General features: G+C 53.9%; 6 protein-coding genes across 14 annotated transcripts; all 6 read right to left on the reverse strand.

Moving 5' to 3' along the window:
* Nucleotides 1-13,540: 13,540 nt before the first annotated feature.
* On the reverse strand, nt 13,541-22,105 carry INPP5K (inositol polyphosphate-5-phosphatase K). 3 transcript variants are annotated; one of them, XM_058163871.1, is made up of 12 exons: nt 21,548-22,105; nt 20,812-20,919; nt 20,549-20,657; nt 19,921-20,037; nt 18,564-18,739; nt 17,617-17,728; nt 17,226-17,335; nt 16,130-16,313; nt 15,034-15,171; nt 14,493-14,576; nt 14,305-14,409; nt 13,541-13,974 (listed from the first exon to the last, which is right to left on the reverse strand). In XM_058163871.1, exons 1-12 carry the CDS (start codon nt 21,724-21,726, stop codon nt 13,876-13,878), a joined length of 1,521 nt encoding a protein of 506 aa, XP_058019854.1. In that variant the 5' UTR covers nt 21,727-22,105; the 3' UTR covers nt 13,541-13,875. The 3 variants fall into 3 exon arrangements, with proteins under 3 accessions (XP_058019854.1, XP_058019855.1, XP_058019856.1); XM_058163872.1 differs by lacking the exon at nt 21,548-22,105 and adding an exon at nt 21,006-21,150; XM_058163873.1 differs by lacking the exon at nt 21,548-22,105 and having other exon boundaries at nt 20,549-20,650.
* Nucleotides 22,106-23,069: 964 nt separating this feature from the next.
* Nucleotides 23,070-34,291, reverse strand: PITPNA (phosphatidylinositol transfer protein alpha). Of its 3 annotated transcripts, none has more exons than XM_058163875.1 (12): nt 34,121-34,291; nt 33,308-33,338; nt 30,472-30,617; nt 29,481-29,572; nt 28,020-28,027; nt 27,175-27,249; nt 26,654-26,737; nt 26,113-26,190; nt 25,840-25,950; nt 25,543-25,665; nt 25,362-25,430; nt 23,070-25,029 (listed from the first exon to the last, which is right to left on the reverse strand). In XM_058163875.1, the coding sequence occupies exons 1-11, from the start codon at nt 34,138-34,140 to the stop codon at nt 25,383-25,385; spliced, it is 816 nt and encodes a 271-aa protein (XP_058019858.1). In that variant the 5' UTR covers nt 34,141-34,291; the 3' UTR covers nt 23,070-25,029; nt 25,362-25,382. The 3 variants fall into 3 exon arrangements, with proteins under 3 accessions (XP_058019858.1, XP_058019857.1, XP_058019859.1); XM_058163874.1 differs by having other exon boundaries at nt 28,020-28,063; XM_058163876.1 differs by lacking the exons at nt 30,472-30,617; nt 33,308-33,338; nt 34,121-34,291 and adding an exon at nt 29,849-30,427 and having other exon boundaries at nt 28,020-28,063; nt 29,481-29,666.
* Nucleotides 34,292-35,892: 1,601 nt separating this feature from the next.
* Nucleotides 35,893-59,002, reverse strand: SLC43A2 (solute carrier family 43 member 2). Its single transcript, XM_058163868.1, has 14 exons — nt 58,848-59,002; nt 56,813-57,025; nt 51,661-51,874; nt 50,958-51,013; nt 50,685-50,761; nt 49,980-50,072; nt 46,528-46,661; nt 45,972-46,174; nt 44,800-44,946; nt 43,186-43,327; nt 42,662-42,791; nt 42,389-42,462; nt 41,364-41,487; nt 35,893-40,052 (listed from the first exon to the last, which is right to left on the reverse strand). The coding sequence occupies exons 2-14, from the start codon at nt 56,970-56,972 to the stop codon at nt 39,891-39,893; spliced, it is 1,716 nt and encodes a 571-aa protein (XP_058019851.1). The 5' UTR covers nt 56,973-57,025; nt 58,848-59,002; the 3' UTR covers nt 35,893-39,890.
* A 1,794-nt stretch (nt 59,003-60,796) lies between these two features.
* On the reverse strand, nt 60,797-67,876 carry SCARF1 (scavenger receptor class F member 1). Of its 2 annotated transcripts, none has more exons than XM_058163877.1 (11): nt 66,916-67,876; nt 66,288-66,349; nt 65,925-66,026; nt 65,509-65,614; nt 64,759-64,980; nt 64,431-64,559; nt 64,249-64,352; nt 64,032-64,152; nt 63,570-63,694; nt 63,250-63,405; nt 60,797-62,525 (listed from the first exon to the last, which is right to left on the reverse strand). In XM_058163877.1, exons 1-11 carry the CDS (start codon nt 67,044-67,046, stop codon nt 61,756-61,758), a joined length of 2,028 nt encoding a protein of 675 aa, XP_058019860.1. In that variant the 5' UTR covers nt 67,047-67,876; the 3' UTR covers nt 60,797-61,755. The 2 variants fall into 2 exon arrangements, with proteins under 2 accessions (XP_058019860.1, XP_058019861.1); XM_058163878.1 differs by having other exon boundaries at nt 65,089-65,614; nt 66,916-67,217.
* A 151-nt stretch (nt 67,877-68,027) lies between these two features.
* Nucleotides 68,028-80,567, reverse strand: RILP (Rab interacting lysosomal protein). Of its 3 annotated transcripts, none has more exons than XM_058163880.1 (8): nt 80,009-80,567; nt 79,615-79,738; nt 77,948-78,069; nt 77,679-77,852; nt 76,949-77,100; nt 70,147-70,269; nt 69,191-69,286; nt 68,028-68,324 (listed from the first exon to the last, which is right to left on the reverse strand). In XM_058163880.1, the coding sequence occupies exons 1-8, from the start codon at nt 80,243-80,245 to the stop codon at nt 68,159-68,161; spliced, it is 1,194 nt and encodes a 397-aa protein (XP_058019863.1). In that variant the 5' UTR covers nt 80,246-80,567; the 3' UTR covers nt 68,028-68,158. The 3 variants fall into 3 exon arrangements, with proteins under 3 accessions (XP_058019863.1, XP_058019862.1, XP_058019864.1); XM_058163879.1 differs by having other exon boundaries at nt 76,949-77,106; nt 80,009-80,565; XM_058163881.1 differs by lacking the exon at nt 70,147-70,269 and having other exon boundaries at nt 76,949-77,106; nt 80,009-80,564.
* A 281-nt stretch (nt 80,568-80,848) lies between these two features.
* PRPF8 (pre-mRNA processing factor 8) lies at nt 80,849-98,608 on the reverse strand. 2 transcript variants are annotated; one of them, XM_058163884.1, is made up of 43 exons: nt 98,478-98,608; nt 97,476-97,590; nt 97,187-97,355; nt 96,090-96,254; nt 95,768-95,986; nt 95,167-95,379; nt 94,759-94,884; nt 94,470-94,575; nt 93,853-94,043; nt 93,596-93,715; nt 93,222-93,411; nt 92,874-92,993; nt 91,968-92,102; nt 91,454-91,583; nt 90,378-90,574; nt 90,078-90,284; nt 89,826-89,989; nt 89,391-89,517; nt 89,088-89,280; nt 88,667-88,854; nt 88,340-88,578; nt 87,795-87,941; nt 87,499-87,709; nt 87,292-87,408; nt 86,962-87,209; nt 86,699-86,878; nt 86,165-86,300; nt 85,870-86,039; nt 85,652-85,781; nt 85,369-85,515; nt 85,066-85,226; nt 84,754-84,945; nt 84,351-84,588; nt 84,137-84,265; nt 83,934-84,047; nt 83,641-83,814; nt 83,320-83,513; nt 82,678-82,917; nt 82,436-82,577; nt 81,983-82,123; nt 81,655-81,794; nt 81,356-81,558; nt 80,849-81,142 (listed from the first exon to the last, which is right to left on the reverse strand). In XM_058163884.1, the coding sequence occupies exons 2-43, from the start codon at nt 97,573-97,575 to the stop codon at nt 80,988-80,990; spliced, it is 7,008 nt and encodes a 2,335-aa protein (XP_058019867.1). In that variant the 5' UTR covers nt 97,576-97,590; nt 98,478-98,608; the 3' UTR covers nt 80,849-80,987. The 2 variants fall into 2 exon arrangements, with proteins under 2 accessions (XP_058019867.1, XP_058019865.1); XM_058163882.1 differs by having other exon boundaries at nt 98,482-98,607.
* Nucleotides 98,609-110,447: the final 11,839 nt, after the last annotated feature.

The following is a 110,447-nucleotide window of genomic DNA, read 5'->3' on the forward strand; positions in this document are numbered from 1 at the left end:
ACTTGTAAAACTTCTCTTGTTGTTGATTTGTATATAAACTCTATAAAGTATCTCCCCTCAATAAAAGTTTTAATCTTCCTTGATTATCAGCCTCAATTAGTGTTGCAGTTAAATTACTCTTTATATAAACAACTAGTCCATTCTTCTTTTCTGTAGCAGAGGCAACAAAATGTTTTCCCAACCTTGTATTTATCAAATATTTCTGATCTAGTATTCTAATATGTTTCTTGTAAGCATACAATGTCATTTTTAAATTGCTTCAAATAAGAGTCTTTCTTCTCTTTTGTGGTGAGTTTAAACCATTAACATTCCATGATAAAAGTCTAATTGCCATTATCAGCAACCGGAAACTTTTGACCAGCAAAATCATATATTTTTCTTTGCCTCCTCCATTTCGTCTTAAGTTGCAATTGAGCCTGTTGGGCTTTCTTTTATTCTATGTAATGGCCACTCTTGTCAATCTTGCTCTCTTGGAATCTCTGATCCTCTTAGAGGCATCCAACACTTGTAAAGATCTTCCATCCTTCTTCTAATTTCACCTTCCTTTCTCCTACATCCAGATGGTGGACTTTTCACATAAGCATAAAACTCTCTCTTTAATGATGTGCTTTCCTTCATAATACTATTATACCAGTTGGAATATCCCATCTGTACTCAATCTGACACTTTTAAGTTCATTCACCAGAAAGCAAATTCCTTCCTGCCTCTCAGCATTTTGGAAATTTCTTTAATAAATATCTTGACCAGCTCTTGAATCTTTTCTCCTTTAAAAGAAAAAATCATTCTCATTGTTCTAGTGTAAATAACAATGTCTCTTGGAAGATTTCTTTGTCTTGCTATCCTGAATTCACTCATAAATTTTGTCAATTTGAAAACATCTGCTGGCGCTCAAAATCTCCATAAAGGCCTCAGAAAAAATTCCTTAAATTCTCTTTATTTTCTTTTACTTTCTTAAAGCAAATTCCACAGCTCTATATTTTACCAAAACAATTTCATCATCTACTTTATCCATTTTATAGCTTCCTCCATCTTTTTCCAATTTTAAATTAACTTTCTTTTCTTCTACTTCCTCCTCCAATAAAATCATTTGATGCCAAACCCTGTACAATGACACTAAACCTTCTTAACTTCTTTTCCAATTTGAATTTCATCTGATTTTTCATCTGACATTTCATCTGTAATTAATTTAAGCTTTTTCTATCAGAAGTTTGTTCATAGCATCATTAAAGATTCTCTCATAAAGTCTTTCAAATTATCCTGTAATGGTTTAAATTTAGATTTTGTATCTGCTGTGTGTGCTGGAGTCTGTAGATGTTCCTGAGGTTTTTATACAGTTGTCTTTAATTGTTTTGCTGCCATCTCTAAAAGGTTCTCTTTAACTTAATATTTCTTATAAATCTTCTAAGTCTTTTAAAACAGTCTCATATCTCTTCTTGTTAACAATGTTAAAACTCCAGCAATTCTTTCAATACAGCAAACAGTAAAAGTTCTAACACTTTCGTTTTCAGCTCGTTAACTCATTAAGAACCAGCCGCCATTTTCACTTTAAAATCAGCTCCAAAACTTGAAGTAAAATAACAGGGAATTGTTTTTGGTTACTTGCTTTTATAGTTAGAGTTCTCCTGTTTCTGCTTAGTCCGGTATTTTCTTCTATAAGCTAAAGTCGGTCCCGGCATTGGTCGCGGCAATTAGATCTGCCGAAGCAGAAAAATATCCTCGGAACTGGAGCACTTCGGAGTTCTGAGGGAGCTTAACCCTTTGAACCCACTGGTATCTTCCAGGGGTTCTGGGGAAGCTCTACCTCTGCCCCTGCCACTCACCTCCTCTTCTTCACCCGAAGAGGGGGAATTACGAACCACTGAGCAGCTGATTGTCGCTGTCCTAGCAGTTCAACATGATCCAGAGGTTGGCGATCAAAAAGATCGCCGCCATTGCCAGCGGAGCCAACCCGAAGTCTCATGTCTCCAATTTTCTTGAAGAGTTCTCTGGTCCTCCCTAGTCTATTGTTTTCTTCTATGTCTTTGCACTGTTCAATTAAGAAGGCATTCTTATCTCTTCAAGCTATTCTCTGGAATTCTGCATTCAGTTCAGTATATCTTTCTCTTTCTGCCTTGCCTTTCGCTTCCCTGCTTTCCTCAGCTATTTGCAAAGCTTCCTCAGACAGCCATTTTGCTTTCTTGCCTTTCTTTTTCTTTGGGATAGTTTTAGTTGCTACCTCTTGTACAATGTTGCAAACCTCCATCCATAGTTCGTCAGGCACTCTGTCTATCAGATTTAATTCCTTAAATCTATTTGTCACCTCTACTGTATATTCATCAGGGATATGATTTAGTTCATACCTGAGTGGCCTAGTGGTTTTCCCTACTTTCTTTGATTTAAGCCTAAATTTAGCAACAAGAAGCCCATGATCTGAGCCACAGTCAGCTCCTGGTCTTGTTTTTACTGACTGTATAGAGCTTCTCCATCTTTGGCTGCAGAGCACGTAGTCAATCTTATTTCTGTGTTGACCGTCTGGTGATGCCCATGTGTAGAGTCATCTCTTGGGTAGTTGGAAAAGAGTGTTTGCTATGACCATCATATTATCTTGACAAAATTCTATCAGCCTGTGCCCTGCTTCATTTTGTACTCCAAGGCCAAACTTGCCTGCTATTCCAGTTATCTTTTGGCTTCCTACTTTAGCATTCCAATCCCCCATGACAATAAGGACATCATTTTTTGGTGTTAATTCTATAAGGTGCTGTAGGGCTTCAATTTCATCCTCTTCAGCACCAGTGGTTGGGGCATAGACTTTATGTTATAAACAAAGTCTGTGTTTAATGACAGCCAATGACCAGCAAGAGGAGATCAGTTGTGCCCTGCTGTGCACTCCCCCCCCCCTTCACAAACAGTGCATTTCCCAGCAGGGCACAAGCCCCACCCTCTCCCCCTCTTTGCTCACAGGGAGCAGACCAAAAGCTTCACAGATTTGCAAAACCATTTGAGCCAAAGAGGATTTTCAGCCGCATGAACCCACCAGCCGAAATGCTGAATAAAGCTTGTTTAATCTGTACCAGACCAGCAAAAAGCACTCCTCGAGGGGGGGAAATCAAAGTTACAAGATTAGGCATCCCTTTAATTGCAGTGCCCTTGGAGGAATTTCCCAGATGGAAATTCTCCGTCATCCAAGTCCTGGTTGTCCCAAAGGTGCTTTTTCAAGAGGCAGTTGGGACTTACTGGTTTTTCTTTTGAAGACCTTTCCTTTCTCAACCAAGAAGCTTCTTCAGCTCTGACTAGATGGCGGGGAGTGGAAGGATTTATACTCCTTGCAGACAGCCGGTCATTTGCATTCTTTTTAGAGTCATTGCCACTTGGAGGCCATTTGCACCACTCAGGTGTCCTCAGGGTCACCTGAGTGGTGCAAATGGGTGTGGAGCCTTCTTGGAACTGCTGAAAGGACTGTGTTGTAGACTGGAGACAAATGATATTGTATCCCTCCCTCTGTCTTGAGAGAGGGCTATTCAATTTGAAGAAGCTTCTTGGATGAGAAGTGAAATATCTTCAAATGAAAAACCAGAAAATCCAGTTGCCTCTTGAAAAAGCGCCTTTGGGATTTCCAGATGGAGGGGGCTCCTAGCCCAGGGCCTGTTGGGGACCAGTCACACTCCTGATCCCCAGGAGCAATGCTTTGCAGGCTTTATTCCTATGGTGCCCAGTGAACATACATATTCAGTCATGCTCCTTGTGTACATGGCTACAGCTCTACCACTTTCTGCAGCAAGGGAACGTGCGAAAGACCTCGTCAGGGGTTAGACGACCCGAGGGAAGTCTTCCCTGCCTCCCAGCTAGCAGCAAGAGGGATTGTTGAGAGGATGGAGCGGTGGGGTTGGGGGCCTTGGATCCCCCTTCAGAGGTGGGCGTCACATACTGTAACAACCGGTTTGCCCAGCACCAGAAATGTGAGCATGTGTCTTCCGCTGCACACATGTGCTATCCACGCATGCATGCAGTGTCAAAAAACATGACAATTCACTCGCACATGCCTTCCACACACGCGTGCGCCATCAAAAACACAGCGGTATAGGACAGGATTGCACCCGGATGGGTGGGTGGGCTCACCCACAGGTCGCAACTACCGATTTGCCTGAACTGGTCCGAACTGGCAGCAGTCCACCACTGGTCCCTTAGTGAAGACTGTCATTTGGAGAAGGGAGGGAAGGTCATAAGCTGGTCCCTCCCCTCTTTGCTAAGGGAAGCATCCATCAGAGCACGCCCAGGCCCTAAGCGGGATAGCCTCCCCCTCACCTAGTGCCACACAGAGGAGTCTAAATGGAGGGGAGAAGGGGGAAGAGAAAGAGGGAGATCCACCCCAAAGGAGGGGGGAGGGAGGGAGCGGGGGAGGAGTGTGCCACCTGTAATATCTAGTTTTTGTCAGTGGAGGCTGCCAATTGACTGGCTCAAGGAGATAGACAGACACAGCTGGAGGGCAAAGGTTGTGAGACGAACTCAGAGAAGGTCAAAGGGCACCCAACTGCAGAGGGTCCAAACCACCCCCAGGCACTAAGGGGCCATTGGTGCTTTGTCCTGGGTCCTCCTCTGACCCTCCCGTGAGGTGATCAAGGGGCAGGAAGGCCAGCCCCTTCCGTTTGGGCTGCAGGTGGATCTCTTCTCTGGGGCCCACAATTGATGGAGGGTGTAGCCTCCCGGGGGCTGCAAAGGATCAATAATGGGATGGATGAGGCTGCCCTACCCTCAGAGCTGGGGAGGGCATCGTGGCTGGGTCCATCCTGGGGGACTGGAGCGGCTCTAGCCATTTTCCTCAGAAGGTAAAAGGCTGGGACCAAAGTCAGGAGGGCCTACAAATGAAGCTACGATAGTTTTCAATCATTAGACATTATTTAAAGTGGGTAAACATGCATACTCTTAAAGCTGCAGGAAAGTGGTCCGCCACTGATAAAATCCTCGACACCTTGCAAGCACCATCAAAGGGCTTAAAAGGAAAGCAGTCAGATTAGCAGAGCATGAGATGGGTTTCTAGTTTGTTTTGTACAAGATGTTGTGAGACCAAAGCGCTTCTGAAGAGGCATTTGCACTCTGGACCAGCATCATACAGGAACAAGTTGGGCATCCAAACCACAAGCCCTTGAATGGCCTTATTGATGCCTCAGAAAAGAGCTGGCAATAATAATTCTGCCTCTCCGCCCCCACGGTTTGGGCTACAGCATGTGTGGGTGTGGGTGTTTGTAGAGTGAGCCACTTTCTTTGAGACATCTTCCTTGCTAACAAGGGTGTCAGATGACACATCACATACTTCTTCCCAGAGAAAAGATCCAGCAAACAGGACATCTTCCATGGGTGAATCCTTCAAATCTGAAACTGCAGAGATTTGGGGTGGGGTCAGGTTGGCTATACAGAGCTTTAACTGTGAGAAGATCTTTACTTTGTTTACTTTTACAGGGCTGGAGGCAACCTTCCTAGTTTTCTTACCTCTTGTGGAAGCCACATTTACCAGCTTATTAGCCACTGTCTATGAGGATAGGCCTAGAGACCAAAGCCAAGAAGTCCGTCTGTCATCAGCAAGGACCTTCCTAAAAGAGTGCCTGATTTTTTCGTCAGAAGCTTCCCTGGCAGTTCCTTGCCTGAGATGCCATTCAGAGCAGGAGGTGGGATGGAAGGCCATCTGGGAACCTCCCCAGACACAAATACTGCAGGAACCAGTTCAGGGTGCTTGGAAACCCTTGAAACCCTTAAACCCTTGAAACACTGGTCCAGGATGGTCCAGGATGGGCCTGTTGACTCTTGCTATGACATTCACAGCTGACCTTCTTGCCCTCGAGTCCCCTCTGTGAGGTTTGGCCCCCTACACTATCGAGGCCCATCTTGAGGATGGGTTTGGAACCCAGAGGTGGCATGCCAAATAGGAGACTTAGATTTTAATTAACTGTTTTAACCGTACATTAGACATTATTTTAAAAAGTGGGTGGGGGAAACATGCACCAAACTCTTAAAAGCTGCAGGGGAAAGTGGTCCCAGGGCCAACTGATAAAATCACAAGCGACACCTTGCAAGCACCATCCTTCAAAAGGGCTTAAAAGGGAAAGCAGTCAGATTGTGGAGCAGAGCATGAGATGGGTTTCTAGTTTGTTTTTGTACAAGATGTTGTGAGACCAAAAGCGCTTCCTGAACGCAGGCATTTGCACTCTGGACCAGCATCATACAGGAACAAGTTGGGCATCCAAACCACAAGCCCTTGAACCTGGCCTTATTGATGCCTCAGAAAAGAGCTGGCAATCGCCAATTCTGCCCTCTCCGCCCCCACCCCGGGTTTGGGCTACAGCATGTGTGGGTGTGGGTGTTTGTGAGAGAGTAGAGCCACTTTCTTTGAGACATTATCTTCCTTGCTAACAAGGGTGTCAGATGACACATCACACATACTTCTTCCCAGAGAAGAAAGATCCAGCAAGGCAGGACATCTTCCATGGGTGGGGGGGAAATCCCCTTCAAATCTGGAAACTGCAGAGATTGGCGGGTGGGGTGGGGCAGGTTGGCTATACAGAGCTTTAACTGTGAGAAGATCTTTTACTTTGTTTACTTTTACAGGGCTGGAGGGGCAACCTTCCTCCCAGTTTTCTTACCTCTTGTGGAGGCAGCCACATTTACCAGCTTATTATTTGCCACTGTCTATGAGGGATAGGCCTGGGAGAGCCAAGAAGTCCGTCTGTCATCGAGCAAGGACCTTCCTAAAAGAGTGCCTGATTCCCCCTTTTCGTCAGAAGCAGCTTCCCTGGCAGTTCCCTTGCCTGCCAGGTGAATGCCACCCCTTCAGAGCAGGAGGTGGGATGGAAAGGGCCATCTGGGGAGGGACACCCCTCCCCCCAGACACAAAATACTGCAGGGAAAACCAGTTCAGGGTGCTTGGGAAACCCTTGAAACCCTTGAAACCCTTGAAAACTTGACTGGTCCAGGATGGTCCAGGATGGGCCTGTTGCGGACTCTTGCTATGCGGACATTCACAGCGGCTGACCTTCTTGCCCTCAGAGTCCCTCTCTCGGGTTTGGCCCCCTACACTATCGAGGCCCATCTTGAGGATGGGTTTGGAACCCAGAGGTGGCATGCCAAAATAGGAGACTTAGGGATTTTAATTAACTGTTTTAACCGTTTTTAAGGGAGTTTTAATGGGAATTTTAAGGGGGTGGATGGGGGAAACCCGTCAGGAGGGCTAGGTCCATCATGTGTTCGTGGCGGTAACTTAATAGGTCCTAGGGTTGTGGAGAGGGGTGTCGTTCCAGTTTGTCAGGGTCGAGCTATTACTACGGTAAGTGGGAGAGGCAGATATGACGGGAGGGGGGGGCACATCAGGTTTCGGGGGCTCGCTCGCGCTGTTTACAAGCGATTGCATGCTCCGCCCCCACCCCGGGTTTGGGCTACAGCATGTGTGGGTGTGGGTGTTTGTGAGAGAGTAGAGCCACTTTCTTTGAGACATTATCTTCCTTGCTAACAAGGGTGTCAGATGACACATCACACATACTTCTTCCCAGAGAAGAAAGATCCAGCAAGGCAGGACATCTTCCATGGGTGGGGGGGAAATCCCCTTCAAATCTGGAAACTGCAGAGATTGGCGGGTGGGGTGGGGCAGGTTGGCTATACAGAGCTTTAACTGTGAGAAGATCTTTTACTTTGTTTACTTTTACAGGGCTGGAGGGGCAACCTTCCTCCCAGTTTTCTTACCTCTTGTGGAGGCAGCCACATTTACCAGCTTATTATTTGCCACTGTCTATGAGGGATAGGCCTGGGAGAGCCAAGAAGTCCGTCTGTCATCGAGCAAGGACCTTCCTAAAAGAGTGCCTGATTCCCCCTTTTCGTCAGAAGCAGCTTCCCTGGCAGTTCCCTTGCCTGCCAGGTGAATGCCACCCCTTCAGAGCAGGAGGTGGGATGGAAAGGGCCATCTGGGGAGGGACACCCCTCCCCCCAGACACAAAATACTGCAGGGAAAACCAGTTCAGGGTGCTTGGGAAACCCTTGAAACCCTTGGGAAACCCTTGAAAACTTGACTGGTCCAGGATGGTCCAGGATGGGCCTGTTTGCCGGACTCTTGCTATGCGGACATTCACAGCGGCTGACCTTCTTGCCCTGCGAGAGTCCCCTCTCTCGCGGGTTTGGCCCCCTACACTATCGAGGGCCCATCTTGAGGATGGGTTTTGGAACCCCGAGAGGTGGCATGCCAAAAATAGGAGACTTAGGGGATTTTTAATTAACTGTTTTAACCGTTTTTTAAGGGGAGTTTTAATGGGAATTTTAAGGGGGTGGATGGGGGAAACCCGTCAGGAGGGCTAGGTCCATCATGTGTTCGTGGCGGTAACTTAATAGGTCCTAGGGTTGTGGAGAGGGGTGTCGTTCCAGTTTGTCAGGGTCGAGCTATTACTACGGTAAGTGGGAGAGGCAGATATGACGGAAGGGGGGGCCACATCAGGTTTCGGGGGCTCGCTCGCGCTGTTTATGAGCGATTGCGTGCTCCAGCCCCCCAGGAATTTCCCGTGACCCGAGTGGCCAGAGTAATCGGGACCTGGGCCTTTGGCTGATGTTATGTAATGCCAGGTCCGCGGTTAATAAAGCCCCCCTGATCTCAGATCTTATTCAGGAAGGGACCGTGGATGTTATGGGCATTACGGAGACCTGGTTGGGCACTGAAGGGGGGGTCCCCCTAGTGGAGATGTGCCCACCAGGTTTCCGAGCATTCCATCAGCCGAGGGCCCAGGGTAGGGGTGGCGGGGTGGCGGTTATTATTAAGGAGAGTCTCGAGCCGAGGGAAACCACTGTGCCTCAGATAGCTGGGTGTGAATCCCTCTACATGAAGTGGGGTCGTAGGAATCAGGTGGGCTTGTTGATCATGTACCTGGCTCCTTGCTGCGTGACAACAGCCCTGCCTGAGCTGTTGGAGTTGCTGGCCGGGTTGGCAGTTGAAACCCCTGACTGTTGGTCATGGGGGATTTCAATTTGCCATCAGCCGGCGTAGCATCCTCGGCAGCTCAGGAGTTCATGGCTTCCATGACGGCCATGGACCTGATTCAATTAATTGACGGCCCTACCCACGTCGGGGGAGGCACCCTAGACTTGATTTTTATCTCTGGCCAGTGGTTTAATGATCTGGTTTTAAATGATTTAGTTGTCGAACCTTTGTCATGGTCAGATCATTTTTTCCTTCGTCTAGACTTTCTGACCGCTACCTACCACCGCAGGGAGACGGAACCAATGCGCTGGTTCCGTCCCAGGCGCCTGATGGACCTGGAGAGGTTCCTGATGGAGCTTGGGCCATTTCCCGAGCACCTGGCCCACGACACGATTGAAGAACTAGTTGCAGCCTGGGAACTTTGGAGCTTTGGACCGTGTCGTGCCTTTGCAGCCTCTGACCCGGCGTCGGTCTCAACCAGCTCCTTGGTTCTCCGAGGAGCTGAGGGAGATGAAGTGCCGGAGAAGACGCCTAGAGAGTGTCTGGAGATCCAGCCATTCTGAGGCTGACCGGACACTAGTTAGGTCCTATAGTAGGACCTACCTAATGGCACTGAGGGTTCGGCGTTCTCGTTCCTCCCTCATTGCGTTGGCAGATAACCGCCCGGCCGCTCTGTTTCGGGTGACCCGCTCGCTCCTTCAACAGGAGGGGCGGGAGGACCCCCTACAAGGGCGTGCCGAGGAGTTTAACGGTTATCTATACGACAAAATCGTTGAGCTTTGGGACGGACTGGATCAAAATTGGGTAGATCCAGGCGAGGGTTCCGAGACCCGTCTTGTTGAGGTGGTTTGGGATGACTTTGATCCTGTGACTCCCGAGGACATGGACAGGTTGCTGGGTAGGCTGAACGCCACCACATGTTTACTGGATCCGTGCCCCTCCTGGTTAGTACTGGCTACTCAGGAGGTGACACGAGGCTGGCTCCAGGGGATTACAAATGCTTCTTTGCGGGAGGGGGTCTTTCCTGCGGCCTTGAAAGAGGCGGTGGTGAGACCCCTCCTCAAGAAGCCTTCCCTGGACCCAGCTGTTTTAGGGAACTACCGGCCAGTCTCCAATCTTCGCTTCATGGCGAAGGTTGTAGAGAGTGTGGTGGCATGTCAGCTACCCCAGTACCTGGATGAAGCTGTCTATCTAGACCCATTCCAGTCTGGCTTCCGGCCCAGATACAGTACGGAGACAGCTTTGGTTGCACTGGTGGATGATCTCTGGAGGGCCAGGGATAGGGGTTACTCCTCTGCCCTGGTCCTATTAAACCTCTCAGCGGCTTTTGATACCATCGACCATGGTATCTTGCTGCGCCGGCTGGGGGGATTGGGAGTGGGAGGCACCGTTTATCGGTGGTTCTCCTCCTATCTCTCCGACCGGTCGCAGATGGTGTTGACAGGGGGGCAGAGGTCGGCCGCGAGGTGCCTCACTTGTGGGGTGCCACAGGGGTCGATTCTCTCACCCCTTCTGTTCAACATCTATATGAAGCCGCTGGGTGAGATCATCAGTGGCTTTGGGGTGAGATACCAGCTGTACGCTGATGATACTCAGCTGTACTTTTCCACCCCGGGCCACCCCAGTGAAGCTGTTGAAGTGCTGTCCCGGTGTTTGGAAGCCGTACGGGTCTGGATGGGGAGGAACAGGCTCAAGCTTAATCCCTCCAAGACGGAGTGGCTGTGGATGCCGGCACCTCGGTACAGTCAGCTGCAGATGCGGCTGTCTGTCGGGGGTGAGTCATTGGCCCCGATGGAGAAGGTACGCAACTTGGGCATGCTCCTGGATGGTCGGTTGTCCTTTAAAGATCATTTGGCGACCGTCTCCAGGAGAGCTTTTTATCAGGTTCGCCTGATCCGCCAGTTGCGTCCCTTCCTGGACCGGGATGCCTTATGCACAGTCACTCATGCTCTCATTACCTCTCGCCTGGACTACTGCAATGCTCTCTACATGGGGCTCCCCTTGAAGAGCACCCGGAGACTTCAGCTAGTTCAGAACGCGGCTGCGCAAGTTATTGAGGGAGCGGTTCGGAGCTCCCACATAACACCTATCCTGCGCAGACTGCACTGGCTACCTGTTGTTTTCCGGGTGCGCTTCAAGGTATTGGTTACCACCTTTAAAGCGCTCCATGGCTTAGGACCGGGCTATCTACGGGACCGTCTACTGCCGGCCTCTATCTCCCATCGTCCGGTGCGCTCCCAGAGAGGGACTCCTCAGGGTGCCGTCAGCCAAACAGTGTCGACTGGCGGCCCCCAGGGGGAGGGCCTTCTCTGTGGGGGCTCCGACCCTGTGGAACGAACTTCCCCTCGGACTTTGACAATTACCTGACCTTAGGACCTTTCGCCGCGAACTTAAAACTTATTTATTTCGTATGGCTGGACTAGCTTGATTTTTATCTTTGAATTTTAATTGAATTTGATGGGTTTTTAAAGTTTTGTAATTTTATGGGGGAGTGTGTTATTTTAACATTTGGGCAAATTAGATTAGTTTTTTAAGGGATGTTTTTAACTATTGTGTGTATCTGTATTTTATCTGCCTGTTCACCGCCCTGAGTCCTTCGGGAGAAGGGCGGTATACAAATTAAAATATTCATTCATTCATTCATTCATATTCAGATAATAAAGTCCCAAACAGAAACAATAAACAGAGACAGAAAAACAAGGGACACCGGATGAGACTAGTGTGGTTGTAGAAACAGCTCTCTGACAAAAAGGACAAATATAAAATTTGGAAAGAGGGGTTTGTAACGGGTGAAATGCTACCAGTTCACTGTCTGAACCGGTATTTCCGATGATCAGCTGTGCCGCATGATTTATATTCACTAGAAAGGAGGAAATCCTGCTTTCTAGCGAATCTAAATTGCACGGCCCAGCTGTTCCCTCCCCCCCACTCTTCTACTTACCTTCAAACGGCTCCTTTTTCCGCGCGAAGCACAAGTTTGGTGTGTACTGCGCATGCAGTGTGCATTTGGTGCACACTGCGCATGTGCGTGCGTTTGGTGGACACTGTGCACGTGCAGCATGCATTTGGTGTGTATTGTGCATACAGCATGCGTTTGGCACGCACTGTGCATGTACGTGCATTGCGCGCATTTGGCGGGCAGTGCATATGCGTGGGCAGTGAACCGGTGGCAACCTGCGGAGGATTTCATCACTGGTTTATAACCCAAACAGAATACCAGCAAATAGCCCAAATCTGCAAAGACCAAGTCAAGAACGTTAAGGCTCCATAAGAGCAACAAAAGCCAAAAATAAGGGTTTTTTTTTCAATATATAAGCATCAAGAGAAAAGTCAAGGAAATGATTGGTCCACCTAGTGGGTGAAGATGTTCAGAAGATGACAGGTAACAAGAAAATAGCAGAAATGCTTAATTTCTGACTTTACATCTGTTTTTACACAAAAGGAAAAAACAGTCCAATCTATCAAAAGCAGCACTGTGGGAGACAGAACAAGATAGGCGAGGATTTGGCAAGAGAGTGCCTGTCTGCTTTTGGCAAGTATTTACACCCCAGGTTTTTGAAGGAGCCAGCAGACGTGATTTCAGAACCACTGAACCGTATCTCTCAAAGCCTCAGCGGGAGAACTGGGGAACTGCCAGTGGGCTGGAAAAGAGCTGATGTGGCTCCAACCTCCAAAAAGGGTGAAAAGGAGATCTAGGAAACTCCAGGCCGAAAAGCTTGACATCAATACATGGGAAAATCCTGGAAAAGATATATGTAATCAAGCAGGTGGTTTGTGAGCATCCAGAAATGAATAAGGCAATTCCTGGAAGCCAGCGTGCATTTGTTAAAAGCAGCTCATACCAAATAAACATTATTGCCTTCTTTGATAAAGTAACTAAATTAGCAGATCAGGCAAATGCTGGGAATATCATACTTGGACTTCAATAAGGCATTTGACAAAGTAGACCACAGCCTACTTCTTGGTAAGATGGAACAAGGTAAGATCACCATCCGATGGATTGGTCAGCGCCTGACTAACTGCATTCAGAGTGTGGTTCTCAGTGGAGCTGGATCTACATGAAGGGAAGTGTGCAGTGGGGTACTTTCTTAAGCCCAATACTCTTCAATATTTTTATAAATGTTTTAACTGAGGGGATAGAAGGGGAACTCATCAAGTTTGCAGAAAACAGTAGCTTGGGGGGAATTGCTAACATTTTGGCTCTAGATAGGCTCAAAATTCAGAAGCATCTTGACAGGGATGGCCCAATCCACAAAGACACACATCAGTGGTGAGAAATGGAAGGTGCTGCACTTAGGCAGGAAAAAGAGGATGCCCACCTACAGGATAGGTAAGTCCAGGCTCAACCGCAATGCTTGTGAGAGAGATCTCAGTGTGTTACCATTTGAGCTGCAGCTCTCAAAAAAGCCCCGACTTAAAAGGCCCAAATGCCCACGAAGCCAGAGGCCTGCAGCAGGACGAGATCCATCTGGGCCTGGCTCCAAAGCTGAGGTGCCCCAGAGTCGGGCCCTCCTGCCTGCAGGGGGAAGCGCTCTGTCTCTTATCCAGGCTTTGGAGGAATGCGTGGGGTCTTTGCCCCATTTCAAGACAAATGGTGAAAAAATAACAGCCTTTGCATTTTCTTTCCAGCTGCAATAAAATGTATTTCAGTTCTAAAAGGTTTACATTTCATAAAAATCCTACAATCCCAGTTTTCAAATAAGTGCCAGCAGCGACTCCTTAACATTGGGTGAAGCGCACAGATCCTAAGAGGCACTAGGAAAATGGGACAGTAGCCCATCGGCTGTGGCATAAGGAAACCAGCATTCCTGCTGGGAAACTGGGTCCACCCTGGCTCTTCTGTGCCAAAGGGAGGCAGGGCTCTTCAGAGGTGCAGCTAGCCGAGCCAGGCCACTCTGGAGGCTGAGCCCGGGGTGCCTCACGATGCGCATGGTGGTGCTGAAGGGGGGACCTCAGAAGTCACAGGGCGGCCTCTCACCGGGAAGGTGTTCTGCACTGCTGGCCCCTGCCCAGCCCACCTGCTGCTCAGCTGACTTCGGGCTCGGCTGGACCTGGAAAGAGAGAGACGCGTATCCAAATGCAATTCTGCCCCCCCAACTCATCCCATAAAGAAGGCAAAGATAGAAGGTGCCCCCCCAGGGTTCCGGGCGGAGAGGAAGGGCTCCCCTTGCCACGGGGCCGAGAACTCTTGCGGAGTTAATCCCAGCCAGACCCCAAAGGTGGTGGTGGGGAGCTGGGTAAATTCTGTCTCTCCAAAGGGGCTTTTGGAGGCCTCCCCGCACCAGCACAAGAGCCGTTTGCTGTGACAGGAGTCTTCCAACATCCCAAAGACACACACACCCCTTCAGGAGCAGGGAGGATGAGGAAGAAGCAGCCCTCACCTGGACCGGCTGGCTAAGGCCCACGAGGGACTGCAGTGCGTTGCTGTAATACCCCAAGAGAAATTCTCCCCCCAGTTTGGGGAGGCCCTCGGCCCCGAGATAAACCTGCAAGCAAGGAAGCCGCCATCAACTTTCAGCAGGAGCAGAAAAGCAGCCAAGCAGAAGAAAGTCCCGGGAGCCTCCTTCACCTGCTTTGTCCCATCCTCAGAAGAAATTTCATTATCCTGCACCCAAACATACGTGACGTAGTCGTTTGCATGTCGGAAGGACACCTGCCAGGAGAGAGGAACAGCTGCAAGGGGAGCCCACAGGCCCACCTGCCAGCACAGATGAAGGGCTCCCGGTGGGAGGGAGCGCATGTCCAGAACAGCCTTCCCTTCAGGAGGCTGAGTGAGAAGCAGCTGCCAGGCCAGACGGGCCCCACAAGGGACCGTTCTCCCCAGAGCCCACCATCCTCTGGGCAGGCAGGAGCCTTTCCCATCCCTTGGGCTTGTTAAAAATGGGAAGAGGGTCTTTCCCAGCAGAGGCTGCTGCTCTGAGGCAGCCAGCTTGCTCCTTGAAAAACTGGGGGGAGGGATGGGGGGGCGCATTGCAGCCTCTGCCGAGGAGGCTGGGAAAATGACCATCTGGTCTGAGAAGAGCCCTGGTGTCTGGGCAGCAGAGCTGAGCCGAGCCGAGCCTGAGCACCAGCCTAAGCACCCTCCCCTCTGCACTTCTTGTACCAATTACCCTGTAGAGCCCAATCCAGTCCCAGGCACTGCTGGCGAATTCTGGAGTGGTGATGTAGCTGACCGTGGCGTCCTGCTCAGCACTCCAGATGCCCACCGGGCAGAGCACAACCAGGGGCTCCGTCTGCAGGGGCTGCACCTGCATATACAAAGCCGCCCAACCTAAGGTGAGAAAGGCCAGGGAGCACCCCCACCCTGGAACCCAGCCAGGCTGAGTTCCTTCTCCCAAGGCGTAGCCCCCTTGGCACCCAGCCTGCTTCACATTCAGGGTCACAAAGGCCCTACTGTCAGGCTAAGAGGCCCACCCTGTAAACTGGGGAAAAAGAACAAACTGGGATTTAATCTGAGTTTCAGCTTACTAACAGGCTTGCTTCAGTATGGTTTGGGGCTGCAATTCCTCCCTCCGCCCAGAGGCTCGTCCAGAGGAGCGCCAGCCCCTCACCCGGCCAGTCCTCTCGGTCAGGTGGCACCAGCCCTCCTTACCTCCCCTTGAGGAAAGGAAGCCCTTCCATTCCATTGGGGAGCTGGACCTGGGGATTGTACTTACTCTGCTAAGACTGAGTTTTGGTGTCAGGGGTGGGGGTGGGTCTGTTGAAGGAGCTGCTTACTGATAAAGGTGTGTAAGGCAGAATCTCCTTAGACAGAAATGTTGTCAACAACCCACAGAGGTCCTGGGAGCCATACCTGCGGGGGAGGGGAGTGATACACAGCTACTGGGGCCACGGTCAGTGCTTGCTGTCATGTAGGGTCTGTGCCCAGGCAAGGCTGGTTTATTCAATCCAATCTAGTTAAGCAAGCCACAGCGTGGCCTAAAGTGCCAGCTCAGACATGCAGAACACTGTTCTTAGCGGAGGCTTCGATAGGTACCCCTCGGAGACCCTGCAGCAACCACAGAACTGGTGGCATCGGCCGAGTTAAGGGCAGGATGTCCTGCTTCACTTTAGAAGCCAGTGGCAGCAATGCCCAGGGTCAGTCAGTGGGAAAGGCCTGCCTCGGGGTGCCAGACATCTGCAACTGGGTGCCAAGGGGAGAGACCAGCAGCCGGAATCATCATCTCTCCGGAGGAGACAGCTGCCCTCGGGGAGCCAAGGTACTACCTTCAACTCAAAGGTGCCAGTGACCGGCTTGTGATCGCTAATGTTGTAGTCCATGTGGCTGGTGTAGCTGCCCAGAGACAGGGAAACCCCTCCCTCCCTGGGCACCTCCTTTGGCTCGGAGCACGGCAGACATTTCACTCTCCAGAGGATCCGATCAGTCCAAGCGGGCTTCCGTTTCTTCTCACTGCAGAAACAGGGGGTGGGGGGAGAATGGTGGCAAGGACAGAGGCCAGCTGGCTCCCCAGGGCAGCCCAAGCGGCCACACACCCCCACCCCGAGCAGAAGAAGCTGAAGCCTCAAGCCACTTTGCATTAAGAGCTGCATTCAGGGACTAAACTTGGGCAGCTTTTTATCTGAAGGGGCTCCCCAGGCAGGAACGCTGCTGGTGCATAAAAAGCCCCTTCCTCCCCCAACAACTCAGAAGCACTTTGGTCACAGTTGTGACAGTTCTAGATCCAGAAAAGAGCTCATTCTGAAGGAAGCTGCTGCATCTTTCCAGCTGGTCAGTGCTCAGGTGGCCGAGTACCTGATTGAGCACCTTGGGCTGAATACGCAGTGGTGCAAGCATGCATGACAGACACCTGCGGTAACTTTTCAGCTGCTGCTGCTGTATGCTTTCTGGGTCCCACTTTGTGCAGTTGTTTTGGGTTCCTCCCAGCAGTTCTTTCTGGCCACTGTCTCTGGGAGATCTACCCGCGCAGCCCATAAACAGCAAGGGGAGGGCCGCTGCTGCCCCCTGTATGCCTCAGGAGGGTCAGAAGCCAATTAACACACCAGGATCATCACCCCAGCAACAACCAAGTCAGAAGAGGTGACTGTCTGAAAGTCAGCAGACTCATGAGGCCCAAAGGTCTAAGATTTCCAAAACTCCCCACATGAGGGGGTCCTTAGTTAGACCCAAGCAGTGTCTCCTTGGGTCTGCAAATAGAGAGAAGGGGAGAGGGGCAGCCAGGCTTTGCCAACCAAGACACCCCCTCCACATGTCCTGCTTCTGCTTGGGCCACTGGGAAGCCCCAGAGATTTCTCTGGCTTCTTCTGCCCAGCCAAAGGCCAGCACAACAGATGTCTGAAGCCCCTCACAGACCTCCTCAGTTACCTGGTGTCGTACTCATCTGAGTGCAGGTCAAATTTGTAGGTGGGTTTGAACTTCAGAGGACCTTCTGAGAACTCCTGGAGGAAGAACATCTTCTTCTTGGCCATGTTTAACTGGGAATGGGAAGCAAAAGCTGTTCGGTGCTGCAGGCCAAGCGCAGAAGCCATGGTGAAGAGCACCCACCCCCCCGCCAGCACCCTTCATTTCCCAGGACAGAAAGCCTTGCAAGCAGCTGCCCCATCGGAAAAGGAAGAAACCGAAGTGTGGGACGACGACACCAGATGGGAACTGGCCAGACAGTATCAGGAAGTAAAACCAGCCACTCCTCCCCATTCAAAGGCTGAGGAGACTGGGAATCCCAGGGGGAGGGCAGGCCGGGTGGTGGTGGTGGTACCTGATCCTTCTCCCAGAGAAGGTTGAAGCGACTGCTGCTGATAGATTCTCGGATAAAATGCAGCCCATAGTCTTCGATCCGGAAGTTCAGATCACCAAACCAGAAGAGGAGCCTGAAAGGATGCAGATAGCAGCACGGAGGGGACGGCCCCTCCTTGGCTTCTGCCAAAAGCAACCGACCCCCAGCCTCTCCTTTCTTCACCATGACATGATTTCATCTAAACAGGCTGTCAGAGCAACAAGCCCTTCCAAAAGGCTGGTAGCAGTTACCAAGGCGTCTTTCAGAAGGGCAACCCCCCCCCCGGGCAATTCCTTCCTTTACTCAGGCAGGCAGCCCCCATTCATCCCACCAAGGCCAACACCCTCCCTGCAGAAACCTCATTTCTGTGCATCCCCTCCCCCGAGAGCCACATGGCCATGAGTGATCTCCAAGCCCTCCCGGTCAGACCCCCAGCAATGCTATGGGCAGTCCTCAGATCTGGCTAGAACTATTTGGAAACTATTCTTAGGGTTAAAATGCAGATAAAAGTGTTTGGGATAACAGGGATTGCTTTGTATAAAGCGAAATGTGAAGCCCACTTTGGAATTGTCCTGTTCGGTTTTCAAAACCGTTAAGAGAAAACCTTTCTCTTAACCTCCACAGCCGATGGCTATCTGAGGGCAGCTCCGGAGGGCAACCAAGTGGCAAAGAAGGCAGAAGTGGTGATGTCTACCCTTTCTGGACCTCTTGGAATCAGCTCTCCTTTCTAACCCTCACCCATTTCTCTCCTGATTTTTCTGTGCTCTCCCCCTGCCACCTCTGCAGGGCGTCCCCCCCATAAGACCAAAGGGGCCGTGGGGGGGGAGACACCATTCGCCCAAAAAGCAGCTGAACAGCCGCAGGGCCTGCTGGCTGGACTCCCAGTCTCACTGGACTGGGCAGCAGGACCCTCTGGGGAGGCCACTCACTCATGGTCCAGGGCGGAGGGGAATTTCTTCTCTTCGAAGTGCTGCATCTCCAGGATGTGCTCAAAGTCATCCAGGCGCTGCTTGGCATTCTCCTGGTGGGCTGGCAGGTGGCAGTTCAGGAAGCAGACCGAGTGGCCATAGAGAGACAGGCGGATGGAGACCCCTCCCTTGTTGCCCTATGAGACAAAAGGCTGCGGTTGCCTCCACACTCCCGGGCTCTGTGGGGCACGAGGGGCACTTTTTTTGACACTGCCAGGTTAAAGCCCTGCCTTCAGGATGGACAAACTCACAAAGAAATATACTGCAAAATACAGGGAGTCCTTGACTTTCAAATTTCCCATTCAAAAAAGTGACTTAGGAGCAGTTCTCATGCTTGTGGCCACTGCAGCATCTCCATGTAAACAAATTTTGGGAGCTTGGCAACCAGCATGTACTTAGGTCAGTGGCAGCATCCCATCCTGCCCCCCACCCATCCCATCTGCAACCTGCCTAGGAAGCTTCTGACAAGCAAAGCCAAAGAGGGAAGCCACATTTGCTTAATGACCACATGGTTACAACTGCAGCAATTTTAACAACCATAGTAAAAAAGATCGTAAAATGGGCGCAATTCGTTTAACAACTGCCTTGTTTAGCAATGGAAACTTTTGGCCTTCACTGTAGTCATAAGTCAAGGACTACCTGTACATCAGGAGCAAGGATGCAACCCCTGGTTTTCTGTGCTGTTTCTTCATCCTTTTGTTGACAGTCGCCCTGTGGCCAAGAATCTGGATTCACAGGTTGGGTCACACCCCATTTGCCGGGGTGGGGTGGGGGATGTTTCTCCAGCAGGATGATTCCCAACACCCAGGAGGGCCACCAGGAAGTCGGGGCTTCTACTGACTGCCCAGCAGGGGCCAGCCTGGCCCAGTTTCTGAATGCCTGCTTCAGCAAATTTCAGAAGCTTCTGCTTTTAAATTTCACACCGTTTGTGACGGTACGACTTGCTTTGGTGCCTTGAAGCAGGAAACACATATGTGGAACTCCCTACCTGAGGATGTCCATCGCTAGAGATTTTACTGGGGCTTGAAAGCTGTCAGAGAGTTCTTTATTAACCAGTTTTGCAGGTTACAGTTAGCATTAAAAATTAAATACTGGTTATTTCATATTAGTTCTTATCATGGTATGAAGTTTGCCATTTTGCCTGCCTCCATTAGAAAGATGGAAACGTGCAAAAACATTCAGGCAAAAAATGAAGGCGTGCATGTGTGCGTGGAGGCTTGGCCACAGCAGAATTCGGCCTCCCTGCTTTTCCTGCATCTACTGTACCTGAGGCTTTAACTGACTGGAGGCCTGGCAAGGTCCCTGTGAAGCAGCTCACCCAGTAGCCGTGCAGGCCGGTGCGGGTAAACTGGCTCCGCACACCCCGAATGAAGGGCAGATGGGCTTGCTTGGCGAAGAGGAGCAGGAGGATGCCCTGCATGCGGATGGAAGATACCTGACAGCAGAAGAGAAGCAGCCCTGAGCCATGCAGGCAGGCAGCGCTTCTTCCACTGACCGGCTGCCAGCAAATGCCCAAGGCTGGTGATGCCCAGAGATTACAGTGAGGGGTCACACAAGCCCATCACCCTTCGGCTTTGTGGTAGAAGGACCCCACGGCCAAGATCTGTGCGGGAACCCCAGAGCACCGCATCCACTCCCATGCGGAAGGCCCCTCGGACCTCTGGAGCAGGACAGACTGTTGATTCAAAACCCCCATTTGGGGCTAAACAACCCCTCCCGCGGAGCATTTCAGACCAAGCCGTCTCAGGACGAAGGGACTCGGAGGGCCCCGGCCTCAGCAACCCAGGGCGCCGCTTCCAGCTTTGCCCTCCGTGAGCGCTTTCCGCTCCAGCAGCCCGGTCCCCTCGGAGCCCCCCTGGCGAGGCGGCGGCTCCCTTTCTTGGGGATGAGAGGCGCCCCGCGGCCCTCCCGGAGCCTCGAAGGAGCCCGCGGGCCCCACCGCTTACCCGGACGTAGCCCAGCGGGGCGAGCGTTGCCGTCAGGGAGGCCGTCCAGGGGTCCTCGAAAGCCAGATCGGAGAGGAAGCTCAGGATCCGGGAGTTCACCTCCTGTAAGCTGAGCAGCGGAGGCGCCAGTGATGCACCCGGGCGCGGCGCCACCCAAAGTGCCGCCGCCGGGGACCCTCCGGGGGAAGCAGAGGGGCGTCTCCGCCGCCACTTCCCGGGGCCGGGGCCTGGCAACCGCTGGGGTCGCGGGGCAGCGCACCCACCCGATGGCGTAGAGGTCCACAGGCGGCTCCGGGGCGCCGAGGCGAAGCAGGGCGGCCACCTCGCCGGGGGGCTGCGCGGTGCCCACGTTCCAGGTGACCAGGTGCAGCCTGCGGGGAGAGACAGACGGCGGTCAGCCCGGCGGCGGGCGGGCGGGCGGGCCGGCGGGCGGGCGGGGCGGGGAGAAGCTGCTCACCGGAGCCGCTGCGCCGCCGCCTCCATCTCCTCCGAGGGGGAAGCCGGATGAGAGCGGCGGCGGGCAGAGCCGACCCGGCTCCTCGCCCGCGCGCGACGTCACGCGCGCTCATTGGCTGCCGGGGCGCAGGCGCAGATTCATGGCGGCCCCGCCTCCGCCGCTGGCCTCTTGTGCCCCGCCCGACGGGGGAGCTTGGCGCCTGCGCACGGCGACCGAGTGGGGGGCGGCCCCGGGAGCCCGATTGGGGCTCCGCTTCCGCCTTCGAAGGGTCCCCGGTGACCTCTCGGGCAGGGAAGAGGCCGGGAACCCGGACGACCGGGATGGGGTGGCCTGGCGCTTCCTCCGCTCTTCCCCCGAGGGGGACCCGGTTTGGGCCTCCCACTCGGCCAGTCCGAGATCCGGTCTCCCGCCACCTGCCCAAGGGCCCAAGTGGAGATGCCTAGTGGCTCCGTGCGTGGCCCCGGCCCAGCCCCGCCCAGGGCGCCCCTTGAGCCGAGCGCGGCGGGGCAGCACCAACCCCTGCACGGGAAGTCCTCGCTTACCGACCGTTCATCATCCAGTGACCTGTGAAAGCGGCCGCAGCGCGGTCCTTACAGTCAGTGCCGGCTGTCCCGTGCCTTGCAGAGCAGGTCGCAGAGAAACTGATTGCAAGGTTTCCACCGCAGCGTCCCCTAACCGCCGGGTCGCCGACTGGAACCTGCCCGTGCAAGCGAAGCTTCATCTGTGCATGTGCGGAATCTCCCCCCCCCCCCCACGTCCCGTCCCGTCCGCGGAAGACGATTTTTCTTCCGAAACCGGACCCTGGTGCCAGAAAGGTGGGGGACCGCTGTCTATGCGGTATCCATCAAAAGCGAGGGGGGAGGAGCCCTGAATGGGCCATGCAAATAGCATATGGTGTTTTTGGAGTCTTTGCCTCCAGTCTTTCTGCTGTGTTGGGATGGGGGAAGAGGGGAAAAATGTCTATTTGGTCACAACAGAAACAAAAATTTTGAGACTCGAGAAAGAGCATGATGGTTAGGAGATGACTGGAGGCTAAGAGCAGCTGCAGTCTAGTTTAACAAAAAGGACCAGGGGTGACATGATAGCAGCTTCCAGTATTTGAGCCGCTGCCACAAAAAGGAGGGGGCCAACCTATTCTCCAAAGCGAAAGGCAGGACAGGAAGCAACAGATGGAAGCTAATCAGGAGAGAAGCAACCTGGAACTAAGGAGAAATTTCCTGACAGTGAGAACAATTAATCAGTGGAACAAGTTGCCTCCAGAAGTTGTGAATGTTACAACACTGGAGGCTTTTAAGAAGAGATTGGACAGGCATTTGTCTGAAACAATATAGGGTGTCCCGTTTGACCAGGGGATGGACTAGAAGGCCTCCAAGGTCCCTTCCAACTCGTTACTCTGATGTGTAGATGAATCAACACCTCTTGAAATCTCTCCAATTCCTCTGCTCTGCAGTGGAGAAGGAAGGGTCAGGCAAAGGAGAGATTGCCTATAGAAATTACTTGCTCCCCGTTCTGCAAAGCAGAATGGAGAAGAAGGGATTTTAAGAGAATAAGCTGTGTATAGCATTCCCACCGAACCCTCAAGCTGTGGCTTTCAGTGTGAGTAAGCCGGCATTTGGACTCCCCAAAGGAGGGGAATAGCTAGGAGGCATTCCAAAGTTGTGGAATGTACTCGTCTTGTCTCCTCCTAGCAGGAAAGCAGTCGCAGTCACCTGATTTCCCACTTTGTAGCTGCTTCAGTTAGTGGCAGAATTGCTACACTTAATTAGGATCATTAACTGAGGACTACCTGTATGACTTCCCAGCTGTCACTGCAGTGGTGGATTGCTACCAGTTCAGGTGAACCGGTAATGGCGGCGGCGGGAGGCTCCACCCACCTGCCCAGATGCTTCTGCGCATGCATAGAAGCATCGCGAGCACACGCGTGCCCACGAGCAAATGGGTTTTGAAACCCGCCCAGGTCACTGTAATTGATTAATGGAAATTAATATAAGAAAGGTGGCATAAGGAAAAGATTGAATTTCCCATTTCCCAGAATCACTCGGAATAAAAGCTCAGTCAGTGTGCTCTTCTGTCTATGATTTTATTAAGAGTTATTTCCAATAGGCCTGTATTGGAAGATCGGGAGACCAAAAAAGGCACAACTCACAGTAAAGAAACAATGGAGATCATCTAACCTATCCTACAGAGCGGATGCCGGAGAAACAAATAGCACGGGGAACCCAGCTGGACCAGTCAGGGAGTCCTTGCAGGTTTGGCAGAAAAGAGAGAAAAACAAGAGCATGCTAAAAGGGGGAGGGGAGGTGTTTACCCGCTGGAGTTTTGACCATCACAACACAAAGCAAGCGGAACCTGCTGTTTGCGTCTCCACACTCGGCCTGTAGCCCCTGCCACAAGCCCCTCTCAGGGTTGAGGATTCTGGAGCACGAAACCAGATACAACACAACGCGCCACTCGTTCTCCTTGGCAGGAAACAAAGGAGGGGGGAGTCATCACTGCCAATGGGGAACAGGGGGCTCTACAGGAGCCTCAGCTGCAGCTGGGAAGGGGCGCACTGGGTCAACTCCAATGCAGAACACAGAGTGGGGGTGGGGTTCTGCACTTGTCTTACTCTTGCTGCTAAACAAGAAACTTATGTTTTAATAAGAATTCTTGTCTTTTCCTACTAGAGTCGTTTTAATTCTCCCCCATCCTCAAAATGTCACCATCTGTTCCCGGAGATGCACTGCCACCGGCCAGAAAGCCTCCGTGTTAAACCCAAATCTTTTAAGCAGGAGTGGGAACAGTAACGTGTTTGAGCAGATCCTCTTAGCCACACAATAATTCTCTGTGTTGTAGTTCTCTGCATTTTGGAGGAGAGAGGATTACTCTGCACCCGCGTGCCTCAGAGGAGAGGGAGGACTAGTGGGACACAGACGGATCCCAAAGGACTTGGCCTGGCCGGCCGGGGACATTCCAGCCCCGCTTTAATTCTGCCTCCTGTGCCCAGGAACCGCCAACTTCCTGAAAAGCCCTCTCGGCTCAACACAAAAGCCACAGAGGCCCTGCCAAGGGAGACCCCTTCGGCCATAGCAGAACAGGCTTGCTTATTGCACTTTAAGGCAAGAAACGAATTGGCTGGCAAGGAATAGGGGAGAGTGGTGGTGGGTGAAAGCCTCTGTCCTCCCCAAAGCCCACTCTAACCTCCCCTCTGACATCACTGCAGAGGGGGAGGCAGAGATCCAGAGACAGAATCCCCCACTGTGGTGAGCGTTCCCTCCCCTTGCTCATGTGATTGTCTGAAGGGGAGTCCAGTGCCAGGGCTGGACTTGGGGACCTCCTCCAGAAGCACAAGCCCCAATTCAGGCAACCCCGGAAAAGAGGAGCTGAATGTGGTTTGGTCAGATGAGTGAGACCCTCCCCACTCTCAGAGCAGAGAGGGGCTTCCACTGTTGTTCCTGAGCTCCAGGACGCACAGTCCCAAAGAAGCATCAGCAGTGGCGGCCTCAGGCCAGGGGTGGGGTAAGGAGAGGAGACCACAAGGTGATTGGGGAAGCCGTGTGCCAGCAGCCACGCCTGTGCCAAGAGGCCAGAGACAAGAATATTCTTTACAGAGGAAAAAAGGCTTCCGGATCCCAGCATTTGTGGCGCTCAGCACTGAGCTCCCGTCTCCACAAGTGCAGCGCCATCCCAGGATTTGGAAGAGGGGAAACAAAGATAGGGGCTGGGGAACTCTTAAATCACCACATCACAAAATTACTTCAACAAAACCTGCCACTTGGAAATCAAAGAGTCACATGAGAACCAGTGTGTGCCCCTCCCAGGGGAAAGGGGATGGTCACAGAAGCAGCTGTCCTGAAGGGCCGCCTCTTCCCTGGGCACCGTGGCTCAGGACCAAAGGATTTGCTCACTAGATTAAGGGCAACTAGAATTAGCAAGGGGGGCAGAAGTTGCCGGCCAACTGGAGAAAGAGGGCTTGAATGTCCAGAGACGGTCCGCTGGTCAAGAGGATGGAGTTCCTGGGCCTTCCCGGAGACAGTCTAGCAAACTGGAGAGAGAGAGAAGGAATGAGAGCAAACAAGGGGCTGAAAGGCTGGCCAAGCAGCTGTGAGCTGGTGCTGGTGCTGGTGCTTGAAACATCTTGGACCCTGCCTGGAAAAGGCTCTGCCTGGTTCTGACCCCCTGCCAGCCCCCAGGCCCTCACTCAGCCTTATGGCCTCTCCCCCCCACCAGCAGCAGACCCCCATCCGGAGTCCCTGTAAAATTATTTTTCAAAATCCTGGGTCCAATTCATTGAGGGAAACAGCCCTGCCCCCCACCCCCAGTGCAGCTCCTCTTTCCGAACCTGGGAGCGAGTGCAGGGCACCACTGGCCACGTACCGTACGGTCAAGGAATCCATGCTACTCGTCTGCAGCTGACATGCCTTTCAGAGGGTCTCTCTCTCTCATCTGCGGCAGAGAAAAGGCCGTTCACCTCCAGTCCTTGGACAGGTGAGCGAGACTGAAAGAAAACCAGGTCCAGGCAGGAAGCCCACCTCAGGCCCATCCCTGAAGGGCTCACCTCATCCAGCTGCCTCTTTGTCTCATCCTCCATCCTGCGAATGTCCTCCATTGTCAGGTCAACCCATTTATCGAGCCAGCAGAACAGCTGCCGGTGGAAATTCGTAAAAAGCCGCCTCTCTTGCTGCAAGAAAATGGGAAAAAACCCTGAAGCTGAAAAGCCTGGCTGGAAGTCCCTGCACAGCCACACATTGCAAGGGGGGGCCGCACTCGCCCCAGAAACCATCACGAAGGGCCCAGGCGCACTGCAGCCCCTGCTCAAATGCTGCCGGTAGCTTCTGTCACAAACTCTGCTCACCTTCTGGATAAAGTTCTCAATTTTGTTTTGCAGACCCCACCACTTGAATTTGACTGTGACCAGCTTGTAAGCACACATGTATGGGCATTCGGCCTGCTTGCCCAGCTCCTTCTGAAAAGATAAGAGATCACTGAGATCTGCTTTGGCTGTCCGGAGGGCAGTCTTGGGGACCTCCTTGGCCATCTCCCCTCCAGCTCTAGTTCTACTCAGCCCCCTGACACACTCCGAGGGAGGCCCCAGAGCCACCCCAGACAAGCAAAAGGCACTCCCTACCTTCCAGTTGGGGCCCAGAGGGCCACGGCCAGTCTTGACCGATTTAAATTTTGCTGGGTCTTCTTCTGGCTTGTAGTCCTGTATTGGACAAGAGAGGAACCGGAAGATTACGGAGAGGGAAGACACACCCCTTCCCACCCACCCACCCCGGAAGCTTTTTTCTTCTTCCAGGCTCTGAGGAACCTCTAAGGAAGGATCGCTCTCCACCCTCCTTCTCAGCACTTGCCTGAGTGGGCTTCTCCCTTCCTTCCTGCCTCTCCTCCTCTCTGCCCTCCAGCCTGGTGAGGCTGTGGGCTCCATGCCAGTAAAGCCATGTGAACCAGGACAGAGGCTTTCCAATTCCCCCCCCCCGCTTTGGCTCCACAGAAGGCGACCCCCCACCCACCTGGATTTCAAGCCAGCAGAGATGCCCTTCTCAACTCCAGTCTTGCCACTGCAGGCGAGTGGCCTCCAAGGGCACCTCAGAGACTCCAGCCAGGTGGCTCCTGGGTGGCCATCCCCCCACCCATCGATCTGTCCCCCTCCCCCCGCATTGCCCTACCCTGGAAAGCACATGGCTCCGGTCCCCAATGTCTATATAAACAGCCTCCACGTTCTTCCACTCTTCAGGATCCAGTTTATGGACCTGCAGGAATAAGGAGGGGCAGGTTTCAGTCTACATCTAAGGCTCTCCTCCACTGCAGCTTTCAAGATATCCCTGAAAGCAAATTTATTTGGGGTGGTGGAAGCAGTTGCAAAAGAATTCCTCAAGAAAAACTGCTATCAAAAGTGATGGGAGTCAACATTTTAAAAAGGGCAGCTGGGTGTCGTCTGGCCCCCTTCTTCCTTGCAAAGCAAAAAAAAAGGGGGGGGGGCGTGGGGAGGACTTGATTGAAGGACACACTGAAAGCCCATCAGAATAGTGAACTCATGAGCCAGCTGGGACAGGGTGGAATATGGCAGTAGACAACCTGTTCCCCTCCTCCATCTCCCGTTCCTGCCAGAAAAGCCCCCGTGGAATGTCCCCAATGTAGTTGCAACCAAAAGACAGACACCCCCCAAGTCCCTGCCCAGTACACTTACATTCTCCTGCATGCCCATATCTGCTTTGTGCCAGGTTTCAATTTTGATCAAGAAGTCATCCTTCATGTACTCATTCTACCGAGAAGAGGAGAAAGTCCTCTCAGCTGGGAAGGAGAGGCCAGGCCTACAACCACAGTCCGACCTCTAGACGCCCGGGGTCTCTCTCTCTCTCTCCCTTCGGAGAGCACTTGAGGGGGGGGAGCACCCCTCTGGCTTGAGAGCAGGAATGGGGCACCGGACCCAGCTGCAGAAGCCTTGCTCTGGACCCCTGGCAAAGAACTGGCTGAAGCCCCAGGGTGAGAGCAGGGCTGCCAGGAGGCACACCCGGGTGGGGGGGGAGAGAAGGGAGGTGTCTCTTCCAGCTCTAAGAAGTGATGAGCCCAACTGGGGGCTGCAGAGCTGGGAAGGCACAGCCGGCAGAGGACTGGCGGGGTCTAGGGGACCCAAGAGCCTGGAGGAAAGTGAGGAGCAGGGACAGTAAAGTCTTGGCCAATTCACGGAAGGAAATTAGGATGAATAAAAAAAAACTGGAAAGCTTCCCATTCTGGCCTCACAAGCCATCCAAGGGGATCAAAATGACCTTCCCCGGGAACTGTCCATCGCCCCATGGCACCCTACATAAGTCGCCAAGAATTACCTCAGACAGTGAGATGGGCTGACTGATAAGTAAAAAAATTTTTGTGAGAGCTCTCTGGACCTCAGTTCTGGGCCCTCCAGATTCGAAAGGGAGCCCCTGCCTTGCCCAGACCACGAAAATGATCCAGTACCGCCGGCCGTGCGCCCAAGGCCAGCATGTCCCTGGCAGTCCAGCCACTTACCCAACAGGGGCTGGAAGCTCTACTTACTGTTATAACTGCTCCAAACCCGAGACATGGAAAGAAAGACAGAGCTTTAATCAGGGATGCAGCCACGGCTCCCGGCCCCCCAACAGCAACACTGATTAGCGGGAAGGGCCCAGCCTGGCCAGAGTCCCTGCTTCATCCTCTGCAGCAGGGAGCTCTGCCACTTGCCTCCTCCAGCTTGAGTACCCCATGGGGTGGGGGGCTGCCAGGGAGTGCCTCGCACAAAGATTCCTATTTTAAGGTCAGCCTCCACCAGCCTCACACAGGGGAGGCACAATGAGGTCCTACCCGTGTCTCCACCTGCCATGCTCTGGTTGGTGCCAAGCCCCGTGGCCTCCTTTCAGGTTTGGATTCATTTCCCCCCACTTGAGAAAATTGGCAACACCAACAGAGCTCTTCTCTCCAGCAGGTAAGCATTCCCCTCCCACTCTGCGAAAAAGCCTGGCCCTCCCCACAGCCCTGGCCCGCCCTCACTTATAACTCATGGGTAATTCAATCCAGGTAACCCAAACCAGGACTGTGCTGGGCAGTAACTGGATGCCCTGGCGCCAGGCTCCATGATTAATGAGGGGAAAGTGGCAGATCCTGTATCCGGCTGCCACCTCACTTGCTTCTCGCAGGAGAGGACCCTGGTGGTAGCAGCAGCAGCAAGCCCCCACCCCCCACACTCAGAGCACAGACACAGAGCCACGCAGAGTCCCCACCTCCTAGGATGTGCAGGCAGCCTGGACATCTCAAAGGCCGAGGACACCCCCCCAAAGCAGGGGCGGAGGCTAAACTTCCAGTGAACAGCAGGGCAGCAGCTTCCAAGCAGACCCAAGTCCTCCCAGCCCTGGACACAGCCTCCATCCCCTGCAGCAACTCCTGATGAAAGGTGGCCTGTAGTTTGCTAATCCAGGAGGTCAGCCCTCCTAGACTTGCCCTGCGCCGAACACCCAGCTCCCACTGTCCAGACTGCGGGGCCTCAAGCAGCCCAAACGAGCCAGGCAGCGCGGAGAAGGAAAGGCCAGGGCAGGGGCAGAACCGAGCCTCAACAGCAGGTTAGCTGTGCAGGGAAGGATCTCTGGGGAAGTAAGGCCACCAGCTCAGAAGGGCTGAGCTGAGGGGCTCCTGCAGGGCAGCAGGGCCCAGACCCAGAAGCTGCTTCTGGGCTGCCCAGCAGCCATAGGCCGGCTGATGCTCCGGGGAGGGAATGGCCAGGCTTCCCCCTGAAATGGTGCCGTGCCCCTGGCAGAGGTTTTCCTCCCTCCCTGAGTGGGCAGAAGAGCGGCTGAGCCTGAGCTGTGGAAATTCTCTGATGCAGCTCACAGCATCGAACAGCTGCCAAGAGCAGACCCGCCTAGGTCACCTCCCTAACACCAGTCCCACCTCCCACTGGAGGAAAGGGGGCCAGCATCCCCAAGACCGATGGGAAAGCCACGCGGAGTCCGGCAAGGCAGTGGCAGCCGCCCTGGCAGAACTCACCAGTCCGGCAGAAAGGGTAGGCATTCCAAGCCTTCTCGTGAATGTCCAGGGCACCCTCAGGGGCCAGCATCCTTACGAAGGGAGGGACTTTGCTGCAGGACAAAGGAGAGGTCAGAGTGCACCCAGACAGCCCAGCAAAAGGTCCCGCCGACGGGATGCGCTTGCTCTTCTTCCTGCTGCTAGTGACTGTGGTGGTTAGAGGTTCAAGAGTAAGCAAGGTTTCCAGAAGCAGAGAGGTTTTCCCCCCAGCTCCTCCCCAACAGGCAGGCACCTGGGTGCCACCCTGCCTTCCCTCTGCCTGTCCCAATGTCACTGGACCAAAAGGGTTTCCTAGGGACAGAAGGGCACCAAACCCCCAGCCCCTTCACCTTCGACTATAAACTGGCAGGTCATCTCCGTAGTAACAGGAAGAGAAGCTGGGACCCATCAGCGGCAGAGGTGGGCAGGGCTAGCAGTGACCGCTTGAGAGGTTTGCTTGAAGCAGAGGAAAGCCCTGAGGGAATCCCTTAGAACAAAGACTCCACTCCCAATGAGAGAAAGTATCTGCAGCTCAGGGCTGACCTGCAGGGTCCTTGGTGTTCTCTGAGCAGGTGTTTTGCTTGCAGACGTTTCATTACCCAACTAGGGAACATCACCAATGTGGGGGGGGGAGGGATGCCCCTAGTTGCTCTGCCAGGAATTTTTTATTTTTGTTTTTTGAGATGGGTCGATTTCCTCCTAATTGATTCCTTGATTATTGATTTTTGTCTTATGGTTTGTCTGGTGTGGATTTTTGCTTTTTTGAATGCTGGAGGGGATGGCATTTTTAGTTCCTTCCTGGATTTTTTATTCTCTTCTGAATGTTAGGTAAATAGGGTTTATCCTCTGTGAGCATTGATGGCCGATTTATGTGAATGCCAAGCAACCAGGAATCTCCCAGCTTTTTTTGGATTTGGCTCTTTGTACCCCTGGCCTTTTCCTGGGGAGGGGGGAATCCTCCAATGCCACCTACCTCTGCAAGTGGTATATCTTGTGTGTGTATTGCCCCCGCTCCCCGTCTCGCTCGTAGGGCTCGTTCACCAGCACTTCCACCCCTTCGCCCCCACCAGTTTCATTCTTGCTGGCCTCAGCAACAGAGTACAACTGCCCCACCTGGTACTGGAGGAGGAAAAACACAGCAGTTAGTGGCTTCCAAACAGGAGGGCTGAGCACAGAGCGAGCCAGCAAGCAGGCCGGGAACCCAACGCTCATATCTGAGGTGTGGGGGGAAGCAAAGCACAGGCGGGGCACTGGGGCAGGATCCTGCAGTTCTGGGCCTGCAAATGACTGCCACGCTGCTGGGGGCACTGGGAGGTCCACCTGAGCTAACTCTGCACCCCCTTTGCAGAGCCTTAGCATCCCCAGCCCGCCAGCCATGCCCGAGAGCCCCAAGGCCAACCGGAGGGCATCGGGGCTTAAGGAAGAGCAGAGGTTTCCATGGGAACTGCCTGCCCAGCACATCTCCTCCCCTTCTGCAAGGTACAATTCAGGCCTGAAGAGGACAGGCTGCTGGTCACACACACACACAGTTTGTTTTGGCCCCACCAGAACAAGGAGGAGCTAGGGGCCCTCACGGCAACGCCTGACCCTCCGGGGATCCCAAGTGCTGTTTTCAGGGGGAGAAGGACTCGCTACCTCTGCTCTTTGGCCCGCTGTCCCAACAGACTAGCCCTCTTCCCTGCCCTTCCTGCATGAGGCCTACACCCCGAAGGGAGAGGCAAGCCCCTCTGGCAAAAGCCCCCTCCTCCCCTATCCATGCCTCAGGAGGACACAGGAGTAGCAGCTCCTGCAGGAGCACAGAGGGCGACTGAGCAGACACCCACACACACTGTGCCCAAACAAAGCCTAATTCAGTGACCAGCCCGGGCAATCTCTCCTGCAGCCCCAGGAGTCTCTTGCGTGATTATTATTATTATTTAAATTTTTAAATTAATTTTAAATTTAATGCACCCGAGAGACACCTCCAGAGGGGCAGCCTCAGCTCTGCATTTGTCAGGAGACCAGGATAGCCTCTGCCCGTAAAGCATTTCTACAGGGCTGTAGAACTGCCCTGCTGGCAGGGGCTTCAGAGGTAGGCCCACCTTGGCACCCATTCGTGACAACCTCTAGCAGAGCAGAGGAGCCAGGGAGCCTCCTGCTGCGGCGGCGGCAGTGGCTTCCACACCCTCCAGGGCACCTTCCATTGGAGGAACTCTGGTAGACTTCCTCCAATGGCAGCTAGGGATTATGGACACTGTAGTCAACACATATTTGAAGACTATGGTTGGGCACTTCAGGGCACAATCTAGAGGACTAGAAGAATGGGAAGGTTTATGTGACAAGAAGCTTGATCCTAGGCGAGTGCACAAACACGAACGAATGGCAAAGGACGGCTAGACAAGAGCATAAGCGCAGCCCTACGGGATGAGGATGGGACCCAGCGTTTCGTTTCTCACATACACCTCTTACGGCGGCTCCCTTGGCATTGGGAGGCCTGCTGCTCCAGCCTGCAGTACACAGCCAGACACGTGACAACTCTGTGGCGATGACTGGGAGGGCACTGTCAATCAAAGGGTTACAACACGGAGTTGTAGGGTGGTCTGAGAGGGGACTAGAGAGGTGCAGGTGGAAAGACAGTCAATGTCTCCCCATCAGGGAGGCACAATTAGGAACAACTGCAAGGGCGGACTAGTATTGATGGGATACAGAAGTGGACCCGCTGAAAAGCTACTTATTTATAAAAGTTGGTTCATTCCTTTGTTTCTAGGACATAATTAGGACTCATGTCCTAATTATGGTATCTCCCCTGCATTCCACCCAGCTTGGATACCTGATAAGACTTGAGCCAAAATCAGAGAAGGTGGGGGGGAGAACAAAATAACAGTAAGAAAAAGACTTCCTCAAGGAGGGTGCATGACCTGTCCTCCAGGAATTTTCCAACCACTTATAGCCATTCCAGTGAGAGGTTATCACCAGATCATGCAATAATGAATTCCTCAAGTTTACTGGCCACTTTCTTGGACAATCAGTGCTTGAGAAAAAGCAAGAGAGAGTCCCAAAAAGGAACACAGTAATGCTTTTTCAGGAAACCAATTTTGATACAATAAGTGTATTTCACACAAACTTTCTTGCAATCTTGTTCCTGACTATAAAAAAAGCTCAGGAAAGAAAACAACCAACATAAGAGCTGTATAATTCTTGCAAAATGACAGTAACAACCCCCAAATAAAAATTAAATTTGGGCAGAGTTGTCATGCAGGAAAGCCGATCACACTTCTGGGCCCAAGAAGGCTCACAGGCAAACGGAACTGTCCTTTCTACAAGTGTATCAGAACGTCACCCAAAATTGCTAGGAACTGCTTGAAGAACTCATTTCCCTGTTTCCCCTCCACTCCTAATAGTTCCCCTACTGCATCTAAGACAGTTCCTTGCCTACCAAGGCAGAAGTTGCCATGGTTAATTTGCAAAAGGCCAGACAGCAACCCCCCAAGTTTGGCTAGATGTCTTGGAAAGGGGAGGGAGGGAGGGAATATTAGTCTCCATTTATTTTTCCTCAGCTTTGGCGATAACCACAAGTTTGACCAAGATGGAGAGAAGATGAGGAAGAAAAGGTTTTGTCAATGAGCTGAGGGCACCCCCCCACCGGTGAAATCGATCAAGTGGTCCATCCCAATGTGTTTTTGCTGCTGCTGCTGAAGGGGGGGTGTCATACTGGTTTTTTTAATGTTGTAAGCCAACTGAAGTCATCTGTGTGTGAGTCGGGTGGCCACATAAATTTGTTTAGAAAGTAAAATAAATGCAGACAAGAGAAGGCGGCACAAAAGACCTACCTCCTCCACTGACACAGGCAAAACGACGCGGCTGCAAGAGAGCAGAAGAAACGCAGTTAGGCAGCAGGCTCGCTCCCCGCAAGAGGAGCAACCCGACACCCGCGGGAACGATCCAGGGATCCGCAGTCGAGTTACCTTCGGCCCGCTCCGAAGAAGACAATCTTGGCTTACTTTGACGCCGCTGCCCTGACCAACACTCCCCCCCCACACACACACACCAGGGAAAGGATTCACGGCGCAAGCCACGGCAGGGCATCTCAGCCCGCCCCACCATCACTCCGCGGGCTCTCCGGGGCCAAGCAGCTCCCAGCGGCAGCGCCCGGGGCGGCGGAGCCGCACCGACCCACAAGGCCGCCAGCGAGGGACGGAGGCGGGCTGGACGGGCGAGCTCTTCCGCGCTGCGGGCCCTTCGCGGAGCAACCCCCCAGCTCGGTCCATGCGGACCAGCCCCCTCCGGCAACACCGCGCCGGGACAGAGGATCCCGTCCGCCCCCACCTGCCCCCCGGAGGTCACGCGGGGGAGCCGGGAGGGGGGGGCGGCTGGAGCGGGAAGTCCCGGGCGGCCAAGGCCGAACTGCCCCCCGGCCAATCCCGCCCTGTCACGCAGGAGCTGGAGGGGCGGCGGGACCTTCAGGGGTCCTTGGCCAGGGAGCCTCGCCCGCCCCGCTTCCCGCCTCGGCGCCTGGCTGCGGTCCGGCGGGGGCGGCGCCTGCGGGCCCGGGAACGGAGCCGCCAGCACGCCCGCCCGAACCCTCCCGTCCTCCGCCGCCCGCGGAACTCCCCGCCCGCCCGCTCGCTCGCTCGCTCTCTCACTATTCTTTGACGAGCACCATGACGGACGCTGCTCCGCTAGCTCCGGCGCGGACCCGCCGCCCGCCCGCCCGTCCTTTGCTCGGCTGTCCGTCGCCCTGCGGCCCCTCCGTCCCCGGCGCCGCACTCGGGGTTCCGGCGGGGAAGGGGAGGCGGGCGCACCGGGCGGTGTTCCTCGGCAACAGCCTTGCGTCACCGCATGGCGTCCCGACGCACGACGTCACGTGCGTGGAGGGGGCGGCGCGGTCCTGGCTCCCTTTGGCCGGCGGCAGGCGGGGAAAGGAAGCGCCCGGCGAGCGCCCCCGCGCGGTGAACTGGGGAAGCAGTGCCCGTGGAGCTCGAAGTGCCGCACTGCCGAGCGAGCGCTCTGCGAGGGTACCGGCGTTTGCAGACGCGGCTTGGAAGCAAACTTTCTAATGCAACCCGATGAGGCGCTGAAGGACAGTGCGAGGCGGAAGCGAAGCCCGGATTAAAAAGCCACGGAACAGCCTCAAAGGGCCTCTGTCGAGGGTCCCTGGGTGGACGCCCCCTGCAAGGGGAGGCGCCTCAGAAAAGATCTTGCAGCGCTACTTTGGCGGGGGAGGGGGAGTTCGGGGAGGACCTCATTAGTCGGTCCCAAGGCCCGGACAGAAGCTGCTTTGAAGGTCAGAGTCCCGGGAAGGGAAAGTCTGTGAAGAAGGGACTCGCGGCGTGGTGGGGGGGGGAGGGAGGGCAACCTGCAAGTTCTCCCTGCGGAGTTCGATGTTTTGGTCTACCTCGCAAGACTGTCGTCGTGATAAGGATCTGGGTGTCCTTACTGACCGCAAGGCAAATATGAGTCGGCATTGCGACAACTGCTAAAAAGTTACCTTGAGCGGGCAGTAACGGGAATGCAAAGTTCTGATCCCAGGAAGAGCCCTCCCCTTCCCCCTCGGAGATTCTTAGAGGAATCCTCCGTCCACTTGTGTGTGCTGACGTTCAAAAAGGTGGATGTCCAGTGGATGGCTTCAGGATGGAAAGGATGCAGAATACAGAAAAACAGTCGGAAGGGACCTTGGAGGTCTTCTAGTCCAACCCTCTGCTCAAGCAGGAAACTCTATGCCATATGGCCGTCCAATGTCTTCTTAGAAACCTCCAACGATGGAGCATCCAACAACAGTAACTGCAAGAGGGCCCTAGGAGTCCTAGTGGATCACCACATGAGCAATTGTGCTGCAGCCACCAAAAAAGCTAACACAGTCCTAAGCTGGAGCAACAGAGGGATCACGGGAAGATCATGGGAAGTGTTGATACTGCTTGCACTGACACTTGGAATACTGAGTTGAATTCTGATTACCATGATACAAAAAATATGTTGAGGCTCTAGGAAGAGTGCAGAGAAAAGCAACAAAGATGTTCAGGGGATTGGAGGCTAAAAGATATGATGAATGGTTGCAGGAATTGGATACTCCTAGAATTAAGGAGAAATTTCCTGGCAGTAAGAACGATTACTGTATGTTTCGGAGTATAATACACACTCCCCCCCACCCAAAAGTGGGTGGAAATGTCTGCGTCTTATACAGCAAATGTTGCTGAAGCCCTGCCCACCCACTGCCTCGTACCCTTTGGCTGTTTTTGGCCTCCGCACACTCCCTTTTTCAACCATTCCAAGATGCGAGGATCACAGTACATTGATGCCGACCGCTGCCTCTGCGTGTCGCTTTTTCATCCTCTGCGTATTGTGTCCCATTTTTGGGCTCTATGCGTCATGTTTTTGGCTGGTTCCAGGCTGCGGGGATCCTCTGGAACCAGCTGAAAACGTGACACACAAAGGCCAAAAATGGGGCATGCGGAGGCCAAAAACACGATGCGTGGAGGCATCAATCGGCACTGATGTGCTGTGGTGATCCCAAGCGCCTGGAACAGGTCTAAAACAGAGCATGCAGAGGCCAAAAACGCAATGCGTGGAGGCCAAAAATGCTATGCATGGAGGCGGCGGTGGGCTGTGGCCTGAAGCCTGGAACAGCTGATTGACGGTATTCCAGGAGGCTGATCCAACTGCCAATCAGCTGCTAGTGCTGAATCAGGCGGCAATAATGTGCTGAAGCAGGCCAGGCTGTTTGCTACAAGAATGCTAGCCAGATGAATACCAATGGAACCTGGTAAGCAGAGGCAGAATTTTTTTTTTTCCTCCCCAAAAACTAATGTGTGTCTTATACTCTGGAGCGTCTTATACTCCGAAAAATACAGTAATCAGCAGAATAGCTTGCCTTCAGAAATTGTGTGTGCTTGAACACTGGAGGTTTTTAAGAGACTGGACAATCTTTTGTCCAGATTGTTTGAGCAGAGGGCTGGACTAAAGACCTCCAAGTCCCTTCCAATGGTTATTTTTTTTTATTATTATTTACATTTATATCCCGCCCTTCTCCGAAGACTCAGGGCGGCTTACAGTGTATAAGGCAATAGTCTCATTCTATTTGTATATTTTACAAAGTCAACTTATTGCCCCCCCAACAATCTGGGTCCTCATTTTACCTACCTTATAAAGGATAGAAGGCTGAGTCAACCTCGGGCCGGGCTTGAACCTGCACTAATTGCAGGCTGCTGTGTTCTAATAACAGGCTTCTAACAGCCTGAGCTATTACGGCTCAGCTATTCCTGTAACCTCTGTAGCTTGCTGTGTCCCAGAGCATCTCCTGAGCTTGCCTGCTGAGGCTGAACCACCCACTTCATTTCTAAGGGAGGGATTTCACTTTGGCAGATGGGGGAGAGGCCTGCTGACCCACATTCAGTCCTTGCAGAGCAAAGGTTTGCTCAGTGTGATGTAGTGGTTTGGGTGGTACTCTGGGACCATAGAGATGTTTTGAAGTTTCCCTCAGGCTCAGAGGCCCTGGAGGTCTCTGGGACAGTCCCCTTCTCCCAACCTAGAGTGGTGGCTGCGTGAGGAAATAGCAAGGGGCACTGAGGTTGCTGGCCTCAGGTCCCAAAGAAAAGCCAGCCCATAAGCCCACCAAAGAAGTCCCCAAACTCACAGACCCATTGGTGGGACCTTAGCAGGCAGGGTACTCCTCTCCTGGCCTGGCTGGGAAAGCAATTCTGCACAGGGTAAGAAGGTTGGCACAGCCCCCCCTCTCCCACTGCAGCATGGGAGGCCATGGCCTGGCCCTGCATGGCTTCCACTCTAGGACTGTAGCGATATCCAAGGAAAAAGGCCTTTAGAAGCCAGGGTGTGAGGGTCTCCCAGAAGAGAAAACCTTGTGCACCAGGGGGCCAAGCCTTTGGAGAACCACCTACCACAAGGCTAAGGTTCCAGGTCCAAGTGACCAGAGGCAAGGAGAAACTGGCTGGGCCAATGCAGCCTTCTACAAGGGTAGCAGAGGCAGAGGGGGCAGCAGCCAAAGGTGCAGGGAAAACTCTGAGCCTGGAACACCCTTGGCCACCTTCCACCCACCTCAGCAACAGGGTGCTGAGCAGACGGGGGGGGGGGACGGGACTGGGCCCTGCACAACGACTAGGTGAGGGCCTGCTATCTCCCCTCCTCCAGAAAGCCTGCAAAACCTCTTGGCCAATTGAGCCAGAGGGAATGGTCAGCTTAGGCCTCAGGGCTTCATCTTGCCTGCCTCTCTTGGGTCTGCATACAGAAGCTGCCCCAGAGGGGCAACCCACACCCACTCACTGCCCCCACTTGTGCTTCTCAGGCCTTCGGTTTCACGAATCTTTCTCCTGTGAGCTGGCAGAGTACCAGGAGGAATCTAACTCCAGACAGCTATGGGGTTAAGGTGGACGAGAGCTGCAGCAGGGACCAGGTGGGCACAGAGCAGGTACAGATTGCTGGGCAGGGCAGAAGGTTAGGGTTGCAGGGGGGGGTTCTAGCTATTTGGCCCTGAGGCATCCCCTTTGTTAGTGCTCTTGCCTTTGGGTTGCATCCGGGTTACTACAGGTCACCTCCGATGCGTTTGGCCTGCAGCTCCTTTGGGTCTGGCAAGAGCAGGGATCCCAGGGGGCTGCGTTCTCACTGCTCACTCCTTCCAACCATCTGCATCAGGTATTAATGTGACGGGTGTACCAATGGGTTACCCAGAGCCCACTGTAGCCATGCTGCCCAGCCTCCTGGCACTCTTGGCTGAAGGCGCCAGAAGCATCAGCCAAATGCTGCACCCTCTGGCCTTGTCGGCCCCTCAGTGTGCCCCCAATAGAGCGAAACACCAATGAGGACGGCCGTTTGCTTCCCTGTGGCCTCCTTTTCCGCTGCCTGGCTACGGATTCCATGCCTTCAGCCTCCCTCCTGGCCAAACCAGGGTTTGCTGCCTCATTGGCACTTGGCACACGCTTCAAGGGCACTTGCCTGTCCTCAGCTCAGCATTTGTGGGAGATGTGAGAACAGAGCGGGATCATTGCTTTCTTCTATATGCCCTCTGTGAAAAACAAGCTGTGCCATGGCTTGACCTGGCAGCTGATCTGGAAGCTGCCAACCCCAGTACAGTGTTAGGCAAGTCCGGCCTTCTTTCCTCTGCATAAGCAAGGCTACAGTTGAGTCAAGAGGGAAGAAGCCCCATTCTGGGAGCTGGTTGTTTCTTCCTCTACCTCTTTGGGAGGGAAGCAGGGCAGACAAGCCCCAAGCCTCAGCTGGCACCAAGGTGCAGCCACGGAAAGGGCCCAAGGAAGATGTGGCTCACCAGTCCTAGCTCCGTAGCCAGCCCCAGAGCCACTCTGGCCTCGCTGCAGCACTTCTGGCCTCCAAGGGGAACACCTTGACCAAACTTCCTACCAGGTCAGCCTTCTGGCTGCTCAGAGTAAAAAATACAAAGTAGAGTAGTGTTTTGGGTTGGTTTTTTTTTGTTTTTTTTTTTTGGTTTTTTTGATGTTGAGAGACAAGACAGTGCAATCTGCCTGTGGCATCTTGGCCACACACCCCACCCGCCCCAATGGCTGCTGCAAGGGAACCAGTACCCTGCCTACGAGGATTCTCACCACCAGAGGGCGGCAGTTGCTGTGCCAGGAACCAGGAGGCTGAACCTGCCTTTGGCGGAGCTAGACACGGGCAGGGGATGGCAGGGCAGGAGGCAGTGCGCCTCAGCCCAGGTCATGATTTGGGGCATCTCCTTCCCTCAGTCTGCCCCTAATAGTTGAGACTTTGGGGTTAATTCCCACTGCAGCCAAGATGCCTGCGCGACCCTGTGCAAAGCTGCCCCTCTTCGGTCATCCCCCAAAACGTTCAAAGGGGGGGGACAAGACACTGCAACCCCCAGCTTTTGTCAAGCTGGTCCTCAATCTGCAGAGAAGGTGGGGGCCACATCTCCTCCCCACGACAAATGCAAGATGCAGGCAAACTGAATACTCTCCTTGCTCCTCCTCGGCCAGCAGCTGCAGAGTCCGGAGGGACCAGCAGGGTCCTACAAGATGACCAGGGGAGTGGCTGGAAGCCATCACCCAGGATGGGAGAACAGGCAGGTGGGGAGGGAGGCCAGAGTCTATGTCCTGCACAGACACAAGCCAAGCCGTTGCCTGTGTGCTTGTGCGTGTGTCGTGCAGGTGTCTGCCAGGAAGGGCTAGATCACCAGAATGTGGGGGAGTAGGGGGGCATTCCCTTTGCAAAGCAACCAAGACCCGTATTGAGTTAGGCGTCTCTGAGGCCAGCACCAGAGACTGTGGGCAAGGGAGGCCACAGCAGGGTGGTGCCACGGAAGAGGCATGGTGGCGTGGCTTTTGAATCCAAAGCAAGGCCCGTGAGATGGGAGCTGTGCTGGGGGGCTTCTCTGGGGCCTCAGGATGGGGGGGAAGCATTCCCCCAACCAGTCTCTAGACAAACACATCTCTAGACAAAAGCCTCCTCGCTGGGCGTGCCGTTGATCTTGAGGAAGAGCTGGGCATCGTCGTGCTTCTGCTGCTTCACCCGTTCCAGGCGCCGCTTGTAGCAGATGAGGTAGACAGGCAGGCAGAAGCCCAGCATGCTCACCCCCAGCAGCCCGACATTGACCTGGCAGGAGAGAGGACGAGGGCGGTGAGGGCTGCTGGCGAGGTATGGCTCTCCACAGGGTGGCCTGGAGAAACAGCTCAGTCCGCAGCTGCCTCCTCTGCTTGAAGGGCTCCCTGCCCTTCCCCTCCCTCCCCTGGCACTGAGGCCCTCGGGTGCCAAGCAGTCCTGGAGCCCCAACTACCTGCTGACCCAGAGTGCCAAGCATGCCACCTGTGGTGCCCAAGCCAGGCACAACTCTCTCCCGAGGAGGCAGCCGCCCAGGATGAGAGGCCAGGGCCTTGGCCACGCTTGCTCGGTTTCAACAGCTCTTCGCTACCCAAGGGCCAGGCTCACTGGCTACACAGCCCCCACCCCACAGCCAGATAATGGGCTGGCCCTGTGTTTTGCAGCTGTGGGGGAAAAAGGAAGATGGCATGAGGAGAGGAAGCCCTTGTCTATCTGTGACTTGCTGGAAGGGATCTTGAAAGCCTTATAGTACAGCCCCTTGCCAAGGACAGGAATGCTTGGATCATCCGCTCCTTGACAGTAAAGGAGGCTGTGAGTCCAGGAAGCTGGCTGCTTTGGAGCGCCCCCCCCACCAGGACACCCCTCCTTTCCTGGACCCCTGTCTGAAGGGGGGGAGGGGCACATTTGTGTTGCCCCCCTGAATGGGCAAGTCTTGCATGGGGGAAGAGAATGAGCAGGCTATAGCGGCTGCCAGGCCAGATCTGCACCAAAGGGCTCTGAGATGTTTTGCCAAACAAAGACGGAGGCAGTTGCCAAGAGAGCAGCTGTCCAGACGCCTGGAGCTGGCCTTCCCTTCCTCACGTGCCCAAGACAGACCAGCCAGCCCTCCTCATTGCACAAACAAAGCCCACGTGGTCCCTGGGAGCCAGTCCAGGAGGCCTCTGACACCCAGACCGTGACCAGGCAGCCTCCTGGGGGAGCTGGCTTCCAGGGCCAAAAGGCTCCAGGTGTGGGGCAGGGGGTGCTGCTGGTGGGCTTCCCTCCCCGGCACTGCCAGGCAACAGGAGGGACCCTCAAGGGAGATTCCTTTTTTGGGGGCCCAGACACCCAAAGCACCTCCCCCTGTCCGAGAAGGTCCAAGCCCCCAGACTGGGCCTACTCTGCCAAGTGCCCCTGTTCACCTCCTGGACCTCCACGGCTGACGGACCAGCCACCCAAAGCCCCAGGAGCCAGAACTGGCTGTGGAGGGAGACCCTGCCAGGCACGACTTGTTCTCCACCCTCTTCCCTTCTCATGGGCACCAAGGCTGCCGGTCCAGGGCATCCTCGAACAGCCAGCACCCCCAGTCTAAGCGGCACCACTTACCCAGAGGGGGTCTCCTTCCAGGGGGCCCATCATGGCCAAGAAAAGGGGCTGCTGCAGGAGGGCAAAGAGGGCGCTGACGAGAGATTGCAGCCCGGTCAAGCTGCCAAACTGCGTGGATGGGTACCTGGGAAGGGAAAAGGCAAGTGACCCACATGTCTGCAGCTGCTGAACTGCCCTCTGGCCAGGTCTCTGGGGATGGGAGGTCGGGTTGAGTGACAGTGGAGGATCGGGTCTCTCTACAAACAAGTAAGTGGCTGGATGAGGGGCCGGTGGAGGAACAACCCCACCCATTACAAAGTGCTGAAGGCTGGCATAGAACAGGAGCCTGGGAGGCAGATAAGCCCGTCTCAGCCTCTCCCGATTGAGCAACCCTTGGAGTTGCATCCAACGCCCTCCATGACCCACAGCCCAAAACGTCCCGTCCAAAACAACAGACGTCTGAGCAGGGCAAAAACAAGTGAGTCAGCCGCAACAGCAATTAGATCCAGGGCCTCTGTGTGTGTATGTGTATGTGAGAGGGAGGGAGGGAGGGAGGGAGGGAAGGAAGGAAAGGAAGGAAGGAAGGAAGGAAGGAAGAAAGGAAGGAAGGAAGGAAGAGAGAAAGAAAAAGAAAGAAAAGAAAGAAAAGAAAGAAAGAAAGAAAGAAAGAAAGCAAGCTGGCCCAGGAAAAGCTCTCCAGGGCAGGATGCAGATGGGCCTTGGTGGGGGGGCAGAGGGGGCCCCTCAGTGTCTTTCAGCTGCCTCCCTTGGGGCACTGAGAGTTTGGGGCAGAGGACCAGCTGGGAATGAGGAAGTTGTTTTGCTCCCCAAGGAATGCAGCCTGGCCCGAGCTGACCTCGGCCTCCATCAGATACTCGAGGCAGGTGGGGGCGGGCAACACCCGCTTTGGAGCAACACCAAGAGGTGCCGGCCAATATCCAGAGCAAAACCACACAGCAGGGAACCCAGGAAAGAGGAAAACATGACCCAGAAACGAGGGTGACCCACTTTGCGATGGGCAGCCGAGGAGTGGGTGCTGGACTTACACAGCAGCATAGAGACCCCCGACCGCCGAGTGGATGAAGCCTCTGACGATGGTGTGCAGGATGAATGAAAGGATCTGAAAGGGAGAGCGGGGGAGGCCGCCTTCAGAGCAGGAAGTCCCAGCAGGACCCCTGCCCTCCAAGGCCTTGAATGAAGCTGCCCGCCCCCCCATGGAGGCAGAGGGGAGTCCCCCAGCACAGGGCCAAGCTGGCCAGCCTTTTCCCCAAATGCCTGCCAGGCCCAGCTGCCCCTTTGCCCACATGTCCCTCTTTCACCTGCAAAGGCAAGTTGGGGATCAGGCAAGTGACCCCAAAGCCCACCAGCAGCACGTTGGTGAAAGCGAAAGCCCGGGTGGCGTTGCAGATCTTCTGGATCTGGCGGTCCCGAGGTCTCTTTTTCTCACCCCTGCAGGCGGGAGGAAAGGTCACACGGGCTGCCACCCCTCGAGCGCTCAGAGCCCAGGAGGGCTCCTTCCCTGCCCACCGCTCTGGTGCCAGCCGGTGCCCGGTGACCCTTTCCCTACTTTCAAGGGCTGGAGGCTGTCCATCCGTGACAAACAAAGCCTCCCAATGACGACACTGCGGTTCCTGGCCCAGTGACCCAGTTGCCTCATGGCCTCCCCACCGAGGCAGGGCCCTTCCCTGCGGCAGGTGGCACTCCTGCACCCCACGGCATGAGCTGCCAAGGGCGTGTGGGAAGCGGCATCCCTTTCCTAAGCTTCAGAGGAGGAAGGAATGCAGGTTGGGTATGCAGCTGGCAGGGAGGGACCGTGCAGCTGCCCTGCCCACTGGCCACGTACGGGGGTCTGGTGTCTCCCTTGTCCGCCTCCTCAGGGCCGTCGTCACACTCCTTCAGCTTCCAGTCCATGATGTAGCCGATCACCGGCGCCGTCATGAGGCAGAGCAGCTGCAGGACTCCGAAGATGGAGCTGTAAAGCCCCACTGGAAGACAAGCGGGCAGGCCCCGTCGGGGGCAAGAAACCCCCAAACCAGAGCCCCCCTTGCAGGAGGCCAAGCACAAACCCAACCTGTCTGGGCTCTGCTAGGGGCCGCCAGTCTTTGCCCCAGGGCAGAGCTGCGCAGCCTAGTGGATATGTCAAGAGAGGGCATCACTGCCTATCTGGTTCATGGCAGCCCAAGCCAGCTCTCTGGAGGACAGGCAAAGCCAGGAAGCAGGCAGGTCTGGGGCTGAGGAGGGTGTGGGGTCAGCCGCCTAGGTCACAGCAGGCTCTGAGCCCACGGCCGGGCACCCCCGAGGCCTCCAAAAGCTTTGCCCTATGAGGCCCTGGGGGAGCCAGGCACTGGAGTAGGGGGCCTCCCATGGGCAGGCCCTCCCTGGCCCAATACCACCACTCTCTCCTCCCTCCCTCCCTCCCTCCGGGAAAGCACTGGGGCCGATTCCTCTGCTTCAAGGGATTCCAGATTTAACAGGCCCAAACTGGCTGTCGCTATGCAAGAGGTGTGCATGGTTTCAGCCTGTTGTGCAAAAGACACGGTGGTGGTGGTGCTGCTCCTAATGCAAACCTCTCCCTTCCTCCTGGCTTCCTTCCAGCAGCTATAAATAGGGGCCTGACGCAGAGTCTACGGCCTCCTCCTCCTCCCTGTTGTTGCTCTTCTGCTTTTCACAGGGCAAACAGGACCCTCTGACCCACTGGCTGAAGTGCCCCCCCCATTCCCCCCCCCAGATCCCCCAGGAGCAGTGGAGCGTAGCCCAGGCTCCCAGCACCCTGCTTGTCATGGCAACGTGGCTGGAAGGAGCACCACAAGAACCACCAGCGCCTGTCTGCTTTGCAAAACAGCCTCTGCCGTGGAGGGATGGGGGTGGGGAAAGGGGGCATCTGGTCCCCAGCAGGCAGTGCAGGGCCATCTGGGTGAGAGGGACCCTCGGGGAAGCTCCCGCCCCGCTTCTTTCTTTCAGACATAAACGGAGCACCAATGTACTGTGGCCACCTGAAGGCCTTCTGGGCCCCTTCTGTTCTGCGTCTGCTTCCTTCTCCAAGGGGTGGCCACCAAGATGTCCGAGGAGTGAAGCCCAAGAAGGGCTGCGCTGAGGATTTGGGGCGTCTGCTGATTCAGGCCCAGCCTTGCTGGTTCGGAGATGCACCTGGCTGGAGCTCTTAGCAGCCAGCCGTGGATGCGTGAAGGACCAGCAGCCGGAAAGCAACAGCCAGCCTTGCGAGGTAGCCCAAATAGGAAGCAGACCCAGTTGAACCATTTCTCCCTTCCTCTCTGTTTATCCTCCAGAAAACTAGGGAGGCATGCTTCCCATGCTGCCCACCCCAGCAGACTGGCTAGCCCCACAGTTCACTGCAGCCCCTGAGGTAGCCTCCGAGTGCCAGGGGGGTCAGCCAGATGGAAGCAGGCCTCCCCCAAGCCCTGACATGGGTCTCCTGTAGGCACGAGAGGGCCCCCACCTGTCTCCAGGTCGCCCTCCACCAGGAACTCCAAGATGTTATTCATGGCCCCCATGTAGAAGATGAGCCGGAGCTGCGTGACACACATGGTGACCAGGCTGAGCAGCAGGATGGGGCTGAAGACGCTGTTCATGAAGGATGGAGAAGCTGCGGGGGGGGGCAAGAGGTGCGGGCAGGGGAGAAAAAAGGAAAGATCCGTCAGGCTTTCTCCAGGAGACACCACAAACAGGGCTGGGAGATCGGCACAATCCGGAATCCCAACACTGGTCGGCTGGCTGGCCATTTCTCCTTGGCCTAGAGTGCCAGCTCAGCCTCACTTTGGCCGGGTCCCAGGGCCACCCTGCAAGATGGCTGCCTCGTCCAAGGTCTCAGCATGGGCTGAGGGGATGGTGCCAGTTGTTCAAGCGGTCACCAGGGCCGGTTTAGCTCACGCTGGTAAAAGCCTGTTATTAAGAACACAGTAGCCTGCAATTACTGCAGGTTCGAGCCCGGCCCAAGGTTGACTCAGCCTTCCATCCTTTATAAGGTAGGTAAAATGAGGACCCAGATTGTTGGGGGGGCAATAAGTTGACTTTGTAAAAATATACAAATAGAATGAGACTATTGCCTTATACACTGTAAGCCGCCCTGAGTCTTCGGAGAAGGGCGGGGTATAAATGTAAACAAAACAAACAAACAAAACAAACAAACCTCCACCCACTTCAGCAAAGCTTTGGGCTGCGTCCTTTTAGGGGCCACCTCTTCCCTTCGTGAAGGGAACCCCCAGGTGCAGTGTTTTCAACGGAAGAGTCTTTTACTGTATAAAACCAGAAGGGAAACCTCTCCTTGCAGCCCTTTCCTTCTTGGCTCACTGAGGGCAGGGAAAGGCTCCTGCACAGGAAAGGACTTCTTGCCCTTTGGCCCCCAAGACCAGACCAGACCCACAGGCCAGGGGGCAGAGGGGGAGGTGCAGGCAGAGGGACTCCCAAGGCGCCCCAGTTCTTGCAGGCAGGGGAAACAGACAGTGCTGGCTCCTTGTGGTGGGTGTTCCAAGATGACCGTCTTCTGGGGAGGGGCTAGCCAATGGAGAGCCCCCTCTGCAAAAGCCATGCTGCAGCAGGGGCCTGCCAACCTGCCAGTCCAACTGGCATGGCAGCCGCCCCTGGCAGAGCGGCTTTCCTCGTGCTCCTCACCTGCACTGTCCGGCTCACACTTCACCTCCAGGTCCACCGTGGAGAAGCAGAGCTTGTTGCCATCCTGCAGGGCTGTGGCCTCCTTGTTGCCCTTCATGGAGCTGCCCACACTGAGGCGGCGGCCAACCGTGGTCACTTGCTTGTAGAACTGCTTCCCGGTGATCTTGTGGTCAAAGCCCAGCCAGCTGAACTTGATCTTCACCCTGGGCAACAGAGAGGTCACTCCTGCTGGCTCTTGGCCCCCAGGCCCAAAAGGTCCTGGGAGCAAGGTGGGCACATCTGGCCTTGCCAGGGACCCTCCCTCTTAAGGGGCATCCTCAGCTGTGGGAGGGGGGGAAATCAATGGCTGCAAAGAGCAGCAGCCAGCATCGGAAAACCATTCCCCAGAAGGGCCCAGCTGGACCACGAGTTCCTGGGCAGCTGGGCAAAAGTGGGGCTGCCTGGCACAGTTCCACCCATGTTCACCACTTGAGTTTCTGGAAGAACCTCAAGACAGGCCGGCATTGCAGGGTCCCTTTCACACCCAGCTTGGTGACTCCTGCCCTGAGCCACTCACGTGTAGTCCATGTCTTCGGGGCCTGGGAAGGGCTCCAGGGGCCAGTTGAAGAAGCAATTGAAGAAGACGAGGCCCGCACAGCCGGCCCAAACCAGCAGGATGAGGATGAAGGAGACGCCCAGGTCGTAGATCACCTGGGGAGCAGGAGAAGCACTTGAGAAGAAGCAACTGGCTCAGGCTGAGGAGAGGTCGACCTGAGGCTTGAGGGGGGGATTAGTGGGGAGACTCCTTAGGGGTCAGCCCCATTGGCCACTTGAGGGCTCAAGGGCAAGGCATCATGGCAGCTCTAAGCTGGGCCCTCCCATTGAGACGGTCACGGCCTTTAGGTTAAGGACAGGCGGGCACATAGCGACCAGATGTGGGTTAAGCGGGGTCAGGGTTCATTTTGGGGTGGCCCCAAAAATGGAGACATGCCTCGATCCCCCCCCTCAGATGGGCTCCAACTGCCAGCCTGAGCACTGCAACATGACCCCCATGAAAACAAGGGGGCGGCCCTTCGGTCAGCCATTCTCCAAGAGGCCCTGCAGACCAGCTGCCCACTGAAATCCGCCCACTAAGCTGTCTTGCCCATGCCAGGTGAGATCTGCCCAGCCTGTAAACCAGGCTGAGGACTTCAACTCAAAGCCAGGCCATGGGCCCAAAGCAACTCGGCCCCCTTCTTGCCAGCTCTTCCCAGTTCCTGGTGGGCCTGGGCTGCTGCCTGGCCACTCTCCCAAATCCTCCCATGAGGGCAGCCAAGCACCCCCCTCCTTCCCCCATCCCCGGGGGTGGGGCGGCTGTGGCCAGGGCCAACTTCTTGGGCTGTAAGAAAAGCTGTGTTTTTCACACAGCTTCCCTTTCCTGGAAATGCCACATGGCTTCCACAAAATAGGGCAGAAATGGGTTGCCATTCGCTACACAACTTTCAATAAGCATGCCAGAGGAGTGTGTGTGTGTGTGTGTGTGTGCGCGCGCGCACGTGAATGAGTGCAGGTGTGCGTTAAATTCCATCAAGCATTTGGCTTTCACTTGTCCAGGTGCCATCCTTTTGTTCGCTCCTGCTGCTGACGTGCAGCCTGTCTCCAAAGAGGGCGTAGATCTCAGGCCCATCTAGATCTGGGCACTTGCCACCTCTGGCCTCAGATGGGGCATCACTTCCGCATCGGGGGAGGGGGACTCAGGGCTCCTACTCAATGAACAGGTGGCAGCCGCGGCCAACTGTGCTTTGTATGGTTTCATTTGGGGTGCCGGCTGCACCCGCTCCTAGATTGGGGGGGAGCTTTGAGGAGGCTTGCCCTGGTCACCTAATAGCTTGACTACTGCAATGCGCTTTACAAGGAGATGCCTTGAAGACCACTCAGAAGCTTGGTCCAGAACAGCCAAGGGCATGCCTTGGTAGGTGAGTTGCGCTGGTTCCTAGTTGGCTTCTGGGTACGATTTAAGAAGCCGGTTATGACCTCACACAGAGAGCAGGGATGGCAAACTCCATGGAGAGAGGCCAGGTCAAGCAGGAGAAAATGAGTATCTAACAAAATGAAATTCAACAGTGAAAAAGTAAGGTTCTACATTTAGGCCAAAAAAACAAAATGCACAGATACCATATATGTGGTACCTTGCTCAATAATAGTAACTGTGAGAGGAATCTTGGAGTCCTAGTGGACAACCATTTAGATATGAGCCAGCAGTGTGCAGCAGCTACCAAAAAAGCCAACACAGTTCTGGGCTGCATAAACAGAGGGATAGAATCAAGATCACGTGAAGTATTAATACCACTTTATAATGCCTTGGTAAGGCCACACTTGGAATATTGCATTCAGTTTTGGTCGCCACGATGTAAAAAAGATGCTGAGACTCTAGAAAGAGTGCAGAGAAGAGCAACAAAGATGATTAGGGGACTGGAGGCTAAAACATAGGAAGAACGGTTGCAGGAACTCGGTATGCCTAGTTTAACGAAAAGAAGTACTAGGGGAGACATGATAGCAGTGTTCCAATATCTCAGGGGTTGCCACAAAGAAGAGGGAGTCAAACTATTCTCCAAAGCACCTGAGGGTAGAACAAGAAGCAATGGGTGGAAACTAATCAAGGAAAGAAGCAACTTAGAACTAAGGAGAAATTTCCTGACAGTTAGAACAATTAATCAGTGGAACGACTTGCCTGCAGAAGTTGTGAATGCTCCAACACTGGAATTTTTTAAGAAAATGTTGGATAGCCATTTGTCTGAAATGGTGTAGGGTTTCCTGCCTGGGCAGGGGGTTGGACTAGAAGACCTCCAAGGTCCCTTCCAACTCTGTTGTTGTTGTTGTTGTTATTATTATTATTATTATTATTATTATTATTATTATTATTATTATTATTATTATTATTATTATTATTATTAAAAATGAAAGGGTGGTGTTAGAGCCCCCCTCGCAGAAGGCAGCTGCAGCCTTCCTGTGGAGCTGACTCTCGGTCTGGTCCAACTGGTGGGGCTGACATGGGGGCCTGGTTATCTGAGGTGCTGCCTATCTCCAGTGGTGCCTGCCTGGCCAGCTCGGACTGAACAGGTGCACATGCTGTGGGATCCATCTTTGGGATGCCTTCTCTGGTGCAGGCCTTGCCCTCTGGAATGAGGGCCCCGAGATCTGGGCAGCTCCCATCCTGAGGGCATCCTGTAAATCCTTGGGTGGGGGGCTCCCTTGGTGGGTTTCTGACCAGTTTTCCTCTTAACCACCCCATTCCTCTTATGGGCTCCTGGGTGGCTTTACCGCTGTGTTGTGAGCCAACCGGAGTCAACTGGACTCTGGCACCATCTCAGTTGGATAAAGAAATAAAGGTGTTGGTTACCACCTTTAAAGCGCTCCATGGCTTAGGACCAGGTTACTTACGGGACCGCCTACTGCCACCGTTTGCCTCCCACCGACCCGTGCGCTCTCACAGGGAGGGACTCCCCAGGGTACCATCAGCCAAGCAATGTTGACTGGCGGCCCCCAGGGGAAGGGCCTTCTCTGTGGGGGCTCCCACCCTCTGGAACGAACTTCCCCCAAGATTTCGTCAACTTCCTGACCTTCGAACCTTCCGCCGCGAGCTGAAGACATATTTATTTATCCGCGCAGAACTGGCATAGAATTTTAGACTTTTTATTCGGCTTTTAATTTTACTTAGTGGGTTTTACTGTTTTAAATATATTTTAATCTGGACCAAATATAATAAGTTTTTAAATATTGTTTTATCTTGTATTTATGTATTGTTGTTTTGTTTTTATCTGGCTGTGAACTGCCCTGAGTCCTTCGGGAGAAGGGCGGTATAAAAATTTAATTAATTAATTAATTAAATAAATAAAAATAAATGCATAAACTCTAGCCCCACGGGCAGTTTGTGACCCCTGGGGGGGAGTTGGGGGATGTTTTCTAGTCCCCAAGGGGAAAGAGTGGAACTGGGTTCCCATTCCCAGCCTGCACTGCCCCACTCCTGCAGTTTTCCACCCCGCCACTTACCTTGATCCCTGGAAATGTCACCGCCGAGGAGGCATAGGAGCCGATCATGAGGGCAATGAAAGTGGAGCGTAGATCCCCGAACATGTTGGGCAGCTGAGAAGGGAGGGAGGGAGGGGGAAGGAAAGGTGTAAGGGCAAACAAGGCTGCCTAGAGGAAGGCTCTCTACAGTTGCCTGTTTACTCGTGAGCAGGGGAAGCTGTAGGGGGGGGGGGCGGTGGGTGACCCTAGAGCCACAATTTGGGAGGAAAAGGGAGAAGGGGAGGGGGAGAATCCCTCCCGGACCTTCTACAGCTTTGGCAAGGCTGCACTGGAGGCCCTGCGGAGGGGAGGGGACAGCTTTTGGATCTAACCCAGAAGGCTTGGAAATGGCCTCCTTCTAAGCTCCCCAAAATGAGCTGAGGTGCAACTAAGGGAAGAGCAAGGGAGTTCATCCCAATGCCAGGCAAGGGGACTCTCCTGGCCCTCACTCAGCTCAGGTGGATGTGCACAAGGCTGCATCCATCACAGCAGGCACTTCCCCCCTCCTTCCTTACACATTCAGGAAGGGCACAAAGCCTCCATCTGGCAAAAGACACCCCCCCCCAAATCCCCTCCAGCATGATTACTGGGGTGGGGGGCAGGCACGAAACCAATCTGGGGCAAGACCAGTGCCCATAGAAAGTGGTGCAAGGGTTCGCCCTGCCCACCAGGTAAGTTGGCACTTACTGTGAGAGACGTGAAGGTCATGCACATCCCTCCAAAGCCGTTCAGCGACAGCGAGATGAAGATCAGCACCGACAGGGCTGGGGCAGAGGGAAAAAGTGCTCAAACACCATCCTGTCAGGCCAGGAGCCCAGGGTGGGCACGCAGAAGGGATGGCTGGTGTGGTGACATGCTTGTCCCCCAGCCCCCCACTGGGTAAGGCTCCCTGGCTCCCCCCACAGAGAAGCCATGCCCCCCTGCCCAGCCTCTCCCCAGAGTGCCCACAATCACACTCACAGTCCGGGTTGCTGGCCCCATAGGCGATCATCACACAGGAGACTGCAAAGCAGGCACTGCAAAGGCACCCGGGGAGGCCCATCAGTCCCCCAGATCGGTTCCCAGGCCCCTCGAACCCACAACAGGCCTCCCCTCACCCGCCCACCCACCATACTCTGCCTTTGAAAGGCTCCCCTTGACTGAGGCTCTGAACTGGGGCCAAGAGATGAAGCCTCCCCTGCCAGCTGCCGGTCACCCACCCCAATGACACAGGAAGCCACCAGCCAAGGACCAGAGCCATGTCTCCATGCTCCCTTTCCTTCCCTAGGGACCTCAAGTGCCAGCATCCTTCCCACCCCCAGAGTTTGGGGGGATTCTCTGCTCACTGAACAGGGCACAAAATAGGGTCCAGGAAGCAAGATGTTTTCTCCCAGGAAACCCGAATAGGCCAAGAACCTCTGATGGGAGGCGAAGCAAAGGTCTGCTTCCCCGCCAGCCACGCTGACCTCTGCCCCTGTGCTCAGAAGACATTAGCAGCAATCCCCCAGAGAAGACGGGTGGATCTCCCTCCCTGGCATGTGGATCAAGTGGCTCTCCCTCTCTCATAGGCTCCCATTGCTAGGGAAGGACCTGCCTAGCGACTGGGAGGGCAGGCAAGCTCTCCCGGATGTGGTGGGCTGCGGGCGGCTGTGCTTCGGCCCTGAGCATTCCCACCCAGGCCTACCTGCCCAGCAGCCTCAGCTTGCGTGGCCCATACTTGTCCATGACGATGCCCAGGGGCAAGGTGATGGCGCTCAACAGGAAGGAGCCCACGGTGAAGGCCAGGTTCAGCATCTCATCCTGCTCCTTGCAGATCAGCCAGCCGTTCATTCGGGCCAATTCCAGCTCTGGGGCTGCCGTCCCATTCCTGGGCGCCAAGGCCACCCCCGTCGAATTCTCTGCAGGAACAAGAAGGGCATTGCAAGAGGCGCCATTCAGGAGGCTTGACCTCCCCACCCACGCCAGCTCTGCGCCACACAGGAGGGCTCTCTTTGGCCTGAAGTCATCTACTCATCAATTGGACTTTTAAAACACTTTTAAGATTGTTTTGATTTTAAACAAGAGAGTCTAGTATGTTTCAAAGCATAGACTTCATCTTTATTTCAAAGGGACCTGCATGGGAACAGAAGCTTTCCTGGAGTGAGGGTCCATTGCACCCCAAAGGCTCGTGCCTAGAGAAAGGCCCAGCTGAGCTGTGAGGGGAGATGCTAGAACCAGTAGGTGTGCAAGCCCCCGCCCCCCGCTAGGCATGCAAGAGTGCCCTCATTCTCAACCTTGGAGTTCAAGAGCCTGGGGACCCCTGACCCTCGGGTGCCATGGAGGAAGAGGGCAAGGCCTCCCCAGGACTCCTGCTCTTTAATTATAATGCACTGTGTGACCGCACACTCCCAGCTGACCAACCCACACTGGTTTACAACATCAATTTGAACAATGTGCCCATCAATTTAAGAGAATAAAAGCAGGCAATAAATAATGATAAAACCATAAAACCGTGTTATCGGAACAGCCATCGTGTGTGAATAATATAAAACCTCCATTAAGAAAGGGAGGCCAATTGATAGAAATGGGTTTTAAGTTCAACACTGCAAAATTGGGTACATGATGTCCTTGCAAGCAGTGGAAAGTCCCTGCACTGGTATCTCCCCCCCCCCAAAGATGCCCCCCCGCCGAGGCTCCTCCCTTCCAGGGGCATCTCCAAGGGGCCCTTGGCAGAAGAGCAGAGCTGCTGGACAGCCAAGGTTCCCCCCAAACTCAGAGGGGCAGCAGCCTGCCCAAGAGATCCCGCCAGGCCCCATGAAACGGGGCCTACGCCAGAAGAGACCAAGAGGATCTTTTTCTGCCCCCCCCCTGGCCTTTGCATGTCATGCCAGGAAGGCCTTTCAAGCCTTTGAGAACAAAAGATGCCAGCTGGGAGAACCAGGGAGGCGCAGGGGCTGCAGGATTCGGGCCAGAGCCAGGGCCAGGGAGCTCGACTTTTTCATGCAGGGAGGCCTAAAACCCAAACTGGACCACAAGGATAGAAGGGCACAACTACTTCCGAGGAAAGGACAAGGCCAAGGAGGAGAAGCAGAGCCATTCTGTATGAAGGAGGCCCACATGAGGGCCGGATCCAGGTTCTGGCATACGTGGGTCCTGTCCAAAGCCAACGTCCTTCTGTCCTGCCTTTCTGCTAAGAGGTGGCCAGGTCAAGCCAAGGTCTCAATGAGGCCCAGATTTCAGCAGGTTCTGGGAAGGGACTTGGACGTCTGCGGCACAACCGCTTCCTCTGGCCTTTTCCCGCCCGAAGGGAGATGAGAGCGCAGCGGTGGGGAATGCCAGTTGCAGAGGGAAAAGCTGTGGGAAGTTTGGGAGGAAGCGGGCCTGCTGTCTTGGGGCTCAAGAGAGCCCATCGGTAGGTGAGAGAGCATTCACACATGCACATTCAGCAGCAAGAGAGCCAGCCTCAAAAATAACATCTGCTTGTATCAGGAGAGCTGTGGTGCACAGGGGCCTCTGACTGTACCAAGTGTTGAAAGGGAACGCAGGAAACAAGGCGAAGGGCCAAGGAGATCCGTCAGCAGCAGCCAATATCTGCAGAAAGCTGGTCAGAGGCACTCCCCCACAGGGGGAGGCTGGTCTGCCAGGGCTGCTGAGTGCCTCAGGGGGCCCTGGAGGCTGCACCAGCACCAGAGGGAGGGAGCAGGAGGGCTGGGCATCCCGCTCCACTGGCAGGGGGAGGCAGCCAGGGGGCAAGTCAGGGCCAGAAGGCCAAGTCCTTGGCCACCCCTTGTCTTCCTCCCTGGAGGAGGCTGGCTTCAGAATGAGGCAGCCAAGCGGGTACCTGGCAGCGGGAGATTCTCCTCCTCAAAGCAGCGATAGGGCACTTGGGGCTCCCCACTCCGGTTACCCCTGGCCTCCTAGGATGGTTGTGCTGGGCAACCCTGGGCAGCCAGTCCATCTAGGCAGCCGGCTCAGCCCTTGGCAGCTTCCATGGTTACCCCTCGCCTGCCCTCCACCAGAGGAGGCCTCAACCCGGCTGCGGCTGGTTGATGCTGGATGCCCCCCCTGCCCACAACCGTGAGACAACTTTCACAGGTGGCTCTGGAGAAACATTAACTAACCTGCCATAGACATGGAAGAAGCAGGCAGAGCCATCGAGGGGAGGGGAGGCCAACAGGGAAGCCAGGCAAAGGAACAGTCGCAGTTGGTAAGCCCAAGAGTCTGTGGGAAAGGTGGACAGGTGGCCCCGGACAGCGGGAGGGCACACTTGTTGGAGTCTGGAAAGGGGAGGCTTCCCACCACCTGCCAAGTTGCCCCCTCCCTGCCCAAAGTTTTAAACCCCGGCAACGGCTTTACCACAAACAAGGCTGTGTTTGTGGTGAAAACACAGTTGGGCTGGCAGAGACATAAGTCTCTGGCTGCCCTTGAGGTGCTTCGGCCTGCCAGCTGACTTCCTTGGAGAAAGGAAGGGCATAGATGGTGCCCTGTGCTGGAGACCCAGAGGGCCTTGGGCCAACAGGGGGCCAGATTCATAGCTACCCCAGTCAGCCTCCAGTTGGCTCTGAGATCCCGGGAGGGGTCATGTGGTTCTGGCTTCCTTTTTCTAAGGCACTGGAAAGGAGTGGGAGCCCCATTGCCCAAGGAGGGCTGATTCTTCCCTCCCCCAATGCAAATCCCCCACCCATCACTAGGGGCCAGCTTGATCCTAACCAATGTGGAAACGGCAGAAGCAACTCACAAGCATGCCCGGAATGATTCACAGAAGGCACCCTTGGCCGTTCCCGCCCTTTGGCCCAGCATCCCTCCAGGACCTGCGGGAGCACAGCCTGCTCACACACGGGGAGGGGACGGGGGGGGGAGCAGGGACAGGGTCCAGGGCCTGAGCTTTGCAGAAAAGCCACAGAAAGTACCTTAAGGCACTTTGTGAAGACTAAGCAGGTCCAGGCAGAAGGCACTGTCCAAATGTCACCTGAGGAGGGAGGTTAAAACGAGGGGAACCCCTGAGCCCAGGCAACCCTGCTGCTGCAGCTTCTCCCTATCAGGCCCGCCTTCCGTTCTCACTTCACCAATTGGTATCCGTCCTGGATTCTCCACTGGGAAGGCAGCCCAAATCCTATTGTCCCATTTCTGATTACTCTTCGGGCAGAACCACTATTTCCTCCAGGAGGAACCAAGTCGGGCCACCCGCCATCCACAGCATCAGTTGCCCAGCGCCAGGGACACCCCCACCCCCACTGTGAGGTGGCACAAGAGTCTCAGGTAAACCATATCTGGGGCTAAGCCCCAGCCACAGAACCCCAGCATGCCCCAAAAGGGCTCCCTTGAGCCGTGGCCATTCCCCCCCCCTTACAAGATGGCTGCCCGAAGACGAGGTCAGGTCAGTCGAGACCAGCAACATTACAATGCTGACTAGCTTTCAGCAGTCCAGGAAGGAAAGGGCGGGAGCAGACAGGGCCCACAGCAGTCGTCCCCCCTCACGGCCCCACGGCCTTCAGCAGCTTGCCACCTCCAGGGGGAATGGCCGTCATTACCGGCAGCTGCAGGGACCCTGAACGGATGCGGAGAGGCAACTCAGCACTTCAGCCGGAAAACGCCAGCTCAACAGGCAGGGCTGCCGAGTCAGAGTGGAGCAAAGTTGCTGCAAGGAGCCCCTGAACCGGCTGCAGCCGGCCACCAGGCACACCCTGGTCTCTCTCTCTCTCTCTCTCTCTCACACACACACACACACACACACACACCATGCTCCTCCTATGAGGAAGAGCAGGGTCACCAAAGTGCAGTGGAGAGGCAGACCCTCCCACCAACCCAAAGTTCGGTCCCTGCCAGAGAGCCTCCAGCTGAGAAAGAGACCCCTCTCACTAAGGCCCCCCACCATAAGATGCGGTGGGTGGGTAGAGGCTGTTTTGCTTGTCAGCAACAGAAGGAAGTCCTCAGAAAGACGAGACCGACAAGAGAGCAGCCCAGCTGCCGCTCCCTTCTGAAAACTCAGTTGCTTGCTCTGGACAGGCTGAAGAAAAGAGGGGGTGGGGGGGCTCACTCTGCTTTGCTGCTTGGGCGGCCTTGATTGGGGGTTAAGCCAAGGGGTGGAGTCTGCGGAGTTTCCCTGGGTTGTAGCCTGGGTTAAACTGTGGTGCACGGGAATACGTAACGGCCCAGGGGGGGCTGCGGGAAGGGCACAGCGGCCCTAGCTGGTACTGAGGGCACCTGCCTTTGACTCTCACCAGTGGGTCTTCCTTCCCCCGCCCCTGCCCCGATGCTGCAGAGCCCAGCTCTTTCCCCACCCGCCCTCTCCTGCCAGCCTACAATCAGCTGGTTCTGCGGGATCTTATCATCTTCCCTCTTGGATAAAGTCTCTGCCACAGCAGCTTTTTATCAAGGTCTCAGCCTGTTCAGACCCTGTAAAAGATTGACGGGGTCCAAAGGGCAAGGCTGGGGGGGCGGGCAAGGAGGAATGGAGACAGAGACAAGAGCTTCCTGCCACCCCCCCAAACCCTGCCCAGTGTGGCTGATATCTTTGGAACAGAGTGCAAAGACTTCCAAGAAGGAAAAGGATTTATGGGGGAGGGTCCCAAGGCTGTCCTGGCCCTTCCCAGTCCAAAAGCCAAGTAGCCAGGCTCACCTAGAAGCAGCCGAGACCGTGATGGGCAAGAAAAGGAGACAGGCTCTGCCCCCCCCCCCCGCAAAAGCAGACCCCTCCCCTCATGATTGCAAGAGATGTCCCTTCCCCACTAAGCAGCAAGAGATGGCGCACACAGGCCAGATTGGGGGGGGGGGGCTGGCTTGCCCAGGAGACTATCAGTGGAGCCCATGTGGCAAAGACCTGATGCTCAGGAGGGCTGGGCCAAGGTGCTTCTTACCTGGGAGGGGGCACAGGTAGGAGTAGAAGCCCTCTGACTTGAGCATGATCAGGAGGGATCCCCAGCCCAGGAGGACGGCAGAGAAGAAGAGGTTCTCCACGACGGCTGTGCAGGCCATCCACCAGCGACGCCGGTGGGCCGTAGCGAGGGTGGGAGCCATGATGGTGGGCGGCAGCAGGCGGGGGCTGTTCTTCACCAGGAGGGTCTTCCAATCTGTTGGCACACAAGGCTTTTTCCTTCAGGGGCTCCCTTCCTCTCCAGACAGTAACTGCTGCCTCCTCCCATTCCTCATCCCGCTCCCCACCCTATTCCTCCCCAAATTTTTCTCAGAAGACATAGCTTAAAAAGAACAAAATATGTCATAGGGCAGAAAAGGAACTCAGAGATCACCTAGTCGCTTCTACAAATCCCCCAGCAAGTGGTCATCCAGCCTCTGCTTAAATGCCCCCAGCTAAGCAGAGTCTCCCCTCCCCCAAGCAGCAGGGCCCGTTCTTGGCCCACTCTACTAGGAAATTTGTCCTGGCATCCACTGAGTCCTACTGCTTGTTGCCTAACCCCCATTTCTTCTCCAAGAGCCCCAAAATGCTCTTGGTGCTCAGAGGGCATTGATGAAGGAAGAGACTGGCCGCTGATCCAGGCAGCCATCTGCCAGTGGAGGGTCCCTGCAAAGGAATCTTTAAAAGATCCAGCGGGTGCTGGGAGGAGGGAAGCTGAGCCGGCAGAGATTGGATCAAGCAGCAGCAAGATAAGGGCCCAAACTCTTGATTTATTTTATCAGGACTTCTCCAAAGCACTGGATAAACTTATCAGCCTTGGGATAAGAGGATGAGGTCAACATGACAGGTCAGTAATGTGGCTTAACCAGAGGAAGGGGGGCCAAGTGCCCAGACAGTGGAGGGAAATCTGAATGATACAGAGGCAGCCAATGGCTGGCCAGTCGGCCAGCCACCCTGAGCCTTAGTGGTGCCAAAGCATTCAAGAGAGCAAAATAAAAGATGCCCAGAATTCCTCAGGGGGCAAAGAGGGAAGCCCCTGGGCAGAACAACCCCAAAGTGCCCCTAGATCTACCTGGGGGGGGCGGTGTCTGAACAGGGGTGTGTGTGAAATGGCCCAATGGGCTGGCCTGCTCCTTCTCTTCACAGCTAGCAGTAGTTTTGGGGGAAAGAATTAAATGGGGAGGGGGTATCTGGGAATGGGTGAAGTACCCCTCAACTAGCTGCCTGGCCCTGCTAGTTGAGACTTAGGAGAAAAGCAGAAGTGGGGGAGGAACCCAACACAGGGAAGCAGAAAAGGAACCGAGAATTAACTGACCCGAACCTCTTGCTAGAGGCCTCTGGGCAGCTTGAGCTGGAAATTGCAAAGGCCCCCTCGACCTGCAACTATCTCACAGGGGGTACCAAAGCCCAGACAATGGCAGTATAAGAGGAGCTTCAGCGGGAGGGGGCACAAGGAGGAGGGCAGAAGGGGAAGGAAGGGCTCCATTATATGACGGGTTGGACACGATAGATCAGCCGACTCCTCCCGATTTAGAGGCCTCGTTCCTAAATACCCGACGCCTGGAAACCTTGGGGTGGCGGCGCAGGAGGCTTCATAAGACCACTTAGGATGGAAGTGGGCTAGCAAGGACCTCTCCCCACTCCAACGGTTGACCTCGCACTGGAGGTGGCTGGGACCCCGCGCTGAGCCACTCGCCAAAGACCAGGCCAGTTGGGGCAGGAGGGGGGCTCTCTAAACCAACACAGACGGAGGGCGGTTGTCACGCGCTTTAGACTTCTGCTTGCCCCCGGGATGGGGTGGTGGTGGAGGATAAGAGCCCTTAGTTCGGGGCGGGGGGTTTCTCTCCGAGCCACCCACGCGGGCGCAAAGAGAAGACGGCGCCGGCAACCGAGGCAACGGGAGTCCCGGAGGCCAGCTAGAATACGCGGGGGGGAGCAGAGGCCCTGCAGAGATTTGTCCTTTCCCGCGGAGGGAAGCCAAGCAACTCCCCCCCCGAACTCGCCCCACGGCCGGGCCGGCGGCCACTCCGTGCGCTCACCTGGCTGCCCAGCTGGATCTGGCCGGCGCTGCTCGGGAGCGGACGCGGTGGCGACGCTTCTGTTGCTCCGTGCCCGGCGCAGCGCCGCGTCTTTTATAGATCGAGGCAGGGAGGGGGAACGAGGCGGCGCTGATTGGCCCCGGCGCCTTGCCAGCCGCCGCGTCTCGCCCAATCGGGCAGCGCGCCGCCAAGCCAAGGTGGCGAGGTGGGCAAGCGGGCGTCGAGTGGGGTCTCCCGCCAAGAGGGGCAAGGACGCCTCTCCTTCCAGCTGGAGCCCGCGGAACGGCTGGCCACGCGGAGCTCCTTCGGCGACCCTCAACAGGCCGGCGTCACTTCTTTTCGCCAGGGGTAACTCTTGAGTCCCAGCCTCCATACTCGCTCCCGATCGTGGCCGGCGCCGGGCGCATAAGCCGACCTTCGCCCGGGAGGCCACTGCTTTGAAGGCCGCCGGTGATCTGAAGCTCCGCGGAGCCGCTGAGCTAGAAGCGTATCGGGTGCGCCGGACGGTCCGACCGAGCCCCGAGCGTCGTCTTTCGCCCCCGCCCTGTGCCGGGAGAAAGGCAAACACCCCCCCGGGGGGCCAAAAAAAGGAGCTCTCCCGGGCGCCCCTCTTTTCGCGCCCACCGGTGCCCCCGCAAGACGATCCTCGCTCCGCAGTTGCCACCGCCTGAAAGAGATGGGCCGGGGGTGGGAAGAAGGGTGTCGGGCGCCCCTTGGAGGAGAAGGGTGCTGCGTTCGCCTGTCTGCCTGTGGATGCCATCGGAGCTTTGCAGTTGATTATTCAGGGGTCTCTGAGCAAACGCCTCCACCCGAGGGGGGGGGGCTTGTCGCCTCCGACACGCAACGAGAGCTGCCCTGGGATCCCTTCCCCGGTTGCCCCACTCTCGAGGGCGATCGCGGTAAACAAACAGCTCCTGTCCCGGGTGTTCCTCTTTCCCGGGTGGGCTGGTGAACAAGGCCGGCCGGTCCATCCCTTGGCAGGGAATCTTCGGCTCAGCGATTATCCAGCCCGAGCGGCTGGTCCCAGGAGGTCGCCCCTCTGCCCGGGGCTTCTGGCCGGGCGGTTTCCAAAGCCGTCAATTTCTCCATCTCGCCGATACGTCTGAACCGCCACCTGATTGCCTCGCCCGCTTGTGCTTCAGCCTGACAAACGGACCTAAGTTCTACCGCTGGTTCCTCCGGAGAGCAGGTTATGCAGGTGCTGAGGCAACCAAGCCCCCCCCCCCCACAACCTGCGTGCCGACGGTAGCCCTGCCCCCCTCCGGGCTCTTTGTCGCTGTTTGTGCCCTCCAGGTTTTTTGTTTTTTTTTTAACAAAAAAAAAGGGGGGTAGGGAAAATGGAACACTTGACTTTATGCAGGGTGAGAGAGGCCTGCAGACCCCTCCAGAAGCTGTTCTGGGATTCTTTTTGCCTTCTTGTGCAATTTCAAGCTGTGCTCTTTGGGAGGTGCTTTTCTGAGAAGAGACACCCACACCCCATTTGGGACCTACATCTGACAAGGGCCTGATGGAGCCCAGAGCTTTGGAAGTGGCTAATTCTTCCAGGCTGACAGGCATCCAGAACCTTTTGGGAGGACGGTTCAGGAATGTATTCCAGGCAGGATATGATGTGCCTGGAGATTCCGAGAACGCCCTTTGTGGGTGGGGGAGGCGAACCTGGTGAGGTTTCTGTAGGACAGGGCTGGCCCAACTGCTCCATCTGACTCCCATGGTCCCTTTGATTCAGTTGGACTGTGGGGGCTTTACTTTTCACACCGACACCCTGCACGCGGGGTAGTTGTGATTGCAAAGCCAGACAACAAATCACAAATTAAAACTCTGGTCTGGCATGTTCATTCAAACCCCCTTGAAGGATTACAGAACCCATGTGAAGTTGTGATAACATTCAGAGGCAAAAATAGTGCCCCCCCCCCACTTTGGAGAACCCAGCAGGGGTGAGAACTTTTCCACCAAAGAGGAGGCGCAGGCTTGGGTGCAAAGGCTGGTCTGAACACAGCTCAGATCTGGCTTTTTAATCAGGGGCCTTCCTGACCCACAAGGGCCAGGAGAGGCTGAAACGCAGGTCCTAGGCGAGCATCCCGATACATTCGTTTGCACTCTGAGCAGAAGTAACTGGCATGCTTTAGTCGGGGTTCAGGGTGTCATGTGGGCCCAGAAGACTGCACTAAGTAATCCAAGGTTTAGTAAACCATAAACTATAAACCAGGGTTTAGTTAACCATAAACCACTGTTGGCTGCCACAGTCCAACAAGGGGACAGGCCAGGAAGAAGTACCTGGGGTTTAATAAAGCTAGAATCATTTTAATCCCAATTCAGACTGAGTCCATAGTTAATACAGTCTTAACTCTTGTTCATCCTTTTGATGAATGTTTTGTTTAGGTGGTCACTGGTTCTTCTGGGTCTCGGCTTGCCAAGCTCAAGGGTTCCAGGGAGGTTTCAGGGGCAAGACTGCCCCTTCAGCCTCTACAGATACAGCTTCTGCCCAAGACTGCTCCCTGCTGGTCACCACTGGCAGCTCCCCATACCCTTACAAGGCTGGATATCCACAAGAAAAAGAGCCCAACTGTTGGTAGCAGGAGTGGCAGGTGCCTGCAGTTCCAGGCCAGTTGCCTTATCATGGCGATGCAGCGACAGAGAGATACCCAAAGCAGCACCTGTCCAGATGCCAGACTATTGCCACAGACTTTTCTGAGCGGAAGAGCAAAGAAGGGCTCCGTGAGGCATCAGGCAACCACAGGCAGGCTCCGGGTTCAGCATTTCCAGTGGCAAGGGAAGCCTCCAAAAGGACTGAAGGTTAGGGGCCCAATCCCTTCTAGGGCATGGCAGGATTGGCCTCACCCACACGGGACCCCTTGAAGCTTCACTCCCCCACTTGTTTGTAGGAGGGTGCTGGACACAGCTGGGCTCCTCAGGCAAACTCAGAGGCAGGGCATGTTTGCTTCACTGGCTGTGCCCCTCCAGGGAGGGGTCGTGGCTCTAGGGTGCCCCTGCTCCCTCCACCCTCCGCCTGCTTGTCAGGAGCCAGCAGGCCTTGAGCTTCAGCTGTGCTGGGCTGTTTCTCTGCGGCCAGCTTCCTTGAGGTGCCCTTCGCAGCATCCAGAGCCTTCCAAGGCACCTTCTGCAGACTTCTTGGCCAGGCAGCTTCCTCCTGCCCGCTGCTCTGATGCCATTGGACAGCCAGAGGGGGGTCTTTGCTAAACCTTCCAGCTTGGCCCACGGTCATGTAAATGGTGGTGATGCTGGACTCATGGACGCAAGCTTCCACAGCATCTGCCTCCGGGTGCTCCGCTCTCTGCACCAGGTGCTGGGAGCCACCAGCCCAGCTCCTGCAGCTGCCGGGATGGTGACCTTCAGGGGCCCAGCCACTGTCCTCCCAGGCAGCTGGTGCCACATTCTCATAACAGCTTTTGCCCAAGGAGTGCCATGAGGCCCCTGTGGGGCGGTTGAGGAGGAGCTGCAGAGGAGGAGGTCCTTGGACTGAGCTCTTAGAGGCTGTTGGCTTCCGGGCAGGGTTGAGGGCTTCTGGGAGGGCCCTGGGGCTCTGAGGGCCAAAGTGGGTCCCTTCTGCAAAGGAGACGGAGGGCCGCTTGCCCTTGGCGATGCTGGAGGTGCGAGGGATGGCGAAGGGCGAGGAGTGCAACGCTGCTGCCCCGAGGAGAATGCTGCCTTCTGGTAAGGCTGAAAGGGCAGAGAAGGGGATTAAAAAAAAAAAAGACTGGGCTGGGTTCACCTTAGTGGGGCACTAACACAATACAGTCTCTGTACCCCAAGCAGGGGCAAGGGGTACAGCTGAGCAGCCCCTCTGGGGGCCTCATCCCGCCATACCTGGAGTTCATGACACACCTGCAGCTGAGCCTCACCTGCGCATTAAGCACAAGCAGCCCCTTCCCTTTAGGGCTGTGCCAAGGCCACAGCACCCCCTCCCCACCACCACCCTCCACCAGGAGTAACAAGGGGGGGTCCATCTATTCTCCAAAGTACCTGAAGGCAGGACAAGAAGCAATGGATGGAAATTAATAAAATAGAAATTCAGCCTAGAACTAAGGAGAAATTTCTTGACCGTGAGAACAATTAACCAGTGGAATGGCTTCCTTCCAGAAGTTGTAGGTGCTCCAACAATGGAGGCTTTTAAGAAGAGACTGGACAGCCATTTGTCTGAAACAGGAGAGGGCCTCCTGCTTGTGTAGGTGGTGGGACTAGACGACCTTTAAGGTCCCTTCCAACTCTGTTATTCTGTTCCCTTCCTCCCAAGGGGTCAGCAGCAAAATCAGAGTGGGACACTCGGGAATTGCTAAAACTGTTTTTCCCTAGTTTGGCTCTACGATCCTTTGGCACTAGACAAGATTGATATAGGCTTACTGGAGAGGGGGGATCCTACCTTCCCCCCCACTCGCACTCCTACCTTCACTGGGAGGGAGAGCAGACTGAGACCCTTGGCAGCCCCCCATTTCTTCGTTGACTCCCTCAGAAGAGCCAAAGGAGCTGTCCGAGGGCCAGGCAGTGGATGTTGGTTCGATGAAACTGGGGCTGAAGGGGACCTCCAGGTCTCGGTGGGCGACTGGCGGAAGACAAGCATCAGAGCATGGCTATCAGGCCCAATCTTTCCCACCACAGGCACTGCCCCTCAGCCCCCCTTAGTTCCTGGGAGAACAGGCAAGTGGGGGCAGGGGGTACAGGAAGGCAGGCCCTTCGTGCTGGCGCTCCTTGGAGGTAGATTCTCACCTGTCACCCGTGGAAGCTTTGAGCCCCCTGGTGAGAAGCAGGGCAAGCTGGAAGGGAGGCCGGGCAACCCAGCTATCAGGTGGTGTTTCGCTGGAGGGAAGAGATCCCGCTCAGCCCCTGGTGCCCTAGAAAAGAGGGGGAACTCAGACCGGGAAGACCCACTTTTTCCCAGTCCAGGCATCCTCCGGCTGGGCAGGGTCTCATTTTGCTGGAATCACAGGGCAGCTTGAGCAAGGAGGCATAAACGAAGCTTTTCAGCCTCCTCCCAATGTTGGACTAGATATTCTCCACGTTCCCCCGGTTGTTCTGCTCAAACCCGTCTGGGATGGGAATCAATCCAGTCCCAAGAGAGAAACTCTACACACACACACACACACACACACACACACACACGCACTCCTGCTGTGGACCCAGCCAAAGAGGGTCCATTCTGACTCTTTTGGCTGTGGGGGGGGCTCTCACCTGACCAGAGAGGCTGCCCCACGGCAGCGGTGGTGGCAGCAGCAGCAGCAGCAGCAGAGCCCCAGCAGGAGCAGGAGGGGGCCCAGAATGCCTGCAAGGAGGGCCTCCTGGCCTTGGATTTCTGGGAGAGGGAGGAAGGAGTCAGTGAGGAAGCCCCCCTCCCCAGGGGGCACCTTCTGGATTGGCCTCAGGCTCCGGTCAGGAAAGGCAGACTCACCCCATGGGCAGTCTCCAGAAACAGGGTGGCATGGTCCCCCTGCACAGGGACAGACCACAGAGCAGTTGGGGCCATGGAAGGCTTCCGGGCAGCTCTGGTTGCAGCTGCAAAGGAGGCAGAGAGAAAATGTGGCGTGAGACCGGGGGAAGCAGGGGATCACTGCCGCCGCCCCACCTTGTTACCTGGTGCCCCAGTAGCCAGGCTGGCAGAGGCAGGTCCCAGAAGCAGGATCACAGCTCCCAAAGAAGCAGTCAGGGCAAGAGGACCGGCAGCCTTCTCCGAAGAAGCCAGGGGGACAGGAGGCCTCACACCTGCAGCAAAGCCATAGAGGGCTTGAGAGGCAGAAGTGAAGAGATGACAGAGCCCTCTCTGGGGCAGGAGCAGATTCCACCCCGGCCACGTCCCTCCCACAGCTCTGCAAAGCTGCCCTTGCTTCCTTCCCTCCCTATTTCTGGCAGCCAGAAAGATTCCAGCTGCTGCTGGCGCAGAGGGCCCAAGTTCAGACCCCACCTCGACCCCATGAATCCTGCCTCGCAGTTCTGGCATTGTCCTGTCTGCGGTAGGCAAGTCTCTCCTTGGAGACAGTGACGGGGGCATGGCTGGGTGCAGTTGTCTCCATACAGCCCCGGAGGGCACGGCTGCCAGCAACGGGTCCCATTCCAGCCGGGGTCGCAGGCCAGGCAGTCCCCCTCTGTGGGGGAGCAGGGCTCTCGGTTCCTGCAGTGACCGCAGCTGCAGGGGCAGGAAAGAAAAGGAGCAGGTGGCAAGTGGGCACCCTGGCAGCCCAGCGTTCAGCTTCTCGGCTCTTCCCTTAGCCTCTCTGGGTCACAGGCTCCTCACCTATGGGCACACTGGGGTCCATAGGTCCCCTCAGGGCAGGGCTCTGTGCAGTTGGGGCCCCTGTAGCCAGCATCACAGGTGCAGCGTCCATCCTGAGGGGTGCACAAGCCGTGCACACACTGGCAAAGGTGCTGGCAGGCTGCCCCCCACCACCCTGCTGTGCACTCGCATCGGCCGGACTCCTGGGCGCAAGGTGATCCATTGCAGCTGCAGAGAGAGGTACATCGCCTGCCCCACCAGCCCCGATGGCACAGGCAGAGGCCGATGGCTGGGTCACAGCGGGAGCCCAAGAGATTGCACTGGCACTGCCTCCGACAGTCAGGGGCCCACCAGCCGGGATCACACTGACAGCTGCCGGTGACGGGGTGGCAATGGCCTCGCTGCCCACACAGGCAGGCCAATTGGCAGAGCGGTCCCCACCAGCCCAGATGGCAGCTGCACTCTCCGTTGGCTGGATGGCACCTGCCGTGGGGGTGGCAGTGGCAGTTCTGCTTGCAGTCTGGTCCCCAGAACTGCTCCGGGCACCCTGAAAGAGAAGCACAGGCCTCCTCAAACCCTGGACCAGCCCCCTTCCCCTACTGTAGGACTGGCCGAAAACAGGGTCTGTCCGAGGAGCCAAGTGGTCATGGACCCTGGTGCCCTTCCAGGTGCCAATCTGAGGAGCATTTTCCTGCTCAGCCCACGGCCAGGGTGGGGACCCAAACAGGGCTGGTGGGAGGGGTTCTCCAACAAGCCAGGAAAGCCACGGTAAAATGGGTGAATCCGTGGTTGCCTACCGACTCCCTCAGAATTGGGGGAGCGGTTTCTTGGCTCTCCCCCAACTGGGCGGTACTCACGGGCGCTGCAGTTGGCCCCGAAGAAGCCCGGCCGGCAGCGGCAGACCGCCGGGCGAACGCAGATCTCCCGCTCCTGGCAGGCGTCGGCGCCCAAGCAGAGGGCTGCGAGGAAAGCGGTGGGGGGGGCGAGGTGAGGGGACCATTATTTTCCCCTCCCCCCGAAGGGGGCGCAAAGCATCAGCATAGCCACCGGCAGAGGGGTCATCCTGCAGCTCTGCCCCGCCCTTCGGCGTTCCCGGGGCAGAAGAAACCGCGTCGGGTCTGGGTCCGGGTCCCTGCCCTGCCCTGCCCTGCCCTCCCCGCCCCGCCCCGAGCTCCAGGCTGGCGAAGTGTCGGTGGCCCCTCGCACGGAGAGCAACTCACCCAGGGGGCACTCGGACCCCACTTGCTTCCATCCCGGGCAGCAGACGAGGACGGGCGGTAGGCTAGCGGGAGAGAGACCGCCCTTAGCCAGAGAGCGAAAGCCCAACCTTGACAATAACTGCCAGGACCAGACCGTCCTCGGCGGAGCCACCCGCCTCCTCCCTTAAGAGGCTGAAGACCCCTTCCGAGTCTCCCGGAGCCAAGCGCTGCAAGGCCCGCGGGACGAGGAGAATTATCCGAGACGCTCCGAGGCGAAGCGGCGCTGCTCCGGGACTCTTGGCCGGACGGAGGAGCTAGGCTCAAACAGCCCTAACAAGAACCGGGAAGCCTCCGCCCGACTGCCACCTCGGCTCCCAGCTTTCCCTGCCGGTCCGAGCACGGGAAGTACACTGGAGCCTCGGGCGGAGAATGGGCGGAAAGGGAAGGCGCAGGCGAGGGCCGGGAGAGACCCACAGGCGGCAGGCGAAGGCCGAAAGACGCCCCCCTCCAGAAGCCCCACCGGCGCCCTCCGGCCCCTGGAGCGGAAGCCCCCGCCACCTTCGGGGTTACCCTGCCTGGCAGAGCGGAGCGCACGAGCGACCATGGAAAAGAAGCGTGGCCGGACGGCACACACACACACCCCTCTTACCTATCTTCCGTCGTGCACACGTGCCTTCCCCCGAGCTCCAGCTCCGAGGTGCCGCGCCCGGAGTCCGGCAGGCCGAGCAGCAACAGCAGCAGCAGCAGCTGCGGCGGAGGAACCCAGCGGCGCTCCATCATCCCGGGGGCCCGGCTGGGAGAAGTCGGGCGGCCGCAACCCTGAGCGCAGAAGCGCCTCCCGCCTATTTCCTGCGGGTCTTCCTGAGGAAGCTGGCCGGGCAGAGGAGGAAGGAGCCAAAGAGCATCGTCGCCCGAGAGGCTTGGCAGTGTCTCTGGCACCAGCCTTTCGGGCGGCTGCAGTCACCTGCAGGAAGGCTCTGGGAGGCCCCTGCACAAGGCAACCTCCTGACTAGCGGAGCCCACGGGGTGGGGTAGGGACGGAACTTCTTTGTCTTATGGATTCTGGCACAACCCCAGACTAGGACACCCACACACCCCTCAGCATTCACAGGCCCCAAAGGCTTTAAGGCGGAGTGTCTACGAATGCCGGGACTCCACTGAACCCGGATTGGTCAGATAGGCTGGAGTCCTAGCGAGCAGGGGCAGCAGCGTCAAAAACCCGAAAGAGAACTTTATTTGGTTCCAAGCTAAAGAACTTTGTGCACTTGTTCTTTGGGGCCAGATCAGATGCCCGCTTCCACGGTGAGGCTCGCCCCTGAGCAGGAGCCTCCACCCAGACGATTGACCTCCACTTCTGCCAGCCCCCCTCTCCCAAGTCTCTCTTCAAGCATTGCAGTTTCCTCTTGAGACCTTCCTGGACTCAGAAGGGGAGCCCCTCCTGGTTACCTCTTTCTTGGAGGTCAGAGCAGGTTGAGCTGCAGCTTCCTCTCAGGTCAGGGAAAAGGAAGGGAGGGGCACCAGGAGTTGTGCCTTGAGAGGGTGTTCCCAGAGGCTCCTAGCTTGTCTCCCTGCCTCCCCCTCCCCAAGGAAGGGGTGCTTTCTCCACGGTTTGCATAAAAGACTTGCTTTGAGCGGTATATGGAAACTGGTGGGAGGGGGATATCTTGGTGGGGTAGGATATCCTGCCCTGCCCCCTCCCTCTGTTTCAGTAACGGAAGGGGGAAGATTTCCGCTTCCTCCCAAGGAGGCTCTTCATTCCCATTTGCACATTTTCTGTTTTATTGACACAGGGAGCAGCCTTGTTGGAGAGGACAAGGGGTGTGGAAGGGCAGAGCCTCCAAGCTGCTGGCAAAGAAGGGCAGAGCTGCAAGTCCAGCAGTGAATATCCCAGCTCAAGGAAGTGGGGAAGTTGGGCCCGGGGAAGAGGAGCCACCGGGGAGCGTTTCTTCCCTCTGCTCTTCTCCTGGACCCACATCTTCTGCATTGATGATCTCCCAGGTTCCAGGCCTGCTTTCCGGGGGGCTGGGCTGGGAGGTTCTGTGATACCACTGGTTGAAACTGGGAGGGGAGAGACACAAAGGAGATCCCTGAGAACAGAGAGCAAGAAAATGTCTCTGGCCATTGCTCTGACCACTGGTGCCCCTGTGGTTCTCGGCAGAGGAGCCACTGGAGCAGGGACTGGCCTTGCTATGGGGAAAGCTGCACATGGAGTAGAGAGTCAACACACCTCCAGGCCCCACTGCATCCCAAGCCAACTTAGGAAGCCTGCTCTAGTGGTGAAATTGCTGGCAGGAGATGGTGAGTTCTAGGCCTGCCTAAGGGATGAAAGGCAGCTGGGTGACTTTGGGCCAATCACTGTCTCTCAGCCCAACCTACCTCACAGTGTGGTTGTTGGGGAGGGGGGAAAAAGTGGAGGAAGGAATATAGTATTCACCACTTTGAGTTACTTATAAGAAAAATAAAAATGGGAGGTAATAAACAAGCATAAATACAAAAGTGATTCTCCCACTGGGGAACTCAGAGCTCTTTTGCTCTCAATCCGGCGTTCCTGAGGATGTGAGGAGAGAAAAGGGGCCTGGCATTTATTGGGGTCATGCAAAATTTAGGGAGTTCACCAAGTTCACACACTGGAGTCTGGCTGATGAGAGGAGGCTAACTTTGAACTCCAGGAAACTTCCAGGAAATCCACGGCCTTCAGGCTGGACTGGGAAAGAAACACCCTGTGACTTCCCTGCTTCAGCCATGAGATCAGCTGCTTCATCCATAAACCAAAAGCTACACCTTCCTAGGGAGGGGTTCCCAGAAAAGCCCCCCAGGGCCGGTGGTCTGCTTATTTCCCCTTGTCCTCAGAGAGACGTCTCGGTACCCCAGCAGGAATCCCTCCCAGCTCAGCAACTGCCCCCTTCTGTCCAGCCCACACTCACAAGCTCTTGATCCTGGACTCGGGCAGGTGGCCATCAGTGCAGTCAGAGCCAGGAGAGCCTATCGGCCACCCCTCACCTTCCTCCTCCTCTTCCTCCCTGAAATAGAGCAGAACAGAGCAGGCATTGCAGACACCTCAATGAGCTTTGTGAGTTTGCGTGCATACGTGTGTGTGCTGAAATTGGGGGGGGGCATTTCCTTGGAGTGCTGCCACTGCTAGAACCTCTGGACCATCTGATTAGATGAACGGCTATAGTTCGCATCTTTCTCCCTTTAATTTTGCACCCTCGTTAACGAACCTCTTCCTAAAACCTGGCTGATTTTCTTCCATTTCCCTTCCTGAACTGCAGGAGATGAAATTACGGCACTTACAAACTACTGAAGGATACACACATCTGATTAAGCAGCCTCTTTCCATGAAAATATGTTACCATGCCAGGTTATTTTTAAGACAGAACCAAGTTGGAGAAACTATCTGAGGATATACACCTCTGTTTAGTTTAATCCGATTCGCTGCCTCCGCCCTTCCTGCACTCTTTTGGAGAACCTGCCTTGGGTGGCTGCAGGACAAACACGGTCCCACCTTCCGGTCAATGCAGGGAGCTACAGAGCACCAGCCTCACCTCCATACCTGCCAAAAGTTTGGAGTTGGTCATAAAAAGATGGATTTATAAAGGTGAACCAGCACAACGGCAAAATGTCAGGGCAAAATGTCCTCTCTTCAGCCTGAGGGGGCCAAATTAATAAGTCCCTTTTCCTCTCCCCAGGTGCGCAAGAGGCCAGATCCTATTTGCTTCTGATCTGTCCAGGTCAAGGGGAGCTGGGCTGCCAGATTCTTTGTGGCTAGTGAGTTTGTTGGAGACCACACATTTGCCAGAGAGGGAGTGAGGGAGAGGGGGAGAGAGATGAATAATGCTTGGGGAGGACAAAGCTGGCCTAAGGCTGGCAAGAGACCCACCTGCCTCCCGGCTCCTCTTCTGTGCCCAGCATCTTGGCCCAGATCTTCTTGCGCTGCTTCTTGATGGCAGATTTCACTGCATGCAGGAGGAGGACAGGGACTCGCTCCCCATTAAGCAGCTCCCTGGAGGCAGAAGCAGCTCAATCTCAGGAATGGTATTGGGGGGGGGGGGAGGAAATTACCTCTCCTCTAATAACTGCGAGAGGATCCAGGTGTCCTAGTGGACAGCCATTTAAATATGAGCCAGCTGGGTGCGACAGCTGCCTAAAAAGGCCAATGCAGTCCTAGGCTGCATCACCAGGGGGATAGAATCACGATCATGTGAAGCGTTGGTCCTGCTTTATAAAGCCTTGGCAGGACTACACCTGGAATGTTGCCTTCCATTTTGGTCACAGGCTAAACATGAGCCAAGAGCAGCCACTGCTCTCCTCTCCCTTCTGCACTTAGAAGACGCTATTCAGATCTGGGCACCATATTTTAGGAAGCTGGGTAGAAAAAGACAACAAACAGCAGAGTAATAGAAAAACAGATTTGGATGGGACCCTGGAGATCTTCTAGTCCAACCCCTCTCAAGCAGGAAACCCTAGACCATTTCAGACAAGTGGCTGTCCAGTCTCTTCCTTAAAGCCTCCAGCAAACCTAGAGAGGCAATCGGGGACCACTGGAAGGAAGATTTATTGACATTTTTAAAATTTATTTATTTATTTATAATTTAATTTCTATACCGCCCTTCTCCCGAAGGACTCGGGGCGGTTTACAGCCATATTAAAAACACAGAATATACAAAGTATAAATCACAAATTTAAAACAAATTTAAAACGAAATATTTAATAGGCCTAATTAACTAAAACGGTCATAGACCGATATAAAACCCTTTAAAATTTAAAATTATAAATAAATTAATTAAAACACACTTAGGCTAGTCCCGCACGATTAAATAGTAAAGTCTTCAATTCCTGCTTGAAGGTTCGGAGGTCGGGGAGTTGGTGTAACCCCGGAGGTAACTCGTTCCAAAGGGTCGGTGCTGCCACAGAGAAGGCTCTCCTCCTGGGGGCCACCAACCGACATTGTTTGGATGATGGCACCAGAGCAGGCCCACTCTGTGGGAGCGCACAGGCGTTAGGAGGCTATCGGTGGCAGAAGGCGGTCTCGTAGATAACCCGGTCCTAAGCCATGGAGCACTTTAAAGGTGATCACTAACACCTTGAATTGCACCCGGAAGGCTACCGGCAGCCAGTGCAGGCCACGCAGGATAGGTGTTATATGGGAGCAACGTGGTGCTCCCTCTATTACCCGTGCAGCCGCATTCTGGACTAGCTGGAGCCTCCTGATGCTCTTCAAGGGAAGCCCCATGTAGAGAGCATTGCAATAGTCCAAGCGAGAGGTAACGAGGGCGTGAGTGACCGTGCGTAAGGATGTTCTTCTAAGGACAGCCGATTGTCCAGGAGAATGCCCAAGTTGCGCACCGTTACCCTGGGGGCCAGAACTTCACCCCCAACAGTCAGCGAAGGCGTAAGCTGACTGTACCGGGACGCCGGAACCCACAGCCACTCTGTCTTGGTGGGGTTGAGCTGGAGCCTGTTCTTCCCCATCCAGACCCGCACAGCCTCAAGACACCAGACCATCACCTCGACAGCTTTGCTGGGGTGGTTCGGGGTGGAAATGTACAGCTGAGTATCATCAGCGTACAGATGATAATCCACCCCGAAACCACGGATAACCTCACCCAGCGGCTTCATATAGACGTTGAATAGGAAAGGCGAGAGAACCGACCCCTGAGGCACCCCACAAGTGAGGCGCCTAGAGGTTATTATTTAGATTTTGGCACTGCCCAACTCCATGGTGACCCGAACTGACTTGCTATATAAAAAAACAAAATACAAATGCAGTAATATAAATACAAACACAATAAGGGAAATTACAAAATTGTAACCTGAACAACTGACATCCGTGTGTACCGTGTGTCAGACCACAGTCGAAGGGCTGAGTCCCTAAGCTGGAAGGCTGGAAGTTCCAGGGGGATCCCTGGGTGGGAAATAGGCAGTTTGCCATTGCAGGCAATGACTCCGATGTGTGGCAGAGCCTCAGCAGTGCATTTGAAGACGATTGTGGGTAGATGCTGGTTTACTGCACTTTGGATAATGCCAGATGGTGGGTTTTTTATATTGTCTTTATACAATGGGGGTATAGATTTAGTTTTTTAATATTTTAATTACTGTGAGCTGCCCAAAGTCATATATTTTATTTTTACATGTATTTATTAAATTTATCCCCCCTCCCCCCAATCTCATCAGTAAGGCGACTCTGGATGACTATTTCAGATGGATGGCTACACAAACTGAATAATTTAAGTATATAAGAAAGAAAGCAAATGAAGAGGGCTGAAATGTTCCTTAAGAGTCCTGGAAAGCAAGATAGTATTCAAAGCGACCCAGGCATATTTTTCCCTGAGACATAAGAAGGAGCAGTGATTAAGCTCAATCAGGCTTGCAAAAACTCTCTTATCGTGGTCTTATCTCTGTGAAGTAGAGTTCCAGTTTTCCTGGGAAGTTTGTTTCCTAATCTGTTTTACCCCAAAGCTCTGACACAAACTCCTTCCCTCAGAAGCCTCTGGGTCTACCAATACCCTGGTCCTGCCTCCGGATCTGGTGCAGTTTCTTGGTTCATTTCTCATGCCATTAATAGACAGCGACAGAGAGCGAGTGCTGCCTCTGCAAAGAAGCTAAAGAAGCAGCGGATCACCTGGTTAGCTGCTGCAAGAAGATCACACAGACAGCATGGCAAAGTGGCAACACTGGGGCACTGGAAGATCTGCAAGAAATACCACTTGCTTGCAAGCAAGAACGGGTGGACCATAAAATAGAGAAAGTCATAGAAAATGAAGAAACTAAAGGGCTCTGGGATTTTAGAATTCAAACAGACAGGCACTGCCACATAACACTCCAGACTTAACAACTGTTGGTAAAAAAAACAAAAAAGTTTGGTTAGTGGACGTTGTAGTACCTGGAGACAGCAGAAGAGAAGAGGAAGAACTGGAGAAGATACAAAACACAAAAACCTGCAAATAGAAGTAAAATGACTGTGGCAAAAGAAAGCAAATGTGGCACCAATAGTCGTAGGCACCTTGGGTGCAATCTGAAAACGTCTGGAGCACCACCTGATCACCATCGGCATGGAATAAAACCTCATGGTCAATTGCAAAAGGCAGCTTTCCTAACAGCTCACTTCCTGCGATGATACCTTTAAGACAGGGCTGAAATGCTCCCAGTTCAGACCGGCTTGCCCGATCCAGTAGCGATGGCAGCGGGTGGTTCGGAGAACCGGTAGCAAAAATCCCTGGCCCCGCCCCCTACTGAGCCGCACCATCAGCAGAGGTCTTTTTTTAACTTTTAAAAGCAGTTTTTCTTCAGCCGAAAACATGCTTTTAAGAGTAAAAGTAAAAAGTAAAAGTAAAAGTAAAAGTAAAAAGTAAAAGTAAAAATGAAAGTAAAAATGAAAGTAAAAAGTAAAAAAGTAAAAGTAAAAGTAAAAGTAAAAGTAAAAGTAAAAAGTAAAAAGTAAAAAGAAGTAAAAAGTAAAAAGTAAAAGTAAAAGTAAAAAAAAAAAGCCTTTGATGATCCTGCGGCTCAGCTGAGATCGTCAGAACCCTTTAAACTCTTTTTTTTTTAACAACCTCTTCAGCCGAAAAAAAGTTTTAAAAGGCTTCTCTGGTGATCCCAGCTGAGTTCCTCATCACCAGAATCTTAAAAACCTCCTTTTAAGAGGTTCTGGGCTGCGATAAGGCACTTACCTAATTAACTGCTCCTTTCTGGCTGGGAAAGCCATGCTTTACACCCATTGCATCAGCTAGCAACTGAAGCTGCCTGCTAAATCCATCTCCTCAGTCAACAACTGCTTTGCTGGCTGAGGAACTCTGGGAATTGAAGTCCACAAACCTCAAAGTTACTAAGGTTGGAGACCCCTGATCTAAAAAATATAAATAAAATAAAATAATAAAATAAAACATTTCTGCAGCTTTCTGAGATTTGGTGTGTTTCTGTAGTGTTTCATTCTAATTACACAAACACACAAAATCTCACAAAGCTGTATGTGGCATTTTGCGTGTGTGAGTCAGTTGTGTTGTGTTGTGTTGTGTGTGTGTGTAAAATGTGAAAGTTGGTTTTTGAGCTTTTTGTGGCTGTGTGAGGTTCCTGCTTGTTGCAGGGGCCATTTTGGGTGAAGTGCAGCTGCTTTTACATTGTGTGTGAGTCAGTTGTGTTATGTTGTGTTGTGTGTGTGTAAAATGTGAAAGTTGGTTTTTGAGCTTTTTGTGGCTGTGTGAGGTTCCTGCTTGTTGCAGGGGCCATTTTGGGTGAAGTGCAGCTGCTTTTACATTGTGTGTGAGTTAGTTGTGTTGTGTTTTGTGTGTGTGTAAAGTGTGAAAGTTGTTTTTTGGTACCTCTTATTGTTATGTATACTTTGTTTATTATTTTTACTATTTATTGTTATTGGCCACGCCCACCCATCCATCTGACCACCAAGCCATGCCCACCAATGAAGCCACGCCCACAGAACCAGTAGGGAAAATTTTTAGATTTCACCTCTGCTTTAAGACCATCAAACAATCACAGCTGCCTATCCCAGGTCCTGGGGAAGGACCGATAGGTGGATAAAAATGCCAGACCCAGCAGTGGCCTGTGTGACCAACAATAATTTAAATAATGCAACCTCTTGACTGGAGAGGATAAAGCAGTGGTGGAATTCAATTTTTTCACTACCAGTTCTATGGGTGTGGCTTGGTGGGCGTGGCAGGAGAAAGATATTGCAAAATCTCCATTCCCACCCCACTCTGGGGCCAGCCAGAGGTGGTATTTGCCGGTTCTCTGAACTACTCAAAATTTCCGCTACCAGTTCTCCACAACCTGTCAGAACCTGCTCAATAGCACCCTTGGGATAAAGTCATGCAATTAGAAGTTTCTGCTGTGCTCCAAACCATCAATAACTAAAATCAAACTTTATTTTTTTTTTAAAGAAAATTCAATAACTCTTATTATGTTAGGTATTAAAATGTAAACATTCCCAGTTGGAAGAAAGAGTTAGGATTCAAACCTTTATTGTCAGAGCACAACAAATGTACAGTGAGATTGGTTAGGATAATCTGATCATTATAAAACAATGTTTCTCCATGAGATTTAAAAAAAAAGTGCAATTATCCAATTAGTGAGCTCAGAAATGAACCTGCTTGTAAATTGTATTTTAGCTCAAAAGAAGTTAATGAGAAGTAGCTTTCTGGGATGCAAAAAGTTAGGAATTTTTAAAAAGTTGATTACACAGAATTTTCTACCTGTAGACATACGCCAATGTTCAAAATTCAAATGCAGTTTTCTGGCTAAACATTTTAACCCTGTTTTTTAAAGATAATCAGATTCCTGAAGCAAACGTCATTTGCTTGTTTCCTGAGCTTTTTAAAAGCTGTTTATATTAAAGGCTCAGAGAACTATGTTAATTCTTTTCCCTAGCCCAGGGACCCAGCTTCTTTCACTGTTTTCTCTAGCTTAAAGTCAACATGTTTTTTTGGAGACCACCTAAAACTAGGGGTAACATGATAGGAGTCTTCCAATGTCAAAGGGGCTGCCACAGAGAAGAAGGGAGTCTAGCTATTCTCCAGAGCACCAGAAGGCAGGACAAGAAGCAACAGATGGAAACTAACCAAGGAGAGAAGCAACCTGGAATTTCTGAGGAACTTCCTAACAGTGAGGACAATTAACTAGTGGAAGGGTTTCCCTCCAGAAATTGTGGATGCTCCAACACTGGAGGCTTTTAAGAAAAGGCTGGACGACCATTTGTCTGAAATGATATAGGGTATCATACTTAAGCAGGAATTTGATTAGAAGACCTCCCAGGTCCCTTCCAACTCTGTTATTCTATCTCCAGGTGAGCTGGCAGGCTTGGCCTCCAGCTCCCTGGGCAGGTGAGCAAGGCCAGGCTTCATGGGGAAGGAGTGAAGGGGTTGTGCCTCTTTCAGAGTCTGGGGCTGGGACCAGCTCCAGATATCACAGAAGGAGCCTGGCAAACTGGAGCTTCCTGGAGAAAAGAAAACCACAAGGAGACATGGCAGCCATCTTCAAGCACCAAAAGGCCACCAAGCAGAAGACCAGGTGAAATTTTTCAAGCTGGTTCCAGAAGGCAAGAAAGAAAAAGTTTAAATTAGGAGCGTTTGGGTGGGAAGTGTTTCCGAACACTAAGCGCTCTTTACTCGGCTTGGGGGCTGAAGGTGTTGAAGTAAAGGCTGGACAGATGTCTCTCGGAGAGGAGCAGTGGAGGATTCCTGCACTGGAGGGTCTTCAAGGAACTACCCCCTTCCTTTGGGTGGGCTGGGGGCTCTGTCTTCTGAAGGAAAGCAAAAAACCCTCTGCTTTTCAAATTGGTGAAAACAGCAGCACTGTAGGATAAGGCTAAGCATCACAAGTCTTAAGAAGAACTTATTATTTCTTTGATTTCAATAGCCACCCATCCCAATAAGCCACTCTTGATAGCCAAAAGCTTTCTGAAGGAGACAAGGCGACTTATGGCAGGAGACACCGAAGAAGAGGGGCGGTCCCAGGGTTGGTAGCACCCTGTATTTTCAGCAGGGCTGGACCCCTCGGACTCCCATATAGAGGACCCTGCAGTGGCTATTCTCTGTCAGAAAACCAATTTGGGCTTCCCTGCCAGAATCAGTCCAGCTGTCCTGGAGCGAAGGCAGTTGTGGGACTGCAATGGGTTCATCCAGAGAGAAGCTCCCCCTCCTTCCCCCACCTCATACCAGAGGAGACCGACTGACCGCTGATAGTAGGCCAACTCCTCCTCCACCAAGAAGAGGCTAGTTTTGAGCTCGTTGCGTTCTTGCAGGATCTGCTGCAGCTCTTCCTTTGAGAAGGTGCGCTGGTCAGGGGGGTGTTCTGAGGGGACTGCAGCCCCTCCCACATCCCCCTCCTGTTCCTAAGGAAAGAAGGGGGACATTTACATTGCCTTGTTCTGTGAGCCACCCACGTCAGTCTGAAGTCATGCCTAAAATCATGAATAAAATGGCTGGTCGCTGGCCACCTGCTTGTGGGCATCACCTCCCCCTTTCACCTGGAGAGTGCCCAGGCTGGACTCGGGGTGCCATCAGCCTCATGCTCCTCAGCGAGACCCCCCCTCCAGCGTTCCCCCATCCCAAAACTACTTGGAGCCCAACTTAGAAGGACAAAAGGTGCTGTAGGGAGGCAATGCAATGACCTTAGATAAGCATCCAGAAGCCCTCAAGCTGGGCAGAAACTCAACAAGGCCAGACAGGCAGGGAAGCCTTAGAAAAAGGCTCAGCTGGCCCTCCCTAACTCCCTGGGGTCTTCCTGTGGAGTCAGTTTCTAATCTGGACTACCTCATAAGGTTGACAGCTCCCACTGTAATTGTCCACAGGGCTCTTGTTTAGCCAGACAAAGGAGGTGTCCAGGAAGCCATAGCCCCTCTAGGTTGCACTGGCCCCAAGCCCTCTTTGCCCTCCCTTCATGTGCTTGCTCTGTCCCGCTCACCGTGGGGATGCTACTCCTGGCAGGCTCTGCCACTCTGCCATGCCTTTCCGCTTCCCAGAGGGCCTCCACCTCCCCCTTCCTCTCCAGGGCACTCCTGAGCTGGGCCTGCACCATGGCCAACTTCCGGCGCAGGTTCTCGTTCATGGTCATGAAGCGGTTGAGCTGTTCCTGCAGCTGTGGAGACAGACCCACAACCACCCTCAGCAACTGGGGGGAGGTGGGAGGCCCCCCCCTTGCCTTCCCCTCCAGCCAGACCCATTGGCACTCACAGCCTCTGTGTCCCGGGCCTTGCGCTGGATCTCATGGTCCTGGGCACGAATCTTGTCCCGCTGATGGTCCACCACCTCCTTCAGCTGCAGCATCAGCTCCCGCTCTTGGCGGCCAAGGCCGTCTGGGGAAGGACAGAGACTGGCTTTGTGGCGTCCCTTTGGCTTTGCCATCGCTCAGCTGAGCTTTGAGCCCAACTTCGCAAGGCTGATTCCCGTTGGCAGTACCCAAGGGCAGGAGAAGCTGCCATGCAAGCAGGAAGTAAGCAGCAAAGGTAACCCTTGAAGGAGGGGCCACCTCGCCTCCCCTACAGCTGCTCAACCCAGCCGCAGCAGGCAGGATGTGCTCCCTCTGCCCACAAACATCGGGTGCCCTGGCAGCATCTCCTGCTCCTCTGGCACAAGGGGGATCTGAGTGACGATGCCAGGGACCCACCCTTCAGCTACTTTTCCAATCAAGAGTTACCCTACGGCATTCATGGGTGCATTTCTTCATTTCCTTCAGGCCTGTAAGTTCCCAATGATGCTGCTTAGCTCACACAATCCAAACAGGGGAATTGTAATAAAACCAATTAGAAGATGACAAGAACAACATGGACCCGATGGAACAGAAGGAAGAACCTCCGTATCTCATCAAAATCCTGTTAGTGGCAAACCACTGTTTTAGTGTTAGTGCCACAGACCCACTGACCAGGTCTGCACAAAAAGCTAAATGGTAAACTTACAGCTGGAACTCACATCACCTACTAAATCCAAACCAAGCAAACCACATGACAGCCTCTGAACTTCAGCCATCGAGCCGGCTGGGGTGAGTTTAACCCCCTCCCTTGGGAAGAATCAGCTGAAGAAGGAGGTCTCTCTTTCCTCCCTGCCAGGGAGTGGCATCCTCAAAGGCACGCCAGTGTGTGTTGGGCACCCAACAAAGGTCCCGCCTGCCTTTCCTCTCTGGATGCCCAGATTTCATTACTGGCTGGGCTGCAACTCATGATGCATAACTGGAAATTTCCGGTGAAGAAGGAAACCGCCCTCTCCTTCTCTCCAGTCCAGCTTGATTCTGGATTCTCTCCTGGTCTATCTAGCCAAGGAGCTGGGAGCAAAACCACACACGGGAGACCAGGAAGCTGCCGCCTTCCCCAGGCAGGACACACCTGGGCTAATGACTTAAGCAACCAGGCTAGCTTTGTGGAACATCCCACACTCCACACCCCGCCACAGAGAAGCCTGTTGTGCAAATGCAACTGCTCACTCTGCATCACAAGCACACCCGCGGGGTGGAATCGCTCACTGCAGCCTTCCAAACTAAGCGTGATCTGTTAATGGGTGCCCCCCCCTCCAGGCTCTGTTTGGGGCCACCACTAGTAGCAGGATGTCTATGGGGCCAGCCGGCTCTTCACAACATCAAAACATGGAATACAGCCAAACGGCTGCTGGAGTTCCCCCAGCTCAAAGTTCAAGCGAGGTAGAAACAACCGGTGGATGCGCAGAGACTCTGGCAGAAGCGGCAAGAAAAGATCCCGGGCTCCCTCCCTCTCCCCTTCCCCCTCCGCTAAGACACTGGCGGTTGGAATCCCTAGTACAGGTCTCCTATGTGAGCAGGAGGTTGGACTAGATGACCTCTAATGGCCCCTTTCAACTCTGTTATTGTTACTCCTTGCCCGGCCCGGCCTCACCTTCCTGGGCTTGGCCCCCCGCCAGGCGGCTCAAGGCTCGCTGCTGCTCCACTTCCAGCTGAGCCAGCTGGCTCTGGAGGCGCCGCTCCCGCTCTCGAGCTTCGGCTAGCCGCTGCTCCGCCACCTGCCAGAGGAAGAAGCGCACCGCTCACTTTGACCTGTGCGAAGCGCTCCGCGGCCAGCAGCACCGGAGAGGCCCGGCCCGGCCGGGGAGGTGGCGCACACTCGGCCGGCTCACCTCGCTCTCCCTCCGGCCAAGCCGCCAACGGAGGGAGAGCGCGCTCCTGACCCGCGGCAGAGCCGGCTAGGCCGCCATCCCAAGCCGGGCCGCCCGTGCCCAAACGCGGGGAAACGCCGGAGCCTTCCCGGCCGGGGAGCGCACGAGCCTCCGCACCTGCCGCGAACGCTCGGCGGCGGCGGCGGCGGCCGGTTCCTCGTCCGACGACGCTCCCAGCAGTAGTTCGCCGAGCCCGCCCGCCGCTCCGTCCGAGGCCAGCGTCTCCAGGAGCTCGAGGAGGCGCACCACCTGCGGGACCAGCCCGGCCAGGGCGGCCGTCCCGAAGTCATCTGACAGCCGTTGCAGCTCTGAGCCCAGCGCTGCCGCCAGGCGGTATACGTAGGCCGCCTCCATTCGGCCGGGCACCGCGCTCCTAACCCTGACAGGCGACGGCCGCTGCAGAGCGCGGCCCAACGACGACTCCGCTCGGGCACTGCTCCGCCTTCCGTCTCCTCGCTCGCTCGCCCCGCCTCGCTCGCGGCCAGAGGGAAGGCGCCCCTGGCGGGACTCGGCCTACTGCTAGCCCAGCCGTGCTGCGGGATGTCCCAAAGCTGCCTCCGGCCGCTGTCCAAGCCTGCAGAAGGCGGGTGGCGGTGAAGCCGAACCCCCGTGCCAGAAGCAGGGCTAGTGGCTCGGGTGGAGGGTGCGTGCGGGCTTTCATTTTCAAGGGGAAATTTCACTTTCACTTTCGAGGGGAAGCAAAAGTGGTATTTTCCTTCAGGGCGGGGCTCCAGCCCAGACAACTCCCAACACATTCCTCGTCCAGGCTTGGTTCGGCTCACAATCGTTCCCAAGTCCTGCCTGCCTGATGGTGGGGAGACCTTCAGGGAGCAGCCAAGAATCCCACCCTGGTTTCCCCACCCCCCACCCCCCCACTTTCTGCCCTCCCCCAGAACTGAGCTCAGTCTTTTGGGAGGGGCTGAGCATCTGAGAGGTTCCACAACAGACACCTTTATAGTATACAAAATTTTATTAAACGACTGAAACCGCACGTGGACGCTGACACTATACAGAAACACTTCTTAGCACAAGCCCAATCGGATCAGGCCGGGGAGGGGGGAATCAAACGCGGGAGGGGGGGGAGAGAGCTTCCAGCTTAGGCATAGAGGTCCTCCCGGTCCGCTGAGTACACCTCCCCCTCCTGCAGAAGGGCGAAGTTGAGGAAGTGGGAGGGGCGATGGACCTCATGGTAGAACTCCTTCGGGTTGGCCAGCTGCAGCTCGTACTTCATGTTGGGGTCGTGCCGGACACCTGCAAGGGAGGAGAGTCCTGTTCCAGAGCCTGAAATGGGCAGGGACCCTCGGGGTGTGTGTGTATGTGGAGCCACAGAGGGGACAATGAAAGTGGTGCCCGCCCCACTCCTTCTGCCACTCCTTGGCCCCCACCAAGGGCAACAGGCAGGTTGCAACATCCAGGACCAATGGGTGGGGGTAGGTGGGAAGGACCCCCATCTCTCTCACTCACCCATGAAGTTGTAGTTCCAGGAACTCTGGCCCGGCACCATGAAGAAGCCCAGGAAGCGGTCCGAGAGCAGCATCTGCACCCGCTCATAGTGGGAGGGCAGGTAGCCCTTAGGGTTGTTGCCCTTGTCTGTGTTCTGCCGGCCCCACTCATAGCCGCTGGGTGTCAGTTTGTAGGCTGTCAAGGTGCAGGAGCCCGGAGTGAAGCTGCGGGAGGAAGGGCTGGTCAGCGAAGGGGGCCCATCGGCTCTGCTACTCCCTGCCCCACCCCCAGCCAACGAGTAAGTGAGCGCCCAGACTGACCTGCAGGTAATGATGATGGTCTTCTCCCCGTCCCAGGAGGGGTTCTCGGCCATGACTTTGGCGTGGGTGGTGACGTCTTGTGGGGAGAGCTGGGGAGACTCATTGGGCTGGGTGTGAATCCACCCCAGGGGCTCCATTTCCTATGTTTGGGGGAGAAGCCGGGGGGGGGCCGTGGGTCAAGCTGGGTCAAGCACACGGAGGCCCTGCCTACCTGCCCCCCTGGAGCGTTTGCAGAAAGACAGTAGTGCCCAACTGCCTCCTTTGGAGAAACGAAAGACCCCAGGGAACCCCACACATATACCTGCGGCACCCCAAAAAGATTACTTACCTTGAGGTACTCATGCTGGGGCAGCTGGCCGGGGAGGTGGACAGTCTGATGGGTTCCCCACTGAGGCACCATCACAATACACCGAATCTCTTTCACCTGGGGGTTGTCTGGGGGACTCACCCCATAGAGGTACCCTGCAATCTGGGGGGACAGAGAGGCCAGGTCACCCGGGTACTCACAACCAAGGGTCTTGGCAAAGGGAGAGGGGTCACGCTGCACTCAGCTGAAACTCGTGGGACGTGTGGAGGGACATCCGGGCTAGCACCTGCGCTCTTTGTGGCCCCCTCAGGCACAGCTCAGTCAAAGAGGCTCTGGGGCAAAGGTCAGTGGCCGTTTTGGCTTTCTCCTCCCTTTTCAAGAACCTACTCAAGTTGAAAACGTGATGCAGAAACAGATCTAAAACGGATCCATGGCAGGCAACCCCAGAAGGCAAGTGGGCAGCAGGGAGCACACCTGAGCTCGCAGGTCGGAGATGCAGATGAACTTCTTCAGGACATTCTTGGGCAGGATGTACGTGTAGCCGGTCTCTTTGATGTCATCCGAGGAGACGTAGATGTGGTTGGTGCGCAAGTGCAGGTTGGCCGCAGAGATGGCCCTGGGGGAGGAAGCGAAGGGCGTGACCGCCTGCGACAAGCAGCACCTGAGGAGGAGGGCGGGGAGCCAGCCCTCCCTCCCTCCGCACTTCCTCCACCCACCTGACCCGCCACTCGGTCTTGGACGAGAAGGTCTGGGTCTCATAGTTGCTGGTGGTGGAGGTGATGATCTCGTCGCCGTGCTTGTTGACTGTCCGCGTTTGGGTGGCTGTCAGCTGGCTCTGCTCCTTGGTCTGTTTCTCGATCTCTGCGATCTGCTGCCGCTGCTGGGAGGGGGCCGAGATCTCCATGCCGAGGATGATGTCCCGGATCTCGGACTGGGTCAAGGAAGCCACATTCACACTGGCAAAGAGCGAACAGGACAGGACAGGTTGGCAGACCGAAGCCTTCAGAGCCTTTCCGTCAGGGCTTTGGGGCGCTGGCAAAGATTCCCCCCAGCCTCAACCTGGCAGGCAGGACAGGGCCCTCCTCCACGCCAAGGGAGGTCAAGAGAGCCACCTGGCCACCTAGCAATAGCAATAGCACTTAGACTTATATACTGCTTCACAGTACTTTACAACTCTCCCTAAGCAATCATATCGCCCCCAACAACCTGGGTCCTCATTTTACCGACCTCGGCAGGATGGAAGGCTGAGTCAACCTTGAGCTGGTGAGATTTGAACTGCCAAACTGCAGCTAGTAGTCAGCTGAAGTAGCCTGCAGTGCTGCACTCTAAGCACTGCGCCACCTTGGCTCTCAACCTACTTGTTCTTCTTGCCGTAGTCGGCCAAGATCAGGTCCTTCAGCTGCACCTCCACTTTGATCCACTCCTCATCTGTCAAGGTGGGCCAGATGTGGTGAGGCTCGGTGATGGTGGTCTTGTCCGGCTTCAGGATGACTTTGGCTCGATCGTTGTTGACATGCAGTGCCCGTAGGATGAGGATCAGGCGGGAAAAGGCCTGGGAGGGGAGTAACGTGATTGGCATCCCACGCCCACCCGGGGGAAGAGCAGAGGCCGCTTGGTGTCCAGCCACACTCGGCCCATCGAGCGTGCCCATGTCCATGTGGGAACAGCAGGTGGCTCACCGTGTAGGAAGAGATAGTCTTCAGCCAGTCATCATAAAGGTTGAAGAGGACCATCTGGGGTTCGGTTGCCTTCAAGATGAGGTCCCCAAATTTCTCCACCTTCAGGCAGGCCTGGAAGGGTAGCTGCAGCTCCGAGCCTTTGATCACAATGTTGGGGAAGTCCAGCAAGTGCACCTGTTGGAGGAGATTAGGGGTCCCACTGGTGATTGTCCGGAGCTCCAGATTACAGCCACAGAGGGAGGAGGAGGCGCCTCCCTCTCATCCTCCCTCTCCTCTCCTGCCCCTCGGCCTACCTCCAAAGGGTCCAACATGCCCTTCCGGGTGACGATAATCTGCTTGGGCTGCTCCTCCACAGGCAGGGACCGGATCAGAGCCGCCACCTCCTCTGCCGTCTTCCACTTGGCCAGCTGGCAAGAGAGGAGGCAGCAAGGGTATGAGAGGGGCTTCCCTTCCTACCCCAAGAGAAGAGGGCAAGGGGGCTGGCCCAAGACCTTACCTGGCCCAAACGCTTTTGCCCAGCCCAGACAGAAGTGTGGATGATCTTCAAGAAGAGCTGCCCGGTCCGAGGGTTGAAGATGAAGATGGCCCCATTGATTGGTTTCGTGGTCAAGTTCCCCTCAAAGGTCTGGAAAAAGCTGCTGCTGATCAGGAGGCGCTCAGCTCCTCCCTTGCCCTCCACCTGTCAGAGAGGGGGAGCCCAGAGTCCTCACCTTGTGGATGGTGACCCTGTAGACATTGGTGTCGTCCACAAACCAGATGATCTGGTTGGAGAAGAGCTCCCCATAGTTCTGCGAGGACAGGTAGGGCTCAGTGGGCTCCGAGGAATAAAGCTGCAGCCCCTTGCGGATCCGTTCCCTCAGCACGTACAAGGCGGGATTGGCTTTCATAATCTTGGCCATGGCCTGTTGGATCAGCGGCTTGCTTCCGGGGAACCAGTTCCCGTAGGCGCTGAGAGGAGGGCAGGGAACAGAATGAGTCCTGGAGGGCCGGACCTCCGCCCCCCACCCCCCAAAAGAACCTGACTCATCCAGATGTGGCCCAAAAGTTTGACGCCACGCCCTGCTTTCTGCGGCTGATCCACCGAGCCTGCCAGATCCCTGCCCACCTCCTCACCTGTGCAGGTTGTAGGCCAGGTCAATGGCAATGAGGACCCCAGTGGGGGAGGGGTAGATGCTCATGTTGTCCGTCGTGTAGTCCAGGAACTTTGCCCTGGCGTAACGCTCAATGTCGTGTGAATCATAGTCTCCCCAACGCAGCTGGATGTCGATCCAGTACTTCTGGGTGGTGGTGCTGTCCATCACGTCCCTGAGTAGCAGTGGAAGAGGAGGAGGAGGAAGGGTGGGAGGCCATCAGCATGGGAAAAGCAGGCAGAAGGGGGCCTGGGGAGGAGCGCCCGTCTCCCACTTCCAACCCCAGTGGGCTTACTTGGAGTCTGCCAGCAGGGAGGGCCGGGAGACGTTCCACTTGTAAGAGGCGAAGAGAAGGATGTCTGCACAGGAGGAGTTCATCTTATAGGACTTCCTGGGGTGGATGGTCTCCTTCTGCACTGTCTCAATCTCCAAGGCGTCCAGCTCCTGATCAAACACCTGGAACCGGCGGAGAGGGAGGGAGGTTGGGAGCGAGTGGGAGGGGGACCCAAACCCCTGGCCTGCAGGAGCTCAGCCACCTGAGGCTGCTTGTTGGGGGACTCCAGGGAGCTGGGCTGGGGGAGACCCAAAGGACCCTCACCTGGCAGAGGTCCATGACAATGCTTTCGTGGATCTTCTGCCACAAGTGAGCCCGGAAGATCTGGATCAGGGAGATCTTCAGCGTGGGGATTTTGCCATGCATGAAGATGCCAGTCAGGTCCAACTGCACCTGGAAGCCCACATACACCTGCCGGAGGGAAGGGCAAGGGGGGTGAGGCCTCCTCGAGTCTTAGCCCAGAGGCCCTCTTCACACTGACCCCCAAAGCCCTGCCAGCCCAATCCCAAAGGGCACATCCGCTGCACCGGATGGGAGTGTGACTCACATTGGCCCTGTTGATGGTGGGAGACCACCAGAGGGTGAACCTCCGGTTAGGGATCTGGTTGAGACCCGAACGCTGGGCGTTGGTCAGCTTCTTCCACTTCATGGACTCCTCAAAGCCACTGGCTTTTTCCCTGGATGGACAGGAGAGCAGGACCTGTCACGCCAGGAGGTGCCCGCAGCCCCCACTCCCCGAAGGCCATGGCACGGGGTGATCCTTACCAGAAGAGCCCCTCCCAGGTGGGGAAGTAAGTGCCCTTGAAGAGTGTGTGCTCCAGGATACCCTCCACCCCGCCCAGGGCCTGGATCATGTCCGTGCGGTAGTTGTTCAGGTTCCAGAGTTTCCCGTCGTGGCGCTGGTGGGTCCACCAGAAGGGGTTCTGCTTTAGCACCTGGAAGGGAGTGGGAGAGAGAAGGGGGCCTTGGGAGGAGCTGCAGAGCCCTGGGAGCCTTGTGAACTTCCACAGCACCCGCTACCAGGAGGGGGCATGTTGGGGGGGAGAGGGAGAGGGCAAACCTGGTACTGCTTGAAATCCGTCCTGACTCTCCAGCCCTTGTCATAGGCCAGCGTGTGCCGGTCCTTCTGGAAGAGTGTGTTGATGCGTGGGATGCCTCTGTCCCACGAGTCCTCCAGGTCCTCCAGGGTCAGGCGCCTGAGACAGGGAGAAGGGGCCAAGGTTGGCTAAACCAAAGGCCACCTGATCTCAACACAGGCCTCACCAGGCCCAGGGTGGACCCAGCAGCTGCATTCACACGGTCCACTGTCTGGTCCCTTTTAAACCTGGCCTAACTGTTTCTGGGCCTGGCACAATCTACAGAACCAGCCCATTTGGTTTGCTTCTGGTTACTGTGCTGACCCAGAACACGGATGAATCCAAGAGCTCCTTTAAAGACAGCGTGCAAATCTGGCCTTAGCATTATGGTGTAAGGGCCATAAAAGCCACCCCAGGAGATGATCACCCAGCCGGAACTCTCCCTGCGGTCAGGTTTTTTCTCCTCCTCCTGGCAAGTCTGACCAAGGGTCCACCTTCCCCCACTCCCAGCAACCTACCTGTTCTGAGCAATGGCCTCCTGCCGCTTGAGGGCGTATTCGGCCCAAACTCGCTGGGAGTCGATGAATTCACTCTCCCACGGCTGGATGTACCGATACAGATTGGGGATCAGCTGGTCCTCCTCGTGGCTCATCCCGGACCGGAAATGAGTGATGCCCACATCTGTCTGCTTGGACCACCTAAGGAGCAAACCCGACTTACTCAACCCAGGGAGCTGAGGCCAACTGACCCTACCCAGCAGACCGGGCAACCACCTTCTTACCTGAGGTCAGACTGAGGGATCAGGACGTGGCCCATGGACAGCATGCCCAGTCCCCCGAGCTCCTTGGGGGTATAGAAGACCACGGGTGGGAAGCGGCTGGGCATCTTGGAGTTCAGGCCAATCTTGATCCGAGTCTGGATCTTGTTCTCACACTTCACCAGCAAGTCCAGCAGCTCCTGGGTGTTCACTACAGCCTCTCGGAAGTAGGTCATTAAGCCGATCAGGGCTGTGTTCCACTTATTCACGATCTGCCAGCAGAAGGAGACAGGACGGGAGCTCAGGTACTCTTCTTGCCAGTGCCTGAATTGAGACCACCTCCCTCCTCCCTACCTTGGTGAAGGTGGTGGAGCCCGAGGCCATCAGGATCTGCCTGACCCGGTTGTGGAACCGCTGCATGGACTCATCATCCACTCTTAAGAAACATTGTGCGGTGCGTTCCTTGGTCACCTATGAAAGCAGAGAGCAATGAGCATGGGGGATGGCACTTTGTCAGACACCCCTCCCCCGGAAGCAAATACCTCTCCAGAGGCCACCCACCTCATTCTGCAAGTTCCACACGCCGTCCTTGTGGGTGAACTCTTCATAGCTTGTCCGGCACTTGGGCAGGATGCGACACTCAAAGCCGCACATGTTGAACAGCAGGTTCGGGTTGTCCTTACTGTACACAGACACAAAGCTGTTCTCCCACTGCACCGTGGTGACAGAGCGCGGCAGCCTGTTCTTGATGTCCCAGAAGACAGCACGGCCCCTGCCAGGGAGAAGCACCGAGTTTATGGGTTGGCCCCCCAGTCTTTGCCCCTCCAGGGCAGCCACCCTGCCAGCCACACGCTCACAGGTTAACGTCATGCTTCATGAGGCGCATGCGAGCGTCACGAGGCCAGCACTTCTTGTTGTTGTAGCCCACAATATTCTCGTTGTTTGGATCCGGGTGCTCAGTCAGGTAGCGCTGGATCAGGTCCCTAGCCTCATCTGCGGTGAACCTGCAGAACGGCAGTCCAGAGGCATCAACTCTCTCCACGCGCTGTCCCTGGAGATGGGGACGGGGGTGGGGCCCAGGACAGGTGTACCGCCACTGGTCTGTCTGTGAGACTCCCAAGCTGACCAAATACCCCAACCCAGCCCTGGGACTACAAGCAGGCTGCTTCCAGCTTGTTGGATAGGCAAAGCAGCCTAACCAGCCACTGAGAATCAACGTGGACAGAGCAGGATTGCGACATCTCTTTAGCCCATGATACCTGGTCCCTGCCAGGACACAGGTCCCTCCTCACGAGGGCCACCCACACTCAACTGGTGGGAAATGGGCAATGTGGGGAGGTGTCTCAAATCACAGCAGTGCTGTCCCTGCCAGGCATGCCAAGTGCCCCCCCTCCATTCGAACCTGAAGAAGATGTGGATGCGGTCGATGTATCTGCAGAATAAGCGTATTGGGTGGGCCACCTCTGTGGCCAAGTCTTGGAAGCTGAGGAAGTCGTTGGGCATCTGCGGGGGGCCAGCCATCTCACTGGCCCGGTGCAGACCAAGCACCAGCAGATCCATCACCAGCCCGTAGTACTGGACAATGAAGGAGGCGAACTGCAGGCCCCGGATGATCCCATAGGAGTTGGTGTGGTTCATGTCCTGGGCGGAAAGAGGGAAGCTGGAGAAGAGGGTCAAGGGTGCCTCCAGGGTCACGCCTGCGCCAGGACCAGCAGCCAGCTCAACCTACCTTGTAGTTGATGACCACGTTGTTCTTAGCTGTCATGTAGTCAGCGATGTTGTGGTCAACAATGAGACGCAGTAGCCTGTTAAGCAGCGTCAAGTCAATCTTCTCGTACATCTTCTCAAAGCGGGACTCGAGCATCACATTGCACTCCCCTTCGCTGGTCTCCCACACGTCCTGCAGGTTATTAATTCCTGGAAGCCACCAAAAACATGTCAGGAGATTGCAAGGGAGGAAGGGCCCCCTTTGCATCCTGCAGCGATCAGGGCACGTCTTCTCAGCCATCCTGAAATAACAATAGATGCTCCCAGCCTGGACCATCCTGCTCTTTCCTCCCTCCGGAACAACCCATCACTGCCTCTCAATTTAGGTCACCCAGTCTTAGGAAGAGGTGGCTTCACCAGTGAGACCCTACACCGAGACTCACCTTGGCACCACTTGTATACTAGCAACGGAGGGGGCTCTGTGTCAGCTGGCTTGATCCATGGAGGGAAGAGACGTCTCTTGTCTGCCTCATACCACAGGTATTGGTCCAGGTAGGCATCTGTAATCTTCTCCAGGGGCTCCACGTCATAGACAGGGACCAGGTGGCTGTAGAGGTCCATAAACTCAATGCCCACCTGGCCAAGGAAAACGCTGATCAGGACTCGCACATCAAGCCCTCGTAAGCAGCCACGCACTGGTGCGAAACGCTTGACCAAGGCTGCCCTCTCCTCTTGCCGAGGCTCACCTCCTTGAAGGCTCGCTGAGTCAGCAAATGTCGCTTGATGCGTGAAAGGGCCTCGTGAGGGTTGTCATAGGCCTGCTCGATCAGGCCCAGCTCCTCCCGCTGGGACTGGTTCAGACGAGACTTCACACTGGAGGAAGGAAGTGAGGTTTGGGAGAGCAGCTCAGATCCCTTCAAAGAGAGCTCCGTGAAGCAAGTCAGGTAAACAAGGAGGCAGGTGAAGCCAGTAGGATCTCCTGCCACATGAACTACCAGACATAAAAGAATGCACTCACGGCCCAATAAGCTCAGCATGGGAAAGAGTTGGAGTAAAAACAAGTAAGGCCTTTTCACAAACGAGTGTTTGGGTGCTGCGCTGAGGGATGTTGAGCACCCCACCACCCCTCAGCATTGCACATCCCCTCCCTCCCAACTGCAGCCTCTCCCTCCTCAGGGTACCTGTAAGCCTCTTTCAGCCTCTCCAGGGCCAAGATCAGAAGCTTGGTGTCGTGCTTGTAGGAGAGGGGAGGGAAAGGGATGGGGGAGAAGCGCCGACTCTCCAGCCAATGCACCGTGGTGGTGTAAACGGCCACAGCCTCCTCTGCGGTGATGTATGGACCATCCTGCAGACAAACCACAGCAGGATCAAAGCCAGGCTGCCCACGGCAGGCCGGTCTGCCTCTCCTAGTGAAGGCACAAGGGGCTGCCCACCTTCAGATAATTGTGCTGCCTCTCCTGCTCAGCCTTCAGGTAGAGGCGAGTCAGGCGGCCCAGGTTCTTCTTGCAGACCGTCTTATCCACAGTGGCCCCGCGGCGGATGCGCTCCCGGTTGTAATGCGCTGTGTTGGTCCACCAGTCTGCTTTGGCCTTCACATACCGCAAGATCATGTTCTCAATGGGAGTTGGCAGTCCTGGGACCTGCAGTGGGACAGGAGGGAAAGGAAAAGCTGGCCCAACCTGAATGGCTGGCCCCATGCAGAGGGAAGGGAGGGAGGGAGGGAGGGGACTTGCCTTCCAAGGGATATTGGCCTTCCAGCATCGCCAGGCTTCACTCAGGTGCTGCAGGATGGTCCGGGCCTTGTTCTGCTTGATCCCCTCGGGCATCATGTCCAGGATGTCGTGCATCACTGCCGCCCGCAGCTCCAGGTCAAAGTGAGACTCTACCCGCTGCTTGGTGACAGTCTTGGCTACCCCCTTTGAGTGGCGGCCTGGAAAGAAGGGTGGGAAAGATTCCCTGGGGGGTCACTCCCTGGACCTTCTGGGAGGCCACTGGATATCCCCAGGACAGCAGAAAAGCTCTCAGCTTTTCTAGGATTCAAGGTTAATTTGAAAGGACTTTGATTTTTAAAGTTAAAGTGATCAACTACAGCACAGAAGTAGCAGGGGAAATGGGTGAAAATTGCACTGACTTGTCCAGCCGAGACAGAATTTTTTTTGGCCTGGAGACGCAGTGTCCCCAAGATGAAATTTATCCAGCCAGGATTCAGATCGAGTTGCTTGGCTGGTCTTGTGCATCACCACTTCAATCATCACCAAATATGCTACCCATCTGGGCCAGCAGTGAAGGTAGGAATTGGGGACACTACTCCCGAGGAGTCCTCCTTGTTCCTGAGTGGCCAATTCATCTAGAGCAGTGGGAGAGGTCAAGCCCAGGGATCTCCACTAGGGAATGCCAAATGTTTTGGTCTTCTGTCTCCTGTTGCTGAGCGTCATAACCACTAGGGTAGACCACCCCCTACCTTGGGGTGAAGCTATTCATATAAATCTCTATGCCAGGCAGGAGAGCCAGTGGGGCATGGGACCTAATGCCTAGGAGCTATTGGGATCCGGCTGGGGAGGAGGTGTGAATTTGGAAGCCAACTGTTTCCTAACCTAAGTAGTTCCTGTGAAACTTCTGAAGGATTAATAAAACTTCAGGAAACCTTTCCAGAAAAAAAAACAAAAAACCACAGAATCACAAACGACCGAAAACTATTTGAGGATTCACAAGTGGGACATTTCTCTGACAATCATCTCGTTTCCCCCCAGGATCCGGCTGCTCAAGGAATGACCTGACTTAACCCAGCTAGAAGAGAGGCTCTGCTTACCTTCAAACTGCCTGGCCAGGAGGTTCCCGAGCCACCGCTCCAGCAGAGGCGTAATTCCTCGCATGAAGAAGAGCCATACACGCCAACCTGGAGCCCAGAAACCACAGCCAGGGCCCTTCCCTACCGGCCCCTGGACAAGGGAAGGAAACGCTGAATCAGTTTCACAGGAGCAACCAGACACAGCCTGGCACCCAAGTACCCTCCCTCACAACTGCCAGAAATGGAATAGGATCTCCTGACTTGTGGGTCCCAGGCCGGTCCATAGGATTCACCTGCTGCAGTGCCCGTATGTCAGAAAAGGCTCCCCCCCCACTTGAACCCAGGTTGACCTGCTGGAAATTACTGCCAGCAGAGCGGTTCCAGAGATGCGACTCTACTACAGGTTAACGATTCTGCACTCCAGCAATTTAATTTTTTTTTTTTTTACAGAATATTATTTCCTGTAAATTGGCGAGTCTCTTCTCTTGGGATGGCAGCCAAGGCTCAACCTCCCCAGCAGCTCAGCTGCACTCACTGTGTTGAAGCGGTAATAAATGAGGTGCTTGAGGTCTTTGCACATCCGGATCTGCCTCATCAGCTTGTATTTGTACCGGTACATCCCAGTCAGCTGCCCCACATGAGCAAAGATGTACTGGAGGCCATCTGCCAGCTATGGGGAGAAGCAGCAGGTGTTGTGGTCCGCCAGCAGCCTGCAGAGCTGGCAGCAGAGTCAGACAGTAATGAGGATGAGGAAGAGGAAGAGGAAGAGCATGGGCCAGTCCTGGAGGCTGGGGAAGGCCCGGATGAGGGCTCTGCGTCGGAGGCTAAGGTGTGGCCAGGGCCATCAGAGAGTGAGGTGCGGACTCCAGAGCTGCCAGAGACTGACAGTAGTGAGGCAGAGGAACAGGAGGAGCCTGTTCCTAATGCACGCATGTGAAGAGCAGCTCAAGCAAAGAGGACGACTCGGGAGTAGGGCCAAGAGATGATTGGCCCCTCCCATAAAGCTTAAAAACAGACCAGCAATGGCGTTTGGGCTTTGCCGGAAAACAACGTTGATAGCTTCATCTTCTTGCATTTATTCTGTATCGGTGTCTTCTGAACTTTTACCAAGAAAGGCCTTTGGCAGTTTGCCTAATTGGACCAAAGTTGGTGATAGGACTGAGGAATTTGTGTTGGGAGGAATTTGCTTTAATTTAGTTGAACTACACTGAGAATGAAGTAATTCTCAGCTATTCGAATAAAATTTGTTTGTTTTTACACTGATTGAGTTTCCTACTTACCTACTGGGGCCTGGGTCACAACAGCAGAGCTGAGACACCCAGCTCAGGGTTCAGCTGGGGGGTGGGATGTTCCTGGGTGCTCTCTGGGCCGGTGGGCGGGGTTTGCAATGTGCTACAGGGTCTCTCAGGGCCCCAGCATTCAATAGGATGGTGCCACCCACCTGGAAGGCATCCACATTTCCTAGCCTGTACTGGACGTGGCTGTCCACCACCAGCTTGGTCAAACGCAGCACCTCCCGGCACAGGTGGAAGGCATTGCCAAAGCGAGACTTCTTCCTTTCCTACCAAATGAGAGGAGAGACCCTGAGCAGCATAGCGAGGGGATGGGGGGAGAAGCAGGGAACCCAGAGGACGGGAGGGCAGTCCAGCAGGGACAGTCTCAGCATCTTCCTTTGCCCCCCTCCCTACCCCACGGGCACAGTTGCCTGAAAGCAGCACTGGTGAGGGATGCGCACGGCAACATGAGGGCTTTACAGCTCCCTGCTAAGGACAAGGGAAGGGGGAGGCACCTTAGTGGTGAGGGTCTTGACGGGCTTCAGGTTGAAGTTGTAGTCCAGGTGGAGGTAGTTGAGGTTCTTGCGGTGGATCAGAAGGTTGAGCATGTTGTAGCCCTGGCGGCAGACCTGCAGCCCCACCTCCACCCAGTCCAGCTTGGTGGACTGGAAGAACTTGGTGGCCTTGAAGGAGCGGAAAAGGTACCTGGGGGCAGGAGACAAGGGGGGCTCTGGGCGGGCACACTGGACCAGACATTGCGTCGCCAGGTCCCCGCTCTCACTTGTACCCACCAGCCAGTCTGGGCTGCCACCTCCTCCCAAGGGGCAGGAGACCCCAAGAGTGAGCTGGGGGGGACTGGGGGGCTTCTTTCCCAGAGCCCCCCACTCACCTCTTCTTCTGTGCCTTGGGGGGCCTGTGCTTGAGCGCGTTCAAGACGTAATACTTCAGGAGCTTCTGGTAAGAGACCCGCACCTTCACAGGCTGCCCAGCAGGGCAGTGCTCTCGGTACCTGAGAGCCAGGGAGGGGGAAGCTGTGAGTTCTCAGCCTGCCCAAAATTAGAGCAGAGCCCTAGATTCAGCCAAGGCTGGAAGTGAGAAACAGAGCAGCCATAAGGGGCCTTCAGACGGAAATGGGGCTACACTTACCAGTTCTTGACCAGAGGTATGTCGAGGGCTCTCCGGGTGCGGCCAGAGCGCAAGTTAAAAGGCCGTGGTGCCCAGAGCAAGGCAATGCCGTTGGCCGTGTTGTCCGTGTAAAGAGGGGTTTCTTTGAGGAAGGGCTCCACAAACTCTGGCAGCTCAAACTCCTCGTCGTCATCAGGGAGCGGCTCCTGGCTCTGGGAGGATCAGAGGTGGTCACAGATGCCCCCAAGGGAGCTCACGTCTGCTAGAAAGGGGGCCAGTCGGCAGCCATCGAGAGCCGGAGGAGCCCAGGACCAAGGACTACCTCCCCCTTCAGACGTCCCTCCAGACGGTCGAGCAAAAAGCCGCAGACAGGGCAGAAGGTTCCCTGCAAGCCACCCTCCTTTCAGCAGTCCTGGTCCCATTCTTCTGAATTTTATCAAAATGAGCATATCCCCCTTATTCATTTGTTTTAGTCCCTCACGATGGCTGTTCTATCACTCAAACTATTCCTTGAAGTCATTGCTGCTTGTATGTTGTATTTTCATTTCTACGTGGAAGACCCTCCAGGTTCCATCCAGAGATGGAAGTGGGCAGGAACAGAAATGCAGGCTTTTACATACATACACCCATGGTCTCACCTTAACTGAATGTCTGTGTGAAATGGGGTTAATGAGGGGATCAAAGTAGAAAGCTGGCAGGTCTGGATCCTCTGTTTTGATGAAGACCACATTGGGGGTATGATACCTGCAGAGGACGAGATGCTGTTAGGACCAGGACACCCCCTCCTCCCAAAAAGAGCTTCTCCAGGTGTTGCCATCGCCTGAACTGAATTTAACGTCAACTGAACCCACCCCCTCAGGGTAGGGCAACCTAGCCCTCTCCCCTCCTTCTGCTCTCCCTCCCCCAACCAGCCTCAGCCGATCTCACCAAGTGAGGTGGACGTGGTGGGGAAGATTGTTGTAGAGGTAGGGGAAGGCAATCTTGTACTCGGTCCGGATGGGCTGCCGGATGATGATCTTGTTGATGTCATTGAACTCATTCCAGTCCTCATCCCTTTGAAGCCGGAAGAGGAAGAGCTGTCTTGGGAGGGGGCCACTCGGAGAGGATCTCAGGCAGTGTCCCCCCACCCCCGTCCCAGCAGTGGTCAAGGGATCCACTCTCTCTCTCACACACATCCTTGAAGGTTTCAGGCTCTTTTTCCCAAACCAATCCACCCAACTGACCATGTCCCATTCTGATCGTCACTCAGCGGCAACAAGGGGAGGTCCAGCAAGCAAGCCCCGCCCAAAAACTGCCCCTCCCCAACGCCCGCAAGGCAAAGTCTCTGTAACTCACTGCAGGTTGATGTCCCGAACCAGGGGCTCAAACTTGGGCCCCCCCGGGATGGCCATGTTGAGGGCCTTGGAGGTGAAGAAGGCCTTCAGGTCGAAGAGGTAGAAGTAGTTGTCGTCCACGAGATCCGTGAGGAGCTGGTTGGCCAGGCGGTAGAGGGTGGACATCATGGGGAGGGTGAACTGCCATCGCTGGTAGGTGGAGCCGTTGACGTATCTGCGGGCCCAGAAGAGGCAGGGAGTCCCCAGGAAGGCTTTAGCAATTGCCCTTCCCCACAAAGCCTTTGTTCTGCATGCGAGAACTGAGAGTCCCCTGGGAGTGGGTTATTTCCGCAGCTCTTCTGAACCCTCCACGAGGTCAGAGCATGAACTGCAGAGACAGAAGACGGCTTCCCTCCTGAAAGCAGGAGGCGCCCAGGACCCTTTCGCTGACACAGCAAAGGAGATGCATACCCTGCTCCGGGTTCAAGCTCCCCCACCTCAGGTCTGGGAGCTGGAACCCCATCAGTTCTTCAGCCGGAAATGGAGAGGGATACTTGGCACCATTTCTTACTCCTCCCCCATCCCCGTCCCCCCAATGGAAGGGAATGAGTAGGGATACGTACTTGCGGCTATCTTTCAGGGGCTGGTGGTCATAGAACCAGTCCAAGACGGGAGCGTCTTCCTCTGGGTCCAGCTCCAGCTGGATGGCCTCCAGGGGCTCCACATCCAAGATGTTGTCTGCGTAGTCGAGGGGGGGCTCTTCATCATCAAAGGGCGGGAAGCGCATTCGCTTGAAATGCCGCCTGTCCCTCTTCTCCCGCCTCATCATGATCCACATGGACCTTGGGATGCATCCGATGCCAAGAATCAGCCACGGCGCAAGGCCAATTGCGGCCAACCTGCCCGCCCCTCTCCCCCAAGTGCCAGCTGTGGAGGCTCCCTTACCCCCACTGGGCGATGTACACCGGCTCGATCACCCACGGGATCTCGTTCACAAAGGAAATGGCCCCGGTGATATGATAGAGGACAGGCACATCCCGGATCTGCTCCCAGGGCATCGGCATGTTCTCTAGGAGTTTCAGAACTGCATGGGGCATGTACTTCAGGGCCCTGGGAGGGGGGAAAGGGGAGAAGCACATGGTACCCACTGCTGGATTCCAGTTGGCCAGCACAGTCTTCGCAGCAATACAGGGGAGGATTGGCAGAAAAAGTCTGCTCAGCTACCAGAGTTTAATTCTCAAAATATGCAGGAATCTCACTGCAAGATACAAGCCCTAGGACCTACAAATCCCCTTCAGTCTAGCCTGGTGGGTGGGAGAGAATATAATTTTGGCTTTGGAAAGTGAGAAGAGAGCAACAAACTATTACAGGAACAGACAACTCCACTGTGAGAAAAAACTCAAAATAATGCTGTCTCAATTTTGTCTGATGTAAGGGAACTCTGGTTTTCAAGGTTCTGCTATTCTAGCCTACAACAATACAGCACGTTCCTAGAGCCTCTGCTGCTGCTTCTTGTCCGATCTCAAAGTCTGACATCTATCGTGATGCCTCATCTGAAGAAGTCAAGGCAAAGTACCGCTGGCCCTTGCAGCAAGAGATTCCTGGGAGCCAGGGCTCCAAGGGAATCCTTAAGATTCTCACCCGAGTCCTGCTGAGACTGCCCAGGGGCCACCTGCAAGCCCCCTCAGGCTCATACCCTGAGAAGAATCTGAAACTGTGTGACTAGCTCGCCCTCTCCTCTTCCTCTTCTAGGGCTGCAAGGCCGCATCCAGATCAGCAGTGCCTTTTAGGAGACTTAGCAAACTGTTCAAGACAGGAAGTACAGGGTATCTTCTGGGGTTCAAACTGCTGCGAGCTGAACCACAGCACTCAACCTGACCACCCACAGCATCTAATGGGCAGAGTCAAGCATCCACCCCCCCAACAATGCTCTTCATCCTGAGATGTCCTCAATGAAAACACTGTGCTGGAAATGCGCACAACTCAGACAAGCCTCCCAACGTCCCAGCCCAAGCAACCCATGGCGTTTTCCCAAGTCTCACCCCAAATACACTCGCTTGTCATGACGGAATTTCCTGTTGGTCATGTCTCCATGATCACGGATGATCTTCCTCACGTGTTCAGGTGGCATGTCCTCCTTCTGGGCATCCACAAAGCCAAATTTCCTCTTTTCGGCATAGCGCTTTGCCTGCAACTGCTGCCATTTGCGGGCTAAAAAGAGAGAAAGAGAAAAACCCAGCATGAAAGCCTCTTCACTCAGCCCCTGGTATTCCCCCCACCCAAACGCTGGCATGGGAGCAGTGGGGACAAAACCTCGTCCCATGACTGTACCTTTCTCCTGCAATTTCTCCTCCGACATGTAGTCGGGCAATGGAGTCAAGGGTGTAGGCATTGGGGGGCAAGGGCCCCGGAAAGGAAAGACTCCTGCCATGGTGAGCAATGCAACCTGGGGAAAAGAGCAGAGATAACCTCTGACTCAGGGAAAGGCACAGGCAACTCCTGGAGAAGCAGAAGCAGCACAAGCAAGTCATGTGGAATTGCAGAGAAGACACAGCAGCAACAGTGCCTTGGGGACTTAATCTAGAAAACGTCTGTAGGGGGATAAATAATATTATACAAAAGCACAGAACCACCACGAAGACCAAAGATAACCAGTCACCCCGCAGTCACATTCACCCACAAAGCTTCAGAGAAGGAAGGCAGTTGCTTCTTCACAGCTGACCCCCTCTTTCCTCTTTCTGCGCCAACTCAGAACTCCGGATGGTTTCCACCAAGGGACCTTATAAAAAGGACCATAGGTTGTATGGTGATAAGGATCATGAACATGAAAACTCCCAAGGCAAGTGGCGCTGGACTAGGGACCTTCTTTCCAGGCTCTTGACCTGCTTCTCCCCACGTCTCTCTCTCTGCGCGCAGGAAGGACACCAAAAGGGACCGGCCAGGAACATCTCATCTCCTAGGCAGCCTGAGGGCGACTGGGCCGCATCGGTGGACTTTCCGGGGGCGACCAAAACAGCATCAGCAGCCGCCTCCTTGCCGAGAATAGACCGGGGAGAAGGGAGGCGGTTTGCGGCTTTCAGGGCCAGCCGCCCTTCCGGCGCTCCCCAAGGACTCACTGGCGAGCCCTCCCGCCCCCAAAACAGGCCTCCTTCCTTCCATCCTCCGAAGCCCAAGACCCGCCTGGTCCCTCAAGGGAAGTGGGAGAGGCGGGCTTTCGGGAAGCCAAGGAGGCCGCGGCGGCCTGGCGGCGGGACGCAGATCAGCCCAGAAATCAGCTGCGGCCCAGACGGGCGTCCAAGGAAGGGACCTGGGGAGGGAAGGGGAGCCCCGCACCTGCCTTCCCCTCGCGAGGGCTCCGGGCCCCGCCGGCTCCGACCAGGGACTCCCTTCGCTCCTCCGCGCCAAACTCCGCTAATGGCGGCGGCGAACACCGCTTTGCACGCTCCCCGCCGAGAGTGCGCGTGCGCAGGCCTCCGAACCGGATGTGAAGGCGGCTACATGATTGCCTGTGACCAATCAACGCCGGCTCCGAAGGACGGTTTTTCTCCGTTCGCCTAGGAAACGATCGGAGCCCTTCCGGTGTCGACTGCGGGGGCGAGCATGGCGGGGGCGGTTGGTCCGTGGATCCGTTAGCCCCTCCCCCCCTTTCGGCCCGGACTCCTCGCGTTGGACTGTCCGGGGGCTCGTGGCGGCCCGTCGCCCTCATTCCCGCCCCCCGCTTCGAACAGGTCCGGTCTCCCTTGGGAGTCCCACGAGCGGCGATCGAGCACCGCCCCCGCCAGGCGCCAGAAGCAGCAGGACAGGAGTTTGTTCAAAACAGATCAGCCCAACCGATCTTGCTTCGTTCTTTGACAAAGGGACCAAATTAGGGGACCAGCCAAATGCGGCGGACATTGCAAGCTTAAGACTTCAGCCAGGCATTCGACAAAGTGGATGGACCGCAACCTCCTCCTTGGTCAGGTAGAGAAATGCGGGACAGGCAGCATCGCCACAAGGTGGATTCGTAGCTGGCTGACAAACCGTACTCGACGAGTAGCCCTTATCTGCTGATCCAATTCTACAGAGGAATTATTGAGTCTGTCATTTGCACCTCTATAACTGTCTGGTTCGGTTCTGCAACCCAACAAGAAAGACACAGACTTCAGAGGATAATTAGAACTGCAGGAAAAATAATTGCTACCAACCTGCCTTCCATTGAGGACCTGTATACTGCAAGAATCAAGAAGAGGGCCGTGAAAATATTTGCAGATCCCTCGCATCCTGGACATAAACTGTTTCAACTCCTACCCTCAAAACGACGCTATAGAGCATTGCACACCAGAACAACTAGACACAAGAACAGTTTTTTCCCGAAGGCCATCACTCTGCTAAACAAATAATTCCCTCAACACTGTCAGACTATTTACTGAATCTGCACTACTATTAATCGTTTCATAGTTCCTATCACCAATCTCTTTCCACTTATGACTGTATGACTTGTTGCTGGCAATCCTTATGATTTATATTGATATATTGATCATCAATTGTGTTGTAAATGTTGTACCTTGATGAACGTATCTTTTCTTTTATGTACACTGAGAGCATATGCACCAAGACAAATTCCTTGTGTGTCCAATCACACTTGGCCAATAAAATTCTATTCTATTCTATTCTATTCTATTCTATTCTATTAATGGCATTCCATCTAAATGGAAGGAAGGAAGCAGTGGGGCACCACAAGGCTCCGTCTACCCAGGACTCTTCAATATCTTCACAAACATGAAGGAATAGAAAGGGAATTTACCGAATTTGCAGGCGACACTAAGTTGGCAGGAATAGCCAACGCCTAGATGATACGCTCAAGATCCAGATGGATCTTGACAGACTTGAACACGGGGCCCTATCCAACAAGATGAATTTTAATGTGGAGAAAAGCAAAAAAAATTATTTAGGCAGGAAAAACCAGAGGTATAAGTACAGATCAGGTGAGACCTGGCTCAAAAACAGTAACTGTGAGAGGGACCTTCGAGTCCTAGTGGACGTTCACTTGAACATGAGCCAGCCATGTGCGACAGCAGCCAAAAAAGCTAATAAAGTCCTGGGTTGTATAAACAGGCATAGAGTCAAGAGCAGGTGAAGTATTAGTACCGCTTTATAAAGCCTGTTATAAACCCTAACCCTAGCTACAAAAAAGATGTTGAGACTTTGGAAAAAGCTCAGAGTAGAGCAACTAAGATGATCAAAGGCCTGGAGACTAAACATATGAAGAACGGTTTCAGGATTTGGATTTGGCTAGTCTAGAGAAAAGAAGAACTAGGGGTGACATGATAGCAGTATTCCAAAATTTGAAGTTAAGTGTTGTATCATTAAGTGTTAAATTGTACCCTATGACCATCATTTGTGTTGTAAATGTTGTACCTTGATGAAGGTATCTTTTATGTACATTGAGAGCATATGCACCAAGACAAATTCCTTGTGTGTCCAATCACTTGGCCAATAAAAATTCTATTCTATTCTATTCTATTATTCTCCAAAGCACCAGAGGGAAGGACAAGAAACAAGGAGAGTGAGAACAATTAACCAGTGGAACAATTAACAATTAACCAGTGGAACATCTTGCTTTCAGAAGTGGGTGCTTCATCACTGGAATTTTAAGAGACTGGACAGCCATTCATCTGAAATGGTATAGGATCTCCTGCTTGAGCAGGTGGCTGGATAGAAGACCTCCAAGGTATTCTGTTTTGTTCTATATTCTAGTCTATTCATTCTAATTTTAATTTGGGCCTCTAGTGGCTCAACAGACTAATGCAGTCTGTTATTAACAGCAGCTGCTTGGAATTACTGCAGGTTCAAGTCCCACCAGGCCCAAGGTTGACTCAGCCTTCCATCCTTTATAAGGTAGGTAAAATGAGGACCCAGATTGTTGGGGGGGCAATAAGTTGACTTTGTATATAATATACAAATGGATGAAGACTATTGCTTAACATAGTGTAAGCCGCCCTGAGTCTTTGAAGAAGGACGGGATATAAATGCAAATAAAAAAATAATAATTTCTATTCTCTCCTATTCTCCGCCACTTGCTGCCATTTGGCTGGATCTGCATACTGACCGGGGCTAGCACAGCAACTGGTTCAGCCCATTTATTGACCCAGAGGATACATTTGATGCATTGCTCAAGGCTCAGGAAGTGCCGTTATTGAGGCTGAAAGGCTTCGTGCTCCACCACCCCTTCTGTGGCTTTTCTCGCGGCCAGCGGGCTCGCCACGAAAGGGTCTGGGCAATCCCCGCGCCAGACGGAGTGAGAAATGAATAAGCAGAGTCCAATTCTCCTCGGGGTGAGCGAGCCCCGAGCTAGCTCGAAACAACCCTTTTATTAAGATTAGGGGTTAGGGGTGGGTTACAGAAGGTAAGCAGGGGTGGTTACATATTAGCATATATTCAACACGTGAACACGTGACTACAAGCACATCCACAAGCCTATGATTTTGGGAGAAAGATCATGATTCTTGGGAGGAGTTTTACCATGAAGTGGTTCTTTGTTCTCTGCTTTTTGCCTACGTGGTACAGCAAACAGAAATACATCTTGAGACATCCTGACTACATACTAATAAATCTCATATAATTGTGTGTAGGAGCAAACTTCTTTTGAAGCTCTGTGAAGTTGACCTTATCAGAGAAGGAATGTTCTGTGGCTATCTCATAGGTGTTGTTACATTTACTGGCAAACATCTTTGTAACCTTGGCATCAAACAGATTTCTGCTTACATGATAACAATTAGCCAGACTTACCTATGCTGATATTTTTGCACATAAGCAATTTCTCAAAACTTGCTCATGCTTATATTTGCACATAAGTAATTTTATAAACAGTTTCATAAAGGGGTTCATATGGCATAATATCGCAACATCTCCTCTGTTTTTATTTTTAGGACCAGACAATCAGTCGGTTTCATGGTGGTGTAAACACAGATATTAGCCATACTATCCTTGTCTATTTCTTTTCGTCAACCAGGCAGGAATTGTTAGGTGCAGTTTGGGTGTAATCATCTTGAGTTCTTCAATAGCCAGTAAAGATAAACTTTTAGAAATTGTTCTAACAAAAATAGGTAGAATACAAGGTAAAATTATACATCCTAATGCAATTATACCAACTACAACTATAATAGCTTGTAAATCATATCAAAGTTAAGTCCTTAGTTTTTCTTTGAGTCCTGTACAATGTCAGATGGTCAGTATAGAAGCAGCATTCTTCCTTTAAACCACACACAATCCACCTTCTTGGAGAAAGAAAAGGCCAAAGGAGCGATAAATGTCTCTTGTAGGAAGAAAAGAGTCAGTTGCCATCAATCTTTTGATGGTAGGGACTGATATGTCGACCAGGGCCTCAAGGTCTCACCGTTGATGTGGATGTTCGCTGCTGACAGAAATCTCAAAATACAAATCCTTACATGAATACATTAAACAAGAAAAACCAAACTGTCTTAAAAGTCTTTTGATCGTTACATGTTTAAAAGACATGAGAAAGGGTCCCCTCCTCCTCCCTTTCTGGGTGAAAAAAGGCATTGTTGGAGGATTAGGGAGGGGGCCAAGGGGGAATAGATAGCTTGCATGTAGAACTGAAATAGAAACAACAAACATACAAATCTCAGTTTTGTTTTTTAACAAAGGTACTATGTGGAAGACAGAGAAAAAGACAATCAATCAATAAAAACCCAACTCCCACCCTTTTTATTTATGTGTGGAAGTTGGTCACTAACAAAACCATGCTATCAAAAACTTTCAAAAACAAACCACATTATATCTTAGCAAAATCACCATCTGTCTTACTTTACTCATACTTTTCTAACTTCCTAAAACTTTCTCAGCACTAGTATCAAAACATCCTCTTAACTCTCTCTTCACATACTGTAACCTTCTAATTTATCACATCCTATAACTTTCTAACGTATCTCTGAAATAGTTCCTAAAACAGGGCACATATTGTGCTGCTAAAAAGAAAAAGAAACAATACAAACAGCAAATAAGGGTTTAAACTTTTGGGTGAGTCAGTTTATGTGGAAAACCTGAGTGCATTTTTCAAAAAACAGATAAGAAGATAGCCATTTGTCTGAAATGCTATAGGGTTTCCTGCCTGGGCAGGGGGTTGGACTAGAAGACCTCCAAGGGTCCCTTTCAACTCTCTTTATATATGTTAACAGGTTCAAAAATACAAAGCTAAATGAAACATTTTGAGTCAAACTCAGTGCTTTGAAAACATTTATAAAGGTATAGATTTAATCAGGCAGTTTAAACCTCAAAAAGTTCCAGAAAAAGGAAAATTAAAAATTAAAAGCAAAAGCAAAATTGTATGTAGGGTTAAAAATTAAAATCAAAATTGTTTTCAGGGTTAAAAAGAAAATATATCTGCATAGTTTTGTACATAGCTTTTTACAAAAGCAATGCTTCCAGAGAGCCTAATTGCCCCTCCCTTCTCAGACAAGAAAGAAGAGAGAAAAAAAAATGGAGTGGGGGTGAATGGTTCTCCCCCGTAGCCCACCCTTTTCCCTGGCACTGCAAGGAACCAAGGGGGGGTAGTTAAGATAAGCCAGCGAGGAGAGAGGGAGAGAAAAAAACTTTTAAAATTAGTCTGAGCTATCGCACCCATGGGGGAAAAGGAGGGGTGCACTGGGGGAAGGGAGGCAGTGTCCAGTAGCTGAAAGGCAACAGGGAACTACAGTATTCTTTCTAGTTGAGGGATGGCTGAAGGGGACCGTCTTTAACCAAATACGGTCTGGTGTGTCTGGCTGGAACCCAAAGCACTCGGTCCGGCAGCTGGATGGCTGTGTAACCTCGACCCCAGGTGATGAGATCAGCAGGCCCTTTCCATGTCAGGTCAGGTAATTCGCGGTAGTATACCTGTGGTTTGGGTAGACCTGCAGATGGGGAGGGAAAATGTCGCTCTGCAGCGGTCGCGGCGGTTGTCCAGTTAAGTTTAAAAATTCAACACATATAAACAACGATTCAAGGTATCTTGCACTGCTGGGAGGCCAGGGCATTTTCCCCTGTTGTTTGGTGTATCGGTCAAGGGCTGTTTTAATGTCTGGTTGGCGCGTTCTACCAGAGCTTGACCTTGGCTGTTGTATGGAATTCGAATTTGTGAGTAATGTTCCACCGTCCATGAAGTCTGCAAATGCAGCACTGGTGTAGGCAGGACCATTATCTGTTTTTAGTTCTTTGGGGCATCCCAGCGATGCAAAGGTCCGAATACAATGATTGATTACATGTTTAGTGGCTTCTCCCCTTTGTGGGGTGGCCATGATGAAGCCTGAGAAGGTATCCACTGATACATGTAAGAATTTCCATGGAGCAAAGGATGGATATTGAGTAACATCCATTTGCCAAAGTTGACAGGCCACTGTTCCTCTGGGGTTGACCCCCATCGGAAGAGAGTTACCTTGGCGGCTGCAGGTAGGGCATTGATGTATTATAGCAGATGCCTCAGCAACCGTTAAACCAAATTGTTTCATGAGCGCCTTTTTATTTTGATGAAAATAAGCGTGACTCTCCCAGGAGATTGGGGAGAGAGACAGAACAGATAGTGAAGTACTAACAGAGGCAGCGGCAGCTGCAGCATCAACCACATTATTGCCTTTTGAAGTATACCAGGCAGAGGCTGGTGGCTTCGAATGTGAAACATGAAAAGGAAGATGTCGAGCAGAAATGAGTGTTTGTAGTTTGAGAAACAAAGATAGCAGTTCTGCATCGAGGGAGGGAGCCAGATATGACTCATAGAGAGAGCTAATAATTTGAGTGACATATAGACTGTCTAAGATGAGATTGAAAGGTTCATCAGAAAAGTTTTGAAAAGCCAATATAGAAGCAAAGAGTTCTGCTCTCTGGGCAGATTTTTGAGGAGGAGTAATTTTAGTGTACCACTGACCACCTTTCTGCCAAGCACAGGCACCATAAGACTTGCTGCCATCAGCAAAGACAGTGAGGGCATTAGGTAGTGGTTGGGGAGAGGAAGGGGAATTCAGGAGAAAGGAATGGTTCTTAGAAGTAGCAGTCGTGGGTCTGGTGGTGGATGGCAGGAGACTTCTCCTGGCCATTCGGCAAGTGCAAATTGCAATTCATCAGAAACAGACAACAAAGATTCCCAAATAGACAAAGAAAAAGGAACATATAAAATAGATGGTTCTATTCCAGCGAGGAGTTTACTCCTAGATCTAATCTTTGTAATGAGCTGCGCTAATTGTGTAGGCTTTGAAGTTAAAGAAGTGCGTGAAGTGTGAGGAAGATGAAACCATTCTAGGATTAGAAGTTTCTCCTCCTTTTGAACTAATGCCCCAGTAGGGAGCATTACAGTGTTGACAATGAGCATGCCAAATGGGATGTTAGGGGCAAGTCTGTCTACCCATATGTGTTTTAGGGTTAGATTGACTTGATGCATGGCATGCGTTTGTTGATCGGTCAGTTGTATACGGTCTGATGGTTGAGAGCCTTGTGTGAGGGCTGTGAACAGTGGAGATAATTGAGCAGTGGTTAGAGCTGTGTAAGAGCGAATCCAATTCAGTGTCCCCAAGTATTGCTGTAGCTGAACTAAAGTGGGCTTGTTTGAAAGGTAGAGGGTTGGCACATTTGGGGCCGCCGCTGACCTGAGAACCGTATATCCTAAATAAGAGAAAGGGGGGTGGGATTGAATTTTTTCTGGGGCAACAGTAAGGCCACCCTTCTGAAGGGTGTGTAATAGTTTTGGCAATTGCTGTTTGACTGTGCCTGGGGGCCCAGGCGCAGCGACAAGAATGTCATCCATATAATGATACACAAGAAAAGAAGGGAACAAAGAACGAAAAGGTTGGAGAATTTTATCTACATGATATTGACAAATCACAGGACTATTGATCATTCCCTGTGGGAGGACCTTCCATTGGTATCTAGTTGTGGGTTTAGCATTATTAAAAACCGGGACTGTGAAAGCGAATAATTGTTTATCTTTAGGGTGCAAAGGAATAGAAAAAAAGCAATCCTTTAAGTCAATGATTAAGAGGTCGTAATCTTTAGGAATCAAATTTGGATTGGGGAGGCCGCATTGTAGCGCCCCCATTGGGTGAATAATAGTATTGATTTTACGGAGATCCTGAAGGAACCTCCATTTTCCCGATTTCTTTTTGATTACAAAGACCGGGGTATTGTAAGGACTTAGGGAAGGCTCAATATGTCCTTCCTGAAGCTGCTCTTGTACAAGCGAATGAAGTGCAGCAAGTTTTTCCTGAGTTAGTGGCCATTGATCCACCCACACCGGGGTTTCAGATTTTAGGGAAAGAGGAAGCGGAGCAGGAGCAGAGAAAATCATTATCAGTCAAGAGTTAGTCTAGCGTGAAACTGCTGCATAAGATCTCGCCCCCATAAATTTATGTGCAAAGGAAGAATAACAGGCCTGACAAAAGCGATCGTGGAGAGTCCGGGATTTCACTGGAAGCCAATTTCTGCTGACCTGGGCGTGCTGAACGCCTCCGACACCACGGACTGCTGGAGAGGAGTCAGTGGGCCAGGCGGGGGCCATTCTTCAGAGCGGATTACCGATACGTCCGCACGGTATCTAAAAGACCAGAAAAGGATTGGTCCTGTATTACAAAATTGACAACCGCCGACTTCTTAGTGGCTTCTGTATAGTTAGAACATCAGGCGGAAAGGAAGTAGTAATAGCGGGGAGAGGGGAGAGGAATCATAGTAGCAACAATATCCCCTTCATTAATGAAAACCTCTACGGTGACCATGAAAGCAAGAGCAAGAGAGGAAAGGTCTTCAGAATTTCGAAGGAAAGGTGAAGCGAGGACACCCTGCACAACCAAATTGTGATGTGGAAAAATTATAGCAGGGGTGAGTTCTGGTTCAGGGACAGCGATAGCAGGTTTGAGAGGAACGAAATAAGCAGTTGCGGGAGGGAGCAATGACCGATTTAGCCGCTGTGAGTTCAATGATGTCTGGAGGTAATTCTGAGTAATCATCCTCAGCCTTGGGCGCGGGGCTAGCTGAAAGCCCCTTATCTAGTTTCCCGAGACTGGGGGGGAATCACGGCAGTTATTAGCCCAGTGAAACCCTTTTCTGCACTTTGGACAGACCGTTTTTGGTTTTCCAACTTGATGTCGGGCATCTGAAAAGGCACCGCCGCGGGGCCTTGACATCTTGATTTAAAATGTCCGGGCTTGCCACAATTGAAACAATTGCCTGAAGGACGTTGGCCCGATGGTTGCAAAGCAGCGGCCAACGCCTCCATTTGGAAGGCAGTGGAGCCAACCTTGCGACATGCTTTAAGGTAATCAGCAAGGTTCAGCACAGGATTGGAAAGGAGGGGGTGAAGGATCTTCTGACAATCCGTATTCGCATTTTCATATGCGAGACGTTTGACCAATTCGGTCCTAGCCTCCTCATTGTCAACCTGGCGAACAACTGCTTGGGTCAACTTGTCAATGAAATCAGAATACAACTCATTGGGTTTCTGGCGGATAGAAGCAAAAGAGGAGACGGATGACTTAGGGTCATCCACTTTGAGAAAGGCAGATAAGATTATGGCATTAAGTGGAGGGAACAGGGTACGGGGGGAAGCAGCTTGCAATGCAATGGTGTTAACAGCACCTTCCCCTAGAAGATGGTCAGCGGTGATGCCGGCCGGGAGGTTCCCGCGGGCTACCGCCACTCTTACCCCTTGCCGCCAAACAGATTCAAAAATCAGAAATTGCGAAGAGGAAAGAAGCATAGAGGCAATATTTTTCCAATCTTCCGGAATCAATTCATGACCATTGGCCATGGAAGTAAGCAAACCCCTGGTATAAGGACTCTGAATCCCATATTCTGCCACTGCCCTTTTAAGATCTTTAACCATTTTGAAATCAAGGGTTGATGACCTCGAATTTTTTGATTAGGATTTTGCGGGTCATCTATAAGGGCAACAGGAAACATTTGCAAATCCTCTAAGGAAAGGTCCCCCGTTGCCATCGCTCTCTTCAGTCCAGCTGCGAGAGCAGAATGAGACGAAGTCTCCCCGTCCGCAGTTAGCGGAGGCGGAGGGGGGGCAGATGGTGGAGATGTTTCAGTTAAAGAGGCAATGTTGGAACATTTTACCTCAAGAGATTTTTGCTGCGTGGAGGCATCCTCGTATGGAGGTGGAGATGCAGCGTTGAGCGCCATGGCATCGCCGAATCTCTGATAGCCTCTTCATAAATCTCCAGGCTAATAACAATTACTTGACAAGTTACAATCAAATCATGATTGGCTTTAGGGGGGTCATTTAAATATTTCAATATGCGCCTCCATTTTTTAGATGTAATATCCCCTGAAGGGGGATAGCTGGGATATTTTTGCCAAATGAATTTCAATAATTTGACTAGATCATTTGCTGAAATTGAGGGTAAAGGTTTGCCATGGTTCATACAAATAATTTTTGCAGCCTTAATAAGGTCTCCAAGTTCTTGGAGGTGCGTAACCTGGCCCTTGGACAACCCGTTCCCCATACTTACTAAGTCTTACGACTGCGGAGCGCCTCACTGGCGAAAGTACGGGGGCATCAAGGCGAACAACCAGGACCGGGGATCAAATCACGTCGGGGTCACCAGTTGTGGCTTTTCTCGCGGCCAGCGGGCTCGCCACGAAAGGGTCTGGGCAATCCCCGCGCCAGACGGAGTGAGAAATGAATAAGCAGAGTCCAATTCTCCTCGGGGTGAGCGAGCCCCGAGCTAGCTCGAAACAACCCTTTTATTAAGATTAGGGGTTAGGGGTGGGTTACAGAAGGTAAGCAGGGGTGGTTACATATTAGCATATATTCAACACGTGAACACGTGACTACAAGCACATCCACAAGCCTATGATTTTGGGAGAAAGATCATGATTCTTGGGAGGAGTTTTACCATGAAGTGGTTCTTTGTTCTCCGCTTTTTGCCTACGTGGTACAGCAAACAGAAATACATCTTGAGACATCCTGACTACATACTAATAAATCTCATATAATTGTGTGTAGGAGCAAACTTCTTTTGAAGCTCTGTGAAGTTGACCTTATCAGAGAAGGAATGTTCTGTGGCTATCTCATAGGTGTTGTTACATTTACTGGCAAACATCTTTGTAACCTTGGCATCAAACAGATTTCTGCTTACATGATAACAATTAGCCAGACTTACCTATGCTGATATTTTTGCACATAAGCAATTTCTCAAAACTTGCTCATGCTTATATTTGCACATAAGTAATTTCATGAACAGTTTCATAAAGGGGTTCATATGGCATAATATCGCAACACCCTTCAGCCCTCCTGAACCCATTGACTGAACCGTCTTTGGGATTTAACAGATTAACAAGAGTTGGAAGGGACCTTATAGGTCATCTAGTTCAACCCACCCACCCCCTGCTCAAGCAGGAGACCCTACACCCTTTCTGACAAATGGCAGTCCAATCTTTTCTTGAAAGTCTCAAGTGATGAAGCTCCCACAACTTCCGAAGGCAACTTCTGTTCCATTGGTTGATTGTCCTCATGGTCAGAAAGTTCCTCCTCATTTCTAGATTTCTAGACTCTCTCTTTGATCAGTTTCCATCCATTGTTCCTTGTCTGGCCTTTAGGTGCTTTGGAAAACAGCTTGACCCACTCCACTCTGTGGCAGTCCCTCAAGTATTGGAAGACAGCTATCATGTCTCTCCTGGTCCTTCTCTTTACTAGACTAGCCATGCCCATTTCTTGTAACTGTTCTTCATATGTTTTAGCCTCCAGTCCCCTAATCATCCTGGTTGCTCTCCTCTGCACTTTTTCTAGAGTCTCAACATCTTTTTTATAGTGTGGCAACCAAAACTGGATGTAGTACTCTAGATGTGGTCTTACTAGGGCTTTATAGAGTGGTATTAGTACCTCACTTGATCGTATCCCTCTGTTAATGCAATTTAAGATTGCATTGGCTTTTTTAGCTACCACTGCACACTGCTGGCTCATATTTAGCTGGTTGTCCACTAAGACTTCAAGATCCCTCTACCGTCACTGCTATTAAGCCTGGTTTCCCCCAGTTTATATGTGTACTTTTGGTTTTTCTTACCTAAGTGTAAGATTTTACTTTTCTCTACACTGAATTTCATTTTGTTAGATAGGGGCCAGTGTTCAAGTCTGTCAAGATCCATCTGGATCTTGGGCCTATCTTCTAGGGTGTTAGCTATTCCTGCCAGCTTAGTATCATCTGCAAATTTGGGGAGTTCCCTTTCTATTCCTTCATCTAAGTTGTTTATGAAGATATTGAAGAGTACTGGACCTAAAATAGAACCTTGTGGCGCTCCACTGCTTACTTCTCTCCATGTAGACTTAGACCCATTAAG

This window comes from Ahaetulla prasina, chromosome 1, assembly GCF_028640845.1.
Source record: "Ahaetulla prasina isolate Xishuangbanna chromosome 1, ASM2864084v1, whole genome shotgun sequence".
Classification (NCBI taxonomy): Eukaryota; Metazoa; Chordata; class Lepidosauria; order Squamata; family Colubridae; genus Ahaetulla; species Ahaetulla prasina.

What these genes read in the sequence shown, in the direction of transcription:
- INPP5K (XM_058163871.1), bottom strand. Translation starts at nt 21,726, where the DNA reads ATGAAGCTTCGCTTGCACGGGCAGGTTCCAGTCGGCGACCCGGCGGTT. An exon ending in GTGGACCTCTACGCCATCGG is followed by an intron (nt 20,658 to 20,811) that starts GTGGGTGCGCTG and finishes TCCGCTGCTCAG; the next exon opens with CTTACAGGAGGTGAACTCCC. An exon ending in CCGGCCTGCACGGCTACTGG is followed by an intron (nt 18,740 to 19,920) that starts GTGAGCTGCTTC and finishes TTTGTCTCATAG; the next exon opens with GGCAACAAGGGAGGGGTCTC.
- PITPNA (XM_058163874.1), bottom strand. Translation starts at nt 34,140, where the DNA reads ATGGTGCTCGTCAAAGAATA. An exon ending in TTGAGAACTTTATCCAGAAG is followed by an intron (nt 25,666 to 25,839) that starts GTGAGCAGAGTT and finishes ATTTTCTTGCAG; the next exon opens with CAAGAGAGGCGGCTTTTTAC. An exon ending in CAAAGAGGCAGCTGGATGAG is followed by an intron (nt 25,431 to 25,542) that starts GTGAGCCCTTCA and finishes TCTCTGCCGCAG; the next exon opens with ATGAGAGAGAGAGACCCTCT.
- SLC43A2 (XM_058163868.1), bottom strand. Translation starts at nt 56,972, where the DNA reads ATGGCTCCCACCCTCGCTACGGCCCACCGGCGTCGCTGGTGGATGGCC. An exon ending in GTGTGAGCCGGACAGTGCAG is followed by an intron (nt 44,947 to 45,971) that starts GTGAGGAGCACG and finishes CCCCCCCCGCAG; the next exon opens with CTTCTCCATCCTTCATGAAC. An exon ending in TGGAAGGAGACCCCCTCTGG is followed by an intron (nt 40,053 to 41,363) that starts GTAAGTGGTGCC and finishes CTCTCCTGCCAG; the next exon opens with GTCAATGTCGGGCTGCTGGG.
- SCARF1 (XM_058163878.1), bottom strand. Translation starts at nt 67,046, where the DNA reads ATGATGGAGCGCCGCTGGGTTCCTCCGCCGCAGCTGCTGCTGCTGCTG. An exon ending in GCAGGATTCATGGGGTCGAG is followed by an intron (nt 64,560 to 64,758) that starts GTGGGGTCTGAA and finishes GCTTTGCTGCAG; the next exon opens with GTGTGAGGCCTCCTGTCCCC. An exon ending in CCTGGCTACTGGGGCACCAG is followed by an intron (nt 64,353 to 64,430) that starts GTAACAAGGTGG and finishes CCTCCTTTGCAG; the next exon opens with CTGCAACCAGAGCTGCCCGG.
- RILP (XM_058163879.1), bottom strand. Translation starts at nt 80,245, where the DNA reads ATGGAGGCGGCCTACGTATACCGCCTGGCGGCAGCGCTGGGCTCAGAG. An exon ending in CCAGGAGTAGCATCCCCACG is followed by an intron (nt 77,107 to 77,678) that starts GTGAGCGGGACA and finishes TTCTTTCCTTAG; the next exon opens with GAACAGGAGGGGGATGTGGG. An exon ending in GAAGAGGAGCCGGGAGGCAG is followed by an intron (nt 69,287 to 70,146) that starts GTGGGTCTCTTG and finishes GCTCTATTTCAG; the next exon opens with GGAGGAAGAGGAGGAGGAAG.
- PRPF8 (XM_058163884.1), bottom strand. Translation starts at nt 97,575, where the DNA reads ATGGCAGGAGTCTTTCCTTTCCGGGGCCCTTGCCCCCCAATGCCTACA. An exon ending in GGCAGCACAATTATCTGAAG is followed by an intron (nt 89,990 to 90,077) that starts GTGGGCAGCCCC and finishes GTTTGTCTGCAG; the next exon opens with GATGGTCCATACATCACCGC. An exon ending in ATGAAGCATGACGTTAACCT is followed by an intron (nt 87,710 to 87,794) that starts GTGAGCGTGTGG and finishes TCTCCCTGGCAG; the next exon opens with GGGCCGTGCTGTCTTCTGGG.